General features: G+C 38.1%; 3 protein-coding genes across 3 annotated transcripts in view; 1 reads left to right on the top strand and 2 right to left on the bottom strand.

Annotated features, from left to right (window-relative positions):
• Positions 1 to 7,508, bottom strand: part of LOC117293318 (gamma-aminobutyric acid receptor subunit beta-3-like) — a 14,362-nt gene extending 6,854 nt beyond the window's left edge. The window contains exons 1-3 of the mRNA XM_033775577.1: positions 7,291 to 7,508; positions 4,557 to 4,639; positions 2,997 to 3,134 (exon numbers count right to left, since the gene is read on the bottom strand). Of these exons, the coding sequence (XP_033631468.1) occupies positions 2,997 to 3,134; positions 4,557 to 4,639; positions 7,291 to 7,496 (427 nt within the window). The 5' untranslated portion in view covers positions 7,497 to 7,508. The remainder of the gene's footprint in view (positions 1 to 2,996; positions 3,135 to 4,556; positions 4,640 to 7,290) is intronic.
• Positions 7,509 to 31,622: 24,114 nt separating this feature from the next.
• LOC117294032 (gamma-aminobutyric acid receptor subunit beta-like) lies at positions 31,623 to 44,969 on the bottom strand. The gene is made up of 4 exons (XM_033776545.1): positions 44,714 to 44,969; positions 44,405 to 44,502; positions 39,338 to 39,405; positions 31,623 to 31,679 (listed from the first exon to the last, which is right to left on the bottom strand). Exons 1-4 carry the CDS (start codon positions 44,809 to 44,811, stop codon positions 31,623 to 31,625), a joined length of 321 nt encoding a protein of 106 aa, XP_033632436.1. The 5' UTR covers positions 44,812 to 44,969.
• A 13,238-nt stretch (positions 44,970 to 58,207) lies between these two features.
• On the top strand, positions 58,208 to 136,101 carry LOC117294068 (gamma-aminobutyric acid receptor subunit alpha-2-like). Its single transcript, XM_033776585.1, has 9 exons — positions 58,208 to 58,515; positions 87,037 to 87,176; positions 113,988 to 114,055; positions 118,712 to 118,935; positions 122,339 to 122,421; positions 125,301 to 125,453; positions 126,197 to 126,349; positions 133,968 to 134,191; positions 135,149 to 136,101. Exons 1-9 carry the CDS (start codon positions 58,439 to 58,441, stop codon positions 135,446 to 135,448), a joined length of 1,422 nt encoding a protein of 473 aa, XP_033632476.1. The 5' UTR covers positions 58,208 to 58,438; the 3' UTR covers positions 135,449 to 136,101.
• Positions 136,102 to 144,179: the final 8,078 nt, after the last annotated feature.

The following is a 144,179-nucleotide window of genomic DNA, read 5'->3' as shown; positions in this document are numbered from 1 at the left end:
CCCTAATTCCAGGTTGTCTTCTTTTAGGAGGTAGACAAGTTTTTACAATACACAACGACTGTTTGTGTGTAGTTTTAGGGTAAAAGTGTTTCATAGACAACGACTGTTTTGTGTTCTATGTGGGTGGGGGTTTCATACACAACGATTGTTTTTTAGGCAACGATCCACTTTGACCCACATTTCTGAGAAACACTTTTTGTGAACTCTCGACAAATTGATAGTTTTAGAAGAGATGCACGGGATTTGGAGAAATGTTTCATGAAATCCATTTCCTGTACCAGGTGTCAGTGTGTGGCAGACACAAGTAACTTTCTTTTTGATAAAAATCGATGACCTATTAAGAGAAACTGCCTGAAACCATTCTAAAACCGTCATAATTGTCAACCATTGTGGAACTCAATCCTCCTTTTTTGTGTCAGGGGCAGATGAGTTGTCCATTAGCTCATCAAACTCCAAAAATGAGGTTGACAAATAGACAACCCCGCCCCCATTCCCCAACTCATGTCATAACCTACTTCTTAGAGTTCAGAAGAATCCTACAAGGGGGGTCTGATGGATTGTGGAGGCGGGTGTGTTCTGAAGGAATTAAACCACCTGCGTTATGGAGTAGGGGACGGATTTCCAGCCCGGTTCGCTTGATCCCCGGACCCCCGGCGGTATTTTTCTCCCGGGTTTTTTCGTTGATTGCAAATCAGCACTCAGTGGGTTTCTTTTTTTTTTTTTTTTTTTCCCCTTTACCATGGTATTTTGTAGCATGAAATGACACCAGAGTAGAAATTGTGCTGTAGGTGTTACGGCAGTATTATTGGCGGTCTGCAAAGCTAGACCGGTGGGATACTAAGATTGTAAACAGGTCAGGCAGCGTTGTCAGGCCACGCTAAGCTACCCCCCCCCCCCCCCAGTCCAACTTGAAAGTCACTATAACTAAAAAAGACTAGCTAACCTAATAGAAGATGGACCAGAGGTCGACTTAACAAAGATATTCTTAAGTTGGGACTAAGTTGAATGACTCTAATGAGTTATTAAAAACTTACGATTAGCTCGTAAGGTTAGAACGAGTAACTCGTCCTAAGTAGAGATTTGTGAAATCCACCCGTCATGCAGTTTGGGTATAAATTCTTTAATAGCATCTTCTAAATCGTTGGATCTTCCTTTTGAGAGAGTTACAAAAAGTTTGTGACAATAAATCCTATCTTACGCATACAGAAGATGGTTTACTGAAGGCTGTTGCAGTAAATGTTGTGTTGTTGAAACTGTAATGGTTTTGTCCTCTTAATAGTTGCGTTTGTTAAACGGTAGTGTCGTGAGCAATTAATTATACTACCTTAAAGACACTGGACACTATTGGTAATTTTAAAGTCCAGTCTTCTCACTTGGTTTATCTCAACATATGCACAAATAATAAACCTGTGAACATTTGAGCTCAATTGGTCGTCGAAGTTGCGAGATCATAAAAAAAAAAAAAAACACCCTTGTCACACGAAGTTGTGTGCTTTCAGATGCTTGATTTCGAGACCTCAAATTCTAAATCTGAGGTCTCGAAATCAAATTCGTGGAATAACTACTTCTTTATCGAAAATTATGTCACTTCAGAGGGAGCCATTTCTCACGTTGTTTTATACTATCAACCTCTACCCATTACTCGTTACCAAGTAAGGTTTTGTGCGAATATATATTTTGAGTAATTACCAATAGTGTCCAGTGCGTTTAAGCCTAAATTACAAGGGGTAAGCCATGCCTGCCCTGCACAAGCTTTAGAAGTAAAAAGCTATATTGTAAGAAAAGATAATGGCTTTGTTCTCTTTAATTATTGACTTTGTTATACAGTAGTGTCGTGCGTAACGTTAATTATACATTCTTTATATTTAAAGTGCCATTTCAGATGTTAATGTTTCTCTGTAGATGTAAATGTTTCTCTGTTGCCTTTGTCATACAGTGGTGTCGAGAGCAATTATTTATACCCTTGTTGTTAAAGTGGTATCAGATATAAACGATCACTGTAAATATGCAAATGTCTCTACAGTTAGCATCATCGGCAGTGTTAATTAAACAACCTTTTTTAAAGTGGTATTCAAAGTAGTAAATGTCTCTCTGTGGATGTAAATGTTTCGCGAGCAATGTTCATTGAACATTTTTCGTTTTTTAAAAGTGTCATTTCAGATTTAATCTTAGGATGTAAATGTTTCTCTGTTGCCTTTGACGTACAGTGGTACTGTGAGCATTGCTCACCATACAACCTTAATTGTTTAAGTGGTATTTCCGATGCAAATGAGTAGATGTAGCTGTAAATGTTCCTATGTTACCATTGTTATCATTAATGTCTGAGCAATGTTCATTATACAACCTTAATTTGTAAAGTGGTATCAGATGTCAATTAGTCTCTGTGTATATAAATTATTGTCTGTTGTCTGTGTCACACAGTAGTGTCACGAGCAGTGTTCATTACAAAACCTTAATGTTTAAAGGGGTGTTAGAATTGTAAGTGTTTCTCGGTGGTATTTCTACTCGTAGAAACTTTGTAATCAGTGGGTTTCAGACTGAAACCATTGCTTTGTCTACACCTACCAATCTTATATAATGATGTAAACAAAACTATAGGAAACTATTAACCATGGTTCACCTTAGCCCTATATAGGACTTTTTCCCTTTACACAGATAGTATAATACGAAAGTGTAAGGCCGCCAAGGCTATGTTCATCTCAGAACCAAGACTTCTCAAAAGAGATTTGCACACGGTGGTACCGCAAACATCTCTTGGTTATAATTGTATTCCGTCATGCAAAATTTAAAATACTACTTAGAGGAACTATCAATCAATGGATGGGATTTCTCCCACACTACATAATAATAAAATTGTTATCGGTTTGTCTTTTCTTGGCCCCGGGAGTGTTTTGGGAATTCGGTTTCTTGGTTTTGAGTCCTTAAATTTTACAGACAAAAAGATGAGTGTGTCAAATGAACAGTCTGGTCACCTGGCCGCTGAGCGTTGAACGTACCCGTGGAGAAGGTCTGAATTCTGGACACCAGTTTCCACTCTGTGATGGTAAACTGTGCTATTTCAATGTCGTCCATCCCGAGGACTGACTTGCCGCCATACTGCCACGAATACGAGAGATCCGTCAGTGTGTAGCCATCTGTTGGGGGTGAACAAAAGTTGGCATGAAATTTTTGAACAAAAAAAAGCACTGGAGACTATTGGTTATTACTCGAAATTATTTTTTAAGAATAAATATTTGGTAACGCGCAAAGGAAAGCTGTTGATGTTGGAAAACATTGTTGTTAACGGCTCCCTCTGAAGTAACGTAGTTGGTAAGAAAGAAGTAATTTCTCACTCAAGTAATAAAAGACTTCAAGGCCTGAAGCATTTTATTATGGCGTCTGAAAGCCCACACTTTGTGAAACAAGGTTGTTTATTCTTGCATTGTTCTTCCTATAGAACTGTGATGACCGATTGCGTCCAAATTTTCTCAGAGTTATTACGATGTTATGCAATTATGTTGGGATACACCAAATGAGAACATTGGTCCTGGACAATTACCAAAGGTGTCCAGTGCTTTAAAGGGAACATGTTCATTTATGTTACTGTTTTCTCCAAAGTATAAAGCACATGTGAGGTCTTTGAAGCCTTAGACCAAACTTATCCATGCCGCCTTTACCTCTGTGCACATTACCGATTTAGAGAGCATAAAGTCTGGCGACATTTTGTTTGAAAGTTGAGAAGAAAAAAAATGCTGTATACAAAACAAATGCCATTAAAAAGAGACGGCTTTCGATCCGGCCTAGATGCACTCATTGTCTGTATCTAAGCAGCTGATGTTAGGGATGGTTGATCATTTCTTATTCAGCTGTTTCTTTTGATGAGGGTTCCCTGTGGTATATTTGAAATCATTGATACCAATTTTAACTATAGATAAGGGACCATGATATTTTCTCCTCGCAGCCTCGGTCTGGTTGTATGGGTTTTCATTGCTCGGGAGGGAACAAAGAAAATGGATCCACGGATGTGCTTACAGTCCAAATTATACAGACTATCGAACAAGTGAATTTGAAAAATAGAAACTTCCCTCGTCTCGATTTGTCTTTATTTTGTTTTGGGTTGTTCTTTTTTGAAAAGAAACTTTCCTCTGGTATTACGTGTCAATGTTCATTGTCTCTTACTATTTGAAATTCGTTCTAAATTTACGAATGCAAACTTTAAAGTTTTCATATTCTTTCAAACACTAGCTGTTTGGAATCACCACTTGCTTTATCCAAGAATTTTAACGACTAAAAGTTGAGTGAATGTATCATCAAATGAAACCGAAGAGTTTTATAATAGGAGACTTTCTGGGACGATAGAGGGCAGCAGACTTACCGGGTAAATCCATTGTTCTCAGAATTATGCGCATGTTCAGAACTACGTAAACAATGGAAATTTACCCGGTATGTCTGCTGCCACCTAGCGTTGGAAAGTCTCCTATTGGTGTTGTTCTTTTCAAGCAAAGAAAAACAGAACGCATCCAGAACAAAACAAAAATTGATAATTTATGCGATCACCTCCTTTTTAGTATACTCACAGCTTTCTATCTCCAGAGTGCAGTTTTGTTGGTCCATGGGATAATGCCGTAAGTCCATCATGCAGGACGCTACTGTTGTAATCCTAGGTTAGGGGGGATGGCCAGAACAAACAAACAACCGTATTAAGAAATACTTAAGACTCTTTTAGATATCCTCTACGTCAGTATACAAGTAATATCAATTCAAGAGCGGATTAGTCCGCAGTGGGGCAGGTCATTAAGTGTTCACATTACCCGTTGATGTCTCCTTCATCAGCGGATACCATTTTTCCCAAATCAAAACAACTAGGGGCCCAAGTTACAAAAATAGACATGCGTTAAGTAGAACTGCGTCAGTTTATGCCTCATTAGGTCACCATAAAGTCTTTGTTTTTTTATGCGGTGATTCTTTAACGAGCTGTGTTAAAGAGCTGCCGTATCTTTTTGAAGGATGTTGTTTTGACAAATTGTTCTGGTTGTGTTTCAGCAGGGCTGCATAGTTAACGTTTTGATTGGGTTTCATTTTGCTATTTTGAGTCTCTTATGTGTTTGAGTTCAGTCAATCTTTGTGACTGTTTGGGACAGAATCACAGTCTTTGCGTTTATGCACGTAGACCCCCGCCCCCACCCCATTGCAGTAACAGTCACTGTTTGGCTCCCTCTTGTGCCGATTTTGTGCAAGGCTTGGCATGGAAATAAAGAGCCGTTGGGGTTTTGCAGGCTCCCTTCTGCCTGCGGCTTAAAGTTTCGCATGACTAATGTGTTTTATGTCGACGTTTGGAAAAGGCTTCTCCATAATCAGCCCATATAACAAGTGTAAATTTGTGTAGGGTCCCAATTTGATTTAGCTTAGCAATCAATTATAATCCTAAGCAGATAGTTGCAGAGAACATGTATTGCACCAGTATTTCATTACATGGCACTCGAGCCGTTGTTTCTACTAATCAAACAAATTAATGATGTGCTTAGAGCAATATTTCTGTCCAACATCTATATACAATTTGAAATATAGTCCGTTTAACCTGTCTGGCCATGAATGTTTGAAAGCTAACAATGATTGTTTGGGTGAAGAGAACTTTAAGCACCATTAATGAAGTCATCTTTATAAAAGAGGGTTGAGATGAAGGTCTCTGCTCATGATTACGTGATGTCGACGTTTGGAAAAGGCTTCTCCATAATCAGCCCATATAACAAGTGGAAATTTGTGTAGGGTCCCAATTTGATTTAGCTTAGCAATCAATTATAATCCTAAGCAGATAGTTGCAGAGAACAAGTATTGCACCAGTATTTCATTACATGGCACTCGAGCCGTTGTTTCTACTAATCAAACAAATTATGATGTGCTTAGAGCAATATTTCTGTCCAACATCTATATACAATTTGAAATATAGTCCGTTTAACCTGTCTGTCCATGAATGTTTGAAAGCTAACAATGATTGTTTGGGTGAAGAGAACTTTAAGCACCATTAATGAAGTCATCTTTATAAAAGAGGGTTGACATGAAGGTCTCAGCTCATGATTACGTCAACTTTCCTGTTTGTTTTCTTTTCGGCAGGATGTCAATGAGCTAATTGTTTTCTCGCGGGGTGAACTTTTAGCGTCACTGGTGAAGCCATCTTTTTAAAGGTGCCAGGTGTGGTGGTTAGGGTTATTAGAGTTATAGTCATCACCCCTCCCTCTCTGAATGCTATGACCAACCCCGTTGGATGTTTGTTTGTTTTCTCTACTGTGAAATGCGAAACTGAAAGGGCTCGGTTTATTTCCTGAACTAAATAAAGAAAACTACAACCCACGGTGTGTTGAATTCGTGTCACCTGTTTTTTTTTTCTTCAAGGTTTGTTCCCCTTCCATTTCACCTCACTAGAATTAAAAGGGTTATGTTCACAGACAGCTTCCTTTCTTGGGGTAAGAAAGAGAGATAGACAGCATTGCTATAAAAAGAACATGATCGAGAGTAAAGAAGGAAGATCCGCATCGACGGATGGAAGTCTATTCAAAATGGTTTCCTGTTCTCTATTTTTTTCCAAGTCAAGACCCCCACCCCTCCACAGAGAGCATTCCAACGCATTCCAGAATGTCTCCCCCGATCCAGCGATCATCCTCCCCCCGTCAGTTGGGCCAGCTGCACGGTAAGGAAATGCCTTGTCCGGACCCTGGCAAGCGGAAGACCGTTCACACGTCTTGTGTTCGGTCCACTTGCCAAACAATATAAGGAGACAAACCTTCCGTGGAGAGCGAACTTTTTTTTCTCTCTTCTTTTTCTTACAGTTGTTTCACCCGGTGGTCTTTCTCCGTCGTATACCCTAGTACACCGGGACCCAGTCGATAATTCATGCCAGGTAATCAACAGTGAGAATGGTTCAGCCCCCCTTCGTCTGTCGACTCTTTTGACTGATTGTGGTCTTGTGTACGTGTTAGTTTACTAAATAGAGTATGTGCACTTTTTGTCCAGGCACTGTTTGTATCTGAAACCTGTTTATTTTGTAGCCGGGTCAATATTATGGATCAGTTAGAGTAATTGAAACGTAAATAAACCCCCTTTGAGGCGTCAGACTAAAATAAAATAAAAAATGCCTCCAGGGAAACTTTGGACCAATGGTGGAGGCAAACAAAAGTGCAGTTCGGATCGTCCAGGTGTGTCACTACAAAATAAACCGTACAAACCAGTTTGGACAGGAACCAAACAGACATACAATATAAAAGACAACTCGACATCTAACTTTTAACTTGGGACTGCAAAGGGCAAAGATCTCACCTCATGCCGTAGATAACGCTGCCGTCGCAGCTTAACTGTAGAAGTCTATTTTTAACGGTGACGTCATGTACAAAAGAGCTCTTGTCATTGGCCAGGTAAGTGTCCGGCACCCATATGACGTCAGCGAGTCTGCCGTCCAATGAGAGATTGCCTAGTCGGCTGTCATACTTTAGCCGTTCGTCTTTCCAGTGCTGGCGTAGATACATTGATATGGTGTAATCCTGTAAATGAATAAACCAAAACCAGAAACGTTTGAAAGCAAATCCAAAAGATCAAGCCGTATAGTCTCAGAACTATAAGGTCATCATAAGTGCAAATATTTGGGTCTGACAGAGTTACTTTTGCATATTTGTTGAGCTCCTGGTAAATGGGGTTTATTGGCCAAGAGTAATCTTCAAAGTAATTGTTTGACATTTAATCAACCATGGAGATCTTAAACCAAACAAATCTGTTGTTATTATTTTGTTATCCTAGCAATTTTAATTAAGAAGTTAATTGGATAATTAACTCTCTCTTCGTGTAAACTGCGAGGACGAGTTATTCGTGAAGCGCGTTGTGCACGAAGCAACGTGTAAAAGGTAGCAAGCTGAAACTCAAACTTATCTTTGTCATAATAAACGCTTCGTGCAAACTAAAAAGAACGAATGCAGAGCATTAATTTTTTTATCCAACAATACAGACGGAAGTTTTCGTGTACTTTTAGAGCAGAGGCCTTTGGTAAAGTATATTGAAACTTAATGTGAATTTCTGTTTTCTAAATTTGAATTGTTTTCGTGTGTATGATTCTTTTCCTGATGGTCGGATAAAAACGACATGAATGAATTGATAAGAAAAGTGTTTGATGAGAAAAGTAGGATCCGTAAAATATGAAGATATTACTTGTGAGGGTTGTGATTGTTGTTGTTGTTGTTGTTGTTGTTGTTGTTGTGATTTTGAATCAAATGCGTCTATTATGGGTAACCAGTGGAGTGAGGATAATGGTTGAAACAATCGTCACACGAAGTCGTTTTTCTATGGAGGACACCCGTTATTGCTTTTAGGAAATTCATTATCAAACAGAAACGATGAAAACAAAAATGCACTTGAGCCAATAATTCAAGGTTACCGTCTAAATAACACATGCAACAGCTCGAATATGTCAGTTACTTATTCATATCACCAAATCCTTTTCGGGATGGTTGATAGCTGAACAAACATTGTTTGAGTCAAACTCATCGTGGAAGATTTCCAAACAATGTGTCACGTGTATAAAGTAAATCCCGATACCAGATGAGTTCTGGCGTTTTCATTTTCGCAGAGTAAAACTACTCCAGCTGTATGGATTTTAATTGAGATTTATGAAGCTTTAATAGAACGCATTCCTTACAGGGCGGGGAGTCAGCGTGGGATGGACGCACATGGACAAATTAATGAATGATGATTCTATTGAACATTCCATTGGTGGGTATTTAATTCGTCATAATAACGCCAGATGTATTCCCAAATACACAATTGGGATTTGGAAAATCCGAACCTAGCGAACTCTCATTGTGTGGCCTTAATCTTCTCACGCCACGCCATCAACAATTGTTTCCCGTGAACCAACCTCGATCTTGCTTCCAGATATTATACTCAATCTCAATTCAAACTCGCATCCATTTTCTAACTTCGTTTCAAAACAATACATAACTACAATATTTTGAAATTATGAGTTAAAAAATAAATGCATCCAAATACAAAGAAACAAACAAACTAAATATGAGGCATCTTCTAAGTGACTTGTGGCGAGATGCCTGATGGACAGACAGGAATAACATATTGATTTCAAACTTAAAGTTGGCTTTATTAAGTTGCTATTATTCAGAGAAAAAAAATCCGTTTGAAACACTATCAACAATCAACAATAGCAGTTGATAAATCATCATTACGTGCACACACAAAATCTATGACCCAGCCTTTAAACCCGAAACTTAAAAACACTGGACACCTTTGGTAATCGTCATATACCAGTCTTCCCATTTGGTGTATCTCAACATATACATAACATAACAAACCTGTGAAAATTTGAACTCAATTGGTCGTTGAAGTTGCGAGATAACAATGGAAGAAAACAAATACCCTTGTCACACGAAGTTGTGTGCTTTCAGATGTTTGATTTCGATACCTCAAAATCTAGTTCTGAGGTCTCGAAATCAAATTCGTGGGAAATTACTTCTTTGTCGTAAATTACATTACTTCAGTGAGCCGTTACATACAATGTTTTATACTATCAACCTCTTGATAACGAGTAATGGAGAGCCATTACTCGTTATCAAGTAAGGTTTTATGGTAATAATTAGTTTGAGTCATGACCAGTAGTGTCCAGCGCCTTTAACAACAAGCGCTTTAAACAAAAATAACTCCCAGGTTTAGGCACATTGCGTGGGTTTCTTCACGTGGAACTGAGATATCAGTCTGGGGTCCCTGTCCTCAAAATCTTAACAAGCGGAAATTAACTTTGGCAGATCTTCGCCTATAGTTCAGATTTGCTCTGAGCAGAATCAAGACAGGTCGGTCCAAAATTGAGCAGCAACGGTTGCTTTAGGCCGATTTATTCGCTAAGATCAAGTAATGCGCCTGCGTTTATCTTTGCGCACTATTCAGTTTTGATTCGAGACAAATAAGTCAACTGTAAAATCACTCAGCTACACGGGATGTGGGATGGCACTCCTGGAGCTCCATACTCGGCATGCAAACGTCATCATCATCAGATTGATGGTCATTTGAGTTGCTTATTGGTTTCTTATATCCTTTGGTTATCTCTGAGTGTCGGAGAAGACCTTGGGGAAGATACTAATCGCTAAATGTCGAAATGATTTCATTCCAATTGGAGTCAGTGATCTGTATTATTCTTCTTGGTGTAAGTTGAAGTTCATGGCTGTAACTTTTTGTAGAAGTTAAGAGAGTTGGAAGTGTTTCCGTAAAACATATCAGTCGAAAGTGAACTCAATCATTATTATTCTAAGTGGAAGTTGAAATAAATTGATATTTTGTTTTTGCTGAAGTCGAGAAACTTTAAAGTGTTGCCATGAACCATCAGTGAATAATAATTGCTTTTACATTCTAAGATAGTAGTAGGCTATAGGGTTTGTTCTTGTTAATTATAATGTTTTTCTTGTTTAATGTATATATGTTTTGTTTGTTAGTATCTTTGTAGTATTATAATGATGTCATTTAATTGTGTTAGTGTTGCTGTTTTTGTTTATGGTACAATACAAGTACTTATTTTGAGCAGTTTGTTTGGATCAGGTTTTTCATTTATCAAAAAAATACGTTGAGAAGCAAATACCACATTAGTCTTGAAAGTGTAACCACACGTACATTTACAGTTACATTTTGACGCTTGAGGGCAGTAGACAGCATTATTCAATTTGGCAGCCATTGTGTCAGTCTGTCTATTTCACAATGAGACACTTAAGATTTAGGTTAAGACTTGTTAAATCATCCCATCAAAATGGATTATCGTTCACACTTGTCATCACACGTAACACTTTCATGACACATTAATATTCAATATTAAGGATATACGGTTTATCTTCTACTGTCATCGAATGTGATTACTTATTTTTCAATTTGTTCTGCTTCAAATCAGTATGGTTGACTAAATTCCCGACTGATGAATTAAGTTCCTCATGAAACCGACCTTCCCTTTATGCTCAGTGATGATTACTCCAATTTGATTCAAAAATAATCACTATCTTATAAGCTCGCAGTTTTCCCGCCAAATGTTGGTGTATATTTATCATGTCATTGTTGCAAGGCATTCACACAGGGATAAAGAAGAAATATAATCCTCTACCCCCATTGCCTTAAATCGTCTGCTAATGGGACATTCATGTGTACCAAAATCCATGGAAATTTGATTTGCGGTCTGGTAGCCCCGTGCCTACTTCACGTTGTTTAACACCGTGTAGAAAGGAGCTAGGTTCTACAATTCAATTACGGTGAGATTCGCAGCGCGATATCCGACGTGACTGAAATACGAATTAAACGAGTGCGGGAGTCAGTCAGATTGGTTGACATTATCTAGATAAATCAATCTGCAATCAGCACCGTGAATGGGGCAGGTTGGTTTGGGATAATGCGAAATGAAGATGCTTTAATTTTCGGACCCTTTCATTTTTCTTGAATGAAGTACAAATTCTGCACGGAAGAAGGGATCACGGTTAAAGGCAGTGGACACTATTGGTAATTGTCAAAGACAAGTCTCCTCACTTGGTGTATCTCAACATATGCATAAAATAACAAACCTGTGAACATTTGAGCTCAATCGGTCGTCGGAGTAGCGAGACAACTATGAAAGAAAAAACACCCTTGTCACACGAAGTTTTGTGCGTTTAGATGGTTGATTTCGAGACCTCGAATTCTAAATCTAAGGTCTCAAAATCAAGTTCGTGGAAAATTACTTCTTTCTCGAAAACTACATTACTTCAGAGGGAGCCGTTTTTCTCAATGATTTATACTATCAACCTCTCCCCATTACTCGTTGCCAAGAAATGTTTTATGCTAATAATTGTTTTGAGTAATTACCAATAGTGTCCACTGCCCGTAAAGGTGTTGAGTTTATTGACTAGGTTTGGGTTGATCTATGGTATTGCTCCATTGTACTATACAACCACAAAAATCAACCAAGCAGGGAAGTTGGGGTCACCATCTGCTTGTTTGTGTTTGTGTTTGTTGTGTAAACAAAGTTTGTCCACCTTTACTTTAAATTCGTGTACTTGGAACGATTTGACTTGTTATCGGAAATCATCATCCCATTTCCACAAAGCGCTAATTGGTTAAGACTTAGGGGCCGGGACGGCGTTTTTCCCTGAGGTACCCCGGCTCGCTTGTGGAAGTAGATCAACGACCTGAGCACTGATTGCAATAAAAGTAATTGACCCCCTGCAGGAGTCTCAGTCTTTCCTTATCTCTTGCATCCATCTGGGGAGCATCTTACACCAACCAGAAGAAGAAAAAACAAGGAGGAGAGTTTGCCTCCACTTAATAATTCGATGTGGTTTCTTGATCTGCTATGTAGCACCTAGAGCAAGCTCTTGGTCGAGCGACCCCCCCCCCCCAACACCCCCGGTTCTCTCTGTGCAATCACTTCCAGTTATCGCCCCGTGGTCTGCCTTCTCTTTTTTCATTAAGTGATATTGCCACTTGCTGTACATTACACTTGTCTCTACTGTCATGTAATGTCGCGTCAGTTTGACAAGGATCAACGCTGCCCCGTCGGGCACGGATGCTAGGTTCGGCTCTCTCCCCGGTGTTCGTGGCCCCAACTCTTCCATCTCTCTCTCTCTCTCTCTCTCTCTCTCTCTCTCTCTCTCTCTCTCTCTCTCTCTCTCTCTCTCTCTCTCTCTCTCTCTCTCTCTCTCTCTCTCTCTCTCGGCTGCTTGGAGGGTGGAGCAAAGGAGACCTCCTCCTCCCCCTGAAATGTGACCCACTACAAGTTTGTTATTTCCTCTCGTTGGAGGGGCTCTGGGGGAGGGGGGGGGGTCGAAACGTAAACAACTGTCCACACTCTGATTCTAGCTGGGTGTCCTTTTCACGAGCCGAGGTGTTGAGATTTTGGTGCCTTGTGACTCATCTTTTGTTGACCGAACTACTCGTGAAACATTTCCCGCGCAAAGCGATCTCGTAGGAAAAAAACTAAAAATGAATAGTAAACTTGCGGGTAAAACAATGTGTACATCTCTTTTTAGGGAGTGTTGGCTCTGAAGAGCCGGTGTAGTCTCGACGTTTCGAACAGTATACTCTGCTCGTATTCAGGAGAGTTCGTATCTCTATGCGTCTTCAAGTGGGTTAACTATACATAGTTACATTTTTAAAGGACTTATTAGGGCTGACAAATTCCCCGTTTCTGTCAAAAGATTGATTAATTTCAATGCACAAACTCTGCCCGGACTCCCCATACGCCCATTCCCCGGAAGACGAACATACAGTTACCCAATTATGCGAAATGTTCTCCTTGTGTTTTAACTGCAAAGCTCTAGAGTTTTTCTCTGGCTCGTTCACAGCTCAGATGTTTTCTTTTGTTCTGCAAGTATATCACTAGAATCTTATCAAAACACCATTCCGCGCGAAAGGTGTGCAACTCGTACGCGAAGGTGTTCTGGCCCAGTCTGCTAGAGCCTGTGTATTTGGGTAGCTTCAAAGTGTTGACACCTTGAGCGGAGACTATACCCAGCGTCACGGTGCAATTAGGTATAATGTGTTTGAAAAAAAATATAGATTTCCTATGGTGAATGTTCCACTTTTTTGAATTCCAAGCGGGGCTGATAATTCCCCTGGGAGCCACATTTTACGGTCTCTGACAATTACGTTCGAGGAGTTAAACCTTCGCCTGTGGTAAACTCGTGTGCCTGCGGGGAATAGCCCTATAACGCCAAGTTTCATTTAATTGACCGCTATACCGATGTTCATGTTTATAATTAAAAGCTCCTGTCCATCAAAGTACATTTTCTAGCTGCTGCAAAAGTTTGAAGACATATTTAAGTTTTTTTTTTTTTTTTCTTTCGTTATGAAGAAGCTTTTGTTGTTAGGCAAAAATGATGAACCTGTTTTGTTATAAGAATAACACTTCAAGTTTAAGCCATTATACACTTTCGGAAAAGAATAGAAAAAAAGTTCACAGATTTACAAATTACTTACAGGGTTTACAGAAGGTATTGGTGAAAGACTTCTCTTGAATAATTATTATTCCATGAAATGCTTTAGTTTTTGAAAAAACATTAAAACAATTATCAATTATGGATATCGAGAATTACGGATTTATTTTAAACACGTCTTGACATGGCGAAACGTGCGGAAACAAGGGTGGGTTTTCCCGTTGTTTTCTCTCGACTCCGATGACCGATTGAGCCTAAATTTTCTCAGGTTTGTTATTTTATATATAAGTTGTGATACACGTGATGTGGCTTTAATTCGAGCTCATGTAAAAACATGGAAGATTATATCTTCCTGAACACACTTCAGATAAAGTAAAAAATCTCGAAATCAAGCATCTGAAAGCACACAACTTCGTGTGACAAGGGTGTTATTATTTCATTATTATCTCGCAACTTTGATGACCAATTGAGCTCAAATTTTCACAGGTTTGTTATTTTATGCTTATGTTGAGATACACCAAGTGAGAAGACTGGTCTTTGACAATTACCAACAGTGTCCAGTGTCTTTAAAGAAGAACAAACTAAAAAGGTTTAGGTTTCGTCAGGGATGCTTACCCTTGGCATACCATGACAAGTTTTTTTTTGTGCGGATTTAATAGTGTTTGAACTTTATAATAAAGAGGGTTTCATATTGAAATACGTATGACATTTACATTAACGAACGAACTTGACCTTTTATAAGTAAAAAAAAAACAGATACAAACAAATTACAGGTAAAAACACTTCGCAGATGTACCAAGAGCGGAATGAGGCACTATCTTTTACATGGCACATTTAGAAATTTAAACCTTTTTAGACAGCCTGTGTGCAGTACATATGTTCTCTTCTTTTTACAAAAGGGTATACAATCTTAAAGACTGCCCTCAGATGATCAGTGTATTTTTATATAATTCAATCTTTGTTTTTTTTCTTTCTTTTTTCTCCCACACTCTTATTGATTTGTTTTTCCGTATCCCGCAGCAGGTCATGAGCCCGTCCTGCGATCCTCAGTGAGCACACGGCACCACACTACTGACTTGACTATAGTGAATGTGACACCAATTATCACTGATCTGTCCAGAAATGTTCAAAGAATGTGTTGCAGACAATACATGACTAGACGTTTCCCGCGCTGGGGGCTTTTTCCCGCCATATCGATTGACCGTTTCCTACAGCGCGCCCACTTGAATGGAGCATTCCCGGAAGCGATCCGATGAAGCCCTAGTCCACACAGCACACACATATCTTATTATCAAACACGGAAACAAAACGAGTTTCCAGTAGACTGGGTCTAATAGTTATATATCATATGTTGAGCAGTTCTTCTCCAACAAAAACCTGAATTATACTCACAAAGTTGTCAACTGTAGCTTTGAAACATGATGATATGAGTGTTAGTGTCATTAAATGAACCTCCCGCTATACATTTACTTCAACATTTGGCAGCCATCTTGTTTTTTTAAACCGTCAAGCAAATACAGAACAAAAGACCAGAGTTTCCATTAGACTGAATCTAATAGTTTTATTTCATAATCTGGGAATTTCCCACCACCCAAAATATGCATAATACAAATAAGTATTGTCAATAGTGACTTTAAAACATGCATTTGATTAAAGTGTAGGAATGTCAATACTTGAACCTACCACTACCAAGTGCCTCTACTTCAATATTTGACACCCATTTTGTTTATTAACACTCGTGCAATACAGAAACAAAACGAGTTTCCATCGACTGATCTTTATATCATAAACTGACCTGTTCCCCCCCCCCCAACAAAAAGTGAATAAAGTAATAATGTTGTCAATTGCAGGTTTGAAATATGATTAAATCAGTGAATAGGGATGTCATTAAATGAACCTAGCATTATCAATTACCTTTACCTAAGTATTTTGTTTTGTCACCATCATGCAGATACAGAAACAAAATGACCAAAGATTAATAACTGTTTTATATCATAATCTGAACATTTCTCCACCTCCAAAAAATGAATAATAGAAATAATGTTGTCATATCAGCTTTAAAACGTGATGTTTAAGTGTAGGAATTGCATAATGAATCTTCTATTCTCAATGACATTTACTCATTTAAAGACACTGGACACTATTGGTAATTGTCAAAGACCAGTATTCTCACTTGGTGTATCTCAACAAAAGCATTACATAACAAGCCTGTGAACATTTGAGCTCAATTGGTCATCGAAGTTGCGAAATAATAATGAAATAATCAACACCCTTGCCACACGAAGTTGTGTGCTTTCAGATGCTTGATTTCGAGACCTCAAATTCTAAACTTGAGGTCTCGAAATCAAATTTGTGGAAAAGAAGAATTCACGAAAATTACGTCACTTCAGATGGAGTTGTTTCTCACAATGTTTTATACTATCAACCTCTCCCCATTACTCGTTACCAAGTAAGTTTTTTTGCTGATAATTTTTTTGAGTAATTACCAATAGTGTCCACTGCCTTTAACAGCCATTTTGTTTCACATCCATCAGAGTGATCAATGTGTCAAGTAGACTGAGTCTAATAGCTTTATATCTGAGCAGTTCTTCGCTCCCCAAAAACATGAATAATACAAATTATGTTGTCAACAGTGGCTTTAAAACTTGATGATATGAACGTACAAATGTCACCAAATGAACCTACCATTAACAATGACCTTTACCTCAATATATGGCAGCCATTTTGTTTGTTATAAATATCTTTCTATTTATGCAACCACACCCGCGAATAGTCAAACGATTGACTTTTATATTAACGGTAGTCAAACTAAAAGGTTTTTTTTTTTAAGATAGGTCAAAAACAATTATATTTTTAACCTGAAGAAAAAATCAAGTTATCAAGAAAGAGGACGATTCGTGTGCCATTTAATTAAAAACAATCAGTATTTATTCTCCACATATTACATGCTTGGAGCGCGTGCACTGGTCAGTCATGTTGTTTTAAAGTGAATCTATGTACACCAGTAGAGACTATCTTCCCGCCAATTTCCTGAGTCAGTCCTGACCCAACCTTGTCACGCCGGTGTTTCTCCCCAGGTCTCACCTTGACCTTTTCTTCTATCCATTAATCAACTCTTGCCTATATTTTTCCCATCTTTTTTTTGTCACTTAGTCGTCAGTTTACTCCATTCGATGCTAATTTAATAATTTGTTGACAAGAATAGTTAAATGGCGGTCGGTAAGGAGGGAGATGTGCGCGGCAAACTGTGCCGAGGTTGGTGTCAGTTTTCTTGGGGCATTTTTTTCACGGAGATGAAAAGGTTTTTGCCGCCAATTTTGGGAATGGTGGTAGGTGAATATTTTAACAATGTCGTTCTGAGATGAGAATGGGACGATAGTTGGTTGACCATTCATGAGATAGTTAGTTGTATCCATAATCCACCATTAAACCTTAAACCACAAAAAACTTCGCGTCTAATTTTAAAGAGATAAATTTAGGACACTCGGTTACTACTGCGTTTGTATATACAAATGTTTTTCACGAACAAGTAAACTTAACGGCTAAATTAAGAATGTTGTTAAGGCCTACAGAGTCTGGAGCTATATTGGACAGGGTAATTATACCACAAATAATTATGTTAACTTAAATCCATTTGAATGTCCTTCTATTAAACAATAATCGAACAATACGACGGAATGTCAATGTTTTATTTTTTAATTATTTACAAAGTTTGAGACAAAATGATATATACCCATCAATCTGTTCAATGGTATTCAAAACTTGCTGGCTGTTTTACTATATCATCGCAGCTAATCTCACATCCAAACAAAGATATGCTCAAGTGATACTTTTGTGAGCCGTATTTCATCGATGTAAATCTCTAAAGAGAAAGGCTTCGATAATTGTGTCTACTTTAAACATGCAAGTACATTGAAGCGATTCAGAATTGATGAGGTTTATATCGCCCACCTCGTCATCAATACTATTTCAACGTGCCGTTCACCTCGTGCCCCCAGCCAAGTGTCCCTTAATATGGCACCTGTACAGGGGCATTATTGTGATTGGTCTGCCTAAAATGGTACATGGAATACGTTCGTAGATGACAGGGCATTCAATTTAAATTCTTAAATTACAACGTGTGTGTTTTGCTATGATCAAATTCCGTCTGATTGTGTTTTATTTCAACACAAAGGCTTCGATCCTTTCTAGCGCAGCTGCGGGCCTCCTTCTCGTCTGCCTCCCTGTATACACACCGTGCATAAGGGTTTTAATTACCAGTTTATGAAAAAGGGGGACAGACTATTAAACAAAGCCTTGTAGCGACGATCTGTTTATAATTGGTTCGAACAGGAGGTCAAAGACATTGTAGGAAATTACAATCCAGTCCATGTTAACTAAATTTCAACCACAAAACTCACAAGCATTCCTTAAATTCAATCTCTTTGGTGGAAAATCAAACTCCCTGAGTTTTACTGTATAACTGAAGAAATAAAAAACAATTCGTTAATTTCTTCGCTTCATTTTAACATGTGTTCATGGTTTACTTTTATGTTCAGTATTTTTGTCATTTGAACAGTACCTTGCATCACGTTTATAGCTTGCAGAAAATGACTTCCTTATGCAATTTTAGTATTTACATGTACAAAAACTCTTTGCTGTATTTCAATTGTGGTTTCTTAAACGTTTATTGTAAGTTTGTAATTGTTTTAGTGGGCCATCCATGAATGAATGGATGACAGCTACAAATCATGACGAAAGCCGTTAGTTCGAATCCCACCAAGGGGCATGCGTGTACTTTCCAAACATCTCATAAAACTTACACCCCATAAATATCACTGAGACTAGAGCTTAAAAAATAAGCCAATTATAGTCATAACTTTAAAGCAATCCAGAAATTCCTATCACATCCACAACTCACACAATCCCTAATTACCTATCACATTCATAACTCTATAATAATTCCAGACTCCCATAATTTTCATAACTCTAAAATAAACCACAAAGTCCCCATCTCCTTAAAATAGCCAACTAAAGACAAAAGACACAAGGATGCCTTCAAGTTAGGACATGTTTTCTTAGCGTGCATCCACCATCTTATGTGACGTTCTCAAGGACGTCTGTGTTGCTCTTCCCTTAATGATGTGGATGGGCAAGTAAGTGGAAACAATATCGCACTGTATCCAGTGTCCTTCACCGTTGCAAGACAGCCCCATCATCGAGGTGTCGTTTTGTTACACAAGGCCATTTATCTGCGGGTATTTGTTTTGTCCAAATCTTCTTTTTTTATGTTTAAGTTCGTTATCAAATCAACGTAAGAGATGTCTGTGCAATCGGCCGAGGTATATACTTTCACATCATTTGACAGGGTGCGATGAAATTAGAAGTGTATACGTGATGTTGTTACCTTTAAGACCCTTTTTCCTTTCATCCGAAACATAATTTTTCTGTTTTCTTTTATTTATTTATTTATTTGTATTACATTTTCTAGACCGTGGAGGTTTGTTATTTCTGTAAATATTGGTGTGGGGTAATTTATTCTAGACTTGACACCAGTCCCTCACCCTGCCTTTTGGGTTATTTTGATTTCGCACTTTTCCTTACTCAAACTTCACTGCATTTTTCTATTATAGGCTCTGAAAGTTGGAACGGATGCAAACACTATTTGAAGCAACCCTTGACGAGATGAGCATTGTGCAGGTAAGCGCATTACATTTTTGACGCACCTGTAAAAAATAAACATAGTTTCTTCTTCACGCACATCAGTATAGTAGTGTGCACCTGTTAACAGTGTTTATAACTGTTTTTGTTTATCATTTTAAATTTAATTTCTATTTGCACATTTTTGTGTAGAACTATCAGTCGAAAAACTTGGCCCCAATTCACCCATAGCTGAATCGACGTACGCCAGCGTATTCGCCAAATGTTTCCTGCGTTGGCATACGCTGGCTACAAAGTCAAAGCGTGTCAGGGCCATGTGTGAACATGTACTAACGATAGAATGCTATTTTGACTTCATTACCTCTGTTTGTTTATAATTTAAATGAACGTTTAATTTGTAAAAACTGTTGTAATAATCTGAGTAAACATTATTCCACAACCTCAACAATTTTGAAGCACTAATTCACCAGACCCAACCTGTGTTGTGTCAGCAGCAGAGTGTGGGTTCGATTCCCGGTCATGACATTTGTTCCCTTGAGCACGGCACTCAACCATAATTGGTTCGCAAAAGAATTGGGAAGGTAATGCATTCTGTTCAACCAACCAGGCTCATAGTGGATGACACACATGCCTAAAAAAGGGTAACCCTGTTTCAGCCCCAGGAGTAGGTGGCAACGTGCCCCTGTATGGTGGCAGTTGAATTGGGTCGATGGCCCAAATCAGTTAAGTAGATCCCTCATTTTGAAGTGGAAGTCCGTGGCCGTGTGATGTTAGGCAATTTTTTTCAATAAAATAATGTGAGAAGTGTCCCAACCTATTTTAGTATAAGCGATTACTTCCCTCTGGTTTAAAAAGGTTATGTGAAATAAACAGTATCACCACTCTTCAATTTTGTGTTCATATTCTTCTTCTCTTGTTCCCCCTTACCCCTCCCCCCCCCTCCCCAAGCCCTTGAGGCTGATTGCCGAAAAAAAAGAATTAAAATACAATCAATTATATGGGCCCGCCACTTCTGCCGAGTCAACATGATGTCCATAATACAATGAAATCTTCCTCAAAATGAAGTTCCTGGGACCTGTATCCACTCTGAATCGAGAGAGCTAGTCCTCCTCTTGGGCAATGACCCCATTCATTTGTATGCGACATGCATTCCTTGGAATAGGGAAGGATTTGGTTCTCCCCTGTAATTGTCACCGTGACTTAGCTATTATAACATAGAGGTAATCTTCCCCGTAATTTCACCGTCACGTCCCAAGCCATAGGCAACGGGTCGGTAGTGGCACCAACCTCGCTTCTTTTTACGTATCTTTATAGCAATTTGAACGTCCATGACGTGTTTACAGCAAATGTAATTAATTGTTTTCCATACCTGCCCCGTTAAAAACAAAACAACTGGAAAACGAGATCCCCGTCAGCTCTCCCTCTAAATGGGATTAATAGCTCTATATTCTTACTAAACCATTTTGTACCATCCCTTTGAGAAAGTGGCCCCTATTTCCTTAGGTCAGCCTAATCCACGCTGATAGCTGTATTAGTCGACAAAACATAGATATGTAAGGACAGCTCTCAGTGTAATGAGGGGACCACACATACCAATAAATGCCTCTTGGGGTCGAGGGTTAGAACCACTAACCTTATTAAACACAGAGATAAAGTTTGTTCAACTGTATCGTACAACAGAAACAAAATCTGACGTTAAGAAGTGAAAAGGGAACTGTGCGTGTGAGAGACATAAAACATATATGGATGAAGACCGGTGGAGCATACTGATCAAAACGTCGGGTGTAGCGCACCGAGTTAAGATGGACCGGCAGAGTGCACCTCGTATTGAAGTTAACTTTACCGAGATGAACCAGTTTAGACAGGAACATCTCTTAACGGAAGTGGTAGTTGTACGATAAGCTTGGAACATAAGAAAACAAGACTTGACTAGACTACACATTAGGTTCTGCTATACATTTCGACCGAAAATGGCGTCGAATAACCACGTGACCTAAGACAACGGGTATCTCCGTGCCGCAACTATGTATACTAGTTTCGATTCCTTCATGGCGACACCGAGTTACACAGATAATTTTGCCGACATAAGAGTACTATAAAATCGTCCGGATACGCGTTTTTCATTTTGCTCCAACAATTCTTGGTGTGGGGATGTCAAACGCCATAACATAATCACCGCGAAATCACAACAGCTGCTCATTTTTTAAATTCCCGTGTTGTTTCTACGGCCGATCCGTCCACCTTCCAGTCATGCATGAACTGAATAGACATGACTCCCATCTCGATTTACCGTTCGTTCGTTCGGTCCAAACATGCCGCCGAACTTTCACTCGACAAACCGCGCGCAAAACTCTCCCTTCAGATCAATGGCCGGACAGTCCGTCCCTTTCCGACGTATATGCACGACAAGATTCGAGTGCCTTGAACAAAAATTCCCAGAGCGTCTTGGCCGCCGCGTGCAACATCTTAGGAATAAAATTAAGATGCAACTGGTGCGTGGTTCCCCTCGGCATGGCTCAGTTCGTATTGCCCGGGCACGCCGACAAAGGGGGTCGTGTTATTTGAATCTGCACCCCCCCCCCCACTCTTCTATATATGAACTCTCCTCGCTCTTTTCCAGCGTGAACGGCGCCTCAACAAGCCGGTCTTTTTGAATAACCATAGTTGTCACCTTACTGAACGCATGACGTCAGAATGACGTCAGATGACAAGGGATGATATTTAACGATCTGTTTCACTGAGATCAACAGATTTCCTGGCAATTCGGATTTCAGATGGCTGAGTAACGGTAGACGGGGAATTATGTTCGGCGAGTTGCAGTCATGTCCTTATTCAGGAATTAAATACCTAGCATGGTGCTTTTTAAAAGCGGGAAAGTGTATTGCCCTTTTAGGCGGGACAAGGTCTGTGAGTATAATAAACAGACGAACAAATGCGGCTTATAGCTCTCAAGTTCCGTCAAGGGGTCGTTGTTTTATTTCATTTCATAGGTTTTTATTTGCCGTCACAGATCTTCGACTCTACAACTCGTCTCTATAAACAAAAAGGGGCAGAACTTATTATTAAGATGCAGATTTAATTTTTAATACCTTTCACATTAATGTGGCCTACAAATCTCGATCAAGCATGTTTAATTGATCGTTCTGTCATGTCTGAATGATTAATGATCTTTCATCGATGAATAAACTGATCAGGATCAAATGTAAATACATGAAAAGTTTTTGTCACACGGATCAATGTTCACTTATACTTGGGGCCCGTAACTAATAAATAATCTTTGCATGGTACATTGGGGGGGGGGGGGGATGGATTAGGTGAGGTTTACGGTAGCATGATTTATAACTCTTTTCGGTGTTGGTTCTGAAAAGTGTTGGTAGCTGACAACTGTGCTTCTGATGCGGGTTATGTTGGGATTGATATTGCTGATGCTGCTGTTGTTGCTTCTGCTATTGCTGATTTATTCTTGCGTTTTACAGGGTCTTTGTCGGTCTTTGACATTCCAATATTATTTTTGTATGCGGGGTTCTACCTTATTGCTGACGGTTCCTCACCATACCCTCTCGGGACCCGAGATTCTTCATAATCACCCCTCTCGGGACTCAATTCACCTTCTACTATTTGATCACGGTGATTAATGTGTACAGAATCAATACGGCCACTCTTTCTGGGCACAATTTCAGTCACAAGTTGTACATGTGACATCGTAGTTTGGCTGGTTACCTTGTTCTAGTACAAGTATAATTTTATTGTGCTTAGCTGCGTTTGTGGCACTGGGAACAGAAATGTCTTCTACATGACGTAATCTTAATTAAATATTGATAAATTAAGTATGTATCTCCATCATGCAAGGACTCATACCTAAATTAAGAAAAAATGATAGTTGATAAAGGGAACACATACAAACAATTATGCATTTGATTTCATTACGATGTGTAAATACAGAGCAATAACATTAACTTATAACACACCCTTGGAGCATGCCTGACTAATTTCATTTGAAGGCAGGATCAACATCACTTTCTCCAAGAACAAATATTAAAGCCAGCTTGATTTTTTAAAGTAGGGGAAACAATTACCGTGAGGTTAATTTGTGGAAATGTTTCATGAACACACATTGTGTGGTAACAGTGTAAGGCAGCATGTGTTGTGGTCATTTATTTACGTTTCAATGGGAGGACAAGAAAGAGGGGTTTAGGAAAAATGGTTTGAAAAATGTCAGAGAAAATAGTACAAAAGTAAAAACCACCGATACCTTACTTTGTCAGCAGTTTGAACCAAACATATTTTTTTACTTTCGAAGGTGTACTTTTGGTAATTGAGAGACTAGTATCCTCATTTCGTGTATCCCAAACATAAGCATAAAATAAGTTAATAAACCTGTGAAAATGTTGACTCAGTTGGCCATCAAAGAAAAAACACCCTTGTTGCATAAAAGTGTGTTTTCAGATGCCCGGAAAGGCTTCATGTATGAAGCCTTTCTAAGATTCAAATTTGTTGGTGAAAAAATAACCTCTTTCTCTAAAACTAAAAAAGGGGCGTTTTAAAAAATAAAAAGTACATAACATCAGCAATGTAAGTATCTAAGATCAATAACTTGCGGAACCAAAAGTACACAATGCCTTGCAATTGTTATCTTGCTATGTTTTAGTTTCGAGCAATGGGTGTATCTCTATTTATTTTAGGTAATCACATGTCTATTTATTGTTTTCAACTTGCAAACTGCGTCGCAACACCAACATACCAAAATTCACTTTAAGTTGTGAAAACATTAGCATCAAAAAGATGTTGGCCACGTTGAACTGCATCACTTGAAACTCTGGGCTGTTTTCATTTCAACATTGCCCAGTCCCGTACATTCCAATAGGCTCGCCTTTCTTCTCAATGTGGGCGACTGCTCCCCTTGGTTCCAGGAAGTGTCTTAATTAATTTCCCCACATGTTCATTCATGCTGCCTTTTGCTTTCTTCATCTTTATACTTCTCATCTACCTAAGAAAAAAAACCTGTCTCGGAGGTTATTGTGTGTATGTCTTTCCCGTTGGTTGTCCTCGCTGATGATCTTAATGAGAATCATAAGAACAGATAATTGACATGAGACAAATCAAACTGTAACCAAATGGGTTTCAAATCAAAGTGTAATCAGATTAACCTTGCGTAGCTGGTTGGGTGACAGCCCCCGGTCACAGACAGGGGGATGCCAGACCAACCCCCCAACCCTCTCCCTGACATAGGAGAGCTGCAACACAAGACGTGAAGTCTGTCTCGCACGTGGTGATTTTGAATTCTCTGAAATCGTTGCACCCTTAAACCGTCACACTAGAAAAACCATGATTTCAAATCCTTAGTTATGCATTCTTCTCATTCAATATATATGAATTTGAACTATTCGTTATTAGGTACGACAATGAGTAGTAATGTGATTAAAGATGCTATCTCAGATTTTTGGCCCCAAACATTGAAAAATATATTTTTTTGAGTGAATGGTATTTCAAAGAGTATCACCGCTCTAACGAAAAAAAAAGTTTAACTTTTACTTTTAATTAACGAAAAAAGGTTTAACTTTTACTTTTAATTGTCAGAAACCATGACAAAAAATTAAACCGTTTCTTATAAAACACATAAGAATTGGTCACGTGATATATTGTCGGGATCCCGACAAAAACTAATTTTGAGCACTTGATTTCACTGCTACTAATAATTGGCGGACTTTTTCGAGCAATGGCTCAAATGAAAGCTTGTAACTTTCTCGACCTCCATCAAAATACCTATTGAATTTTAAATCAAAATTTTTGGGTCTAATCGGCCAAAAATCTGACATAGCATCTTTAAATACATGTTCAAAATACACTTTACCTAATTTCGTTTCTATATTAAGGCATTTCGTTACGTGTACAAAAAGTGTACCATTACAGTAAGAGGTCACGTTCAATGGTGTCCACCAAACGGAATTTGACAGTTCTACAAATTGTTATAAATTCATTAACTTTTGGAAACCATTGTTTCGCCGTTTTTGAGATGCGTCCACTTATTGCAATCTCATGATAAATTAACCACTTTATTCATACTCCCATGCGCGTTAATGTGTTAATAATAAGAGAAATACCCCTCATCAGACAAACTTTAATCAGGTAGCCCACATATGTTTGTGTTTTATTTTCTTTTTTCAAAAAATATAGTGTGTTTTTAACTCTAGCTTCGTAGAACGTTCAAAGTTCTTTTAAATTCCAAACGTTTATGACTGTTACACAGGCTTTTAAGAAAACACACTGCCATTGGTTCAAAGCCCTTTCTTCAAGAAACGGAATTAAGGTATCGCTTTGAGGTGTGTGACAAGATTTTACTTTGGTGTCAAGCTTCGATCCGTCGAAATGTATACACGTAATTAAATTGTGGTCGGGGTAATGATAAAGAGTAAGGACTGCAGACTTCAGTAATTTCATGGTATCCGTTCTTCCATTACAGTCTTAAAGACACTGGACACTATTGGTAATTGTCAAAGACCAGTCTTCTCACTTGGTGTATCTCAACAATCCATATGACTTAAATACAAACCTGTGACAATTTGAGCTCAATCGGTCATCGAAGTTGCGAGATAATACTGAAATAAAAAACACCCTTGTCACACGTGTGCTTTCAGATGCTTGATTTCGAGACCTCAAATTCTAAATCTGAAGTATTTTACAATGTTTTATACTACCAACCTCTCCCCATTACTCGTTACCGAGTAAGGTTTTATGCTATAGTAATTACCAATATAGTGTCCACTGTCTTTAATGAATACAACTTATTGCCCTGAGTTTTAGATAAACATAACTTATCTAACAGTTTAAAGAGGTAGGCCTATGTATCTCTTCTTGGAGAAGTGGTTGTTTTATGTAGAATCAGAATTGAGATACAATCGCGAAAAAACTCATTGACATCTTTAAAAAACTCAATCAGGGGTCCATGCTAAAACTTAAAACTTCTTCCGTCAACGTAAATTTGTTTGAACGAAGAAACCGTTCTATCACCTCACTTGAACCGTACAAAATGACCCTGAAAACCCAGTACCTCTGTAGAGAGTGTATGGACGATGTGACCTGTGACATCACACGTTTACAAAAGAGCCACACAGCCTGCACTTCCTGCAGGCACGATTTGTGCTCAGCCTAATCAATCTTATATTTTATAGAGATTGCACTGTCTAATTATTATCAACTGTTGATATGTCCATCTCAAAACTTCTTGGATTTACGTGGAAATTATGACACAAAGTGTCAACTTTCCCATTATGACCTATGCAGAATACTCAAAGAATGTACAAGGTCACACTTATTGTAAACAAAGTTCACATGATCTATAAAGCAACCACGTAGCTTGTGTGTTAACTTAAGAATAATACCATTCAGTCAATTGTAAATAATGTAACATGCTATAAGGTGTACTTTGTAAAGCGCCAAGATTTATACTCTGATAACTAAAATGATGAACATGACTCTGATTTAAATATTTATATTATTTATATTAGCTATTCAAATTATTATAGCTAAGTCCTTATTTCAACAGACCATGGGACGTAAAGCCGTTGGTCCCATTTATTGTGTAACGCATGTAAAAGAACCCAGTGCACTTATCGAAAAGAGAAGGGGTTCGCCCCGGTGTTCCTGGTTGTGGCTGCTTAATGCGCCGTAGCACCTTGTAAACCCTTATAAGGTGCTAAATAATTGGGTCTCAGAAATCATCACTGCAATAACCTATCTTTCTGAAAGTTTGTATATACTCAGCGCCTTGAGTACCTTGTTTGGTAGATACGTGCGCTATATAAGACTTCGATATTATTATTATTATCATTATCCCACAATCAAAACAAGAAGAAACGAAAGGAAATAATTGTTATTGGACTATGCCTCACTCACTATAGAAAGTGATGAGAGACACAACAAATAGCATCACAAGCAATCATATTTGCCGTAAAACAAGGTATTTATTTACTCTACTCTACCCACATGTTTGTGAATGCTTCGTATACCAATTGGTGGTTAAATAAATAAATTGCTAGAGACACCCGTACAATAAAAGTGATTTCCTTCACCGCCAAGTTATACAAAGTCCAGCTGGCATGATGTGCTCGAGTATCACATTCTGATACTCTTTCAAATTAAATCTCCGCAGATCAGATTCATGTTGTCATCCTCATGGATCAAGTTTCTTCAAACAATTCCAAAACCATGAATATCTCACCCTCCCAAAGCACAAAATATGTTTGATTCTGATGCCATTGAAATTGTTGTGTTTAGGAAGCGATGAAATGGCAAACATCGTGTGGGTTAACCTTCGAGAGATAAGCTCCTTTCGTGTAGATCTATGGGTTTTCATTTGTCCATATAGCGCAGACGGAAGGACCCATGGGAGCGTAATATTGAAAGTGACCTGCTTCATTTATACAGTGGGGATTCCGCAACCAAGAAGAAGGAAAAGAAGATGTGTCTAATATCTAGATAGACCTAGAGACGCAATGAATCGGGATTTGATCCGGAGTGAAATTTCCGCTCCGTGGTTGTAAATCCACAGATACGCATAATGCTTGGAAAGCTTCAAGTACGTTTAGACGCAACTGTTATTACTCAGTCTGGGGGGGGGGGGCGTACCATCTTCTTTAAAGTTTTGATGTGTGGTTTTAACTGTGTTCTATTTATATCACGCTCTATTTATATTGTGATTGGCAAATACTAATATATTTTGTACATATTATACTGAAATCAAACCAATGAATTGTTATTACGCACACCTACACAACCTAACGGATTTATGGGGTCATGTTAGCTGTTGTCCCCCCTTCCTAAAGAATTCCTCTTTGGGGTCCAAGTTCATGCCTCTCTACAATAAACATCAATTTGACAACCAGGGATGAATGACACTGAACTCATATCATCTAAAGTAATCGGTTTCGGTGGACCAAAGCGTTTGGACAAATTTAGTTCATATAAATCGCCTAGCAAACAAGTTGTGATACTTCCTCTAGTTTGACGTCTACTTTTAGTTACATTACGTTAACCAAAGGCATAGTGTCATCTAAACTGAATCGGTTCCGTAAAAAAAAATTTACCAAACCTTTTCAATATTACCACAATTTTATATGAATCCCATATCAAACAAATTGTGGGTTATTCCTCGAGTTTGAAGTACCTTGCGTTTACAAAAGGCACAGTGTTTATACCACATGGTAAGCAAATGAATTTAAATTTAGCGCGCAGAGGTTTTTTTTCCGTTGGCGCAACCTTCATGTGAATTTAAAGCACATCGACCCCGCCAACGCAACGTCCCACATTGACGTTTGAGTCTTCCTGTTTGTTATGTGATAAGGGGGATGAAGTTGAAGATTGTCACCAATTGCCACCTAATTAAAGGGGGGAATACCAAGTGTAATAACAAGGATTGCTTGGACTGGGTGTAGTGGACTTCTAAAAAGCCCGGGGCTACAAATTTAATTGTTAGTTTTGGAATACTAATCAGGGGATATGTGTGTCAATGATCACCCGAAGGCAAGAGATGAGGCATTCACTTATACGTAATTTATACTGCATGGACTTGGAAGGTTAACAATCTAAGTTTTCCAGGGTTTCGTGGAGCCTTTTATCACTGGTAGAGATGACGGATTTTAGTTTTGGATGGACCAGACTGATGAAGCTATTATTAATTGGGTTGCCTATTATATCATGTTATTTACTGTTTTAAAAAGCAAATCCAATTGTATGATAAGGGTTGACCCCAAATGTTTGTTTTTGTTCTAAACTCTCCTAGCTTTCAATTCGACTTCTTCACTAATTTTTATTTGTTATTATACTGATTGTTTACCCTCCCCAGGTTTATAGGGTTCGTTCCAGTTTCTGAAAACTATACAATACAGTATACAATTATTCGGTGCCTTGTAAATGTGAAGTGAAGGATACAATCAAAATGGAACCGTTTTCAAGTATAAATATTAATGCTAAGTACGTGAGAAGCATGGAGCCAATATTAGTGGTTGGCATGTTATATAGATAATAATAACTAATACCGGAACTATATTAATACAACACATCACCGTGGGGTCCCTATGCGCTGTTATCATGACTTTAACAATGTATGCAAATTGAACAGATAACTTGTCTTAACCCGTGTTTTAAACAGCCTGTGTAACACTTTCGGTAAGTTGTTCCAAACTGTGTTCCAAACTGAACAACAGCAGATTGTAAAGAGCGGAAACAATATGACATAAAAGCAGTGGACACTATTGGTAATTGTCAAAGACTAGCCTTCACAATTGGTGTATCTCAACATATAAATGCATAAAATAACTAACCTGTGGAAAGTTGAGCTCAATCGGTCATCGAAGTTGTGAGATAATAATGAAAGAAAAAAACACCCTTGTCACAGTCACGAAGTTGTGTGCATTTAGATGGTTGATTTCGAGACCTCAAGTTCTAAATCTGAGGTATCGAAATCAAATTCGTGGGAAATTACTTCTTTATTAACTGTGGCACTTCAGAGTCAAAAGAAACGTGCTCTGCGGTGATGTAGACTAAGACCTCGACGTTTCTATCAGTAGGCTCTGCTCGTCTTCATCATGTCACCGCAGAGAATAATGTTAAATTACTGGTGTCATACTTATATGAAAGCAAATCATGGATACTTAAAGCCCTTGCCATTTTACAGGGTAGATAACAACCTCAGGTTAAACAGTCTGTTTCTGATTTGATGATGATCGATCAAGTCTGAGTGTGTCTCTTTAATAATAAAGTGGCCGGGAGATTACCCGCATGTCCATTTAGCGCGCTCTGTATTCGAAGCATACGCCACTTACATTAAACATGTTGGGGGGGGGGGAGAAAACCCCTATGTTACTAAATATATAATAAACTGCATTGGGATCCCGGGGCATGATTCGTTATAACACAGCCGAAGGACGTACGCACCAATAAACTATCAAAACAGAGAGTTCCCGGTTTCCAAGACTATGAGGATAAATACATCTAAATAAGTGTGCTGTTCATGGGACTTGCACTCTCGAGTGGGATGAAAAACCCTATAGCAATAGAAAATCCACATTGAATTTGTAATCATTACGGGACACTCTGACTAACGCTGAAGCGGGATTTTTCTTACATGGTTTGACGTACATTTCAAGGTTTTTTTACGGGGAAATGGTGTTTTCGCGAATGGTTAGGATTCAAGTTTTGAGCGTGCATAGTCGGAGCACCCCCTGGGGGGATAATGTAACACTTTGCATCGTTGGTATCCTGATGTATAGTTTTAAGCATCGATGGTTGAGAAAGTACTTCACTTGTAACGCGAGTAGCCACAAGTGGCTGCTTTGGTATTTAGTGAGATTCTTGTTCATTGGAAATTACAAGAAGTCTGGCATCGACTTAAGATATTGGCACCAGTGCAGATTACAGAATTAAATATTCTAAGAATAGCTTTCCTCACTTTCAGTGTTCCAACCATGTTAGACTAAATAATACAAATGCATAAACAGACCAACAAACTAAACTGCCTATGCCAATCCTTTAAGTTATTTATTTGATGTTTTTATGTAATATTTTCTAATCGTGAAGATTGAATTATGTTCGTGATGGTTTGTGTTAAATCGGTTTCTAACATTGCTATACAATGAGCATACTGATCGAAACGTCGAGTTAATCCAACGGTTCTTTTCAGAACCACCCCAACTCATTTAGAGATTGTTATTACATGGTGTTACCGCAAACTCTTCTATATCTTATTTCCACCATGCAAAGTTTCAAATCCTACCTATACAATGTCTGTACATTATATTAATATTATTTCTTATGGTGTCATATAATTCTCGAACTGTGAAGGTAAATGTATGCCCATTGTCTTATGGTTGTGATGGTTGGGTGTTTTACAAAAACAAAAATCCAAGACAAAATTGACCACATGAAACAAACAAAAACGCGTTCAACTAATTGGTATCATTGATCCAATTCACAATGGTTGCCGAATAGTCAACTCTAAGTAGGGAACCAACGCAACCTCGTTCCCAGTGGTGTACGATCTCGCCGCGCCATTTTCTTTACTTTTCCAGAATATCTTGCTTAGAGACGTACGCAGAGGATAGCGGGCGATACGGTGCGCTGCACATGGTAGCGAGGCTGGAACCCAAAATCAGAGACACACACACATTATCTAAAATGGTTCCCTTTGGAGACATCGTTTGTTCTTTCCTTTGTCGCTGCACTCACATTTTTCCATAGACTATAGTACAAACACTTCCTTGGTGAGCACTCAGTCTTTACTGAGACCTTTTATTTTTCCCTTGTTTGTATGCTCATCTACGTGAGATACCAAAACGAGTACGGACCTCGAATGTGTGTTACTGCGAAAAGTACCCATGAAAAACACTCCAACTTAAACTGGCGAGATTCGGCATGCATTAACCAATAAATTAAATCAAATATATCACCCAACATAACCACAAAATATCGCTACAACTTGCCAGACACAATTTTGCACGCATTCCGTACACCTACAGCCCAAATAGTTGTGCAGCGGTGTAAATTGTGTTCCGCTCCAAAAATCACGCCTCCCCGACAGACACTCATACTAATAACACATCACCTGTAGGGGGGCATTGTAAATTGGACATATCGATGCATTGACACGCGTTGGTCTTCTAAAATATTTTCACTGTTCGCGGCGAAATGCATTAAGTATTTCCCTTAGAATAATAATTTTGCTTGTTGATCAAAACAAAAATCCAGTGCAAGAATGAATGAAATAGCTCCCTGTAATGTTCAAACAAAAAAGTAATGTTGTGTATTTCTTGAAACAGTCTTTGAACATTATTCCACAACCTGTTACATACGTTTCATGACGAAAAGAAACATTGACTTTCTCATTTATTTGTTAGCTTTGATTTGGTTTTTGTCTACAAATTTACACGTACTTTTTGCAGTGTTGTTTACTGGTAAAAAGGAGGCGTGGGTGCCGGGGTTGGTCAGCCTTACTAACTCGTTGTCTAGACAAGGGTTATGTGTTCCTTGAGACGGTACACGATCTAGGCCAAGTTAGAGCAGTCCGAGTTCTAGGCAGGTTTGTTGGCATCAAAAGCACGAATCTTGAATCCTGGACAAAGACGGACATTAGGGGCACTGAGTTTTCTCAATGCACTGTTCGTCTTGCTTTAAAGGCAGTGGACACTATTGGTAATTACTCAAAATAATTATCATCATAAAACCTTTCTTGATTACGAGTAATGGGGAGAGGTTGATGGTATAAAACATTGTGAGAAACGGCTCCCTCTGAAGTGACGTAGTTTTCGAGAAAGAAGTAATTTTCCACGAATTTGATTTCGAGACCTCAAGTTTAGAATTTGAGGTCTCGAAATCAAGCATCAGAAAGCACACAACTTCGTGTGACAAGGGTGTTTTTTCTTTCATTTTGTCTCGCAACTTCGACGACCGATTGAGCTAAAAATTTCACAGGTTTGTTATTTTTTGCATATGTTGAGATACACAAACTGTGAAGACTAGTATTCGACAATTACCAATAGTGTCCACTGTCTTTAAAGGCACTGGTCGCCCTTGGTAATAATTGTCAAAGACCAGTCATCTCACTTGGTGTATCTCAACATATGAGCAAAATAACAAAACCGTGAAAACTTAAAAGCAACTGGCCGTCGAGGTTGCTAGATAAAAATGGAAGACAAAAAAAACAACCTTATCACACGAAGTTGTGTGGTTTCAGCAGCTTGATTTCGAGACCTCGCGCTTGAGGTCTCGAAATTAATTCAAATATTTTACTGAGAAATTACTTATTTCTCAAAACTACATTACTTCAGAGGGAGCCAATTCTCACAATGTTTTACACTATCAACCTCCCCCATTACTCGTTACCAAGTAAGTTGTTATGCTAACATTTATTTTGAGTAATTTTTATTACCAATAGTGTCCAGTGCCTTTAATGTTCTAGGGCCTATAGCTTTTAATAATGTTCTCTCCGCTTACGTGTTTCCATCACGATCCGTCAGCTATGAAGTCATCCCCGCATGCGCCCTTGATTGATCAAAGGTCAAATTAAAAGTGATGTAGTGTTGTGTAATCCTTTTAACTTTAAGTCTTTCATCTCAAGTCGGCTTAACTCACTGTAACAGTCTTATACGCGTCCACAGAGGGACCATTAAAAAACAACATTTTCAAAACAACAGTTAAGCGAACCATCTGCAAGCACTCTTCCCCAGTATTACTTCAAAAGAACCTTCCCTTAACACGAAATATATAAGAATTTAGCTCAATGCCAATATCAAAACGCAGCACATCTTTTTTTTAGAACTAAGAAATCTCCCAAATTCAGAAAATCTACTCTGTGGTAATAGAATATAAAGCAAGCAAAACATTTTTTTTTTGCAATAATCTGGATTTGCTTGTGTTTTAATGTTTTCTTTTGTGTGATTGTTTTAATGTTTTAGTGCACTCTCCCTTTTTATATAGTATAACTATAGTGTTCATGTTGGCAGGGGTCTGGTTTTACACATCTTTTGTCGACAGTTTTTATACTTTTGTTTTAACCTTGACAGCCCCTGTACAACTTGTAACTGTTGTGTATGTCTAAAATGTTATAATAAAAAAAATAAAAAAATAAAAAAAAAATAATCTACCTGGCAAGATACACATATGGTGTTACCGCAAACCAAGTATACCGCGAATTTGTACTTAGCCACTTTCAAACACACACCTACAAACGTCGCTCTAAGCCGTATGTGACATTTGATAATGCTATCGTGATTGATGTTGTCGTATAGTGCAGACCGAATTTGTAGATCAGTCCAAATACGAATGGGGTTACAATTATGGTTTGTGAGGGATTACACCTTGGGCATATACTGGGATGTGAAGAGTTGGAGGTGGTACCACAGCGTAAATGTTGCTCTTCTAAACATTTGTTTTAAAGTCCCATGTTGTTTAATTGGATATGAATCCAACGATTTGTCCACGAATTGAGCTTATTGTTTAAAGACACTGGACACTATTGGTAATTGTCAAAGACCAGTCTTCTAAATTACTGTGTCTCAACGTAATATGCATAAAATACATACCTGTCAAAGTTTTAGCTCAATCGGTCGTCAAAGTTGCGAGATAATAATGACAGAGAAAACACCCTCGTCACACGAAGTTTTGTGCTTTTAGATGATTGATTTCGAGACCTCCATTTCTAAATCTGAGGTCTCGAAATCAAATTGTCGGAAAATTACTTCTTTCTCGAAAGTTTCTTCAGATGCAGCCCTTTCTCACAATGTTTTATACTATCAGCAGCTCCCCATTACTCGTTACGAAGTTAGGTTTTGTGCTAAAACAAACTTTTTGCGTAGTTACCAACAGTGTCCATAGCCTTTAATGTGATTTGTTGATGTTAAATTTGCATCGGGATTAAAGAATAATTATTTGGGGATTTTACCCATCCACCGACATGTGTTAAGCACTGTATACTCAGTACTTCCGTGCGTCCTGTGAAAATATATCACAGGCATATTACTCGGGTGGGATTCGAACCCACGACTCAAAATGTGATTTGAGTTATATCTTACATCCATTTGGTTCCTTCGAATGTGATCACAACTCGGTTTGTGGAGGATAACACCTTGGGTCGAAGTTGGGTGTGACGAATCGTAAAACATGCCACAATGTTTTTGATGGCTATGAATCTATGTCATGGTCAAAAAGTTGAGCTCATTTTCTCATGGTGACGGAGATATAATCTCCAGCACCTTGGGTTCATATTAGGGATAACACTTTAGACCGCATTGGTTGTGTGCAGAGTTGAAGGAGGTACCACTACGTCAATTTTGCTCTTCTAAAACACTTTTTTTTAAAGCATGTCCCATTATGTTATGGGATGTTGAGTTTATTCATCAATGTGAATGGAGTTATTTTTTATATCCATATTGGTCCCTACGAATGGCATCACGACTTAGGTTCGTATAGGGATTACAGTTATGAGGAGGTGAAGTGCCGCTGCTTCACTTTCTTTCTTCTAAACTTTTTGGGAAACAATTAAATGCACCATGTTGATGGATATGAATGAATAAATTAGTCCCTGTGTTGAGCTCATGCATGCGTGAAGGTATTTCTTATAAATACACGGTCCCTACCGCCTGCCTGGAATCACAGCTTAGAGGTCGTGAGGGTTTACAGCTCACGATATATTTGTGTTCCGTTTACCAAAACTGCCGCTGTTGTAATGCTTTTCGATTGTGATGTTTTTCATTCTAAATCGATTCAAAAATGAAAATCAAAAAAAAATTGAGGATGGAAATTCTTTTACGGCATAATAAAATGCTGGTCGCACAGGGGGTGTAAAAAGGTGAAGGAAAAGCCACCGTCTGAACGTCCTCAATAAAAAAAGGGGCCTCCCGTAATGCATGTACATTCCCATGTAATTTTCTCGCACAATCCTATGACAATTCACAATCACACTTGTTTCCTTGCACCCGTCAGTTCCCTATGGTGTCTGTCTGCGGTAGTAACTGGATCACGTTTATAGGACTTGTGTTTAAAGGTGGGATCGATGAAGTTTTGCCTTTTTGAATAAAATTTGACGTTAACCGCGAAGCATATGATATTGGTTAATTCTCTTTAATTGGAATAAGGTTACCAAACGGAAGGTGGCAGGGAAAATAGTCAGTCCCCTTTTTCAAATAGTTGGAGTCAATATGTATGAGTCGGTACTAAAGACAGGGAACCTTACCAATTATGGTAATGATCAACATCATGAGAGAGTGGAAGTCGTTGGAGTTCTAATTATTAGTGTTAAATATTTTGTTTAAGGCAATATGGCTTGTGCGGAATTTTGTTGCTCAATGTGTGGCATTGTGTGACCCCCCCCCCCCCCCCCCTATGATATGGGAAACTCGGGAATTCTTCAGAGGGGTCTTAAAGGGCGTTACTTCTGTACAAGGTGGAAGGAGCGATTGAAGTAGGCCTACTGGTGCTACTTTTGAGACATCCTCCGCCATATATCAGCAATGGTATACATTCAGTGTCAATACCGCCCCCCCCCCACCTATAGCCCCGCCCCTCGTGAGAAATCTCAATATGAGTTCATGGTGTACTTACAGACCCCTTGCAGTGGCACCATAGTGGATGTCAAACAGTAGAAACGTGCACGCATGTAAGCGCTGAACACGCTTCACAGATATTGAGAGCACTTCTATGGCCTACGTGAGGGGACCGTTTGGGGGCTTGTGACGTCATAAGCAAGAGGTATGTTCCTCTTGTCTGTATTAATTAACTCACTTATAGTCGATATAGGTTGTGGATCGATTTGAATATGCTCCGAATATTGATCATCCTGTCGTTGTGTTTTGAATTGTAAAACGATCCAGTCTTCGCCTATTCTAAAAGTTTAAAAGGTTTTCCGAGTAATGTACCTGTAGGAGTATTGCACTTTTAGCATTTCTGGAAGTAAATAATTAGAGTTATATGAAAAATAAATCATGAACGGTATGCGCCAGCTACAGACGTTAATTCTACCTAACAAAATATGCATTATGTACTTGATCTGCCCATGGCCACCTGAGTTAAACTAGGAGATCAAATTTCCATTCTGAAATCAATGACGATAAATGGCACAACGGTAAATGCCACGTGCACTTCAGCGAATGCCTACACTCACTGTAGGAGGGGAAAACTGTTTAAAACCTCAGTATTGAGGTTTTTAAAAATAGGGCACGCATCTCTTACCCTATCGGTCCAAATGTATATAGGGGGAAAAACAGTGTATCCAAAATTGATGACCACCATCAGTTCTATGCTGCCCTCAACGTTCAGGGCAATCTCGTTTATGATTAAATGAAAGTGGAAAATTCGCTTTGGTAATCTCGTCCAAAGTAAATAATACATGCATACATAATTGCGCTTGCTTTGATGTTAACTATCAGGTTAAGAAATTGCTGCATTGCCGCTAACTGTTTTATATATCAAACGGTTTTAATACACACATAAGGTCATACTCGACCCTTGAGGGCGGTGAACGGGGGGTGGGGGGCTACGGTCGGTACTTCAGTCTGGTTGACAATCCACTTGTAAAGTGCTTACTAGGCAATTCTAACGTGGATTGATCCAGGAGTACCAGACATTTTATTGCCCGTTTGCTGAGGCTTGTTGTGCAGAGATATTATGTCAAATAAAACCAGAATATTGTAATGACGTGTTTAACTTGCTATGGGCAAAACTTATGAATATCGTGCATAAAATATCTCGCATAATAGGATGGCCACCTTGTCATTGCAACACCCCCCCCCCCCCCGGTCCAAACACCCTCCCACCCATTGAGCTCTGAAAGTCGGCATTTTAGGAAAGGGATGGGAATTATCATATATCAAACTCAGCACACCTTCCGAAGTAATGAATATTGTGACAATGCAGTAAATCTTGCAGTCAAACTGTTATAAGGCAAGCAACGTCAGGTCAGTTTAGAAAGGCTACTTTGACAATTCACACCTTGTTTTGTGCAAGTTGTTGTTATTTGTAAATATCCAAACAACTAATCAATGAAATAGCGCCAGATTCCTAACAGCAAGAATACAAAGCTCTAGAAACACCATTTTCATGGTAATAACCCAAAATGTCATACTTTGAAAGTGAGGTTGCTTCTTCAAAGACGTCTGGTTCCCCCAAACGAGGAGTTTTGGAAGTCTTTGTCCGATACTTATTCTTATAAGCTGTTAGGTTGACTCAGTGGTTTCTGTCCCAGCCTTTCACCTCTGTGCACCCCGGTTCAAATCCCGGACCGGAGCCTTGCATGTGGATTGGGGTTTTAAGTCCATACCTAACTACGTGGTTTTTCCATAAAGAGGATTTCCTTCTACGTCTTACACTTAAATTTCTTATCTGTCTTCTCTACAAAAAGTTGGTGTAATGCTTCTATTAGGATAATTTGCCGATCATATAATTTTAGATTCAAATTCAGATTGGAGGAGACCCAATACTTGGAATAACACCCCACCCACCAACCCATTGCATGACGCGCCTGCCACACAAGTTTTGTATACGCAAGGGCAAAGATGCAAACATAACAGATTCGTAGCTAAGAGTTATGATACATCATCTTCAACAGTTTTTTTGGAATACAAGTCCACGTCATACACTAATCTGATTCATTCATGGTCGAGGGGGTATCCTTCTCCATTTACATAATGGCATACTGGGAGGTTTTAAATCGACTTGATGCATGTGACGTCATTAGAGTAGGGCGCCCTCGGCTACATTCCAAACGAGGGTTGCTCATTGGCCTGTCCTTGGCATAATAATGACTGTGCAGTTTCTTTTGTTTCATTATCGTTTTACCTTTAAGATGGCAGCGTCATGACGTCAACATAATTATAAGGAAAACTGATTTGGGTTCTCTTTTGTTTGTTTAGTTTTTTTTCGCAATAATAACATAATAAATGTATATAAAAATCGATAAGTTAACAAAAACACGCTAAACCATCCCAGCTTGGGGAAAACTGCGGGAAATCTCAAGATAAACTTTTTAATCAGACACCTATTAAAAGGAGGCATGGCTTTCAAACAAGCAGACAGTATAAAAAACACAGGTTTGAAGGGGAGACCTTCTCCAACACCAAGATAATAAGTTGTTTGTGACAATGGCGTAAGTAACTGTTTAATAACTGGACAGCACTTTTCACAACTTTCGCTCACAAAGGGAAAAACAGGAAAAAGGGATAAACAACTTTCTCTCATTAAAAAATGGGTCACATTTTCTAAACTCTCCTTTTCAACAAACTAAAAAGTAAACAAATCAAACTTACCATGTTGACCTCCGATATGCTGTTGATGGATATTACTTCTATCTCAATACCAACGTTAATAGAGGGACCTACAAAGCATAAAGCCAAAGATTAGTTTCAACTTAGAATAAGTTCACTTTCTTTTTGTTGGATATTTTTAAAATAGGTTGACTTAAGTGGGTGTATATTTTACCTTTGTCTGCATTATGTTAAGATGAAGAGTATTTCGAAGTGTTATTCGAGATGTACAGTATATGTTTTATTATGTTTCAACTTTCGTTTCCGTAGTTTGTTCTCCTTTGGTCAATATAATCGGTTGTTCGCCGGTTTATAACTTGATTTATAACGAACTTTTTTTAATTTATTTATATTTTTTGTTCAGTACGTGCTGATTTATAAAGGAAAGGTACACATTTGGTAATTACTCAAAACAAATTATTAACTTAAAAACTGACTTGGTAACGAGCATTGGAGAGCTGTTGGTAGTATAAAACAGTGTGGGAAACGGTTCCCTCTGAAGTAGCATAGAATTTGAGAAACAGGTAAATTCTCACTAAAATAATAAAATACTTTTAGCCTACTCCTATCTGAAATTCGTCCAACAAGGGTGTTTTTTTCTCTCATCATTTTCTCGCAACTTCAAAGACCAACTTAGCTCAAATTGTCAAGGCCTTGTTATTTTATGATTATGTTGGGATACACCAAGTGAGAAGACTTGTTTCTGACAATATTACCAAACGTGTATCTTCCCTTTAAAATAACTTGCAAATTATTTTTGTCAAATTGCATTGCACTGCTTAACCATAAAATATTTCTTAACAACTTTCTTTGCAGTAATATTGAGCATGAAGAATACCATTCACGTGTGACACAAAAGACATGCTATTTTGGTTGATAATCTTACTCTACTACTAAGCAAACCCTGCTTATTCTCCCCAACAGTTCTGATCCGTCTAGGGTCCATTTTCATAAAACACGAAAAGAAAGCTAATAATAATAATAATAATAAGACTTGTAATGCGCACATATCCACCCTGCTGGGTGTTCAAGGCGCAGTAAAACCAAAAACAAAACAAAAACAAAACACAACACAAAGAAAAAACAGACACAACAAAATTAGTCATTTAGCTAATCACAAAACAATTCCGCTTACCAGATTTAAGGTTACCAAACAAAGTATCATGTCACAGTCAGCCTCTGTGTTTTGTTACCATGCACAGTTTACTCATGCTTGGTAAAAGAAATGTGCTAAGCATAATTGTCTTCTTAAGCAGTTGTAAAGATTTGGCTCCCAGTATTCAACCCATTTTTGTTTTATTATTTGTAATCTAATTTCATAAAATATTTCTTGCTAATGTATTTCTCCTAATCGGCTTCAAGGTGAAAAACAATTCCATGTGTTTATATGGCCTTAACCTTTTTAGAAATTTTAATTTGAGAGATGAAAGAATGTCAGAAACATCTTTCTGCTAATACCCGAACCCAACAATAAATTTAAAATGTGCGTCATCAAAAAAATTATTTGTCTTTCTTGTAGATGACATCAAAAGAAGTAAACCTGGATAGTTCGAGCTAACATCAGAAGAAACAATAATAAATTCGTTTAATTTTTGTCGTTCTTCTTTAGCAACGAAGAAATCAATGAAAAATAGTAAACAGGTAGAATTATTTCAGAAATGAAATCAATTATTTAGCTCTTTAAAAAGTGTAGTAGGTGGTATATCTGATAGCCCATGTGTTACGGGCGATTTATTAACGAGAGAATGCCAGGCATAATTTTAAAGAAAATCAGAAAATGTTTTAATTCTGAAAATTCATTTCAAATTCCGTGCGAATCCTTTTAATCAATATCAGCATGTATTAAGTCTTCAAACATCGTATTATTATTATTCTTCTTATGTTAACTTTTTATTTGTTTATCAAACAATGAAAGCACTTGGAATTATGACTGGGTAGATTTTAATTGATTATATGTTGAACAGACTGACCAGAGCTGGACTTAGGTGAACTAAGTGCGAAAGTATACTCCAGAGTGAAAATTATCGTATTTTTTTCTCGAATTGGTATGCCGTTTCTTCTGAGCCTATTCACCACGTTGTCGTGACCATGTCATTGAACGCAGTGTCACTGAGTGGACGATCCAACCGACGGTTTCTACTTCGTATAACAAATATTAATTCAATCATTGGTTTTTATCAAAATGCTCGATCAGGCAAGAGTTTAACAATACAGGATAAGAATTCTCATGAACTCCTCAATAAGTGAATCACTATTAATGAAGAGATTTAAAGACAAATTATTGCAGAATTGCTAATTTTCGAAGGCATTTGGGGGGGTCTTAAAGCTCACTGGTTGTAAAGTGCATACAAGTACCAATGGTTACGTTTATGAACAATGAATTAAGAAGATTTTGTCCCAAAATCAATATTGCTTATTTCGGTTGCCGAGATCGAAATAAGAATGTTTGCAAAGGTTAAGAGGTTGAGGCCCTAGAATTCCTGCAAAATATTGAATTTGGTTTATGTTTTTCTTTGGTATTATTCTGAACCACTAGACCTTATCGGAAAGCATCAGGGGGTTTTTGTGTAGAAAGATGAAATGACAAATAAACAAATAAATAAATAAGCGTTAACAAATGTTTGAAATTTAATAAATTAAATTAACAGTAGTTACCCTTTTTCCTGTAAATACGGGGTCCTCTTATTTGAATACATTTGCACAAGTTAGCTGAGATGGTGTGTTCATTAAGAGGTCGGGGTTTGAATTTAACCTAATATTCCCTAATGACCAGTAATATAATTAACCTTTTAAACGCCACTACATTGTCTTACACAAGAAGGCATATGCTGATATTTTCATACATGAAGCACATGGTTCGAGTTGGAATACACGTTATGAAGGTCAAAAACGTGCTTCGCTTCAGAGTGAGGCGGGGCTAACTGATAAATTAAGGGGTGCCATCTGCACTTAACCCTTGGAGCATTTTTCTGTCATGAAAAGCGGTCAAATGAAATGGGAAGACACCCATTTTCTTTTCAATTTAGTCATGTTCACATTCTACATGTCGATAATAAAAGCAATACTTTAATTTTTATAAAAAACTTATCCCATATTATTGTTTTGAGAAAATATAACTAGCTGCTGCAATTAACTTCGTATAACGATGGTATAAATAAAAAATAAAATTGATTTTTTTTTTTTTTCGTACGATTGAAGTTTATTCGAATTTAAAGATAAATGAATAACCGGATGTCTTTTTGAAAAGGTCCATACCAATATCAATTTCAAGGGAACCCTTTAGGTCCAAAATACCATCGAAGGCGGTGAACTAAACCCTATAATACCCCCCTGCTTATTTTGATCGACAGAACTAAGAAAAGTATGATTTGTTGGTGCCTAAAAATCCCTGACCAAACCAAAGGGGGTTTTGCTTGTTATCGCGAGAACGTGGCACTTTCTTACAATGGTTTTCTTAAAGACAGTGGACACCATTAATGATTGTCAAAGACCAGCCTTCTCACTTGGTGTATCTCAACATGTACTGAAATAACAAACCTGTGAAAATTTGAGCTCAATTAGTCATCAAAGTTGCGATATAATAAAGAGAGGAAAAAAAACCTTATCCATAATGCTTGATTTCGAGACCTCAAATTCTAAACTTGAGGTCTCGAAATCAAATTCGTGGAAAATTACTTCTTTCTCGAAAACTACGTCACTTCAGAGGGAGCCGTTTCACACAATGTTTTATACTATCAACCTCTCCCCATTACTCGTTGCCAAGTGAGGTTTTATGCCGATAATTATTTTGAGTAATTACCAATAGCACTGCCTTTAAGATGTATTCAATGAACACTTGATGACGTGAATATTAATAATGTATGTTTTGTTTTGTTTTTTGTACGAAGATTTACACTAGGTATATAATTCATGAAAGTACTTGTTCCAATATTGAAAAGCAATAGGTTTATCAAATTTGAGCACTGGGTGGCTTTGCACTTATATTATATACGAAGCCAACCGTCTATCTCAGTTATTATGATGCACTTTATATTATATGCTGGCAAAAGGATTCGAACCCACGACTCGTGCGTTCCAGAGCAGATGTCTTACTCAATAAACCACTATAAAGGAGAGGCGAGGGCGGTTCGAACACGTAAAACCAAAACTAATACATTTGCTATGACAAATCCCAGATACAATTGTGACTTCAATTAATGAGTTAGAAAAGACTGTACCTTTTGTGAACCCAAATTGGGTTGCCTAAACTAACTTTAACGGTTTCATGCAACAAAACGAACTTAAAGTTATAAAGCTATTTGTTAACTTGATTAATTTTCTTCACTAAGAATAAGATGTAAGTCTCACTCACATGTAAGTCTTTGTTTAAAGGCACTGTATGCTATTGGTATCAAAATATTTGTTAGCATGTAAAACATACTTGGAGCATCGGAGAGCTGTTAATAGACCAAACATAACGAGAAACGGCTCCCTCTGAAGTAACGTTGTTTTTGAGAAAGGGGTAATTTTTCACTCAAAAATTAAAATACTTCAGACTTGAAGCCTTGTAATATGCATCTGAAAGCACACAAAGTAGTTTTTCTTTCATTATTCACTTACAACTTCGATAACCAATTGAGCCAAAATCTGCTCAGGTTTGTTATTTTAGGCACATGTTGCGATACACCAAGCGGGAATACTGGTCTTTGACAATTACCAAACGTGTCTAGTGCCCTTTAATTAGATGCAATTTGTCGTTCATGTGTTAACATTCACGCGAGAGAGACCATGTATTTCCCCCATCCAACGTTCGATAACAATTTTAGGGAAAATCGATCATGGTCTGGGAAAATTATTTAATATCACTTGACCTTGTATACTATATCAGAGGTCCGGTCTTTGATCTAAAAATAGCAAGTAATTAACATAAACATGTCAATCTAAATATGAATAGAGTTCATGGTAAACTAAACGCAAGATGTTATGCAAGAATGGTCGGTTGTTGTTGTTGTTGTTTACATGATTGTGGTAATAACAAGGACTAAGTGAGTGTCCACCTGTTTTGGGGGATAGTTAATTACTGCCACCTACCTCCGAAACGGGGCCTAAGTCGAATGTCATACCCCTCGGTCATGTGTTTGATGGCAGCCGATATATTGTCAGACATTCCACTATAGTACTCCACCGCACTGGAGTTAGAAGAAAAGGGGAAAATAAATAAATATGTAGGTTGACAACCTTTGGAATCACACAACTGTTCTAATCATAGTACATGGTTTAACGTTGGTGTACACGAGAGAACCGCTGTTATGTGTATACACGACATCTGGTGCTATGGGGCCCGGTGCTGTCTACGGTAGAAAGCAAAATGATAACCACATTTAAATGAATTACACTTACCTGCAGTTCCCGACGTCCAGGACGTGAACGAAAAGCAAAAAAATACTCCATAATTCCACGAAAGCTGTCACGAGTAAACCCACGTTCATGATGACCATAACAATTGCAGTTGACGAAGAGATGAGGTATAGATGATGCACTGCCTTATGGTTTCAGCAGTGGAGACGTTCATATCAAAGTCGCGCTAACCTCGCTAAATACACGGCGCGTGCTCCCGTGCCACACGGGGACTCCAAAATTACTCCACACACTCAGGTTGCTGCTGTACAGCAGCGGCGGTATAGGAAGAGACGCATAGACCTCATTGCTGTGCGTATAAAGACGAAACAGAAAGATCAGCACCGCACGCAGATCTAGTGCGCATGCCTGTAGTAGTATGTTAGAGAGAGAGAACTTCTTTTACATTATAGTCCTGGAATTTTTTGACAGCGAGTGGTTTTTCCAACGGAGTCGGCCACGAAGTAGAGCGCACTTGACCATTACCGATTGACGGTTGTATTTCGCGGATGTGTTTCAGTCATTTCGTTTTTTTTTTTTTATAAGACTGCTGTTGTGGTTTCATTAGCAAATATGACTCCCGCCATTAGCGTGTTTTCCGGTCGGATTGATTCGGTAACGTGCCCTCCTTCGCTATGACTTTAAGAGAGTATATTCGTCTCTGTGCTCGTGTGTGCATATGAGTGTGGAGGACAGCCAAGCAACACTGCTCATGTTTTTTTTTAATATGCCTCTTCCATTGGAGGAACACCCGTTCCATGATGTGTTTTTTCCTTGGCATCTTTAAGTCTCATATTCTTCTGAACTGTGTGTTTTCCTTGAGTAGTATTTTGGACGTCTTTGGTTTTTGTAACGTCTTGGGGAGGTCTTAGCATTTAGTGCAAAGTTCCTAGTTACACTGCAAAAAAAATGGATTGTTTAAATTAACGCCTTGGGATTTGTCACAAATAGGTACCAAAAGGGAATCAAATTTAACATCAAATGGGTTCGAATAAAAGTAATATCTGGAAATACCATTGCATTTGTTTTATATTGAAGCCAGATAATGCTAAACTTCTATTCTCTCTTTGGCGTTTATATAACGATTTGGCGTTTATATAAGGTCAGCCACTTTGAAAGTGACTCTCTGTCGTCGCTATTGACTTTCCCTGCCAGGGTTCTTGTCTTTTGTTTCGTCTGTAGTGTTTTGTGTTCCACCCCCACTGGAGGTGTTTCCTACACAATCCTTGCATCTGCCCGCGGCCAGGCCAGGTTGCTAGTGTTTTTACATATTTGTATTCTTATTATTACCATTGTATTGCTTGTTCTTGTTTATCTTTGCTGGCAATTTTTTAATACGTCTTTCATCTTTGCTGGCAAATAAAATGAAATAAAAATGAAACGAAACAACCATGCTGTTAACAGTTTTTTGCAGAGCACACAATGGTAATCAGTAGCTGTACAAAACCAAACCTAATCCACATTAATTAGTACTACGGCAAGCAGCAAAACGCTGTCAGTTTTTATATGTTTCGCTCGTAAGCACTTAAAAGCTAATGATTCCCTTGGGGCGAAGGACAATGACGTCACATATGTGTGATGTAACGAATGGGCCACAAACACACATGCAACAATGCTCTTTGTTCGGTAATTAAAAAATTACTTAAACTAACTTTAAAATGGGCTGACGCAAAAGCACTTATGTTGCCTGTGAAACAAAAGGAACAATGCTGTCCCAACAACGTTTTCTTTGTTTGAGTATTTATGCCCAAGCTGAGTTAGATTCTTCACAAAAGGAATTGATTGGTCGTGACAACAAGACCACAACATGACATTCATGAGTGTGCGTGAACAATGTTTAAATTCTAAAGTACACCTTGCGAGTTGTATACATGTTTTTAGAAAAGCTGTTTCAGATTAAATCAAACGAATTGTGAATAACTATGTTTATGGAATACGAGGCATTGCATGGTGAAGTATCAATATATTTATTTGGTTTGCGGTAACACCATGTGTGTCTACTTGCCAGTTTGTTCGTAGAGAATTGTCCTGCTATATTATATTCCACTACCGCGGAGTAGATTTTTGGGGATTGTTCGGGAGACTTTTCGGTTCTATAAAGAACGGTCCTGCTTTTTAACAACTACATCGGCGGAAAATAGAAAATCGCTGGGACTACTACCTGAACTAAATATCGTTTTAACTTCACAACTGCGGAGTGAGTTCTAAATTTGGTCTCAACGTATCGACTAGTTTGCTGTAGTCATCTTCATGTTATGCCAAATTTTATACTTCAATAATTGTTCATCCGGGGCACAAAAAGAAAATAAATATTGAAATTTAGTAAGTGCTAACCTTTCAGATAAAACTGTGAATTGATTCGACCTGAACAAAAAGATTGGATTCGCGACGACGCGACGGAGCGCGAAAAATGCAGAAAAGTTTATCTCTCTCCTGAAACGAACCGACTCCTGAGGGGTGGAGCAGGTCGTTTCTTCAAGGCCCCTTCTCTACAAAGCAAACATTTATAGGTGTGAGACTAAATCATGCCTTTAATTGCATGATATGCACAAATGATATATCACAACATAGGTACGGAAATCTCATCCCACGCCACGGTGTCACCTCTAGATTTATACCTGGGGCCAATTTCATAGAGCTGCTTAAGCAAATTTGTTTGCTTAAGCACGAAAATAGCTCGCTTGTTTTACACATGTTACTGGCCAAAATGTCATGCCATATACATTGCTTATGATTGGTATTTAGCTGTTGCTTACTTAGCATAACAATTAAGTGGAGTCTTGGCCGGCAATCTGATTTTACTAAGCAATGATTTTTTTTGCTTAAGCAAAATTTTGTGCTTAAGCAGCTCTATGAAATTGGGTCCTGGTCACAGCAAATAAACGGGAATTATTTTCGATAACGGATGATCGATAACCAATCAGAGATGGGTGTACCGAGTAACGGTGACGAACTGGTTGTGTTACGACTAAAATTGTCTCGAATTAAAGGCACTGGACACTTTTGGTACACACTCAAAATAACTGTAGCATACAAACGGACCTGGTAACAAGCAAGGAGAGCTGTTGATAGTATTAACGTTGTGAGAAACGGATCCCTCTGAAGTAATGTACTTTGTAATAAAGAGGCGAAATCTCACTCCAGTAATAGAGACGTGGTTGCGCTACATAAATTTGCGTACAAAGTCTACGGGAAACTGTTTTAAAAGTGCTTAGACAAGGAAAAGAAAAACGGAATGGTACCACAAGGACATATTAATGAGGTTTCAAAAATCTTTAGTGTTCAATCTTTCAAATAATAACAAAGACAAAAAAAAGCTTGATAAATTGATAAAAAGCTCCAGAACGGGACAGTTAACATCAAAACTTGGATATAAGTAAGAAGGATTGCAGCAACATTTTATACAGTGCAGTACAACATATAAATTGACAACAGTTGACACCTCAGAACACAACCCCGTTTTCAATGGTGTGAACCAAGAAGACCATCAGAGTAGACCGGCTGAAACGTCGAGTGCCTGTTATATCAGTTCTTGACCTCACTTCTAAAATAATCGCGCTCTGAACGAATATTTTTTTTCAATTTATCTTACCATACTTATCTACAAAAAATTAAATATTAACCCTACATAAAAGGTAACTAACTAATAGTTTTACAAAATACCAATGGTAAAGTCTGATAGGTCTTGCTATACATTTTGGAACGGATGACCCCACGTTAATCACCTCCATGCCATCTCACAACATCCATCAAATGATAAACCGGTGAGCTCTCATTGTTTTTAAAGCTGGGCGAATCTGTGTGTACCTTTCTTAATTACAAGCGAGAGAGATAGAGTGAGACACGCCATCAGAAATCATCCCCTCACAGAGAGAGTGGCCCGGGACCATGCATTAATATAAGAAGCATAATAATATATAGAAAGGGGACTACACATCACAATATTTACCGTGACTGATGGCTTGAGCTTCTAGCAAATCAGATTATGGGTTATCTCGTACAATCGAGCACCGGGCTTGCACTCCAGAGACCCGCGCATGTTGAAATTAGGCCTATTCCCGCGCGGCCACCATGCTATATATTCCCGCTTAAAATGTTTCCCGCTTTTTCTTTTTTTCTTTTTTTTTTCTTTTTCTTGTTTCTATAACCAGCATAGGATGCCAAACCAGGTTACTGCGAACCCAAACGGGGAAATCCCTCTCGACCTTCCGACCTCATCCGTTCGGTTCGGCTTTGCAAGAAAATCCTCAAACGATGTCGTTTGCTATCATTCAATTATGTACCTTTTAGACTTTAAGCCCTCCCTTGCATGCAAAATGTCCAAGCAAGGTTTAAGACCGTTCATTAATGTTCTACGTTGGTTGGAATCAGCGCTAGACATGTAAATGCTAGCTATACATGGCCGTGCTTTAAACGTTCCAACCCCAGCTCTTGTGTTTAATCATATCCCATTATTTAATAATTTATTGCAATTAATTTCCAAAGTCCAAATCACTCACTGTTTTCATAAAGCCAAAGTAAACATATCTCCCATCTCGTGCCTTTGTCATCCTAAAATAAAATGTCTTCTGTTTGTCTCTTTTTTCCTATGACGTGTCAGCACTCATTAACCAATACTGAATTGCGTTTAAGCCTTCACTCCACACTTTAGTATACGATCACAGCATCATAATGTGATGTAGAGTAAATGCAATTCTCTGATAAAAACTCCGGGTTGGGAAATAATCCCAGGGTTAAAAGAAGCAGGTTCGTTTGTCTGATAACGTCTATAATGCAACCGCTGAATGACAACCCATAACATAGAATATCTCTTGACTCCCACATGCACCCATCTCAACGCAATCGACTCGCCGAGCTGCCAACCAAGGACATGTAGGCTCAAATGCAATACTCTCTACGAACCTCTCCTTACCGTGTATTGGATGTATGGTATCAGACTACTGACATTTCCTATAATGTACCCGTGTAACGATCTCTACCCCGGCAAACTGGGGCATCGACCACTAAAATAATGAAGTTTATTAAATTAAGGAGGCGCTGCGGGCAATGGTGTTTACATCACAGTAAAGGAATCAGTAACTCTTTGTGAAATAAACAGTGGTAGATACAAAATGTGTCCCGCGACCCCCCCCCCCCCCCCCCCCTTAAAAACCAGGACGGGGTAAATCCCACCCTCGCAGTGGTGTTTTTATACCGCGTTTGTGGTTTAATCCTTTAATAGCAAAAACGCTTCTCGTGGCACTATAGAGAGAGCACCGAGTTTTGGATCACGAAGAAGGCCGATTGCCGGCGTCGATAGCGGTGGTGGGGGGGGGGGGTTGAAGGGGAGGGGATAGAAGGAACAAACCGCGGTCGTTGTCCGTGAGTCTTTGCCGTGAAGTGACACACCCCAGGGCCGTTCTCCCCCGGTCCAAGGCTTTTAAGTTTCCTGTCGGCCTCCTGTGTGAGTTACCAACCGTTGTTGGGGTTTGGTTGCCATGGTAACGGATGAGTAAACATCCCTGGACCAGAGGGCTACACAGCCAGGGAATTAGCAGCCATTAGTGTATGTGTGTTCTAGAAAACAAGCGGCACATTTAGTAGGTCGGGGGATTGTATTAAACAAGTGACCTTTCTCTAAGCATCGATTTTGAACATTAAACACCCGAACCCTTTTTTCAGGGTAGAATATAAAATAATAAAAGGTGCCCCCTGAGCACAAAGTTTCCAGACATGCACACGACAATGGAGCGTTTCTCTTAAATTCGAAATATCTATTCAAAAAAGAAGTTTTTCAAAACATCATCCGTGCGCTTGCATTTATTCATGACCATGCTTCAGTTGGATATTGAATTAAACGCATCAAACCTAGAGGCAAACTCTAAAAACGCTTGTTGTATTTTTTGTCTGCAAACCAGGAAGGTCCAAAAAGATAAAAACTTCATGCATCGAATGCCAAGTGACAGTTAACAACCAAGCAGCTACGTTTCGAAAAAATATATGTAATTTTGTCAAATTGGTGTCTTGCTAGGAAACAGTGAAGTTGAATAATTAGACGAAGCACCTGGATTTTGCGAAGCTAATGTACCCCCGGGATGGGAGATATTTTTTTTCTCCATATACAAGCATCGCCCCTCTCTCCATACAATGTTCACCTGCTGTTCGAACAATCTCCCTGCAGTCTTGAAGATATTAAAATCTCAGCTCGCGATGTTTGGAAAATTGATCCGCGAACTGCACAAAACGACCGCAGTGGTAGTTTGTAAAGAGCACCACAAACCTTACAACACTTGCTCCTCAGCCGATCTTAGGGCCTACACACTGTTTGGTTTAGGTTATAGATACCTGAATCATATCCAAAAACAACGATACTGTTTGTATTGTATTTTTTTGTGGTAGGACTCCCCTTCCACCATGGCACCCAAATCTAAATGCCAAAGGCACTCTAATGTGTTTTTTGTTTCATCATTTCTCAACAAACCGGTTTATTTTGTTACACGACGCTTTTTTTATCAAATTATGTCTCCTTATTTTGGAAAAGGGGAGAAAGAAATTGTGGAATGGGGATCGATAAAGGAGCGAGCTGTCAGATCATAATATAGTATTGATTTCTTTGAAAGTGAAACAGGGGAAAGGACCGTTGGGCGGCGATGGCACAGCTTGTCCGTTTATTGGACATTCCTATTCCTTGCGGACCATAACATGGATGAGATGACCTTTGAAGGTCTTTACGGGGCATTGAGGTTCATCGGGGAAGAAGACGTAATGTGGAAGTTTACCTGCACGATACGAGCAAATTCGTGAATGTGAACGTCAGAAAATAAAAAAAATTTGTTACTTGAAGTTACCATTTTTCACGTCAGATCAGACGTGCAGACACGTCATACGTGAACATGAAATAATCCCAAAGTGGTGACTTTCATTTTCGCGTATCTTTCGTAACGTGTAGCTAAACCTCCCTGTTAAAACATCTCCTCTTTCATCTTTGTTTTGTTGGGTGTTTTTTTTAAGACAAAGCAACTTGATAGTGTTTTTAGTTGTGCGCTCTAGGCTATAAAAACGTTTATTATAAAGTAAACATGGTTCGAAAAATGAAGCGTAGTATAATATAGTCACAGAAATATTTCAAACATTGTGTGAGTCATTTTACTTCGTAGACTAAAAGTAACACAGTCCAAAATTGTGTGAAGTGGGAAAAAATGGTTCTGAAAAACAGCACCCGGTAAAACCGGATATACTCGTGATGCAATACAGCTGTCAATGGTCCAGCCAGACGGTCATTTATTTTTCAGGACAAATTGATAATATTGGCCCAAATCTGCGTTTTAGCAGACTTTTGTTTATACTTTGGCAAATTTTAGCAACTTGAATTGTCTTCATTTTGTCTCCTTTGGTTCTTGGTTCTATGCTTAAAAAAAGTGCATAACATGAGTTTATTTAACCTTTTTTTGAAACACGATTTATATTGTCCATAGTTTGACCATGAACTTTCTTCCTTCATGGTTTGACACTCAAAGACATCCAACATCCCATTTCGTGATAATGATAAAGGTATGGATATAGATTGGTTTTTGTCAACATGATGGTGATTTATAGTCCGTCCAATTTATCAATAACAATGCAGTAAACGTGACATGTGAAAGTTTCAGTCGATTGCTTCTCGAGAAAACAGGGAAATCTGTAAAGAACGTGCAATCCATCCACGTTTAGTGAGATGACAGCATGTACCAATCGCATATATGGCTACCGCATCCACAAACGGTTACCACGGAAACTTGATATCCCCGAAACTCTCCTTGAGATGCATTTTGATTATTCGAATTGTCGACATTCTTGTATTGACTTCTAATCAATTGTGGAATTTCCGAGAAAATGTTTTCAATGGATGCTTACTACCGTTAACATAACCATCTTTATAATATTACATCTCTTTCAGCTAGACAACAAAAATAATGAAGTTTATTAAATTAAGGAGGCGCTGCGGGCAATGGTGTTTACATCACAGTAAAGGAATCAGTAGCTCTTTGTGAATTAAACAGTGGTAGGTAAGAAGTGACCCCTCCACGCCTTCGATCGGGACGGTATAAAACCCAACCTCGCATTGGTGTTTTTATGACTTGTGTGTGGCTTAATCTTTAATCAGTGGTCGACACTATTCAAAACTGGGCGATAAAATAATGAAATCGAAAAAAAAATAAAAAAATCATCATTTTTGTTTTCAATTAGGCCTAAGCCTTCGCAGGATGTAACAATAAATGTAGCCCTATAAGCTTAGTACTTGTGTATAATATGAAACTGTTTATGAGAAGTAAACCATTGTTGTTCTAATCAATAATCTGAGACATGATCCTAATTCTCATAAATGAGTCGATTTATGAAAGGCTTCGCGAAATGACACCCTTTTTTCCGGGGTCATTACCAAAGTATGAACCCACCTTTAATTTATACTACATTCCAGTAAATATATTCACCCTGTTCCTTCCATCGATTCATTATGTCACAATTTTTTTTTTATTTATGTCCATTGACGTCTAAAACCCTAACAAAAATTGTCAAAATAAAGACATCCCACGTTCTACTGAGGTTTGTTTTGCTAGCGAGCGATTTCTGATAGCAACATGCACAACCCAGTTTTAATGCCATGTGTGATTTTTTCTCATCTGTGTATGAAAAAAAGAATTATCCTCGGCACCGGAATGACCGGAGATGCAGCGTCCAAGGGCAGGCTGTGTTTGTATACCCTTAATTCCATCGTTTGAAGCATCTTTAAGAGTGGGTATATATCCAGTAATGGCGTTGTAGTCATGTCCTTCCTAATGAGATATCAACAGCAAAATATTAAATGTCACCACTATCGTATATAGTTTAAAGTCAATTCAAATTCACATTTGTGAATATTTCATAAAATTATTCAAAACAATTATTGGGGAATGCGTTCTTATCAGGTCCTTCTATATTTTATCTAATATCACCACTATATTACAAATGGTGTCAAGCCTTATAAAAACTTTTGTTTATTTCTCTAATGTCATGAAAAACATACGTACCCTAAACAAAATATTAATTAGAGAAATGATCAAACTCAATTACAAGGTAGAACTCACTAACAAGCTCAATAAAGTAAATAAATTTTAAACAAATCCTTTACTCAAAAATATTGTACTCTACCAAAAGCCGGGACTCGGGGTGTGATGACTGAAGGACAGAACGTAAATAGAAACAAGGACAAAAATGCTGAAATGATAATAATTATAATTTAAATAGATTAAAGACAGATTTTTCGCTGACTAGCCATTTGAGAATAAGCCATGTCAGATTCTGAGAAAAGAGAGCTCTTAGCGCTTTGAAATCTACCCACATAAACAAGATATAGCCGGTTTTATGACAAACTATGACAGTCTCAAAACATGTTCAAACGTGTTCAAAAGAAACTTGTTCTTTAGGATGGAAAACTCAGGTATCAAATCCAACAGTCACATAACCAAAACACTTCAGTCTACTGAAAAAATAGCACAAACAATTTTGTAAAAGTCTGAACGTAATTATAAAACATGAACGAGCTTAAACGTCTTACATCTCAGAAGTTTAGAAATTATTTTTCTAATAGTGCTATTATGATCTGCATTTATTATCTCATTTTCTGCATTGAGTTATTATTATTAGACAGTGGACACTATTGGTAATTTTTCAAAATAATTATTAGCATAAAACTTAACTTGGTAACGAGTAATGGTTAGTTGTTGATAATATAATACATTGGAGAAACGGCTCCTTCAGAAGTGATGTAGTTTTCGAGAAAGAAGTAATTTTCCACGAATTTGATTTCGAGACCTCAGGTTTAGAATTTGTGGTCTCGGGTGAAAAGGGTTATTTTTCTTTCATAATTATCTCGCTACTACGATGACCGATTGAGTTAAAATTTTAACAGGTTTGTTATTTTATGCATTTGTTGTGATACACCAAGTGAGAAGACTGGTCTTCGACAGTTACCAATAGTGTCCACTGTCTTTAATGAAGAAGTCTCTTTTAGAATGGCTGGAGACTGTAATATGACAATATATGTGGTTCTGTTTCAACTTTTTGAGTATTAACAATAACCAGTTAATGCATTGTATAGTGCTTTTGCAAATAATTGATAATTACTCCCATGAAATTAAATATTTATATAGTTTTAATTATAGACGGATCAGCAATGAAATAATCTTTTAAGGATAGAGACTTTATTACAAAATAAAACCAGCTGTGGTTCTGTCGCAACTTTTTGAATATTATTAATATTAAGTAATTAAATGTTATAGTGCTATCGTAAATTGTTTGTAATTACTCTTATGAATTGCAATTATTATCTCTTTTTTTTCTTGTTGCATTACGTTTTATTATGGAAGGTGCAGCAATATAATAGTCTCTTTAGAAGGGATAAGAGACTAATATCAAACCAGCTGTGGTTCTGTCTAATCTTTTCGAATATTTATAAATAATAATTAATCATTCTTATCCAAAATTGTTAATAATAATTACCCTTATGAATGCAGTTATTACCTCGAGTTTAATCTATTATTGATGACACAATTATTAAATAATCTTGTTTTGGGGGGAAGAGACAGACTTTTCGAATAACTACTTTAATCTAGCCGTCGTTGCATAATATACACTATAATGGTTTTTGTTTTTTTTCTTTTTTTTAATTCAAGGATGCCAGCGAAAGCCTGGGCACGTAAACACACAATCACCAAGACCATGCTTAGCAAAGAAAACTATTGCTTAACCACAATAATATATAACCAGCCAAACTACCGTACATTTACCATTGGTGTGCCTTGTACCCTACTCGGTTCTTGCGAATTAGCAAAGGATTATTCTGCTAAACAGCTTTATGAAATTTTGCCCTTGTATCCACGCCAGTTTGGAACCACCGTATTTATAAGATGGTCTTATTTATTTATTTATTTATTTATTTATTTGTTATTTTTAATTACTATATTTTTTTATGCAAGTCGCCAGACCCATGCACAAGGTCTGAAGATCAAGCAAGGTTTGGGTTACAATCAACTATTTTTCCAGGGGCCGTTGCCACCTACTCCTGGAGCTGAAACAGGGTTACCCCCTCTAAGGTCTATACGGATGTAGGCTTGGGTATCATCCATCAGAAGCCTGGCTGGTAGAGCAGAAAGCACTACTCCCCAATTTTATGTAGCAAGTGTCACGACCTGGACTCGAACCCACACTCTGCTGATCAAACACCAGAGATTGAATCCATTGCTCTTAACCGCTCGACCATGACAAGCCACAAAATAACCAGTGATGTGGACAAAATAACAGTTGATTTTCTTCGCCAAGCTGACTTGAAAAGTCTGAGTTCAGATTTTTAAAAAAGTCTGAAATTTCTCATCCCTGACTACCTACCCAACTTGATGTGTACGTAACATCCATCCCCGTGTAACTCAACACGACTCAACATTGCAACTAACGTCTCGGGTACATATGCAATTTATTATAATGATTCTTGAGGCTTATATATAGAGAGTAATGCATGATGATGTCAGCGTACGAATTGAAACAAGTCCGGCTGACGGGCGAAACGTTTGACTTTTACCGTGTCCTGTTTCAGAGCGCGTGTCGGTACTCGAAAATAGGTTACGGTCAAAGATCCAGTGCGAAGGTTGTTTGTTTCAGAAGAATTTCCTTGCAAATCGGGAGAACAATATTCTTGAAATAATCCCAAACAGTGAAATGTAAATCTGGCGTGATACATGATACCTAAAACTTACCTGAAACATTTAACATGTGGCATTTTGCGTTTTGATTGGAACTTAAATAAGGTGCAAGCAAAAGTGTGAGAATACATTTAAAAGCCTTCGAGAAAGTCTCAGCTAGGCTCGAAACATCAGGCCATTGTTAATTGTTTGTCATTTATACCATACGTTCCTGTTGGTTAGCAGATGGTAACCACACACTTCTACTAACAAATGAAAGAAATGGATCACTTAGAAAAACGAGCATATTTTGTTTTGTGTTTTTAAAATTGAAAATAGATATTCAATTATCGTGCTCGCTTCTTTAAAACACTAAGTAGCTATGAATTTATTTACTATATTGTTTTTATTACAATATACCGGATAAAAAGATCAGGAAAATATTTTTACATCGATGTCCTGCGTCGGCCAATCAATACAGCAAACAATAAAAGGTCAAAATAAATACACTAAACAAACACAAAGAATCAATACAATAACAACAAATAAATGATAAATAAAATCCATATAACGGATCGCTAAAATTCACTTCAATAATTTCTGGCATTTTATGATTTCCAGTTACTTGTTTAGTAACATGCACGCTGGCGCCCTATTGAAAGACTAAGCGAACTTAGTATTGTCCGATATAGACTATTAGGTGTTATTTGTTACTACGCAGGCATTTTCCGTCAATAAATATCAATAATTAAAAAACCATATAACGCAATAACACGGTAATATCACCGGAAATGTCGTTGGCCTTTTACATACAAGAAAACACGGATCAGAATATATTTTTCATTTTAGAAGATATAAAATACACAACATCATTTTCATAATCATCTATAAACAAAATACAAAAACACCGGACATGTCGTTGGCTTTTTAATGAAAGAAAACACACACCACTATGCATTTTCACTGTAGAATATATAAAAATACACTACACCATGTTCATAATCATCTAGAACCAAGCTATACAAAATACATTTCCCTGCCCGCAAGGCACTCTTAGGAAACATGTCCCGCAACTTACGTATATCCTCAAACACTTAAATGCTTTTGATAAATTTATCCATTTTACATCAGACGAAACGAACACACGTTCACACACTGACACGCGACTTAAAACCCAAGGCTCTCCACTCCTAACCAACCAAATTGGCTACGTCATAATTGTTAAAAAGCAGGCAATATAATTACTTTGTGTGCATTTTATTCCACACGACCTATGGGTAGGATGCAGTCGTTTTTACAAGGCGCCCGGGTGTCCTTAACCAAGTCCCTATCTACATACAATAATCATTTCCCAAATGCATTTTTTTGCTTTACAGTCTTCTCTTATTCAATTAAAACTCTCCTCCATCGTCCCTCACCTAATACAAACCCCTAATACTCGTGGAGTTATAAAGTGTTATATTTTTTCTCACTTTCTTTCTTTCCTACCTGTAAACAATTTCGATTTGAGTGAGATACACGACATGAGTTTATTTGATTCTCACGGTGTAGTGCTTCATCACATTTATCACGGTCGGTAGAATTCTTTCACTTCGAGTTGACATGAAATTGTGTCAGAAGTAGTCTCCCAAAAAAGCGATGTTTTTTCTTCATTTTAACTCCCACCAACCAAAAACCAAACCACGTTGACCCTTCACACTACAGAGTAGCCTCCCCTGACATCCCATCCCCCAGCATGCCTTGCATGTTACTCCCGCTCATTTCGAGGTCACCTTCCGTGACCCTTACATGAAGCGCGCCACCATACAGCTGTTTTGAATCGAGTGTTGTTTTCCACTGAGTCTGAACGGCAGACTAGCATCACACGGGGAGGCCCGGCACGTTTTCTCCAGCGCGCCAGAAACCGTCTCTTGTTGTGTCTCCACTTTAAGCGCCAAAAATAACGAGAGGGAAATTGTTGTTCGCACACTGCACCGACTCTCAGAAGATAGCAGAATTGTGTTGTTTCTTGGTAGAATAATCCTTACCCGAGCCGTTTGTTTCGTCTCCAGGTTTGATGCAGTTCGCAAACAGACAAGCGATGGAACGACAGTGGCTACCATGTCTCTTGTACGGCAGTTTTATTTTACTATGGTAAGTTCAAGCATCGATTCCATTTACGGTTATAGCTTAAATTTATCTTTTATTGAACGGTCGTTGGGCTGTTAAATAAGCTTGTATATTGTAATAAACCTACATAATTATTATTTTGTGGAAATTTTGCTCGATCAATATACTGCGAATCCAATTACCCGCAAAGTCCTGTAATGAAGGATTTATATTCGAAAGATGAGCGCTGTTTTAATTTATCACCCTCTGAACACTTTTACTCTTATTTTCAGTCTTGTAGATTTGTATTTCTGATGATAACATTATGAATTTCATACCTTAGATTTCATTGAAATATGTAATACTAGTTCCCTCAACAAAAATGTTAATAATGTTGTCGTAAAGCAGCGTTAAGCATGCAAGTCTTGGTTAAGCCCCGAGAGACCGAGTTGAGAGTATGTTCCTTCGGGGATCACACACGCGTTTGTACGGTACACCACTCCACTCGCGCAAGCCATAGATCCATATTGACTATATCCAAGAAAAAAAAAACCTTGCTAGATTAGCGTTTGAGTAAAATAGGGAGAGAGTGAAGGGGGTGGAAATGTCGGCCTATGAAGGGACCGTGTTATACCCCGCGGGAGACGGGGGGACTCTACGACCCGGAGACCGGGTAAGTCTTAGAGCTTCATCATCCGGAAACCCGGTTTCTCCCGGAGTCACACCTGCGTGTTTCACATCAGCAACCCGCTGGTGGTTTTTTTTTTTTTTTTTTTTTTTTTTTGGGGGGGGGGGTGGATGTTGAGGGTCTGTGCTGCCGGCGTCTTCGTTCTACTTCCTGCCCGTATTCCTATCCACCAGGCCGACGTTAATTAAAGAGAAGCACATATATCGGATCAGCCTTAGTGCATTCCGGGGCATTACTGGCAGGCAAGATACCATACTGGTTTCAAGTGAAATGGTAGATGTGTCAGTATTACCAACAACTAAAATGCATAGCTTTATAAAACGTTTAGCTTGCCCTTTTTCTGCATAACAAAACATTGATAAAATCATGCATTAATTTGAACCCGGCGATCTACCTTTGTGTAACCTTGTGTAATCCGGGGCATTTTCTGGCAGTCGAATTACCGCACTAGTTGTATGTGAAATTTCAAATAGCAAAAAAAAACACAGTTTTAAAAATCTTTGAGTTGGCTCTTTTTCTTCATAACAACAGTTGATAAACCATGCATTCAAACCAGCTGGTCTACCTTTGTTAACAACACGTGTGACCTTGTACATTCCTGGGCATTACTGGCAGGCAATATACCACACTGGTCTTTTGGGAAAATGTAGATGTGTTATAATGTCCACATAAATAAAAATCACGGTTGGGTGTTTTTTTGAAATGGCCTTTTTTTCTACGAATCAAAAGTTGATAAAGGTCAGGCGGTGCAATCGCCATGAAATGTAATTTTATGTTTCTGCTATTGAGCTGTATACAAATTGTACTTGCATGAAGACCATGCTCAGTTATTGTCAACATGTTATATCAAAGGTCATCTGTTCTAATGGACTTTCTTGTTTTATTGAAGCTAGGGTTTGAAATCACCGTTATAACTTAATAATGTGGTACCTCTAAGTGACCTACATTGTAATATAACTTAATTGATTTATTTCTTGTTTTAGTCCAGAGGGAACAAACCCCATACGGTGAAGGATGATATGCATATTCATTAGGATGTATAGATATCCATGAGAAATCTATTGAGATTTTGAGGTGGATAGTGTACAAGTCGACCTTGTGTAATCTACAAACGCGTGATGTTAAGGTCTAAAACATCCATATTTTAATATAATTTGTTTGATTGACTTCTTGTTTCATTCCAGAAGGAACAAACCTCATAATTAAGGTAAAGGCTGATATGCATATTCATGAGTATGCATACATAATGATAAGTCTAAGGATGTTGGATTGGGTAAAGTAAAGATGACCTTGCGACAACTACACACGCTTTCAAGCTTGAATACGCCTTCAACCGTGAACCTCCTATTGTCCCTCTTTTGTTTATACTTCTTTGCAATAACTCAAATTGGAACTGTACACGTTTTCCAATTGAGGACATTTCCCGATCCGTGTACTCGTATTGTTCTCTTTTGTTATAGGGACCCGGTTTGAATGTGTGTACCTACTCGTAATGTCAAGTTCTAAAACATCATCATTGTAATAAAGTTTGATTGATTGATTTCTTATTTTATTCCAAAAAGAACATACTCCATATGGGGAAGGGTATTATAAATATTCACAATAGTTTATAAATATCCATCGACAAATCTATTAGGATTTTTAAAGGGGGGATAATAAAAATGTAACCTTGTGTAATCTACACACGCGAGATGTAGTGGTATAAAACATCCAGACTGTAATGTAATTTGATTGATTGATTACTTGTTATATTCCAGAGAACTTACCCCAAATGCTACATGAATATTCATAATAATATTCATAATAATAAATACATATCCATGAGAAATCTATTAGGTTTTTGAGGCGCTTAATAAAGTTGACCTTGTGTAATCCACACACGCAAGATGTCAAGGTCTAAAACATCTACAAGAAATGTCCACTCGAGTGTGGATCGATACTGAGGCTACGCATTAGCATAGCCGCCAGCTGGCTGTTTGCTGGAGCCGCATGCGCAGTTGGGTTATTTAAAAATTCCGACAGTTGGGGAAGTTCTTTGTGTGGTGCTTGTAACTTTGGGATGGTGGTATCATGTCTGAATCCATACGTCGATTGAGTTGATCTTTAACACTCGCAATTATTCTCGCTAGAAACAGAACTTTGCTATTCTAAGAATAGCTGCTAGCTTTTGTATTATCGTGTATTTTATACACAGTTGTGAAATGTATACAGTTAACTGGTATTGCACCGCCTATGTTACTTAGGTATTAAACGGATCGGGCTGGCTTAGTTGTTTCTTTACCTGGCTTTTACCTCTCTCTCCGGTTCAAAATCCCACCTCAGACCTTGAGGAAAATGGTTTGGGTTTTCGGTGTTCCTGAATGTTTGGGTTTTCCCAATTTGGATTTGTCCTCCTAAAATCTAGAAAATTATCGTTTGTTAGTTCATCCCGTTTGCGTGAATTGTGCTGTTGAATTTGTAGTAAAAACATGTTGTTATTACTATCAGTTGAAAACAAATTGAGATTTCTTCATAGCTCTAACGTGATTTTGTTTTGTGTATTTGTTACTGTAGCTACTTTAGACGTTTCTTTGAGATAGGTGTCTTCTTTGATAGGTGTCACATCCTATGATATTAGTATGGGTTTATACGACAAATACATTAGTCAGGTGACCTGCCTTCGTTTGACCTATGACCCGCGTAAAATCAGGAGAAAGTTCTGTATTTTGTTGCTGGTCCTGGTCAAAGTTGACCGGGTCCGGGAGCCTGACTTATTTCGGGTCAGCCTGACTAGGAATCAATGTTAAAATTACCCAGACATTTGCCACACACTTGCCTGATAATAATAGCTGTTTTTACATGTTTCACTACTGTGAATGAAATGTCAATAAAAACACAGTATTTGTTTAGTGTAAATTCTAACATCCCCTCATCTCAATGGTGACTCAATCATATTATTCCATCAACTCCAAATAAATGAAGATAGTTCTTGCTTCTTCGATTACCACAAACTTGATCAATCACATCACGCCTCCCCACCCCAAGAGAGATACAGATAGATATATGAGGGGGGTAAATTAAATACTAACAAAATGTCAAGGTTTGTAAATGTTGCGCTCCAAACCTGTCGCTACAATCAGCAATTCGGTTTGCCAGCGACGTCTCCAGTGCGAAACACTTAATTCCTATACAGCAATTCGGTTTGCCAGCGACGTCTCCAGTGCGAAACACTTAATTCCTATACAGTGTGTGTGTGACTGAGTTAGACTTGCTTATAACGGTTGATCAATTGCATTGCAATCATGCGTATATGTATCAAGCTGTTAGCATTTCACACTTTAGTACGATTCAACAAACTCAGTTAAAGATGGAGACCATTTTTTTATATTTTATTTTTACTTTTTTGTTTACAGTTTTTTACCCTGAAATTTTAGTGCATGCAAGATTCACAAGTGGGATGTGGGTTATGATATGAGTTGCACAATATTCAGTTCTTTATCAATATATTATTTGCACTCATGCGAAAAGAAGCACTTTTCTGGCAAAACAAATGGTAGGTCTACTCCTAATTAATATAAAGGTAAAGTCTTCTTTTGAAGAATGCTTGGCAAATCCTACAACCCACCTCCACGTCTTAAAAGACTTGAGTACCTTTTCAAAATGTCCATAGATTTACATTAAACTTAGCGGGTTTAAAGATAATGATAGTGCAAAGCTTCCCTTCAAATATTACTTACTGAGGTTCTTGAGAAATGAGTAAAACAATTTCATGAAAATACGTTTGTAAATGCTTAAAATAATTTTCATCTCATGAGACGAAAAATATTTGCATAACATTATTTTACTAATTTCCACAAAACTGCATCACCTCAGCACGTAATATTTTCAGGGAAGCTTTCTACTATCATTATTTTCAAACTGTGTAAGTTTAGTGTAAATCTGTGGACACTGTGTTTTTTGTCCTACAAAGGTTACATAGACCTTAAGGGGATGGTATGAATAAAGGGATGGTATGATCAAAATTGCAGGAAAAGTATTGGAACAAATCTTTGGATGTACAAATAGCTCTTTCTCTAAAACTACATTAGTTCAAAGGGTGTCATTTCTAACAATAATCTGAAACAAATATTTAGTTGGTTTGAATGATGACATGACTTCCAATGTACATTCTGTTCTAGCACTTCAGGGTACCATTGGTTAGATACTGGACACTATTGGTAGTTGTCAAAGACTAGTCTAAACTTGAGGTCTCGAAATCAAATTCTTGGAAAATTACTTCTTTCTCGAAATCTACGTCACTTTAGAGGGAGCTGTTTCTCCAATGTTTTAAACCATTAACCTCTCCCATTACTCGTAATCAAGTAAGGTTATATGCTAACAATTATTTTGAGTAATTACCAATAGTGTCCACTGCCTTTAATGTATGCATTTCGAAAATCCAATACAAAGTATGTCCTTAAAGTCAATGAACACGTTTGGCGATTGTCAAAGACCAGTACTCTCACACTTGATGTATCCCACCACATGCATAACATTACAAACTTGTGAAAATGGTGGCTCAAGTGGTCGTTAAAGTTGCAAGAGAACAATAAAAGGAAAAAAACACCCTTGTTACACTAATTTGTGTGCTTTAAGATGCATCATAAAAGAGCTTCAGGCCTGAAGTATTGTATTATTTGAGTGAGAAATTAAATCCTTCTCTAAAATTACTTTACTTCAGAAGAAGCCGTTTCTCAAAATGTTTAACACTATCAACATCAGCTCTTCTTTGCTCGTTTGTGTGCTAACTATTATTTGGAGTAAGTACCAATAGTGTCCAGTGCCTTTTAAGGGAAGGTACACGTTTGGTAATTACTCAAAACTAAAATTTACTTAAAAACTTACTTGGTAACGAGCATTGGAGAGCAGTTGTTAGTATACAACATTGTGGAAAACGACTCCCTCTGAAGTAACGTATTTTTTGAGAAAGCGGTATTTTCTCCTTAAAACAATAAAAGACTTCTAGCTAGAAGTCTTTTATTCCTATCTGAAAGCACACAAATTCGTTCTCGCAACTTCGATGACCGATTGATCCCAAATTTTAACAGGCTTGTTTTTTATGCTTATGTTGGAATACACCAAGTGAGAAGACTGGTCTTTGACAATTACCAAACGTGTTCCTGCCCTTTAATGTCCACGTTCTGAATATTATCACCATTTTATTGTCATAAATAAAAACCAGTTCTAAGTACTCTTATTCAAATGGGTCAATCTGCCGTACTTGGTGCGGTGATGTGCAGTGATCTACAAAAACTAACTGGTTTTTTAAATAGTGATCGTTCACATCAACGTGCGCATGTACATTTTACTGAATTACACAAACCTTTCAACCACTTGCCTGGATTTGAAAGAGACAGTAATGAAATGGCTCGCAATTATTTGTGAGTTCTGCTCAATGAAACTTCATTTCCATTAACCTTTTCAAGAAGTCTCTTCAGACGGGGGCCAAAACCTCGCAAATTTAAATATATGTCGAGGGATGTATGCTATTCCATGAACACCCTTCAAAAGGTCCTCGCTGGTGGAATGCCATTGACGAAGAAATCAAAAGCCAACCGTCAGTTAACCGTTTGAAAGCCTCCTTCAAAAGAGACATTCTCTCTCAGATGTAACATAGATGTCTTTCAATTGACTGCTTTGCCTGGTATTTGCTCATGTTATGTATAGGCCTACATATTTTTTGATAAACAAGCGTTGTTGTTGTATTTGGTTGTTTTGTTCTCATTTTTACGTCATCTGTTTGTCCGTTTGTCTTGTCTCTGTTTGTCTGTTTGTCTCGTCTCTGTCTGTCTGTCCGTTTAACTTTTTAATGTCTGTGGGTTTATCTTGTTTCTGTTTGTCCGTTTGTCTCGTCTCTGTTTGCCCGTTTAACTTGTCTCTGTTTGTCTGTTTGTCTCGTCTCTGTTTATCTGTTTATCTTGTCTGTGTTTGTCTGTTTGTCTCGTCTCTGTTTGTCCGTTTATCTTGTTTCTGTCTGTCAGTTCATCTTGTCTCTCTGTCTGTCCACAGGCTGATTACTACAAGCTATCGGCTTAGCAAATCGGCCTCCATACTGTTCCTTATCCCTGACTGTATAAACCATACTCTGTTCGCCATTACATTGTATGTGCACTCTGAAATGCTTAGCTTTTGACAGTATGGAAATTAAATAATGTAATTTCAGTTGAATGGAAATTGACGATTTTATAGTCAGCACCACTTGGATGTCTTGTAAGACGTAGAACTTTCTCCGAATCGACATTGTGTCCGTGTGCGAAGAGGATCATTCTTCACAATCACTCAAATAATTGTTAGCAAAATCAATTACTTGGTTACGAGCGTAAGAGAGCTGTTGATAGTGTAAAACATTGTGAGAAACGGCTCACTCTAAATTAACGTAGTTTATTAATTATTTATTTATTTATTTTAAATCTTTAGACATACCCAATGATTATAAGTTCTTGACAATTTTTTACTTCTTCATCTGCAAGCACACAAAGTAATGCAACAAGGGTGTTTTTTCTTTCACCATTCTCTTGCAACTTTGATGAGCAACTGAGTCCAAGTTTTCACCGATTTCTTTGCATATTTGGTATACACCAAGTGAGAATACTTGTCTTTGACCATTTCCAAAAGGTGTCCAGTGCCTTCAAACATAATTATGTCGAGGGGGATGGATGGTATTGAAGATGTTATAGTCAAACACACATAGATGCCTTGTAAGACTTTAAAGCATCCTCAGAATGTATCTCACTTGGCAAGACGTTCATTCATCCTTAAACTATTTCTGTGACGTCACTCTATTGTTGAAAGTGTGGAATATTTTTACGAATCTACACGTAACTATAGATTCGTACGAATCTTTACTTAACTGTAGATTCGTAACATAATCTACAGTCGAGTGTATATATATATTACAATAGTTCAACTTAAAAATTACTGTATCTCCAAATTGAAAGATAGCATGAAGTGCAACAAAGCATTGGCTAGCTGAAAATGTTATCTTTCTAATTTACAAAAAACATTAACCAGCTTAGAAAAATCACTTTAGTAACACAATTTATTGTTTTCTGAGCAAACTGGCGCTGTACTCGATAATGTTGCAAGCACTTCAGAATGCCTCTATATTTTGTAAAACAATTATAAAAATAAATGTGACCAACCGTCGTTTGTTAACGTATTCGAAACTAGAGAGACTAATTTGACTAACTAGTGTTGTTAATATCAAGAAACCCAATTCATTGAAACTGTTATTATACCAATAGGTGAAATAATTTAAGTCAGCGATTAGATTCTGAAGTGTAGCATCGTGAATACAACTTACTCGTCTTCGGCTCGTACATTCTATTTAAGAATCTACACTTTCTCGTCCATTCTGCTTAACATACAGACGCATAATGGCTAGCGTACAGAAGAAAAAACAATGGTGCGGTGTGCGGATTATTCTGCCTGCGTTGACAAAATGTGGTCGCGTAAAAGTTTCTTCCAAATCTACATCATGTGCGTCGGCCTATGCCAAGACGTTCATTCCTCCATAATTTACCAGACGTATAATGGCGTGACTCCACGCTTGTTTAGAAAAAAAACATCGTGAGGTGAATTGTGAATCGACCATTAGAAAAGGTTAGGCAGAGGTGACGCCTTAATTTATAGTGGATATTGGTTGGCATGCAAGGTCCTATTGGCTGGACAGTCAACGGGTTTGAATCATAAGCAGTGGAGGCGGAGTAGACTCATAATTTGTTCTTCTTAATTTGTTTTTCCTCTCCCTGCATTGTTAAAGGCAGTGGACACTATTGGTAATTACTCACAATAATTATTAGCATAAAACCTTACTTGGTAACGAGTAATGGGGAGAGGTTGATAGTATAAAACATTGTGAGAAACGGCTCCCTCTGAAGTGACGTAGTTTGCGAGAAAGACGTAATTTTCCACGAATTTGATTTTGAGACCTCGGATTTAGAGTTTGAGGTCTCGAAATCAAGCATCTGAAAGCACACAACTTCGTGTGACAAGGGTGTTTTTTTTTCTTTCTAATGAAAGAAAATTATCTCGCAACTTCAATAACCGATTGAGCTCAAATTTTCACTGTTTTTTTTTTTATTTTATGCATATATTGAGATACTCCAAGTGAGAAGACTGCTCTTTGACAATTGCCAATAGTGTCCAGGGTCTTTAAAGGGAATTTGGTATACGTTTGGCAGTCACTCGTAAAATGATGGCAATAAGTTACTTGGTTAGAATTACACCAGTCTTCAAAAGTAGCGATTTGAGAATCATTTCGCATTAAAGTATAATGTGCCGTAAGTAGAATATATAACTTGCTTTCACCAACAACTGAATCTGAGAAGAGGTACTGGCAGTAACTTTTCTCAGTTGGTGTATTCTAATTACGGATTAGTCTTTCCGCGTGGCAAAACGCTTCTGACTTTAGGCGATATCTCGTTAACGCACCTTTTAGAACGACCATTTTAACATGTCGAGTTTTCTTGTAGGATTACAACAATCTAACGGTGCTAAGTGAATTCACAGTGAGTTATGTATTCACGTCAGGGCTAAAAAACTTGCTCCACAAAAGTTATCAAAACCATTATATGACAACTCGGAGTCTTTGTATAAAGCACAATACACTGCTGGCAACGCTTGGGCGTCAAATTGTATCTTTCTGCACTAAAACACTTCCACTACTTGGGTGTTAAATTCAATCTTTCTGGTTTGTACACTCTACAAGCTGGGGTGTATATTAAATCTTTTCGGTCTAGATAATGCAAAAACTTGATTGTGTCCAGTATAAACACTACAAAACTGGGGTGTTAAATTGAATCATTTTGGTTTACTGCAAAACCGAGGACTGCATATAAACTCTCAATTATTTCTTCTTCATTTGTTTTCTTTCTTTTTGCATGGTTGAAAGACGTCTTTTAGATTTCGATTCTGTGAGTATTTGAGAAGGAAAAATCTGTGTGTTCCTTATAAAGGAAATCATATCATTATTATTAAGAAACATTTGTGCTAAATCATTGCACCATAAGCGCAGCACACTAAAAAGTCTCTGGTCTTAAATTGGATCTTTCAGGTGTCTATATCTGACAATACCATTCGTTCGTGATATTGTTAACTCTAAATTACTAGGTTTATTGCAAAAATAATTCAACGTGTTACATGCAAAAGGGAAACCCCGAACATGCTGACGGGCCCACTAAACTGGGACCCGTAATCACAAATCAGGAGCAACAAAAAGAAACAAAGCCAACAGAATAGGCTTCAACAAATGAAGACAAACTGTTTGTACAGTAATACAAGCCGTAAAATCACAACCAAAATAACAAATAAAAAAGAATGCACACGTTCCCTTTAAACTTACTTCTCTCTGACCGCTTTATTGATTGAGTTGAACCTAATATCAAATTGAATCCACTGACATCATTGACTCATCTCTGAACGTAGGGGGGGGGGTGCTACCCCAATTAAATTATGGTCTATATCTCAACATAACATGAAGTATGCATGACTTCAAATGTATATAGAACGTCATAGGCTTTCAAATTAATAGTCCGCTTTTTCCCAATACTTTGGGTTTTAAAATTCGCAAAATTAAAACTTCGTGACAGACTGTGCTAGGGTCGAAACGTCAGGTTTTTATACGATAGGTCATTTTGGTTGGTAAGCAGTTTGTAACAGTTAATTGTTTTTTATCTGTTAAAATGTCATTACATCTGGTTTTTACGTTTGAATAAAAAATAAGCAGGAAAATTGGTGCACAAAATGTCAAAATTAAAAATGTATGGAATTGTGGATGGTATCCAGCCTCTGCTTAGCCCATTTTTGTGATTACGGGCTTTGTGGAATCGGGCCCTGATGTGAACTATTTGATAAGTAAGTTCCTAGCATAACAGTGATCATTTCGTCCTCTTGTTTGTCTCTCGGAGATAACGTATAATAGTTTTAAATATCTTTCAATTCAAGTGTTCATTGCAAGTATTCAATTCGATTGACTTACAGCTTAAGAATACTAAGTAGTTAGGTTTTCAGTCAAGATGATTTTGGTGGGGGGGGGGGCAGCTGGAGATGTAGTTGTAATGGGTTACTCTTGTCTATGTATTTCTTGAATTGTCCTACATTGTTCGAGAGGTTTTAAGATTTATTTAGGGTTAGAGGTAGGGTAAGGCATTTTACGGAGCTCTGAAAGTGCCATCCAGAGTTTTGTTCTGATGCCGAAATATTTTTCTAAAATGATATTTGGGAGATGATATTTCACTTCGAAATGTCCTCATCCCGAGATATATCATATCACCATGTCGGATGGCACTTTCAGAGCTCTATTTTGTTATAGGGTTAGGATCAGAGTTTTTCATTCATTTTGGGTGGTTGTCTAAAGTAATTTATTTATTTATTCAAGTGTGATATTTTTACTTTCCTGCATGTTTTGCAGCTTAAACAAATTGTCTTCTTGACAACAGTTAAACTGTATTGAATTGTCTTAGAAAAGTATGGTCAGCGCCTTTTATACCTGTGGGTAACAAAACAATAAACGGTTTAAAGGCAGTGGACACTCTTGGTAATTAGTCAAAATAATCATTATCGTAAAACCTTTCTTGATTAAAGGGAGAGTTTGATGGTATAAAACATTGTGAGAAACGGCTCCCTCTGAAGTGATTTAGTTCTCGAGAAAGAAGTAATTTTCCACGAAGATGATTTTGAGACCTTAGATTTAGAACTTGAGGTCTCGAAATCAAGCATCTGAAAGCACACAACTTCGCATGACTAGGGTGTTTTTTCTTTCATTATTATCTTGCAACTTCGACGACCGATTGAGCTCAAACTTTCACAGTTATTGTATGTTGTTGAGATGCACCAAATGAGAAGACTGGTCTTTGACAATTATCAATAGTATCCACTGCCTTTAAAGACGTCATTTGGTAGCAATCTGTTTTTTTTTTTTTTTTTTTCTGTTTTTTTTCCTCTTTTTCTTCTTCTGTTCCCCTTTTGAGGGTGGGGATGTCTTTGTCTGTCTTTCAATCTTCTTGTTTCTACTTCTTTTTGTGAATTTAGAGATTGATATCGAATTTAAAACATACAAAAATGAGAGCCACAACGAGGAGGAAGAGTTGCACATATTTCTTTTTAAATCTGTGAAGATTTTGTCTCATGAGACCAGAAGGTGTTCAGCATTGTCTAAGGACGGTGTAAATAAATCATAGAAACTGTTCATAAAAAAAAACTTGTCGAATGACATGTTTATAAAGTTTGTTTCGTTGACGTTAATGTAGAGTCAGCTGTGACAAGTTAACGTGAGAAAGAGTTACACGTGTCTGCACGCATGCTACACATGTAACCAATGTGTCGCAAAGTGTAACGTGAATTCGGAAGGGTAATTGAAAGTGTGGTTGCCAGTTCCTTTGCCGTCGCTAAGACGAGTAATAAAGATCTGTGCATGGTTGTCAGTTTTCTATTCATATATCACACATGGTCACAAAACACACTCCATATCACGTGTAACCAATATGTCGGAAACTATTATATAAATTCATAAAGGTTAATTGAAAGTGTCTGGTTCCCAGTTCCTTTTACGTATACAAATACAACTAATAAAGAACTGTGCATGATTAGATCAGTTGCCGATTCACATTATGTTCACAAAAAACACTCCATATCTCAAAGTATTATTAGGCCTATATATGAATTCCGAAATGGGTTAAAAGTGTCAGCATGGTTTCCAGTTCCTTTTACGTATACTGATACGGTTAAAGCTTGGCATGGTTGCCAGTTGTCTATTCATACCGCCCATATTATTCACATTACACTCTCCCTCCTTGTACCCCATGTGTTTCAAAGAAGTACGTGAATTTATAAAACACACTCCATACTGACATGGTACCAATGTGTCTCAAACTATTACATTAATTCAGAAAGGTTAATTGGAAGTGTCTGGTTGCCAGTTCCTTTTACGTATACTAAGACGGGACTGATGCAAATATGTAGGCCTACATGGTTGCCAGTTGTCTATTCACATCGCCCTTGTTCACAAAACACACTCCATATCACATGTTACCAATATATTGCAAAGTATGACATAAGTTTAAAAAGGTTAATCTAAAGTTTCTGGTTGCCAGTTCCTTTTACGTGTACTAAGACGAGTAATAAACACATGTATGGTTGCATGTCTATTCGCATCACCCATACAGCAAACACACTCCATATCATATGTTTCCAATATGTGTTGCAAAATAGGACTTACGTTTAGAAAGCTTAAAGGCAGTGGACACTATTGGTAATTGTCAAAGACTAGTCGTCACAGTTGGTGTATTTCAACATAATTTATGCAATCGGTCGTCGAAGTTGCGAGATATTAATGAAAGAAAAAAACATCCTTGTCACACGAAGTTGCTTTCTGATGCTTGATTTCGAGACCTCAAATTCTAAACTTGAGGTCTCGAAATCAAATTCGTGGAAAATTACTTCTTTCTCGAAAACTACGTCACTTCAGAGGGGGCTGTTTCTCATACTGTGTTTTACACTATCAACCTCTCCCCGTTACTCGTAATCAAGAAAGGTTTTATGATGATAATTATTTTGAGTAGTTACCAATCGCGTCCACTGCCTGTAAATGAAAGTGTCTGGTTGTCAGTTCCTTTTTCGTACACTAAGACATGCTAGTTGTCTAGTCACATCACCTATGTTCCTCAAAACACACTCCATACTGACATGGTACCAATGTGTCTCAAACTATTACATTAATTCAGAAAGGTTAATCGAAAGTGTCTGGTTGCCAGTTCCTTTTACGTAGATTATTTAGACGACTAATAACGATATGTACATGGTTGCTAGTTGTCTATTCACATCGCCCTTGTTCCATAACACACTACATGTTTTATATTAGGAATGTGTCTCGAAGCATAACAAGAATTCAGAAAGGTTAATTTAAAGTTTCTGGTTGTCAGTTTCTGTATACGTATATACTTATACGACTAGGAAGTTGTGTTACGGTTACAAGTTGCCGATTCACATCTCCAACGTTCACAATGAACACAATTAGTCAGAGTAATTTATCCAACCAAGGAGAAAAGGTCTCAAGGACAATTCTTTTCTTTTTTCTACGGCGAAATTATAAACAATGCCACACTGGAGAATTGAAGCTTGTGTGTCCATAAATTACTTTATCAACACAATTTGTAATTGAGATTTTCGGCAAACTTGGAAATCTAAAATTGAAAGCGATCTCATTTTCTGCCTACCCATTTTTGTCGAATGGGGTGGGGGTGTCACCAACATTGGCGTTATACGACTGTAATATGGTTAACCATTGTCCAACTTGTAGCACAATTTTAAGGGTTTTTTTTTCAAATGAAGATAACTTTGTGTCTGCTGCAAAGGCAATTAAATTAGTTTATCGGGACGTTTAACTAATTTGCCTCCTGTTTAATTTCAATTTTTTAATTTATGTAAAATTGTTGTAATTCAGCCTTTGTGCTGCGAGGACAGTTTTTTAATAAACCATTTTATCTATCTATCTATCTATCTATCTATCTTATAGTATCGTTTTTTTGTTTACTACAAAAAAAGTAAACATGCAATCTGACCAAAGAACAGTCAGAAGTCATTCTTAAACATGTGTGTTGCATGGTCACATTCCTATGGGAAAAACAAACGGCCGGCTTTGGGTGTTCCTGTCTGCAGCAGCATGATTGATAGCACAGCTTGCAGTCAATCATTTACATATTATTTCAAACATTGTTTTTTACGTGCGTTTCTTAATAAAATACCATAACATTCTTAATCGAATAATTAACATCAGCAGCAAAACAAACGTTACAAACCTTGACATATATTTACCATCAGATGCTTTGTTTAAATGTTCTTCTTCTTCTCCTCTCTCCCCGAAAACAATTCCCACTTTAAAGGCAGTGGACACTATTGGTAATTGTCAAAGACTAGCCGTCACAGTTGGTGTATCTCAATATATGCATAAAATAACAAACCTGTGAAAATTTGAGCTCAATCGGTCATCAAAGTTGCGAGATAATAATGAAAGAAGAAAACACCCTAGTCACACGAAGTTGTGTTCGTTTAGATGGTTGATTTCGAGACCTCAAGTTCTAAATCTGAGGTCTCGAAATCAAGTTCGTTGAAAATGACTTCTTTCTCGAAAACTATGGCACTTCAGAGGGAGCCGTTTCTCACAATGTTTTATACCAACAACCTCTCCCCATTACTCGTCACAAAGGAAGGTTTTATACTAATAATTATTTTGAGTAACTATAGTGTCCACTGCCTTTAAATATAAATGGTAACATGATGTTTTTAAATAACATAGGAAGCTATTTTCCGTTAGTCGATGAAGTTACGAAATGTCAATGCGACACACAGCAAAACAGTTATAAACATTGTCACTGACTAAGTTATAAATACAGTTAGTATTATCAGGACCCAGCATTATCACAAATTTCCAATAGTCGGTTATAAACAACAATTGCAAGTTACTACAATCCATGTTATCCACAACAGTATTCTATGATATTTTAAAATAGTCAGGAAAATAGCAATAAAAGGAAAAACTAGTTGAAACAAACTGTGGAAAAGGTGCCTTCATAATTCAAACACAATTATTTGAAATCATATTTTGTTTAATATCACCATCCGTCAACATTTGATTTCTTGTACTTATTTTATTCTGTTTATTTTTGAAACATCACATCTGTCAGAACTCATTCCAGAAAGAAAACAATAATAATTCCGATCTCTGAGTCAGTTGTTGTTGACTGGAATCTTCCAAAGAAACAAAAACATCCCCTTGGGGTTGTGTGGGTTCGCACAGTTCAAATACCAATGAATTTAAAACAACTAAATTCAATTTAATTTGATGAGTAACATCTCGTCATCCCAGCATTCATAGTGACTTGTCATCAATCAATTTTAATCAAAACTTGTCAGTTATCCTCGGCTTGTCAGTTCGAAGTCAACTTTATCCTTGGTTCTACGTCGAGAGTTCTCCAAAAGCAAATATACACTGTGTCCTGTGGCCCATGGACAGCTACTGTTTTTCTTAGGTGCTACCCAATAAATTTCATGTTTTCTTTATCAATATGCGTACCCTTGTGCGAAAGGACTTTCTGGCTAGACAAATTGTACACCTAATTAATAATAAAGGTGAACTCTTGTTAAAATAACTCCTTGCATAATCCTAAAATTAATCTCTAATTATTTGAAGCGGGGTATACTTTGGGTAATAAATTGTCAAAGGCCAGTATCCTTTGTGTATCATAACACGTTCATACCAAAACAAACTTGCGAAAATTTGTAATCAATTTGGTCAACGTAGTTGCAAGAAAATAATGAAAGAAAACACACCCACGCTGTAAAGAAATGGGTGCTTTAACATGCATGTGAAAGTCTACATACCTGAAGCCTTTCTCAGATTCAAATTTGTGGTGGGAAATTATACCTCGTTCTCTATAACTACATTACTATTTTTTTTTTTTTTTTTTTTTTTTTTTTATCAACAGCTCTCCAGAGCTTTTTATTGAGTGAGTGTGTAGGGTCATTAACTTGAGAAATAATTACCAAACGTAAGTCCAGCCTTTACAGAATACTTTGCACAATTATAAGCTGCAGTTAACTTCACGACTAAGTATTTTAAAAGTAGTTTAATTTGTTTTACTATTTTATTATTCTGCATAAAATAGTTGTTGTAGCCCGGTACGTTTCGACCATAGCAGAGTCTTTTTCAATGGCTAAAATGATAACACAACAAACATGAACAGGTATGTGTTAGTGGAAATACATGAAGGGGGAAGGGGGGGTGGTTTGACCACAAGAAGATGGAAACAGAAAGGACAATATCAAGTGAGAAAAGTAATGAATTCGTGAATGAGGCAGGCTTAACAAAGGGAGGATAACTATGGCACAAAGGAGAAGGCCAGTCGGACATTAGTCATTCTCCTTCTTGGAGGTTCAGACCGTCGGGTTGAATGGTCTGAAGTCGCCTTATCCATAGTTTCTCCCTGCTCAAACGAACAGTCTCTCTTTCGTTTAGTATTTCCCTAACACTAAAAAAACACAGATACGTATCAATCACTTTGCTATAACTTAAATTGAATCGGGAGCTGTATTGTTGAAAATCGATCTGACATTTATGGTGATACGTGAACGACGTCTCGGTTTGAGACCTACCCCTCCCCCTTCATGATCCAAACCAGCTAGATTGAATTTCTTCCAATTTAACAAACAAATAAATGAATAAATGCTGAAAAGAACTAACTGTTCCAAAGGGACCTGTGCTGTGAATGCGAGCCAAATGTAAATGACCTCACGTTTGAACCACAGCACGGTGTGTCCTGACCAAAATATAAAGTGAACATGTATACGTTGTGTCCAGTTGTATGGATATGTATTAATTTTGACCTAAATACATAATCATAACCGATAGCCCCATATAGATATAGAAAATGCATACATATTTTTCAACACGGTTGTTATTAACACTCTGGGTACTAAACTACGTTGGGTTTCTACATTGTGTTTACTCACTATATTAACCCAAATTTTCAGAACCTCGTGGTAGATATTCAAATCGGAAATTGCTTGTCGGTGCTTTGTTATTGTAAGCTGCGAGTGACGTACTGTGGCAGACTCATGTTTCGCCATGGTTGAAGGTATAGCTCTTTCTATAAAGAGTAGTTGTCATTATAAATCTACTGATACAGTAAGATACTGTAGGCCTAATTTCAATTTTAATTTTGTGCAATTTATGTCATGAAAAGTTCTTGATAGGGTACTGTTTGCTTATGGCTGACACTGTTATTGTGTTTATCAATTTGATTATGTTAGTGCATGTAAATGTCTTTGTTGTGCTCTTAGATGACATATTATTATTGCATGCTTTGGATTTGTAACTCAACACTTTAAAATCTCCCTGGGTCAGAATTGATTCGGATTGCGAGTCCAAGGGAGCCTGAACCGTTTCTGGGTCAAGCTGACCCGGTAGTTGGTTTTTACAATATTCACGTTTTACTCGGTGTCTGCATAGAATAATATTATTTGGGTCATTATAACAGGTCATATTGACCTGAAGCTGGGTCAGGCCTATCTAAACGGGACCAGTATTCCTGGTCAAAACTAACCTGATTTTGAGTTTAAAACCGTATTTTGAACTGTACGGTTTTCAAGCTTTTTCTTTTTTTCAGCGCCTTTGAATGGTTGGTTAGAGTTAGGTTGCGCTTGAGTCAATAAATGGTATCGTTACTAGATATCAAAAGCAGGGTTATTTCCCTTGTATTGGTCATGTGATTTGAGTCAATACAATTCAAATAGACCGAGCTGTTCTTGCAACCTGCTTAACAACCAAAATGGTTAATGCACAATTATTCACGTAACGAACCTACAGCAGAGACTTTCTCATTACTCTGATGGGAAACGTGGTGTCATTAAGGAAAATAAAATTGGCCGATTCAACCCATTCAACCGATTTGCTGCGTGTTACTAATACCTCAATACTGTGCCTTTGTCGATGGGCTTGGTGCCATGGGACCTATTACCAATAACGCATGACCATAATCAAAGTTCACCCTTTGATTTCCTGTACAACATATCTACTGCAAGAACTGAAATGTTAACATTGACACTATCGGGTTATAACATATGGTTGATACCGATCAGAGCATTGAAATGTAAACCATTGGGTGCTAAAATGACACCAATATCCGCCAAAATGAATCACATTGGTATAATTTGACAACCTGTGACTTTAATTTATTCTTTTGTTTATATGTAGCAACACCCAATGGTGTACTTTTTTTTTGCATTTATTACAGTATAGCCTATCAGATATGGGAAACAGCAGAGAAAATATAATTGGGTAATAACTACCCTTAATCATGTGGAAATAGAATTGGCTTTTCCCCCCAACGTCTTACCAATCAAAAAGAAGAAAAGCAAAACCAAATAATGACCTGACGTTTCGACCCCGGTAGAGTTTGTCTTGCATGCTACAAGAGAAAGACTCTGCTAGGGTCGAAACTATGTCATTAACTACACTAGATAATAAGTGTAATTATTTGAAAACGTTGTGCCCCGCAGAGTTTTAACGACTAGACGTTTCCCATTTCGGTCGCTCTTGCTACATTTTATGGTAACCAATAGTGACCTTTAGTTTGTTAGCATTAGTGTCATCCATCACATTGTAAAACACATCCGCATTCGGAACAACCCATGACATCCTAAGAGGTTGGTACTCACAAGCTTCCTCTACCCCTCCTTATACCCCATCCATTCTAGAGTGATCTCTTTGAACAGAGGGGAAGAGGTACAGCTGCGTAAGACCAGTAGCCCGAGCTGAAAGTCATGACCCATTTATCGTGTACCCGACTGTGGTGGGATTATTACTCGATCACGGCACAGTTGACGCACGTCACACTTTCGCCTGCCATTTGTTATATACTCTCCAATCAGTCTTTAGTTTGTCATGGTCTTACCCTCTCTCGTCTTGGTTTATGTCTGATCGCCGTCTTGAACACGTTTGTTGATTTAGAGCGATGTTTAATTAAGGGGGAGCTCTCTGTTTCATAACACGTGTGGAGAATGCTTAGACAAACCATCGGTCTTTTGGGTATACGGTTGATGTGTAGTTACTAGAACGTTATGAGGTCAAGATTTATAGACCGTTAAGGTTGGGCTTTGTTTGGCTGGTTAATGTTTTTAGAATTTGTGTTAGAACAAAGACAACATTAACTTGAGTGGGACCTAAAGGCAGTATTGGTAGTTACCCGAATTAATTATTATCAAAAACCTTAACTGGTAATGAGTAATGGAGAGAGGTTGATAGTATAAAACAATGTGAGAAACGGGTCCCTCGAAGTGACGTAGTTTTCAAGAAAGAAGTCATTTTCAACGAATTTGATTTCGAGGCCTCATAATAAGATTTTGATGTCTCGAAATCAAGCATCTGAAATCACACAACTTCGTGTGACAAGGGTGTTTTTTCTTTCATATTATCTCGCGACTTCGATGACTAATTGAGTCCAAATTTGTACAGGTTTGTTATTTTATGCATATGTTGAGATACGCCAAGTGAGAATACTGATCTTTGACGATTACTATTAATAATGTCCAGTGACTGTTATTCCAATAACCTCAAGATGACGTACCGGTGCTCTCTTTTTGTTCATCTGGTTTTCTTAATTTTTCTCAGTCTTCTGTGGAAAAACATGAGCTGAATAGAAAATAACTTCCATTTCGAGTTTTAGTGAGTTTACAGTTACAGTTTGCAGTTATACACAAAATAAAATTATCTAGCTTAAAGTAGAAATGTAAATATTTCTTTAAAAAGAAAAGTAAAAAAGGACGGTGACCCTTGTTCATCTTCACTGTGTCACGGTATCAGACTTATAAGCAGTACTGTTATTTTAAGGGTGGTCCATTTTCCTTCTTCTTCTTCTTCTTCTTATAACAATTAATTTTTTTGTTATTATTATCCAGAACACAAGATTAATTTCGATACGTAGTCTAGAAACAAAATTACAGCCAAAATCTTCCTGCCCACGTCGAAGTTCGGTCCACAAAACAACGAACACAAAAACAGTTTCAGTAGGTAGCCGCCATCTTGGATTTTCATCTGCATTGCAGACCTGGGATTACGTCACCGGTAATTTTGCAAACCACGTTGTCTCGTTCTGAATATCACCTTTTATTGCTGTTTTCGTAGGCCAGGTCACAATGTACTGGTTACATTATACAGCGAAGACTGACCCGAAAGCCTTCTCAACATGAACATGAGGTCACCGATCTTGTGTTGGAGCATTCTGACCCAGATTTTGTGCCCAAGATCTGGGCAACTTTGACCCCGTACAAGAGCCCACAGCCCTCTGGGCCGCGGTTCCATTGATGGTGTTTTGATGCCGTAAAAATGTTAGGGGTTGGCACTGAAAAATAAAAAATAAATCAATTATAGTTCAGTGTAATTTATGCGAAAATTTGTTTGCAACAGGGCCAAATATCATAGAACTGCTCATAAGCACACACACACAATGTTGCTAAGCACAACACATTCATGTTTACCAGAATAAGGTTACAGCTAAACTACCATGTCACACGTAACATGTGGTTGATATTCTGCTCATTTCTACTAAGCAGCGAGTTTTTCATCAATTTCTTTTGCCTAAGCACCTCTATGAAACTGGGCACTGATCACACAGAGTGCCAGAAACGGATGTATAATTCCTATACAAGCAGTAACTTGCCACTACGCTTTAAAAAAAACATTGGTGAAGACTTTACCGCTGTTTATCATATGCAGGTGTCATTTAGATACAGTCTTCTTCATAGTAAAAAAAAAAACAGCAGTGGTGACTTTTCAAAAACCATGACTTTCCTTCGACCAAATTTAAGTTGACCTCTCAATTTGAGGTGTAAGCAACCATCTCGATGGAAACCTATAATGATATTTACCTGGCTAGAACGAGCTGGAGCCCCGCCGGCCAGTCTCTCGAGGCGGAAGTAAATTGAGCCTATACTCTCCATGTTCGTCTTCTTTGGCTGAGATCTTCTCTCTCTAGATTTTGGCTGCATTTTATCAGAGTATGATACTCTCTGTATTTACCTGTAAACGCAGCCTTCGGCGGTGGTTGTGGCTGAGGCTGCCTATAAGCCAATTGAAGCCAGTAAGTGCTACGGCTCAGTTGGAGCTAGTTACGTCGGGGCTACATTGGGGTAAACGTTTGAGGCTACATTAAGGTCGGGGCTACCTTAAGGAGTCACACAGTGGCACAATGTGGAAACATTCGGAGGAATTGTACTCAGATTTTGGAAGGGTTTCGAATATAAAAAACGACAATTTACACCATTTTAACTTGAGGTTAGAGACTCGTATTTTTCCCTACTCACAATCAGGGCTCCATCTATTTGCTAAAAGGTTACATCACACAAAGGAAATGTTATCTTTAATATTGCTGACTGATATATACAAGCAAAATGCACAATTCATAGTGTTATTTTTGTGAATAATTACGCAAAATATTCCCTCACCTATGCTTTAACATAAGAATATTATCAATAACCTTTTGGAAAATGCTTTCAGTGTCAGGTGGACGTCACCATAATAAGACATATGGATACACAAGCAGGCAAATGACCCGTAATTAAAATTGACAACAGCAATTAAGTGACCTGAACACAACCTCTACAAGGGAGCCGAGACAATAAGCCGTTTGGAGACAATGGCGTATTTATAAATACTCTGTTTGGTGGAAGTCTTTTTGCTTGTACAACACCCGGACAAACAATGCGATATTATGGTGTTCACCGTCTCAATTAAGCTCGTTATAGGGAATGCATACATTTGGTAGTCACTCAAATGTCTGTATTTGTTGAATAATTACTGTCATGCACCTGATATGGCTCCGTTTAAGGGAATCTATACGTTTATAAATCACCCTTAAAATTAATGGCAAAAAAAAACACTTTTGTTTAGGAGCCTATACAGCAACTTTAAAGCATTTTGAGAAACATTTCACTTCGAACTAATGGCTATGTAAAAAGATGTAGGTTTTCGTGCCCACAAAATTGAACCTATAAGAAGGGTTACTGTCAGAACCAATTATTTCAGATTGTGTATTCCTATATAGGTATTATTTTCCTGCGTATATCGCTCCGGATTTTTTTTTTTTGCGATACCTCAAAAACGTAACAACCTTTTTATTTGAAATGACATTAAATCACATGCTAGTTTTATTTGTATACATCTACAAATATATATATATAATTAAAACAATCGAACGTACACTTTGCCTTCAAAATATAAAGCTAAAAACTTGAAGGAACACGTTGCCTTGGATCGGACGAGTTGGTCTATAAAAAGCGTTCTTTAACCCTTTGTTATGAAATGCATTGGTTAGAAAGATGTTTGAAAAGTAGAATAATAATAATAAGAAGACATTTGTAAAGCGCCTAATGCAAAAGCCTCTAAGCGCATTAAAGAAACAATAAAATAAACAATTAGAGAAAGATACAAGATACAAATAGGCAAATTACAAAAAAAAAAGCTTTAAACAAATGAGTTTTCAACAAGGACTTAAAACATTGTAAAGTATTAGCTTGGCGAATATGCCCAGGAAGACTATTCCAAAGAAACGGTGCTGCGTAAGAAAAAGATCTGTGGCCATAAAAAATGGAAGAAGCTCTAGTAGAAGAAAGCAATGATCCACACAAGTATCATTTAAAATGCACCGTTTTCATTTTACGTCGCAAACTAACACGGTCGGCCATTTAATGGGAGTCAACAATTTGACTCCCATAAATGCCCGACCGTGTTAGTCGACGAGGTAAAGAAAATAACTCGCAATTTCGAGGCATATTTGTGTAGATCATTGTATTCTACTTTGACAACATCTTTCTACCCATATGCATTTTGTAAAAAACGGTTACAGAACGCTTTTCAAAGACCAACTCGACAGAATCAAGGCAACGTGTTCCTTAAATGATTTAAAGTTGGTTGCACTGATGGTGTTTAGCTAACACTGTTAGTTTGTATTTTACATCGGGTGAATTTAAATGATGTGTAATGGTCGACAGACAATCTTCTGATGACAGATTTCTAAGTGTATATGATGGTAGTCTGGCACCTATAAGCTCTGTAGCATTAAAATCTCGGTTTATGTTAGCTTGTCCTCTTCTTTTTTTTCTTTTTCTTTTTTCCCCTTAAGTTTTTACTTTTAATTATGTCTAATAAGTAAAAAGGTGATAAAGTTATTTCCAAAACGATTCCTTTAATTCGTCTTATTTCTGTCTTCTTTTTCTATTTTCTCCGTTTCCTTTTAAGTTGAGAAGGTGATAAAGTTGTTTCCAAAAGTATTCCTGGTTTTATTTTGTAGCTGTGGTTGACTTCTATAATGTTCCGCGGTCCAACCAAGGCGCATCATATCTTGTTGCGATTTGTTCTTTAATATCTTGGTGAATTTTGATAGTGGGGTTTGGGTTGTTGGTTGTTTTGTTTTTTATAATTAATTGTTTGAAATACTCTTAAGATCCTCTTGGCTCTTGTCTTAGTCCGATAATTGTTGAACTCTCCGTCTGAATTTCTCGTATTTTTTCCTCTTTTCCTTGAACTCTCTTTGCCACTGACATGGTTGTGATCTTCCTCTATATAGGCCTACGATTCTGCAAAATACACTCTCATCAAAATACCAAAGCTGGAAAACATCTTGCAATTACTTCCGCCCTAACAGACAACTTGCTTCCCGAGTTAGCTCCGTGATGTCTGCACGAGTTTCAGCCAAATTATGCTCCCATCGGAGTTCTCTTCAACTCTGACGTTGTTGAAGATCCATCTCAATATTTCATCACAATTCATTAATCTGATGTAATACATCCCCCTCCCCCCCCCCCCCGTTATTATCCGCACTGTGTCACGTATCGTGACCGAGCGGTTTAGAGCACCTGGCTTAAGCCCTTGTGTATCTGATCAACAGAGTGTGGGTTCAAGTCCCGGTTGTATGTCACGTGTGTCCTTAAGCAAGACACTTAAGCAGTATTGCTTCGTCCTTCAGATGGGTCGTAGAGCCGTTGATCCCGTGTGTTGTGGAATGTGTTAGTTACCCTTGTGTTTCTCGCAGTAGCTGCTAAATGAGCCGCAGCACATACAAGGTGCTGCATACAATTGGTCCCATAGCTCAACAGATTTAAACTAGGATTGATGTTATTGTTCAAGCACTTGGAGTAGGCCAGACTTTATCGGTACATGCGTGTGCTATATAAATATATCATTATTATATCCTTTTTTGATAAGCAACTTGTTATCAAAAAGTCAGTTGACTAAATTAACACTTACAGTGCTCATGATTTAAGCGCCCCGTCGGTTTGAAAGTAAACAGACAACATGGATGTTTGCCAAAAAGCTGTATCAACACTTAATGTGACCCAACATTTATATTTAAAAAAAGATGTAAAAAATTGAGCTCAATCGCTCCCCGAAGTCACGATAAAAATTGCGGAAAAAACGTTTTTACTGTTTTTTGGGATCAGGTTTTGTCAAATGTAACTATTTTAAGAGAAGCTTTTACTGTGACATGGTTTGTCTTTAGTCCTTTAGTCCTCGATAGTTTTTCGGACTGACAAATTCCTCTAGAAAGATGATATCACCACTGTTATTGGCATTTATAACTAATAAAGATTTCAGTCGAGACTTGTCTATATTTTCCCTCTTTTTTTGACGTCATTGCAAATTTTGCAGTTTGTCTGTGAGGGTTTTTTAAATTCCCCATGACTATAGTGGACACCGATGTCGCCTTTCGTCTATTGATTACGTCTATTAATTACGTGTATTGATTACGACTATGGTGATTACGTCAATACATCTTACGTCTTTCGATCATGCCAAATTTTGTTCTCGATTGAAAAAAAAAAGAACCGTAGGCAGTTGGTCTCACTTGAGGTCAAAATCACAGGCTGAACTTAATTGTACAAAAGATTTTTTTTTTAAAGAATAAATTGAGGAGATATGAGATGATTATTGATCTGTATAATACCGTAAAGCGGGAATTGACAGCGTGATAGGGCATAGGTCAAGCTAGCTGACGCCATGAAGCTTCCACGATTACGAGTCGCGTGTGGATGTGAAAGGATTATCCGCCACGCATCCGTCAATAAAGTACCAGGCTTTTCTGTGCTTCGAAATAAGTAAAGGCCAAAAGCAGACATTTTTATATCAGGAAAGGTTGCTTAGGACATTCCTTAGGAAATATTCATCCATGATTATTAGCAAATGTGATATTTGTACAAACTTTTAGCACATGTATTTCAAATATCTTTTTAAGAAACGTTCATTCGATTCAATAGTTTCAGTCACACATTTTACATTTTGTTATAAATGTTTGATACTTGATGTTTGTGTGATTTGCGCCTTATATGCTAATTATATGTGAACACTATTGGTAACTACTCAAAATAATTATTAGCATAAAACCTTACTTGGTAGCGAATAATGGGGAGCTGTTGATAGTATAAAACATGGTGAGAAACGGCTCCCTCTAAAGTGCCATAGTTTTCGAGAAAGAAGTAATTTTCCACGAATTTGATTTTGAGACCTCAGATTTAGAACTTGAGGTCTCGAAATCAACCATCTAAACGCACACAACTTCGTATGACAAGGGTGTTTATATATTATAACTGATATATATGTCGCCCCCTATTCCCTTGTGGTGAACACAAGTTCCTTTATATTATTTGTGTGTATTGTTAATACTATAATGGAAATTGTTTTGTTTACCTAATTGTTTTAATGATATTTTTGTACTACGCACAAAAATACCCAAAATACATCTACTTTTGTAGGTATATTAATACATCATTTGCAATTTGGTTTTATACATATCCTTCCACTAATTTCAGTAACACATCCCCAACGAAACTATATTATTTGATGGTGACCAATTCAGATACTCTTAAATCTTTAAAATCTAAACAGCCTAGCTTCTCGAACGTGCCGATGCTAAAATCTACATTGAGCAATTACTTATATAATATCAATGTCTCTTCTAAGCCTGAAAATGTCCCTTGTTCTAACTGTCTATGGCGGGCATTGTTCAAACAAAAAGCCCAGCAGCCTCGCAATAGTTACCACTCATACTAAAACAATACACGATATATTTACTGTCCCGTGCACAATTCAATTCAACGAAACGTTTATTTCCATACTCACAATAGGAACAGACATAATAAAACCAGCTCTTATATAGACTTAATCATTTGAACACATTTAAGCAGTACCAATACAAGCCAAGAATTAACAAATAAAGCACACAATTGTAAAAACAATACACAGTTTATCTATTGTCCCTTTTTGTAATTCAATTCAATTCAATTCAATTCAATTCAATCCATCAAGTCAAGTCATTGAAACATTTATTTCCGTACTCACAATAAGAACAGACAGATTCATTTTGGGAAAATTTTAAGTAGTACAAATACAAGCCAAGAATTGACCAATAATGCCCACCATAATAACAACAAGTTAAAATCGAGTCAATTCTATTCAAGTCAATGAAACATTTATTTCCGTACTCACAATAAGAAACGACAGAATGATTTGGACACAAGTTGTAGTATTACAAATATAAGCGAATAGTTAACATGACCAATGGGAACGCTACTGAACAAAGTAACAATATATTAAGTGATGGGGAGCCTTTTCTAATACTAAACTGAGCCTTGTGGAGAACATCCCTAGACATAAACAATAAACAAAGTCAACAAACAAAACAAAAACGATCTAGGGAGAGTGCAAACATGTAAAACCGACTCTCCAACTGCTCTCAAAATCAATTAAAACGAATTCAATTCAATTTAGGAACCATTTATTTTCGCATATAAAGGAAAGACGGAATCATTAGGACACATTTATAGTACAATACCAGCAAGTACCAAGTAACAAACTTCAATAAGTGAGTATCAAAGGACGCTTTCTAATAAGCTGAAACTTGTTTAAAACAGCCTATAGACATAATATATTTAATAAGCAAAAACAACATAACACAACAAAACAGAAGGGACAGGAGAGAAAGCAGAAAGTACCCGTCATGAGCTAAGCATGCAATACCCAGGAAATAATGACTGTGTTCTATTTCTACCTCCATGGTTAGATAAATGCAATGGTTTGACCATAAAGAGATGATCTCTCTATGGTTTAACACACAACATCATCCCGTTATGCTGACCAAATCTTAAGGTAAACGTACTTCTGTGTGATTATTCTACGAGCGAGAGCCCCACCCCCACCCCCCTCCCCACAACCCCCCCCCCCCCACCCCAAACCCCCCCCCCCTCCACACCCAACCCCCCTCCCCACCCCCCCACCCCCTCCCCCACCCCCCCCCCCCCCAAAAAAAAAACCACCTTAAATAGAATATCAGCGCAAATCAAGCACTGGAATAAATCCCTCAGCATGTCAATCTTGATGCTCCAACACAGAAAGCCTCATACACTAAGTCAATATGATTCGTCGGACTTGCACATCTGTGGATCCCCAGCCGGGTTAACGATAACAAGACTTGTTCTTGTGCATTGTGTGTGTGTGTGTGTGTTTGGAGGGGGGGGAAGGGGGGGTCACCTGACTTAAAAAAAAAGATGTATTGTTTTAGATGGGAAGGATTGACGTCACACAATCCATGAAAACATCTGGGGCACTTTTTGAAATCGTTTAAAGCTTTCGAAGAGCACGAGGGGGGAAGGAAGAGAATGTTATACCTAAATTATACGAATAAGTATTATTAAACCATATGTAAGCCCTCCTAGCCCCCCCCCCCCCCCCCCCCCCCCCACCCGTCTCCCGCAGTTTAATGTTGGATTTCATCGCTGGACGATGCCGGTAATTCGAGGTTGTTGATGTTGAATATCATTTAAATTGTTTTGTTTATTTTGTTTTGGGGTTTTTTTTTTTGCATTGGACAATTTTGGCAACTACGCAAAACAATTGTAAGCATGTATACTTACTTTGCAACGAGCGATGGAGAGCTGTTGAAACAAATTGTGAGAAGCGGCTCCTCTTATGTAACGTAGTTTTTGAGAAAGATGTAAATTTCTCACTCAAATATTAAAAGATTTCTGGCCTGGAGCTATTCAGTATAGGCATCAGTGAAAGCACACAAGTTTTTGCAACAAGGGTTTTTTTTCGTTAATGTTTCTCTTACAACTTCGATGACCAATCGAGTCCAAATTTTCACAGGTTTGTTTTTGTATGCATATGTTAGGAAAGAAAACGATGGAACAAAGGCACATAACAATGTAAAGGCAGAGTACAGGATGAGCTTGACCTTTAGGTGAGGGCGCCCTTCTCAAATGACGTCACGTGTGTTATGTACTTACCCTTTTCAAACAACCCAAACTTCTCTTTACAGTATGTTGGGGACGTGTCTCGGAGATGGAGTTGAGTACAACGTCAACAGAGAACACGAGGAGCAAGCCAGAAAGAATATCACCCGAATTCTAGACCAACTGACCAACAACTATGATAAGAACCTGCGACCTGGGATCAAAGGTTGGTGAAATGTCACAGGTCAAATTCTATCGCAGCCATCTTACTTTTTATGCCATTCAAACCAATAACCAAAAGCGAGGCAGCAAGTAGACTTGATTCAAGTCCCGTTCTCGTGCGAGAGGTCCCTATGCATACCCGCAGTCAATATAGCTTTTAGTGGTCCCGAGGAATAGGTTTAGGGGAATGCAGAGCAGTTTTCTAGCGATGGCACGGGATTGGGACTTGAGTCAAGTCTAGGCAGCAAGGGAAGAATAAACCATTTTGAAATACTCTGGACAGAATTGGGTTCGGGTAAACTTTCTCTCACATTTGGTACCTTGTGTAGACCATGGACAAAACAAAAAAAAGAAAATACAAGGACTTCATGGGGAAATTCTCAAGACCGGGGTTCTCCACAAGGATTTTTGTGTGCAAAGTCAAGGGGGGAAACAGGGACGTTAGAAACGGCAAACGTATCCATGGGATGCAAACATGGGAATGTGGGTGGATAACATCCAAAGTTTTGTTAAAGGAACATTACGGAATGTTTTTTGCTAACAAAACAGTTGCTCCATGGCAGTGTAAGCACTTTATGTAATCCACAATACATAAACTGATAAACCTGTAGAAGTTTGAGATCGATCGGCCATCTGGGTCACTAGAGAATAGTGAACAACCGATTACAAGTTTTGCATTGCATCGATGCCAAAATAAAAATGAATAAGACGCTCACTGAGCGATAAACTCAAAACGCGAAGTAAGATTACTTATTTCTCATCAAACATGACATTTCAGACAGCGATATTTAAAGGGGTGTTTTCTACTATCATCATCATTAGACCATGTAAGTTTTATGTAAATCTGTGATCTTCACGATTTTTGTTTCTTACCAATTCTGGAACGTTCCTTTAAAGTTATAAAATCAAGGGGGATCAAGAATGGTTTAAAGGTATGTGTGGCTGAACAATATGGACGTACACAACCCAAGGTTCTCGTTTTAAGCAAATAATTTGAATTCAATGGTGTTGTTTCTAAGGTCTTCAGAAAGGGGCTGGATGTCCCTGTGCCATCGGCGATTTTGAAGTTAATTTTAATCCAACAAACGAAATAAAACGCTAATAACATTAATGTGAAAGAGCAAGTCCCGAGGTTAAGTCTTTGTCGTTGCATCGTTCGCTCAAAAATAACGGCAGTCTCACGTCGGTCGTAGCGCGGACTCGTTTTAGCCAAATTCAATTAATAGTAGGCCTATGAATTGCATTTTCTGGTAATGTGTATTCAAGGTTTTGCAAACATATTATATGCAACCCATAAATTGTCTCTGGGTTTCAGTTAACGGTAATAAGGTTGGCAAGAGGGGAAAATAGCTGAAAATAGGAAAGGTAATTATCGTCCATAATGTTAATTACAATTACAGTGATTTATCTTAAATAGTTTGTGTAATGTCATCATGTAACTATAGGAACGAATTATTAAGCAAACCTGAAGTAAACTTGATAAATTATTATGTTTACTATGGTTATTGTCAAAACAAAGTATATTATTATTAAAAATTTAACAGCTGCTGGGTCTTTTAATATTGAAAACACAACACGGCAATTTTTTCAATACATTTTTTTTCCCTTTTTCTTGTTGTCATTTATTTCCATTTAAAATTACATTTTGGCCTACACAGCTGTTATGTTTTACATAAAAATAGAGCGGGTGACGCGAGGGAGTTCCAGTTCGGGGACAGGTGATTTTCTGTTTTGGGAAATGTGCTCATTCGGGGTATAGCTTACTCCTGATTAGGGTGTTTATGGTTCACAATAATGGGGGAAGAGGATCAAATAAAGATATGACAACTTGGATAGTTAAAGGATCTCAATGTACCCTTCTGATTATGTAGGTGTTGACGTCATCATTTAAGTCCTGATTGAGGCACATTGATCGAGAGACATTTTTATTGTGTATATTAAGTATATCCCATCTGGCCTACACCATGCCCATTATGGGCCTAGATTTAAGTCAGTGAGCACAATATTTTGCGATTACTCAAAATAATTATAAGCATAAAACCTTACTTGGTAAAGAGTAATGGGGAGAGGTTGATAGTATTAAACATTGTGTGAAACGGCTCCCTCTGAAGTAACGTAGTTTTCGAGCAAGAAGTAGTTTTCATCGAATTTGATTGCGAGACCGCAGATTTAGAATTTGAGGTCTCGAAATCAAGCATCTGAAAGCACACAACTTCGTACGACAGGGGTGTTTTTTGTCTTTCATTATTATCTCGCAACTTTGGCGACCGATTGAGCTCAAATTTTGGCATGTTTGTTATTTTATGCATATGTTGAGATACACCAAGTGAGAAGACTGGTCTTTGACAATTACCAATAGTGTCCAGTGTCTTTAAGTAGAAATTATTGATGATATAGCCTTCCATTAAAACTATATTTATACCGTGATTGAATGGGCTCTACTGGTTTGGGGGACATTCAGGGAAGAAGTATACATCCCAAACGGGGGCAGGTTATAACAACAAAATTACTGCCCTTTTAAAGGGAAGGTACACGTTTGGTAAAATTACTCAAAAGAAATATTTACTTAAAAACTGACTTGGTGACGAGTATTGGAGAGTTGTTGATAGGATAAAACAGTGTGGGGAAACAACTCTCTCGGAAGTAACGTAGTTTTTGAGAAAGAGGTAATTTCTCACTAAAATAATAAAAAACTTCTAGCTAGAAGTCTTTTATTCCTATCTGAAAGCCAACAAGGGTGTTTTTTATTCCATCATTGGCTCGCAACTTCGATGACCAATTGAGCCCAAATTTTCACAGGCTTGTTATTTTATGCTTATGATGGGATACACCAAATGAGAACACTGGTCTTTGACAATTACCAAACGTGTACAGTGCCTTTAAGACAGACGGATCTTGGGTTTCCAATTTAAAAACATCGAAGCACTGAGGCTTTGAAAGATTTAAATCATCGTATAAATTGTATGCCATATTCCAAACGCAAGTCTCCTGAACACACACGCGTGTCCTCATATCTACTCTCATGTATCATTTGCTCGCTCCCCACACCAATATCCACGCTCCAAGTGTCGCAAATCTCTGTAAAGTGAAGCAGTTGTCAGGTTTAATCATCGAGAGCCGACACTGCGTTCTTTCCCAGTCTATGACTCCATTATCCACACCAGAAAAACAATCAAAACCAAGGGGGGTGTCCGCCGTGCATTAGCTGTCGTGAAAAAGACGTAGCTATAACTAAACAAAGCGGGACGCGGCGTTTATTGCAATCCGATAGTTACGTTGTGGGGTTAATCTCTTTGAAAACGTTGTATCACTATCAGTGAGGATTTGTAATTAAATGCCCTATACAAAACGGATGTGCATAAAGGTTGTCCTTGGAATCGCCATTATGTTTAGACTGCCAAATGAACAATAGTATTGGTAAGACATAGTGCATATACATCAATCTATTTAAGACTGACCTATATTAAGTCCGTCTCTGTAATTTGACCCAGACAGTTTATTGATTTTTTTTAAAGATAATTAACAACACAAAATAGGTTTTTAAATTTGATACAGACATCAGTTTCATATCAAGCTCTCAGTTTTTATAAGATGTTGACGATTACAAAATGGCTGCAAATTGAAATACGATCAGCACATTGTAGCGGACATGAAGTTTTATGAAGGTTACATTAATTTGCGTTTGTGAAAACATATATCTGAAGGGAGGTTTGCGGTAAAAAAAAATATTATATATATATTTTTCAGATATCGTTAATTTTCTTTGTATACGTTAGAAACCATAGGTTCGGGTAAGTTTGTCTGTATATACCCAAACCAACCAGTCACTCCTATAGTGTCAACCGTATCTCAAAAATATACCAAACAGTGCACTCCTTATAAAGTCTATCGCAAAACGGCTAATCGGCACAAGGCTAACAAATAAAATCGACTTTTATTGGAGACCATTTTCATCATTTCCCCTACCTCAGTATGTAATAATTCCGAAACATATTCCAGGGGAAGTAGATGAACTTTATACATGGCCCATAAGTTGAGATATAGACCCAAATAAAATTAACATTGCGTTCAATTGAAAATCAAAATGGCGAATGAAGACGCCACCAAAACAAAAATATTTAGCGAATAAAATCCATTGTGGAACGAAAAACCAGCGAGAATGCATATTGAACTGTAGTATATGTAATTATGCATGGCTGCTAAAGTGACACAGATTGATGAGGTATGATAATAATCTGTTCTACGACGCTGCCAAGTGTTGTGTCATCATTACAGATGGATTTATAAAACCTATGTCAAGTCCCTTGCGTTCCTTGAAGATATGTTTATCCAATACTTAAAAAATCTTATACGAAACGGCTGTTGATATTTGCATAGTGGTCCTTGGGGGCACTATTCTTAATATTGAAGCTTCGGGTTCACAATTACCAATCTATGAATTAAGAGGTAACAGAAAATTACGTAGCAGAGTGGCATTATGTCCCTTTAGATTGGTTGATAGTTACCCTGGGGGTTCCGCAAGGGTCTATATTGGGTCCCCAAAGCACCCCAAGCATATAGTCTTAATTATATTGATGCGTATTTGAGATGAAATTAATTGAGACCGGTGTGGCGATGTCACAATTTATCCAAACAAGTAGGTGGACAAAGCTAGTGTTCTAAGCACTCCTTCATCAAGCAGTAATGAGGCTAAAGGGGGAGAAGCAGCAATCGATTTATTTTGGACTTGCTTGTGTTTTTCCTCCAATCCTTGTCGTTGGGTCAGGCTTGGATGTGATCCACGTAGATACGAGAGCCTCGGGCGATACTCGGGCCTGTGTTTTTGCATCGGGGAGTGCTCGGAATACTAGCCCCCGCGAGATGAGATTTTTTTTGTCCGTCATTGGGTCCACTTGAACGTCAGAGCGATACCGAGGGTTCAGGTCATCTTATACGGTTGACCGTACACCAGTAACGGCCACCCCATCTCAACTCACCTGCTCTTTACTTTCTTCTCTCTCGTTCTCTTCCCCGCTGGTCGTTGTGAAAATTGGCATGGTGATCCAAACCCGAAATTTAAGTTGAGTTGATTTTTGTTTAGCCCTAGGCTATGGATATAATAGCCATCTTGTGGATTTGGAGAGGACGACAACAGACTGTGTTTTATGTTAAGATGCGTGGTTGGAGACTTGCTGTATTACCTCCTTTGAAGTTCCAAGATAATAAAATAGTTGTCGTGAATCTTGTTTTTAAGTAGCAAACGGCCGTCTGGTGTTTAAACACCATGGTTGGTTCATTCTAAATATCATACTCTTGCAATCTGAGGAATACCGTAAGACCAGGCAACAAGCCCCTTCAGACTGGACTTGAGAAAAGAGAGAAAAAAGGAGAAGGAAAAGAAATGAGGACGTGTACTCTCCCTCCTTCCCAAGCATCCCTCGAGCCCGCCTTCCATCGTCAAGGATGCATACCCGCATCCAGGGGCCACCGCCTTGAGGCGTTTGGCAACCCAGGGTATGTTGGTCACAGTGCACTGAGTTTCAAAAATCTGTTGACGCACGTCGTTTATAGCTTTGGGGTGTTCTCAATTAATAAGGGATCAAAGTATGATATCAATAATATGCATGTAAGGTTTGGATAGTTTGCTCTCTGATGGAATGATGACTGACAATTTCAAAGTGTACATCAATCATTGATGACCAAAAGACGCTGGGCACTTCTGGTAATTGGCAAAGACCAGTCTTCGCACTTGGTGTATCTCAACATTATGCATAAAATAACAAACCTGTGAAAAAACAACCTTGTCACACGAAGTTGTGTGCTTTCAGATGATTGGTTTTGGTACCTCAAAATCTTATTCTGAGGTCTCGAAATCAAATTCAAATATTTTAGTGGAAAATTACCTCTTTCTTGAAAGCTACGTTATTTCAACGGGAGTCGTTTCTCACAATGTTTTATACAATCAACTGCTCCATTGCTTGTTACGAATTAAGTTTTTATGCTAACAATTGTTTTACCTGTACGTGCTAACCCATGGTGTCTATCCAGTTCCTTTAATAAAGTACAGAAGTGTTATTTATAAATGCAATATGTGCCATCAGATTGAGTCAATTCACTCATATCCGAAACATTCATTCCATTGTGTGTACATTTCAAACACCTATATACGTCATCAACATGGTGCACAATGGTCCAAAAAATGTTTATTTATGTCGTCAAAATTGCGACTCTCGGGATGCTTTTAAAGCCAGTGCACACTTTTGGTAAATACTCAAAATAATTATTAGCATAAAACCTTTCTTGGTAACGAGTAATGGGGAGAGGTTGATGGTATAAAACATTGTGAGAAACGGCTCACTCTGAACTAATGTAGTTTTCGAGAAATTTTCCACAAATTAGATTTCGATACATCAGGTTTAGAATTCGAGGTCTCGAAATCAAGTATATAAAAGCACACAACTTCATGTGACAAGGGTGTTTTTTCTTTCATTGTTATATCGCAAATTCGGCGTCCACATGAGCTCGAATTACCAAAGGTGTTCAGTCTCTTTAAACGGGGAATGTTGTTCTTTCTAAGCGACTTAAAAAGGGAATCCTAAAAAAAAAAGTCATTACATTTTTTTGAGGATGGGAATTCTATACTACAGAAGAAAAAAATTGCCGTCTATCCACTCTTGGATGAGGACTTGTCTCTTCCATTGCTCTGTGCCTCTTGCGTTTTACCATCATCATGGTCAACCGAAAAAAAAACTTCGGGTGTGTTCTTTTATTGCAGATGAATTTGTACTGTGTTTCTTACATGGTGTCACGTATTTACTATTGCTGGTTGCTTGAGCAGTCTCCTAATTAGTGTCCGTGTTTCTTCTAGTTTTGTTAAATTTAAGAGTAAACTTTAAAGCTTATCTCATTCCCAAATAATAGATTTAAATTTTGTTCTAGCTCGTTTTAATTTATCTTTTTCGTTTGTTAAACGCTTTGATCATGTTTGTCAAAAGCGCACTATGAATGCCTGTTTTTATAATTGTTATTGATGAATTTGATTCAGGGATTTCAACCTCTGTCGATCAACTTAAAGATAAAGGCCCTGGTCCCAATTTCATAAAGCCTGTAAGCAAAAAAATTTGCTCAGCATGAAATTTCTTCCTTGATAAAAAAACAGGATTACCAACAAAATTTCCACGTGATTTTCAGGATAAGCAAACAACAGCTGAATACCAGTATCAAGCAATATGCAACAAATGGAAACTTGGTTGGTAATCCTGTTTTTATCAAGGAAGAAGTTTCATGCTAAGCAAATGTTTGGGCTTACAGGCTTTATGAAATTGGGCCCAGGTATGATGTCTCATCCTATTTTCTGCTTGTTGATACCAAATGACTGTCCGTCAGTCTTGTTTCACCGTTGTATCACCATCGTGTTCTCAGTGGTGCCACTTACTCCGTGTGTTCCAGTGATTGACTACTGAGCTCCAATGGTTATCTGTCCTCCGGCATATTGTGACCTGCTCAACTCTATTTTCTTGTTTGCACCGATTCTAAGATGACAGGAGTTTCAGTCTGTCTGCGTATTCATGTTCTTATATTTCGCGGTCCTTGTACCTGATGGTTCGTTCCATTTAGATGTGGCTTTCGTACAATTTCTGATGTGTATGCTATTTTAATGTTAGTGTTTGACTTTTGCTATTCTTGGTCATAATCGACATAAACATGTATAGACTCTCATGTGCCCTTTCACTTTATTCCCTTTAGTTGTATACCGTTGTGTCTAAACTCATTAGAAGGTACCTGACTATTTTCCTTCCCAGTCTCGGTTTCAGTCATATGGGAGTTATAAAGAGACAATCGTCTGGCTGACTGTTTGTATTAAGTATCTGTGGAATAGTGTACTTATGTTCATTTGGTTTGTGTTTTGGGGATGGTTACATCAGACGTATCCAATTTACCCAATGACTACCGGTTTCAGATGCAGTTGTGTCCGCCATGCAATACTGTCCGCCATCAATACTGTCCGCTCCAGACACTTTTGCATAAGCAATCGTGTCCGGGGCTATGCAAAAACCGTCCGGCGGACTTGTACATGACTGTGTGCGCGCGTAAGCGAGCGTGCATGCACTTATTCTACGTACATGTATATGCAGCATGAATATTCACGTATTATGATTGCAGCGAATACCCAACGACCGAACATTTCCCATGTCATTTACGACACGCATTTAGCTTGTAAAAAAAATTACCAATGTGTTCCGTCGACCAAGGGCGTTTAATTTACTGCAAGGACGGTTTTGCACGGGGGCAGACACAACTGCATATGCAAATGAGTCCGGGCGGACACAACTGCATTTTGCAGCAGCGTCCGGGCGGACACGATTGCACATGCAAAGCCGTCCGGCGGACATTATTGCATATGCTCCTGCTGAAGTGACGTAGTTTTCGAGTTAGAAAACAAATTCCACGATTTTGATTTCGAGACCTCAGATTTAGAATTTGAGGTCTCTAAATCAAGCATCTGAAAGCAAACAACTGCGTGTGACAAGTGTATTTTTTCTTTTTCATTATTATCTGGCAACTTCGACAACCGTTTGAGCTCAAGTTTTCACAGGTTTGTTATTTTATGCATATGTTGAGATACACTAAGTGAGAAGACTGGTCTTTGACAATTACCAATAGTGTCCAGTGTCTTTAAAGGTTCCTTAAAGTAAAGGGCATGTCACAGGAGGTAATTTACAGGCACCTGTTCAAGGCAATCTCAGAAGAAAAGCCATTCACATTTGAATAATCACACTCTTTTGGGGGATCGTAAGACATTGTTTGAAAAATTATTATTGTGCTACCAAAGTTGTCCTGTATTAATGCAATGCAGTTGCTGGCCTCTACAATACGTGCAAAAGGTGCCTCTCGTGACACGGCACTTAAAGTGGATCTTTTTAATTGTGTGTGGAAATTTACATCTAGACCCCCATAACCATGTACTTGCTGTATGACCAGGGACCAATTTCACAAAAGAGAAAAGATTGATCTTAAAGGAAAATTACAGAATTGGGGTTGCGGACAAAACAGTTGCTGACAGTGTAAGCACTTTATGTAATCCACCAGATATAAAAACTGACAAACCTGTAGAAGTTTGAGATCAATGGGACATCTGGGTCCAGAGAAAATAGTGGAAAACCGATTCACATTTTTGCATAACATCGATGCAAAAAGAAAAACTAATAAAACGCTCACTGAGCGATAATACTATAGGATTATTATTTTCTCAACAAAATTACATTAAGACAATTATATTTCATGGGATGTTGTTTACTATCATCATCATTAGACCGTGTAAGTTTTATGTTAATCTGTGATCTTCCCGATTTTTGTTTCTTACCAATTCTGTAACGTTCCTTTAAAGCCATTATACACTTTCGGAACAGAAAAAAAAAGTTCACAGATTTACAAATAATTACAGGGTTTACAGAAGGTAATGGTGAAAGACTTCTCTTGAAATATTATTCCATGAAATGGTTTACTTTTTGAGAAAACATTAAAACAGTTATCAATTCTCGTTGTCGAGAATTTCGGATTTATTTTGAACACATGTCATTACACGGCGAAACGTGCGGAAACAAGGGTGGGTTTTCCCTTTATTTTCTCCCGACTCCAATGACCGATTGATCCTAAGTTTTCACAGGTTTGTTATTTTATATATAAGTTGTGATACACGAAGTGTGGGCCTTTGGACAATACTGTTTACCGAAAGTGTCTAATAGCTTTAAAGATATATTTTTATTTTTATTTCTTTTGTTTTAAATATTAATTTGACATACACAATGATTACAAGTTGGTCAAGGTTAGAACAAAAGTGTAAAAACTGTCATCAAAAAATGAGTAAAACCAAACCCCTGCCAACGAAAAAAAAAAATTATTATTTAATATAATTTAGGAGATTGCACTAAAAAAAATCAAAAATCACACATTGGAAAACTTTAAAAAATAAAAATAAAAATATCCAGATTAGTGCAAAAATAGCACCCACAACAAAACACCATAACAACAGCATTCTTAACTGCCATCAAACTGTGATGTCACAATACAGAACAATCATCTGGTAAAGGATTAAACTTAGTACTTGGTGAAATGGAGCATTGTTGGCCTATACAAGTCTATGCAGTGATTTATAACTTGCAATTATTTAGGCAATGATATACGATGTGATGCATTCTCCTATACTTGCCAAGAATGCTGGAACATTTCAACTATGCCGCTGAAAGATTGATGTTCAAAAATAATCAAAGCACTAGTTTTATTTGTCGTAAATACTACAAGTGGGTCAGATTGCAAGATGGTTCACGCTGCTGTAGATTGACAGATGTGCAACAGTGCAATGTGAATAACTCATGGTAACAACAGTTTGAGATATAATCTGAAACTTTGAGAACAAAATCTGAAACTTTAATAAAATTTGGTGATTTGTTTTGTCTCACCCTTATCTGCCCAACTGCGGGATGTCCCGTAGAACACACAAGTCTTCACAACCAATGTGGAGGTTACTTTCATTAAAGACACTGGACACTATTGGAAATTGTCAAAGACCAGTCTTCTCACTTGGTGTATCTCAACATATGCATAAAATAACAAACCTGTGAAAATTTGAGCTCAATCGGTCATCGTAGTAGCGAGATAATTATTAAAGAAAAACACACCCTTGTCACACGAAGTTGTGTGCGTTTAGGTGGTTGATTTCGAGACCTCAAGTTCTAAATCTGAGGTCTCGAAATCAAACTCGTGGAAAATTACTTCTTTCTCGAAAACTATGGCACTTCAGAGGGAGCCGTTTCTCACAATGTTTTATGCCATCAACCTCTCCCCATTACTCGTCACCAAGAAAGGTTTTATGGCAATAATTATGTTGAGTAATTACCAATAGTGTCCACTGCCTTTCAACCAAATAATTAGTTTGGGGAAACCCATTACCTATAACAATAAAAATACAATATATGTATCAGATTAAGCAGGGACCTCTATGCCCAACAACTCAGATTAAATATCAAATATATTTATTGCCAAGATAAAAAACATGAAATTGGTCTGCCCTGTGTAAATGAGATTACATCACATACAAGAAAGGCATAGCAACAATAGACAACAAGAATACAATTACCATTTACAGACATATATAAATAGACTAGATTTTTTAGGAGAGTTTTCAGTTCTTAAAAGTACTGTCCTGCTTTTTAACTACCTGGGTGGAAGGTAAAAAAAAAAGGCTGTAAATTCAAGTTTTGTGCTTAAAGGATTCGGGTACTTTTTCAAAAAGTCCACAGATTTGCATTAAACTTACAGGGTTTGAAGATCGTGATAGTGGAAAGCTTCCCTTCAAATATTAACTACGGTTGTGTAGTTTTTGAGCAATGAGTAAAACAAGTCACAAAATAATTTTGGTCTCATGAGACCAAAACTATTTTAGCATGCAAAATCCCCTTAGCCAGTTATGATATTATACCAAAACCATAGCATAACTGGTTTTATACGTTTTTACATGCTAAATCTGACACGAAAATTAATACTTTTACTCATTTCTCAAAAACTACCGCACCTCAGTAAGTAAAAATTCAAGGGACGCTTTCTTCTATCATAATCTTCAAACTGTGTAAGTTTAATGTAAATCTGTGGACATTGTGTTTTTTGTTAGGACAAAGTACATATACCCTTTAACGCATATTTAATTGGGCGCCAGATAGAGCCATTGTATCACTTTAATGGAATACACCGTTAGATGTAGGGCAAGCTAGTCCATTAGATCAGATTGTTCAAATAATAACATCAGGTAGGAGCTGTGTATTAGCCTTGACTTTTCGGAGATATATAATAGATGTTAATTGTGCATCTTTTGTTTGATGTTGTTGACTGTAAGCCAGGGTATCACCTAATGTCCATAAAGCAGTCAGATTTGCTCACTGGTTTCTGTCGCTGCCTACCATGGTTCGATTCCCCTACCGGAGCCTTGCATCTGGATTTGGTATTTCACTCCCTACCTGACTGCGTGGATTTTCCACAACTTGTTTGTTTGTTTTGTTCAGGCACTGGACACCTTTGGTAAATGTCAAAGCAGTGTTCTCACTTTGTGTATCCCAACACTATGCATAAAGTCTGTGCAAGTTTGGACTTAATTGGTCATCGAAGTTGCATGAGAGTAAGGAAAGAAACAAACAATCATGTTGCACTAATTAATGTGGGTGCTTTTAGGTGCCAAAAAAGCTTCAGGACTGAAGTATTTTAGTGTTTGTGAGTGAGAAATTACGTTCAGAAGGAGCCGTTTCTCGCAATGTTTTAAACTATAAACTGTATATGGATGTTTAATCAACATGTTGGCTATAAGGGAACACTTTAAATATCGGTTGTATTATATACCCGCGACTGCAACGTTACTATAACATGCAGTAATTGGTAATGAATATTCCTAAATTGATGTTTGATGCATCCACGTTGAATCGTGCCCCCTCCGGGTCGGATTAAAGGCCGGCCCTCTATAGCCAAGTCATTCCACAAGGAGAAACAGTCTGAGGTGGGCGGGGTGGTTTAATAATAAAAAGGCCTCATATCTTGGTTCTTGCGTTGTCAAATCTTCTCAGTGAAAATGAAGACGACTAGGACAATCTCTGAAATACATTAATAAGACTGTCTATACCCATCCTCTCCCATCAATGCACAATCACACTGAGACGACAATGTGCCCTTCAATCGGGCGGTTTTATTGCGGCTTATATCTTGACCCAGATTTAGACTTTCTCCTCTCCGATCGTCCCCGTAAGATGTTCATCGCCATTGATTAGTTATATCCAGGGGGCTCGCGGTGAATTGGCGAGTACGTACCGTCACAACTGGAACACTTTCTATGATAGACTCTTAATGAAACCTTAGATGATGGGTCACGGGTTGTAATTTGAGTTCCTTCAAAAGGAAAGGATGGGTTTTTGAAAAAGGGTCGGGTACAATGAAGAAGGGGCCATCCATGATGGGGAAAGGGGGGGTACATGTACTATTTACTGTTTTCATTTGGGGTGTAGAGAATGGCGAACATCACTTCAATTTCCGTCCATGCTTCCTGTCAGCATGTGATAACCAACTCGCTCGTAAATAAAATGCATTCAGAGTTTAGAATTCATCCCTCCTGTGAGAGATTTTTTTCCAAAGGGCTTGGATGGGGTCCTCGTTTGTGTACTTGTAAAACATGGATTTGGGATTTAACTCACGTGTCTGTGTGTACAAATCAGTTGCCTCATTGATGTTGTAGAAAGCTCCTTATGAGGTTTTGTGTATAGATCTCGTTTGAAAGAAATCGTTTCAAACAAACAGAGAAGTAGAAATAGTATACACCCGGGTTGGGCTATGTTATCCAACACAAGAACCTGTTGCCCCTAAGTGGCTGGGTCTGAAATTGAATCTTAAACTGAAATTGAAGCAAATTCTCGAGGCTAAGGGCTTTTAAGTCTGTCAGGGAGATGGTCATGTGTAAATGGGGAAACGGTCTCTTAGACTGTCGGGTTACCCCCTTTACTGGGACACATCCAGGGTTAGGTAGCATTTAAAGGTTACGTTGTTTATATAGAGTGGAAAATAAAACATTGAATCTTGGATAACGGATCTTCTTAAAGTGCTTTTCTTCCGTCCATGGCCATGGACACTACTCTGTGATGACACTTTAAAGGCACTGGACACGTTTAGTAATTGCCAAAGACCAGTATGCATACTTGATGTGAAAACAAAGGCATAAAATAACAAACACCATAACACTTTGACTGGTTCCCTGCCCTCTTGCGTAGCAGAAAACTGTTCACCAACACGTTCTGCTTTAGCTATAAATTAGGACTTTGTTTTAATTGTACTCAGATGCTTGTATAGTATGGTTAAACTGCACCAGAATAATAACCACTCAAATCAATAACATTTGAAGAAAAGCAGAATGGTTTGAATTTTATTCATCCAATTTACATGAATACTTTTCAATCTGAGATCCTTTTTCTTCTTCAGTTTCATTAACCGAAACAATTTCCCCTGAAAAATGAAAATAAAAAAATATAAAAATCTTAAAAATTCCACAAATCACTGCGACCTTTTATCTGCGAATCCTATGCGTAACAAAACCTAAACCATCTTTTTACCTGTATAGTCAATACCTGAGACGAGGCTCGACTAAATTGTTCACAGCTCGGTTTCAAGTTGCATTTTTAAGTAGAAGAGGGTGGTGTAACAAAAAACCAACACCTTTATAAATAATAATTCCCTTAAGATTCGAGAACTGGTCTACTGTTACAAAACAAGAGGGTAAAGAAACAAATCCAAAGCCAAATTATAAATATTTCCTTTAAGATTCAAAACGGGCCTCCTATTACAACAAATCGTTGACAATAGCGCGGGTTGTTTTCCCTCTCCATTTTCATAACGACAGTCAAAGAATATGACTGTTTGATAAATTGGAGCAATAGCTTTGCGGCATCAGTGTCCAATTTGATAAATTCGTCTAGGTTACCTGGTTACCCGTCCATTCTGTCCCTCGCTCCCTCTATCTCCAAGACGTAACTAGCGTCTCGTATTGCCGTGCACGCCCCAGATGTGCTCTCAGAATCAGCCTCTTTGGATTCGGGTACTTTTTCAAAATGTCCACAGATTTACATTAAACCAGGTTTGAAGATAATGAAAGTGGAAAGCTTCCCTTCAAATATTAACAACTGAGGTTGTGTAGTTTTTTAGAAATGAGTAAAACAAGTCTCACAATAATTTTCGGCTCAGGAAGATGAAAAATATTTTAGCATGTAAAATCCCATTATATTATGATATTATGATATTATACAAAAACCATAGCATAACTGGTAAATACGTTTTTACATGCTAATACTGAGACGAAAATTATTTGTTTACCCATTTCTCAAAAACTACAGCACCTCAGTAAGTAATATTTGAAGGGAAGCTTTCTACAATCATTATCTTCAAACTGTGTAAGTTTGATGTATATCTGTGGACATTGTGTTTTGTGTTGTAAAATGTACAAAGACCCTTTAAAGGCACTGGGCACTATTGGTAATTTCTCAAATAATTGTTAGCATAAAAACTTACTTGGTAACAAGCAATGAAGAGCCTCTGAAGTAACGAATTTGATTTTGAGACCTCAGAATTAGATTTTGAGGTCTCGAAATCAAACATCTGAAAGCACACAACTTCGTGTGACAATGGTGTTTTTTCTTTCATTATTATCTCGCAACTTCGACGACAATTGAGCTCGTTTGTTATTTTATGCAATTATGTTGAGATACATCAAGTGAGAAGACTGATCTTTGACAATTACTAATAGTGTCCAGTGTCTTTAAGTGATAACGTATCTCGCCAAGTCATCTTTACTGAAAGTATAATATCAACTTGTCCGGATAATTATCTCGTCAAAAAGGACAAGTCGAATTTTTAAATAACAAATTATTAAAGTCGACCTAGAGTGAAATCTTATCTCGCCAAATTGACTTTTAGACGTAAAATGTCAATTTGTCCTGGGATGATGAATATCATCTCAACAAGACATGGTCAAGTTGACTTTCTAAACCAATGAAGTCGACTTATACTGTGATCTAATCTCGACACAAGTCGACTTTACTGACAGTAAACGGTAAACTTGTCCTGTTACTTATCTCGCAAAGACCAGGGGGAGACCAGGGGAAGATTTTTCCTGCCAAGTCGACTTTTCGGAATTTCAAATGTCGACTTGTCATGTTAACTATCTCGCCAAACTGTTTTCAACAATAATCAAACCGTTATTGTTGTACTAATGCCAAAAGCCACCTGACTGTACTCGACAAACAATAATGGTTTTGGAAAATACTAACAAATTTTGGAAGACCTTGATATCATTTAAACCTCCAAAAATAACTAAAATTTTGCTTACGCCGAGTAAATCATAAAAATCCTTCTATTATTTAAAGACAAATAACAAAACAAAACGGAACCACGTGTAAGTAAAGTAGCACTTAACTTTTGATTTTGCGGCTTATAAAAGGGCAATCATTTATTCATACATTCTAGCGAATCTCCAGATAAGACATTCTTGCTCGATCTTACAATTTCCAAGATAATTCTCACCTATTCTTACCAAATCACAAAAGTCGACATGCAAGCTGACGCATCAGCCTACCCTTCCAGTATGCATCTTATCTAACATGTTCAGAGAGCTATGTTTAATTGAATTGTATCTTGCGTATATCACAGCCCAGGCGCCAACCATTAAGAATAATTCATCTTAAGGGTTCGAGGTTGTTTTGTCTTGGGACGTTACGACTCGCTGTGTCTGAATGTTAGTTATTAGTGTCGTGTGTATCTACAATTATGATCTCAACAGTGAAGTGGATTTGTATTTTGGGACTCCGTGACCCTAAAGTATCGGTCGTTGCGGAGCAGGGAGACGTCGGTCAAGTTGTGGTTGATTGCGTCGAGTGTCCCCCGTGGAGTTACTTGGGTTGGGACGAAACACTTGATTTCAACAACGGTGGAAAGAATAGCTTTGTTTCAATTTATTTTAACTTTGCATCGGGGATAAAGAATATTCTTTAATTACCCATACACCGGTGTGTGCTAAGCACTGTATAGTCAGTACCTTCCCAAGTCATGTGAAAACATCCACATCTATATTACTCGTGTGGGATTCGAACACATGACCTTCCTTTCTTGAGCAGATGATTGTAATTTTATATTTTGGGGGTATTTTTATGGCGCACGTTTTCACCAATAAAGTGCTCAAGGTGTTTGAACAAAGAAAAACATTATTTAAGACACACTTAAAGCCATTGGAAACTTTCGTTAAACATTATTGTCCAAGTCCCACACTTCGTGTATCACAACTTATATATTAAATAACAAAACTGTGAAAATTTAGGCTCAATCGGTCATCGGAGTCGGGAGAAAATAATGGGAAAACCCACTCTTGTTTCCGCACATTTCGCCGTGTCATGACATGTGTTTAAAATAAATCCGTAATTCTCGCTATCGAGAACTGATATTGTTTTAATGTTTTATCAAAAAGTAAAGCATTTCATGGAATACTATTTCAAGAGAAGTCTTTCACCATTACCTTCTGTAAACCCTGTAAATTATTTGTAAATCTGTGAACTTTTTTTTTCTGTACCGAAAGTGTCCAATGGCTTTAAAGATTTTATGAATTACGAGACCCTACCAAATTACCGGACACCAGTCGCAGTATTTTGCCTGGTAGGCATAATTTTAATTTGTTTAGCTACTTTTTGCGCTGAAGCAGTTCTTTGAAAGTGTGCACTGTACTTAACCCAGCAGGGTGGATACGTGCGCATTATAAGTCTTATTGTTACTATTGGGTCATTTACCCCTGGCAAATCAACAGCCACGATTTCCACCTTTCTTGTTAAAATGCAAAGGTTCCTCGTAAGAATGACGTTCCTTCGCGAATCATTTATTCAATTTAATGTCTTACTCATGGTTGTATAAACAGTTGTTAAGTGTGAAAAGGCGGGAAATATTAGCGTAATTGACGTCAGAGCCTGCTAATTTACATATGATTTGCATTCACCGTGACAATTATAAACGCATTGGAGCAACAATGATGTGAGACTGAATTTGACAACAGGGTCGATGCCTTCTAATAAAAAAATATTATTAAATAAAACAGAAACAACTGAACATGCCATCAAGTCATATCGTATTTTGAATTATGATTCCTGACTCTATGATCATTGTAATTGTCAAAATTTTGCATTGCCCGATTTAATCAATCTGGACCCAATTTTATAGAGTTTTTTAAGTTTGAGATCGATCGGCCATCTATAGATCACGAGAGAATATTGAAAACCCGATTACAAATTTTGCATTGCATCGATGCCCAAACCAAAATAAATAAAACGCTCACTCAGCGATAAACTCCAAACGCGAAATAAGATTATTTATTTCTCATCAAATATGACACTTCAGACAAATATTTCAATGGATGCGCATCATCATTAGACCGTGTAAGTTTTAATGTAAACATGATCATCACGTTTGTTGTTTCTTACCAATTCTGCAACGTTCCTTTAACCAATATTAATATGACATTTCAGACAAATATTTCAATGGATGCGCATCATCATTAGACCGTGTAAGTTTTAATGTAAACATGATCATCACGTTTGTTGTTTCTTACCAATTCTGCAACGTTCCTTTAACCAATATTAATATGACATTTCAGACAAATATTTCAATGGATGCGCATCATCATTAGACCGTGTAAGTTTTAATGTAAACATGATCATCACGTTTGGTGTTTCTTACCAATTCTGCAACGTTCCTTTAACCAATATTAATATGACATTTCAGACAAATATTTCAATGGATGCGCATCATCATTAGACCGTGTAAGTTTTAATGTAAACATGATCATCACGTTTGTTGTTTCTTACCAATTCTGCAACGTTCCTTTAACCAAATTGTGTTTGCTGAAAACACTTGTGTTAAGCAAGATACCCGTATCATGTCGAACATGTACATGCCGAAGCAAGAACCAAGATCATGGCATCATTAACAGTCAAAAATGCGTTTGAATTTAGAACAACCTTCACACACAAAATCAGACATGCAAATCGTGTCCCTGGTCTTCTGCATCGGGGCCGAAAGTGCATTGTAAATTTGAATACAGGGGCACCAGTCCTTGACCAAACCCTTGAGGCGCAAACTTCTTGATGTAACGAAATATGTTGCTAAACACTTTGGGAGGTTTCAAATGGGAAGGTGAATGCATGTCGAACCCACTTGACAAAATGGGTACGCCACGCACTATTTGGGCTCTACTTTTTTCTAAGGTTTCTCAACCGTACCTTAAAGGTAGGGTTGTGCTCAACGTAATGTTGATTTGTAGGTCAGATTTTCATTACAATAAAACTCACTAGTAACAGTTTCAGATGAAAAAGAATGTCTGCTTGCTGAAAAACAGCAAAACACGATACTTTAAATTCTCTTTGACGTTGGACCCATCCACAATTAGTGAGGTGAATGACAGTAGTTACCAATCTCATGTCACCACAGCATTCGCGAACGGACACAAACCAAAAGAAATCTTAGAAATTACTTTTACTTATTTTCTCTTGGCTGCTCAAACTATACTAACTTCAAGGCACTGGACACATGTTGTAATTGTCAAAGACAGTATTCTTACTTTGTTGGTGTTATATCCCAACATGTGCATAAAGTAACGAATCTGTGAAAGTTTGGGCTCAGCCTGTCATCAAAGTTGCATGAATAAAAAATAATGGAAAGGCACCGTCTGTTGAAAAATCTGTCAATCTATGTGTTACTAGATGCCTGAGCAGGCTATAATGCATGCATGAATTGTTTCTAAGATTCAGACATTCTGGTAGGTTACAACGTATAAAGATGGTTGGGTGATGACGTCAATGCAAAGTCAAGCGTGTGGGGTAGATAGACTCATTGCATATGACGTCAAAGGCTTAAAACAGCGCCCTCACGTATAGGTCAAAGGATTTTTTTCTAGAACCTTTGGAAAAAAAGAGTCGTTCTGAAAATCGCTTGTGATTCTTCCTGTATATTTTTTCAATATTCAAATCTGCGATAGCACTATTCTTATGAAATACTCTTATTGCGTCAATGTACATGTACATACTTCTAACATCTTGCGTAAATTTGCACAATCAAATCGCTGTACCTGCCGTATTTTGCTTATCGGAGTCCTCAATACAATATTAATTTCCTTAACTTTGATATTTGTTCAGATGTTAATACTTCTCTAGAGGATTGGAACCGGTATGAACTTTAAAATAAAAGTGCTCTAATGTTGAAAGTAATAAATTCACCTTGAAATTATTTACTAATCCTTGCACTATGCATTCAAAGCTCTGCTCAATCATTTAACAGCAAAATACTCCTTTGGGGGCTAAACACTACTGATATACGTCAGTAAAAATCGTAAATGAATTGTGCACGCTTGGCAATAACCTATTTAGAATTATCAAAGGACTGTGCTTAAGTCAAAGATACAAATACTAAAACCCTATAGAAACATAGTAGGAAGTGCTCCCCCTTAAAAACAATTCAAATTAACCGCATGAGCCACGCCCCCTCCTTTTAGCCAAAACCTCACACACTGACAGAATTTATCAACAACACAGTATTTAAGCACCTCCCAACGCTTTTCTCGAAACGCAAAAAAAAATGAGCATGTATTTCGAAGATATTTTTACAAGATAAATTTACAATATCGCTCGAGAAATAGACCATTTGAAAACGAATATGTCATGTTATACTTACGCCTGATCTTTAAGACTTCGTCAAAAAAAAATTAAAGATTGCGCACTTTTACTTTTTGATGATGTAGCCGTTTAATAAAGGCAGTAGACACTATTGGTAGTTGCGCACAAGCAGTGAAAGGTATCTGAAATTTGCTTCCCGTTTGGTTGTCATGTTTTCCGGATCTGGTCAGGGACATTGTTGTGATAAGTTTGTCTTTTAATATAATTCTGGGTCATTTGCCCTTTTATATTTTGGGTTTTGTTTCGAAATGTGCATTTTGATGTGTTCTGCTTTGTATCGTATTAAAGACCCTAGACACTATTGGTAATTGTCAAAAGACCAGTCTACTCACTTGGTGTATCTGAACATATGCATAAAAAAAAAACTTTGAGCTCAATTGGTCATCGAAGTTGCGAGATAATAATGAAAGAAAAAACACCCTTGTCACACGAAGTTGTGTGCGTTTAGATGGTTGATTTCGAGACCTCAAATTCTAAATCTGAGGTCTCGAAATCAAATTCGTGGAAAATTATTTCTTTCTCGAAAACTACATCACTTGTTTTATACCATCAACCTCTCCACATTACTCGTCACCAAGTGAGGTTTTATGCTAATAATTATTTTGAGTAATTACCAATAGTGTCCACTGCCTTTAACTACCTTTTGTACATTAGAGACCATTATTAATTTTCATAGGAGATACGTAATCGAAAACGGTTTACTTTTCTTCGGGTTCTGTATGTTACATCCTTGCGCGTTTATTTTGATTGCAACAATCAAAATAAGAACTTGGTACCTACACAAACTTAGGTGTTAGAAGTGACACCATGGGCGTTGTCAAATACATGCACCGAAGTGGGTATCGAAATTAACACAATATGGTGTTAAAGTAGCACTAATTTAACATTTGTGAGTAATTTTGATTCTCTAATTTTGGTTCAGCTAACTGCACTACAGAACAAAATATTGAATATTCATTGGGTCTGAAAACTGTTTAGCAATAAGAAAACTAAAGGAAATACAAAAATACAAATGGTTTATTCACAATAACAGAATACTTGTGACACTTAGAATCAACTAACAAATATAATAAGTGTTATTTTAACACAATTTTGTGTTATTTTTTATACTCTCTTCGGTGTATAAATATGTGACAATGGTAACATCCACAGAAATATTTCCTTCTTTATCCTAATCTGCAAAGACACCAGTTAATTTTCCACATTAATAAAATGGAAAGTTCGAATCATACAGTTGAACAATCCACGCGACATTCACGCTCCAACGAAAGACTAACGTGGATTGAGCAAGAAACAAACTCAAAATCGAAGATTTATCGATCGACAATTTTTGTCCTGCGCTGACCTTCAACTTTAATTTATTCAGCCTTTCTGGAGAAAAAAAAAACTTTATTACAAAACAATAAAAACGTCAAACGACCGCTGAGAAATCAATGCACATCAAACAGGAGTATCAACTATGATCATACTCACATGTGGTTTACTCGAGAGTTATAAGAATTAATAAATAAATTGTTTTGTAACTGACCTTCGAATAGGGACCTATATTTATTCAGCCTTCATTCGTTTCTACATATCACTATATAGCTGGATTACAACCATGGTACAGTATAGAACGTCAGGCAAAACAATATTGAAGCAGAGTTTATTTTATACAAAGATATCGGTCACAAAATATAGCTTAGAGTGGAATATATTGCTGTACAAAATTTACCAGCTATAATCTTCTTCAAAGATAGCTAGCAAAATACTTGAAAGTTACGGCCAAATTATGGTGGCTACGATTGGTTACTTGGTAATTCTGCTTAGCAATTGAAAAGTGTCCTAACAATAGTTGGTGTGTACTATTAATGTAATACAGTCTAGCTTGTAGTTTCTGCTGAGTGAGAATGTTGTAAACAAATAACTAAACATAATTATGTTGTGAAAATTGTATTATGTTGATAAAATAAAATAACGTTATTTAATCTTTCCATTAGAGAAATAATCACATCGGCGCACAGTTTTATGATGTTGTTTTTGGCCAATATCAATGTTCTGTTAAGGAAGATTGCTAAGCAAGAGTGAGCCGCTTAGCATACATTTATGCTTTGGGTACATGTGGTTTTAATACGGGTAAAAAAGAGTCACAGGCAACAATGTGCGTTACCTGCCGGTCTCCTTGCAATTTGTATTTTAGCACAACCTTCTGGTAGCTGATAAAACCGTGGGCTGGGTCCAAATTCATGGAGCTGCTTAAAGACATGGACACTATTGGTAATTGTCAAAGACCAGTCTTCTCACTTGCTGTATCTCAACATATGCATATAATAACAAACCTGTGAAATTTTGAGCTCAATTGGTCGTCGAAGTTGCGAGATAATAATGAAAGAAAAAACACCCTTGTCGCATAAAGTTCTGTGCTTTCAGATGTTTGATTTCGATACCTCAAATTCTAAACTTGAGGTCTCGAAATGAAATTCGTGGAAAATTACTCCTTTCTCGAAAACTACGTCACTTCAGAGAGATCCGTTTCTCACAATGTTTTATACTATCAACCTCTCCCCATTACTTGTTACCAAGTGAGATTTCATGCTGATAATTATTTTGAGTAATTACCAATAGTGTCCACTAAAAGGCACATAACTTGCTAATCACAGATAAGCGCTGCTTAAAGTCACCTGGAAATAGATTTTTTTATTCTTTCAAACATAAGAGTATATGCTTACGAACAATAAATTTTTTTAGTAATTGTTTGTCACGATTAATGTGTTTAAAAAATATATAAAGTTGTTTGGGGGCTGACGCCGCCTACCCCTTTTGTGACGTGCAAAGTACATGTACGTCCAAGTCGTGAGTTGGTACATTTAAAAAAAAATAATTCTGCATTCAGCAGCAATACACCTGTTTACTCTACGCATTACAGGCAAAGTCTGCCTCGATTGACGTCACGAACAGCGCCCTCTCGGGTCGGGGTCTACTCTTAAATTTGTAAATAACATAAGAACTGATTTTTTTAAACCTTAGTTAACTGTTTATTCACATTCCACTCATCAAAACACATATATTAGTGACAAAAGCTTTATTTTGAAAAAATACCACTTCCAGGTGACTTAAATAGAAAACATTACATTGCAGTTTCCATTGTTGTGCCTGGTGGTGTTAATTGTTGCTCAGCAAAGAATTTTTTAAGCAGAGTATTTTGTGCATCACAGCTTTATGAAATTTGGCACTAGTTGTAAGACATCAACTAGGCAAAAATAGACAGTGATACCTTCCCGACACCGAAGATGACGTCTGGTATGACAGGGGAGATCACTAACTCCCAACGGGGGGTTCAGAGTCACCCGACCCCGGCGTCCTATAGATGGAAGTTCCCCAGGTCCCACTTTAGTCGCACTCCTGGGCAACGTTCTAGAAGAAGAGAAAGAAAACCCACGACTTTGTTAGCAGTGACGCTGCGAGAGGGTACGATCTGTAAAATTATCCGTCGATTCTAGTTCAAGTAGCTCATGTACATGTTACAACGTCATTCACGCTGAGGTGACACCTCTTTTGGGGATGTGTGTGATGAACGTGGATACATCCTTGTCTCCAATCCAGTTTTTGAAACCTCGTTTATTCCACTCTTTAAATTGCAAAATATTACAATACATGGATACATCTCTCTCATAGTAAAGATGTACACTCATGATTGTTGCTAATTATACACGACAGCCAAGCAGAACATTGAGTATGGGACCGTGTTAGAAGCCTTCCTTGCGTAGCATTTGTTTGGCTGATACCACTTTTTCACTAAAGCATTATTTGTTAATTTTATACCATAGGTTGAGCATGCAGTTTTCAACATCCAATTAACATTTTTAATTTTAACCTAAATAAGCAAATAATGTCGCATTGTATAGTTCTCATTGCTAAGATCAATTAGTTGAGTTGCATGCACACCCCCTCCCCCCCCCCCATTGTTCCAAACCTCAGTTTTCCTCCTCAAATATCCAATGATTTAAAAACGCAGACAGTGTATTTGTTTTTGCACGCACTCAAATTATCTTCCAAAAATAGCAAATAGCACAACAAGAGCGCTGAAAATAAAGTTTTGTTTAAGTGAAATCTATAAACGGGAACTACATTTTCAAGTGGCCAGAAGTGCTTCCTAGAACAAAAATAGTGCGCCCCCTTGTGCCCCCTAAAAGTGTACCATATTTTCAGCGCTGACTGTGCGTGGAGCAGCTTAGACTGGGCCCCAGTCTTTCATCCGCAAGGATAAAGACAGGTCCCTGCTGACAAATCCAGTGATTCCATTGGATACAATGATATTGGATAAACGTGCATCCACTATGCCCATACAGTACACTGCTGTCACGTCCGCAATAGAATTTGATATGTATCTTTATGTGAAATGAATGAGGTCAAAGGTTAAACTACACGCCGGTTTTTGAGGCCGTTCTCTGGCGTTATTCACTAGCCTCGAAGTGTGACGTCAGGTATTCAGGCTAGGAGCAGCAGCATCTTCGCATTCGATGTATTTGTGGTTTTGTGCAAAGCATTGTTTGTACAGTTGACATCCAACTATTTTAGATCAAGTTCACCTGACCTAGTATAGCCTTTGTCCCCTCGTGACCACATTCGTTACCCATCACAGGCTTGCTTGTTGCTTCTGTGAAACACAATACCACCCAGATATTACACTTTCTGTGCACTTAGGATCAAGTAGTGATGGGCAATCCTAAGTAGGGAAGGGGAAGTGGTGAAGACATAGAAACAGACGGATGAAGAAACGAAGGGGAGTACATCAACAACGATTATTCGAAACAGTTAAAGGCACTGTACACGTTTGGTAGCTGTCATAGACCAGTGTTCTCACTTGGTGTATCCCATCATAAACATAAAATAACAAGCCTGTGAAAGTTTGGGGTCAATTGGTCATCGGAGTTGCTAGAAAATGATGAAAGAAAAAACACCCTTGTTGGACGAATTTGTGTGCTTTCAGATAGGAATAAAAGACTTATATAAAAGACTTCTATATCTATGCTACGTCAGAATGCCGTTTATCACAATGTTTTATACGATCAACTGCTCTCCAATGCTCATTACCAAGTCAGTTTTTAAGTTAATATTTGTTTTGAGTAGTTCCCAAACGTGTAACTTCCCTTTAAAGCCATTATACACTTTCGGTTCCGAAAAAAATTAAAGTTCACAGATTTACAAACAATTTACAGGGTTTACAGAAGGTAATGGTGAAAGACTTCCCTTGAAAGATTATTCCATGAAATGCTTTACTTTTTGAGAAAACATTAAAACAATTATCAATTCTCGATAGCGAGAATACGGATTTATTTTAAACACATGTCATGACACGGCGAAACGTGCGGAAACCAAGGGTGGGTTTTCCCGTTATTTTCTCCCGACTCCGATGACCGATTGAGCCTGAATTTTCAGAGGTTTGTTATTATATATAATTTGTAAAACACGAAGTGTGGGACTTTGGACAATACTGTTTACCGAAAGTGTCCAATGGCTATAAACAAACTGAAAGAAAAGTCGAAAGAGACTATAATTATAAAGAGAATAGATCATTTGATTTTTAGATCAAATTACATCGTAATACTTCAGGAATTCAATTTGTCGAAATACATGTTTTACTTTTTATGTTGAATGGTTTTAAGAATGTTTACTCCGATTGTCCATACAAGCTCTGCGCCATATAGATTATGTAAACATGATTAAGAAGCTATGGTTGGTATTTAATATTATTGTCTGTCCTGATTGTGTTTTCACTACACTAGTGGACACCTTTGGTAATTGTCAAAAACCAGTCTTCTCACTTGGTGTACCTCAACATATGCACAAAATAACAAACCTGTGAAAACTTTAGCTCAATTGGTTGTCGAAGTTGCGAGATAATAATGAAAGAAAAAACACGATTGTCACACACGTTGTGTGCTTTCAGATGCTTGATTCGAGACCTCAAAATAGAATTATGAGGTCTTGAAATGAAATTCAAATACTTTTGTGGAAAATTATTTTTTTCCTCGAAAAATCCGTTACTTCAGAGGGGGACGTTTCTCACAATGTTTTATACTATCAACAGCTCTCCATTAATCGTTAACGGAGCACTTTGCCTTGGATCGGCCGAGTTGGTCTTTGAAAAGCGTTTGTAACCGTTTGTTATAAAATGCATATGGTTAGAAAGATGTTGTAAAGGTAGAATATAATGATCCACACAAACATGCCTCGTAACAGCACGGTTTTCCTTATGGGAGTCAAATTTTTGACTCCCATAAATGGCCGACCGTGTTAGTTCGCACAGTAAAAGGAAAATCACGAAATTTCGAGGCATATTTGTGTGGATCATTGTATTCTCCTTTTAAAACATCTTTCCAACCATATGCATTTTATAACAAAAGGTTACAAACGCTTTTTATAGACCAACTCGTCCGATCCGACTCGTCCGATCCAAGTCAACGTGTTCCTTTAACAAGTAAAGTTTTATGCTAATAATTATTTTGAGTAATTACCGATGGTGTACACTGCCTTAAAACATTCCCTTTATCTCTTCTCTTCTCACACAGGTCCACCAGTCACGATCCAGTGTGATATATTTGCCTTGAGCATCGGACCAGTCGTAGAAATAAATCTGGTAAGACCCCCCCCCCCTCTCCTCCACCTTCCGAAGCTCCCTCCTACTGTTAATTGAGTGCGGTCTAGAGGTTTTTACCACATGTTAACTACAGTCATACTTTTTCCAATCCAATTGTAGAAGAAGAGAGAAGGTTTTTTTTTTTTCTTTTCTTTTTTCAACTCTACATACATCTTATTTATCTATAGTTGCGTTGATCCAATTTTCGTGCAGTGCACCGCATGTAATCGAATCCCATGTCGTTAAACCCTAAATCACGCGCGGCACCGTGTTGTTTCATGTCGGGGGCGAGTATAGGAAGAGTCACACAAAAAATAGTTCGTTAAAGGTATTCTCAATAGCCTGTTATGCACCCAAATATACCTCTTGCACCCTTATCCTTATGGGTGTCAGAATGGGTATAAAGCCCCTCCAACAGTCCAGCACTCATCTTGCCCCGAAAAGCTCAGTGTTGTTTCATGCCATGGTCGAGTAACAAGAGCCAAACAAAATATTTCCATTAAGCCCCCCCCCCAGACCACTTCCCCTCTCCCTTGCCGCCTATTTTTTTCCTGTTCATCGAAATTGCCACTGTCGCAGTGCTTTCTAATAATTTAGAATTTGGTTTTTATTCTGAATCGATTCAAAAAGGGAATCCTTAAAAAAAAGTAAGGACATTTTTTGAGGATGCCAATTCAAGAAATTGCTTACCGACATATACACGCCCAACCGTCTGGTACCTAATGTGCGTTACACAATAGACGGACTGGGTACGCTAATGAAGCATGACTATAATAGAATTATCTCTTGCAATCCATTGCCATTTACTGGTGTTAGCGGAGAGGGTTAAGATGTTCCGAGTCCTTGTGTGCAATTAGCCGGGGGTGAACTCTTCGTTTTAATGGCATACTGTCTAGCGATTAAGATTTGGACTTAACCAGTGAACCTTCTCTCTGTTATGAAAAATGAAGCTCCTGTATTGCAACATTGAAGTCATTCTATTTTGGTATTCATTATTATTGTCAAGAATAAGGAAATATTATGGAATTTGAACCTTCATAGTAATGCCATACTGTCTAGAGATTTGTACTTGACCAGTTAACCCTCTCTCTACAGTCTGAAAAAAAAATAAGCTGCTTGGAATGAACATTGCTGGCAAAATGAAGTCATTCTATTTTGGTATTCATTATTATTGTCAAGAATAAGGAAATATTATGGAATTTGAACCTTCATTTTAATGCCATACTGTCTAGAGATTTAAGATATGTACTTGACCAGCTAACCCTCTCTCTACAGTCTGAAAAAAAAATAAGCTGCTTGGAATGAACATTGCAGGCAAAATGAAGTCATGCTACGGTAGTACTCAACATTATTATCAAAATTAAAAAGTAAAGGCACTGTCGTCGATTTCACAAAACTCTTTCTAACTTAAGACTAATCTTATGACTTAGGACGAGTCCCAACCCTGCACTGTAGCATGCAGACCTTAAGATTAATCCTAAGTTAGGACGAGTTACTCGTCCTAACTCGAGATAAGACGAGTCCTAACTCTTTGTGAAATCGACCCCTGGACACCTTTGGTAATTGGCAAAGACCAGTAATCTCACCTGGTGTATCCCAACATTTGCATTAAATAAACCTTGTTGAACTGTGTGCTTTCAGATGCACACAAAGGCCTTCAGCCTTCAGCTGATTATAAGGAACCTATAAAAGATAATCTAAACCACATATGTGATTATACCTGTATGATCATCCAAACGCAACATCATCCAAAGTTTGGGGACGATGTGAGCCTCCGATCACGTCCCCAGGTTGTCAACGTGACCTTGTCCTGATATCCTCTGACGTCATATTTACAGTGTCACATTTCAAGGTTACATTAATGTTGACCTTCTCGCAACGCAGAGCTGAGAATCAACACAACCTCCACACTAAATGGCGTTATCAGACCAATTTCATGAACTAGATTTCAACATTAAATTTTTTTTATTCAAGGTGGTTTTCCCGCCTAAAATGTGGTTGGTACTCTGAGATCATGACTTTTGACGTCAGAGCTGTAGATGTATGCACTGCAGATGAACCCCACAAAATGAGGTCCTCATACCAACTATTGCTATAATATAAATATAAAGAAAACAATTCAAAAATATGAAATATGTCTCTCTTCTTGAAACCAATCTTCTTGTTTCTGTCCTTGTCTTGAATCATCTGGCGTAATACTCCAGCTTAACATTCAGAGGTTAGTTTTAAGGTTGGCCTTCTCGTGTTGTATCTTCCCTCGTTTTCTTTGCACTTTTGGTGGAAGTAATATCGGTTCACTTTTTGAGCTATGCTCATCCAAAGTGAATGATTACATTCCAGACGCCATCTTGGGGGTGCTTGTTGGAACGACATAGTTATTTCCCAGGCCTGAACCCGAAATACCCATCGGACCAATTTCCGCATGATCCCTAATTGTTGTCTCGATAATGACCAATTTTGTTCGTTCTCTTTGGAGATCGGTGAGTAGAAATTATTCCGACATGACCAAGTGGTTAACATGAAAGCATTTTGCCTAATAGCAATCTTCGTCGTCGTGTCGTGACAACCGTCTTGTCCTTTCTATGCTACGGACAACCCCCCCCCCCCCTCCCCTCCTCCCCCCCCCCATGCTTCAACTGAAAGCATAAGCCAAGTTGCCCCCTTTTCTCATTCTTTAATTCTTAAAACCCTTCAGTGGAAACCGCTGTCAGCACATTCTAACTTATTTTTAAAACGTCCATTGTTTTAAGTACACACTCCTGAGCAGCTCATATGCAATGATATCCTAAGCTGGACCACACCATAATGTCTTAAAGGGGTGATTACCAACAGGGATTGGTGGTTGCGATGTATGCCTGCAACCCATAAAGAATGCAATTGCTTAAACAGTGCCATCTTGATTTGCTATCTTTAAACTTACGTCACAAAAACAAGGCCACCAGAGTAAGTGAGTCTGGGCCATTTATTTTGTACCGAGAAACCCTATTCAGTATCACATTCTGCATACGCGAAACAAGACATGGTAACTGCATCCGACATCAAAATGCCAATATCGGTGGTTAATGTACTGTGGTTGATTGAGAACGCAAACTGACCGTCGTAAAAGGGTATTTTAGGAAAAGAAATGGAAATTTAAAACCTTGCGCAAACATCTGCCCAGTGGTTTCCAACAAGCAACGGTGGAATCCGGGTTGTTTCCCCTTTCGGATCCTGCCCTAACTGCCAGTGCAGTTGATAAAAACAGAATCAATAGTGTTTGCTAATGCATCGTGCTTTTTGGGCGCTTTTATGGGCAGTTCTTTTTTACTGTCCCTTTCTTTTTGAGAGAGAGAGAGTTTTTTTTCGTAGTTACCCAAATTCTCCGGCTTCATTTTAAACTGCTGCGTGTCACAGACAATCAATTTAGGACCGGGTCGGGACAGAGGCTAAACTAGACAGCTGTATGCCCAGACGATGTTATAATTACTTTTAAAGGCGCTTAGATCGTTGATATGTTGATGTTTGTTTGAATTTGGTGTATTTTCTCTCCGTCTTTTTCTTTGTTTTAAATGTTTAAGTTGCTAGTGCCTCTTCATAAATAGCTGTCACCTGTTTGGGGTTTTGTCAAAATAAAATAAATCAATAGATGCAAACACATTATAAAATGGTTAACCAAAGTTGATGACCAATTTGAGTTTAAATTTAACTCAACATGACGTTGATGTGAACTTTATTAAAGTTATTGTGTTTTTTGGGGGTTTATTAGTATTTTTATTATTATTATTATTATTATTATTATTATTATTATTATTATTATTATTATTATTATTATTATTATTATTATTATTATTATTATTATTATTATTATTATTATTATTATTATTATTATTATTATTATTATTATTATTATTATTATTATTATTATTATTATTATTATTATTATTATTATTATTATTATTATTATTATTATTATTATTATTATTATTATTATTATTATTATTATTATTATTATTATTATTATTATTATTATTATTATTATTATTATTATTATTATTATTATTATTATTATTATTATTATTATTACGAGGTACATGATCTGCATGTTCACTTGTGTGTCTGCAAATAATGATACCCTCAAGTAATCTAATGTGTAAGAGATGTTACACTAGAATTACATGGGTCGTGGGTTCGAATCCCACCCGACATGCCTGCAATTTTTTTCACACAGAACTCGGGAACATACTGAGTGTAGACTGCTAACAAACATCGGTGTATGGGTAAAAGCCAAATTTAATAATCTACAGTGGCCAAAGTCGTAAAGTTCACAGCCTTCATTCATTCATTCCTCAAACTCAACACAATTTCGCAAATGGATGGAGGTAAAACAGAAAAAAAACAATCAATTGCCAAATGTTTGGCGATAGACTTTTCAGCCTAAAATGTTCGAGGCTACGCATCACTTGTGGCCAATTCCAATGAAGATTAATTTGCACAATTACGGAACGGATGTAGTCTTCTCCTGACAGTACGTCTTGAAATCCATACTTGCCAATAATTCTGACTGCTACTTTTTCTCTTTACTCACTCTTTTAGTGTAGCAAAACGTTTTCATTAATTTGCAATGCTTTTTCAGCCCGTTTTTGTTAATTAAGTCCGATTGACCGCTCTTGTTGCCAGGAATTTCACATCGATGTCTTCTTCAGGCAACGCTGGAACGACCCCCGTCTGAAATTCAACAGCAGTTCGGTTGAGGTGCTCCCGCTAAATACCATCATGTTGGAGTCGATCTGGTACCCCGATACGTACTTCTTCAATGGTAGGAAATGCAAGAGGCACACGGTTACCACGCCAAACCGCCTGTTCCGCATCTCACCTGGCGGGAATGTTCTCTACACCCAAAGGTGAGTGGCTTTAAACCAATTTGGTGTCGATGTCGAGTTGGGGGTCAACAATAACTAGTTTATTAGTAGTACCATAGGAACGAAGTTGCTTCTGAGTGGCGGTCTAAATTTTCAAATCTTGTTAAGAGAAGGTGTTATACCTTGGTGTTTCTGGCAGTTGCTGCCGAATGCACCAAAACACCTCGTAAGTCGCAACAAGGTGCAACATAAAATGTTGTCAACCAGTTTCAAAATTTTAAAAACCTGTCTTCAAATGTCTCTGCCTGTTCAAGCACTTTGAGTACCGTATCGGTAGACGTGCGCTGTTGAAGGTCTATGGTATTAGTAGATAAAGAATGATGATAGTCCTTAACTCAATTAATTTACGTCGGCAATTTAGCCACTTCTTTTGAAGAGGCATTTTTTGATTCAATTATACAACCATTCTTCGTATAGAAACTCGTATTGTGATCATCATTCACTAAACAAAATAAACATAGCCAACGGAATAATACCCACGCATCGTAGCAAAGCAATACCATGCTGCCACCATCTTGGTCGTGTTCCCTGTATGCAATAATGATAATGAATGCTAATGTGTATTGTACAAAAAGGAACCAGACTATTTCTACTTCCAACCTCGGCTTGATTGCATTGATTTGAAAGGGAGAAAATCAAGGTTTGTCTCACCGTCATGGCAAAGGTTTATAATCCCACATCGGTGGATTTCACGAAGAGTCAAGACCAGTCCTTACTCTTTCTGAAATCAACCCCTGGATACCTAAGTTTGGGTGGCCTTGGTGCCGTTTGAAAATGACCAGGGCCCACTTTCATAAAACTGTTAAGCAGAAAACTCTAGTCGCAATGTGGTAATCTGGCTGGTAACTTTATTTTGCTTAGCAGGTTTTGGTGTGCTTCGAGTCTGATTTTGGGCTGACAGGCGTTATGAAATTAGGCCCTGTACTCTGACACACCATTTCGGGTCAGTCTGCCGGGAATTTGAGGTCAATGAACCCAAGCACGAGCAGAAAAAAGCAGCGGTGCTTCTGAGAATTTCCAGAGTCAGTTTGACGTAGAAAGCTTCAGGGTCAAGCTGAATCAGAAAGGGGTCAAGCCCAGAGGGCGTTGTTTCTGGGTCAATTTCTTGTAAATTGTAGAGTTTAAGGGGCTGTTATGATCACTACATGAACACATCTATAAAAAGCCCCAGTTGAGGCAAAATGTCTGGCAAACCTCGCAAAATACTAACATTTTCAGTAGCATTGTTTGGTAGCTATACACACCACCGGCGGCACCCAAAAAAGGCAGCGCAAATCCGTTCCAAATCCCCTTCGTATCCACCTTCTAGATTGACATGTATTGAAAAGGCATATGACACTTTGTAACAGTATTCGATCAAGTCCGCGTATCTCTCAATTTAAATCAGTTTGAGGCGAAATAATCACTCTGCCATAATGCTGTCTTCGCTTATTCTTGGCAATACAAGTTTATTTCTGTCTCTCACTTTGTTTGTGACCTCCCTCGGGCCATCGGATGGGAGAGGGGGTACGGCAACTCGAAGCCATTAACAAAGACTTTTTTCCTCAGCTCAATCCAAACGTAACCAACTGACTACATGAATTACTGACGCTGTATTCAGTTTGATATCGAATAGCGCAGATGGGAAACATGTAAAGTAGTCAGCCCCTAGTAGCTATTCACTTTCCCGCTGACATGGACCGTTGGCGATGGGGAAAAGGAACCTCACGATGGCCGTAGAGTCATCAGACACTGCGAGCGGGACTTTTTTTTATTAATCCAACCGAAGATTTGCCAACAGTGCGGAAGTGTATAGGAACCAGGTGGGCTGAGCCCCCCTTCCACTTGGTACAAATGGTCAGTAATTGCATCGTCTTGTACCAACCCTGGGGGGGGGTTCAAAACCTACTCCATCCCCCTGGGGGAAGAGTCTCTATCCGCACTACCTCTCCAATTCAAGCTCGATAGACTGCGAGCCCCCGTCACAGTCTCTCAACCGTCTCTTAATTTGAGGAGATCGAGGAAAAAATCAAAAAATGTTTTCTTCTTCGTCAGCTATCCACAAACCTGTAAAGAGAAATGCACAATGATGTAGATTTATCATGGGACTGGCGTGAGACTGTATTGAAGTGCGCAGACGATGTTCGTGTTTTAGTTTCGCGCCTTTTTTTTTAACACACTGCGTCGATTGGCAACTCTCCAAAACGTGAAACACCCGGAATTTATCTTTTATCGTCATCACTAAATGGATGAAATCCTGCGAAAATGATGTCATATCTTTGAGTGTTTATTACTATCTATCGGAATCCTTTGATGTATTTCCATAATCACTAACCAAAACGTCTTCCCACAATACGATGGCACTTTCTGTTCCTATCCCTTGGGTCATTCTCAATGCTTAGAAAGTAAAAGAAGAAAAAAATCTCCCTCAACGGAAATGAACAAACCAAGCGTGGTTTATTTTAACTAATAACTTCATCGCACTATACAGCCTTTAGAATCTCCTCACTTGGTAGATATTTTGAAGGGCATTGCGGGTAGACTTCAGTGTTATGAATGTTCCTAATAAGATTGGTTGTAAAAGTATGAAGGTTTACGATAGTTATCTAGTTCTGCTACTCCTTATATTCCTTTTATTATCCCTTTGATGGTTATAAGAAGCCCAAATATCCGTTGACACCCGTGTGTTCTTGATACCCCTCTTATAAAAATATTCTTCGTTAATCTTTGTGCAACTGAGGGCGCCCTCCACAATGTAGATGTTTGGCGGGAATCCATTCTTGTTTTTACAATTTAAGCAGAGATTTAATGCTCAATATCTTTCTGATATGCACAAATAAGCAGGTCACCAGCAACAAATTAAACACGTGATATGTTACTTTGGCTGGTAACCTTATTCTCTGGTAAGCACAATTTTGTTGTGCTTAATCAGCTCTATGAAATTGTGCCCTGGTTCTCTATAGATTCATGCTGTCTGGTTACTCCTCGCACGTTATGGTTTCATAGGCAACAATTTTGCTAAGTTAGTACAATCTGATGTCATGCAATATTTCTTTGTTTGTTTGCTATTTTGCTTGTTTTTTAATTGTTTGTTACTTTCTTTAAGACCAATAATTGAGAACTAGTGAAGTTAATAACGATCAACCAAAGCTAAAGTAATAATCCCGTCCAATTTTCTACCTTCCGCCCAGGTAGTAGCAAAAAAGCAGGACAGTTCTCGAGAAGTCTCCCGAATTGCAAAAATTATACTCCACGGTAGTAAAATATGAAGCAAGACAGTTCTCTGAAAAACAAAATCTACTTGGCAAGACAGATACACACATTGTGTTAACGCACACCAAATACATATTGATAACTAACCATGCAATGCCTTAAATCCCATGTTTGGTTTTTCTTTTTTCTTTAGGTTGACCATCAAAGCTGAATGTATGATGAACTTGGAAAAGTACCCGATGGACGTCCAAGTTTGTTCCCTCCATTTCGGCAGCAGTAAGTTTGGTCTTTCATACTATGGCCCTTTTCGAAACCACGTCTTCGGCTCCAGATTCGGCTCAGGCTAGCTAGGCCCCGCGTTTGTTTTGACAGTTATTGCACGTGCTTTGCGTACGTGCTCAGGGCTTCAGACAAGAGAAAGAAACCTAGAGTCGAATCCAAAGCCGAAGCCGTGGTTTCGAAAAGATCCAATATTTCAACCCATACGTTCTGAGCACGGGCAGTTGAGGTCGCTCTATGCAAAAGTGAGAAAATACATTTATCTGTTGCAAACTACTTTACCATTCAAAGACACGGTACCATCCAATATCTTTGCTACAAATGCAAAATATAGCTAATGGTCTGACGTTTTTTTTTTTACCTTAGCGGATTCTTCCTCGAAAGCTTAAACGAGTCATAGATTGAGCCTTCGAGAAAGACTCTGCTGGGGTCAAAACGTCATGCCATTAACTGGTTTGCAACTTACAACACAAATAGCAATTTGTTTGATCCAGAAAACGCATGTGTGCACTTTAAGGGTGCCAGTGTAGACTGCACGTTGGGCTGGAAAATGGCCCCCAGCAACCACATGACCCAAAGAAAACTAGTCGCATTGCAACTCTCTCAATACATGCACTGGATTGATGAACTTCAATCAGGCATGGCCATGTACTATAAAGCCCAGAAATAATAATACATTTAAATTGCAAAGAATTTTGTTTCAGAGGTGTTACGTACAATTTTAAAACACAATCCCGCCCATGTTGGGCCCCGCCCACGATTTACATTGGGTGCGTTCGTTTAGCTTCCCTGAGTCGACCCCGGTGTGTGGCAGGTTTGTTTTTTCCAGGACGAACGGGGTAATTATCTGCACACGTTCGTCTTTGAAAAAGAAAACATTGAGTGTGGTAAATTTGGGGCAGGTATGTTTATTGTCTGCTCAACAGTATGGCAGGAATAAAGCTGCACATTCTTTTCTATGCTGACGACGTTTCCATGTTGAAATACGCATGACGTAATGTACCTTCAACGATTTACAAACTTGTAACTGTGTCGTGTCCCCCGATCAGTGATATAAAGTGCACATGGTTGGTTTAAGCTCGTGAGTGCCTGACGCAGTTCGCAATATGGCAACATGGACTCCACATCCGTAAATTGAGTTAAAAGTGTTTCTAGCTATTTACTCTGTTGTAATGCGAAAAAAAATTCAATAAAACCACATTTAACCGATAGATCATGTGTAACCGCCGAGTCCCTTCAGCGATTTGAGAAATCTGTGGGCATTTCGAACTTAACACCCATGAAACGTTGCCACTACAGAATTATTTGTCAAAAGGTATATCCAACGAAAAGGGCAAGTAGCTAAACAACGGCTCTATATGATCCGTAATCAAAGTGATGGCACTCAATAAAGTGGCTCCGGATATCGAAGTGGGCGTATAGTGGATAATCTCTTAATCCGATTAAGCCGATGCCCTTTTTGGGCGCGTTTTTTTTTTTACCTCTCTCGTCGGTGACTTTTTCACGAAGACCGACTCCAAAGCGCGGGAAATATTTTCCCACGTTAAATTCGAGGCTGATGCGACAGGAGGCAATTTACGGTGGGACGATATGAGACGGGCTAACATGTTGTTGTCACGCACCGGGTCCGGGTCTTGTTTTTGAAGCACTTAGTACAGATTAGCAACTGGGTCGGAACCAAACTGTAATATTCCTCCTCAGGGCGGATGGGTTTTGGAGATGTTTGTTTTTTGTGTGCTCGGCCAGTGTTTTGGCTTGTTCCCACCTGGTTAGAGTTTTTATGCTGAGGATGTTTGATATCTACATTTAGAAAAGGGTTACTTTTAATTAAATGTAGCCGCAGGGCGCTGCTTTTCATTTTGTTTGTTTTAAATTACGAGTTTATTAGGTTAAATAGTGGTTTGAGCTGCTTCGTATTTTGTTGTTCATTTGCCTTTTGTTTTTCCTGACATTTTGAATCTCAGAAAATAATACTTGCTTGGTCGAAGATAGTGGATATGTTTTCTTGGCCGATTTCGATGTGAAACCTGTATTTAGATTGGACGAGCTTCTAAAGGTTGGAAAAAGTTAAAAGCTATCATTTTGTTCGAAGAGATCCGTTAAATAATAAACTGTAAAGCTGGGTAGTTGATTTAGTTGATACAAAGTTTACTTTTGTTGGGACACGCATCTATCAGCCAGCTATGCCCTTAACACACAGTTTGGCATGAACTGTAACACCATGCTGTGATTAAAAGAAACGAATTCTTCTTGTAGTCCCTTACCTAGGGTGGCTTTTAGCCTTGTTTTGACGAACGTACATAACAATTTGTTTTCCGAAAACAGAGTCAATTGAATCTATCATAACGGTTCCAAAAACCAGTTTAGCTGTATACACGTTCCTTTTTAATTATTTCTGGTTGCTTTTAAAGCCATTGGACACTTTCTGAACAGAACAACAATTAAAAGTTCACAGATTTACAAATAACCTACAGGGTTTACAGAAGGTATTTAAATGGTGAAAGACTTCTCTTGAAATATTATTCCATGAAATGCTTTACTTTTTGAGAAAACATTAAAACAATTGTCAATTTTCGAGAATTACGGATTGATTTTAAACACATGTCATGACACGGCGAAACGTGCGGAAACAAGGGTGGGTTTTCCTGTTATTTTTTCCTGACTCCGATGACCGATTGAGCCTAAATTTTCACAAGTTTGTTATTGTATATAAGTTGTGCTACACGACATGTGGGCCTTTGGACAATACTGTTTACCGATGTTGTGGTATTGCTTTTAAAATTGTTTAATATTATGTTGTGTTTAGCGCCATCGGCTGCTGTATTTCAATTTTTTTTTACAAACAAACCAACCATAATTCTTCCCTATATAAACAGACAGCTACTCCGAGAAGGATGTTGTGTATCGATGGAAGAACGAGCCGTCCAATGCCTCAGCCTCCATCGTAGTATCTGAGGATCTGAGATTCTCACAATTCTCACTCCAGACTTGGAAAGCTTACAGAGACGTCAAGATTTCAGACCGTATAGGTATGCAATCTAAATTCCTATATGATCAGGACAAAATTTCATAAGCACAAAAATAAGCTAAGCATATCAGAATAACGCTTGTCAGAATAAGGTTACCAACCAACTACTATGTCACATGTTCAATTTATGACTGGTATCCTGCTCATTTTTATTTAGCAGAAAATTGTTAAGTAATATCTTCTAGTGCTTAAGCAGCTCTATCAAATTGGTCTTTTGGAAACTACGGTTATGACTCATTCCTGCTTCGGCTTAGGTTCAGATGAATTATTGAATCCCTTGCGGAAACCATACAACTTTGCTGTTTCACGAAAAGGACGAAATCCTATAGGCCGGCGCCAAGTCCAGTTTTTCGAAAAGACAGAAAGTTAAGTAACCATGTGGCTAAATTATCACACTGTATCGCAGCCACTCTAGCTGTGTACAGACTTTGTTCTGTACACATAAGGAAAATCCTATTCTTCAGCACCGTAGATAAAAAGCTGTGAACGTTTGTAAGTCATCATAGTGTGTAGCCTATGTCCACAAAGTGTTTCAATTCACTAATTTGCGTGAACCTCTTTTCTTTTCAGGTCCACATTTCGTAAGACTTTGGTTGACATGGCAGGCTTTTAAAAAAAACTCATCCACTTCCCACGCATGTCCTATAAAAGTTGAACTCTTCTCCCACCCTTCTCCCACCCTCCCTTTGTTTATCACTTGGATGTAGCTAATCAAAGTTGTCATAACTTATTCATTACCAAAAGGTGACCGCACTGTCCTAACGGCCGAGTTCTATTTGGCCCGTAATGCCGGGTTCTTCGTGATCTCCACGTACATCCCCTGCGTGCTTCTCGTGGTACTCTCATGGGTCTCTTTCTGGCTCAACCGGGAGGCTACGCCCGCTCGAGTCGCCCTCTGTAAGTATAATATCCCCCATCTAGACAAGCTAATCGCACAGTCACTCTTCGTACTTAATCTATATTAGTCCCCTAAGGTGTTATAGACATCACAAATGCTCATTAATGTTCCCTTTTTGTGGTTTATATTCAATGCGATGACGAAGAGAACATTCGTCTTCGTATTTTCCACGCTGTGGGCCAAGGATGTTAAGACGCAAATCGCTGTCTGGAGATCATTTTGGTTTCATGCAGAACGGTTTAAATTAAGAGTTTAGATTAATAAAAAGTTTAATGATCTGTAAGTAAACACTGACCTTCCAAACTAGCTTTCTTTGAATATAGTGTAGAGACACGAGAAGGAGGCCGGTATCAATCTCTCTCTAGTTGAATCTATTTTCGTAGTTTCTGTTTGTTTGTTTGTTTGTTTGTTTGTTTGTTTGTTTGTTTTTCTTTTTTTTCTTCTTTTTTTTCTTCTTTTTGAAGTTAATTTCCACTTATCTTTGTTATGTGTTTGTCTTGTTGTGTCCCGTTGTGTATCTTCTTCGTCTTCTTCTCCTTTGTCTTTCTTTTATTCTTTCTCCCCCCCCCCCCCACCACCACCAACTTTTTTGTGTTTTGGGGTTTTTTTTCACTTCCATTTCCTTTTGTCCTCTTTATGCTCTGTTTCTTTTTGGTCATCTTGTTTTCTTTCCCTTATAGTTTTGTTTCTCGTTCTCTCTTTTGTCACTGTGGGTTGTTATTTTGTGCGATGGTTTTCACTAATTTTTATTTCCTTAATGGCCTACTTGGGGGTAAATTGTCTCGCTGATTTGGGGCTAGCAGGAACACTTCTCTCCAATAATATCATCATCGAAGAAACTCCTACCCAATATTCTCCCTTTCTCAATTTCATCTCTTAATCATTTATCTCCATCGGTTACATCCACTGGCAGTCGAATCTTATCACAGGAGCCGCATCCTAAAAACAAATAAGTCCTAAAACAAAGCCGGAATTTTTTTTTGTACTTTCCCCTAACCCCAAAGGGCTTTACTATGCCAACACAAATAAACAAACACTGGACGCCGGCCACCAATTTTCCACTACGCTTGACTCGCCACCGATCTTGATAATTGAGAATTAATTTCATATCTCACGGGTCTTCCCGCCACTAGAGTCAATTACCCATACGTGCGTGAACTTATTATTCGTATAGGGATATAACGTATAAGAATACTATACATGTTCTGCGTCTCACGGAAGAAATTGGTCTCGCGGTAGATTTAAATGGTTAATTACAGACAAAGATCACTTTGCGATGTCAATAATGAGTTGTGCAGTTAATGGATAAAACACAATTTGAAGGCCGAGTCACTTAAAGGTATAACAACAACAATAGCGAGAAAATTAGTAATTAGTGGTCAGGTAATAATTGATGAGATGTTGGTAAGAGTTATTTTGGTCGTTGTTTATTTTGAGCTAGATCTGGTAAGATGAACTAGATGGACCTAGTTCAAGGAGAATAAGGAAAATACGCATTATATGAATGACGTCATATCAATTAATTAATTAAACAACTGTAATCACAACCTTGACTTTGCCTGAGGTCTTTTGGTGAGCAAACGTAAGACACAGCCTTGACCATCCCGCTACAATCCACAATGAGATCAACTTTATATAGGTCTACATTTGCCTTTTCTTATAAAATATTGACGATAATCTTGCATAATAAAACGAAGCAACAGGGTTCAAAAAGGAAAGGTTTTATGAAGTTATAAATAGTTGACAGTGATTGGCAGCATATTGCGCCACAGCACATTGTAAACCATTACATGGTGCTATGTAAAAAGAGTATATCTCATAATTCAAATCGTAGTAGTCCCAGATACCTTGCAGGATAGTGATGAATGTTGAAGCGCCTAGGGGGTCACCAAGTGACGTATATGAGCGCTTTATAAGAAGCCACTACTACTATCAGTGGGTGCGTTCGATTAGCTTCCCCGGGTCGACCCCGGTGTGTGGCATTTTCTTTTTCCAGGACGAACGTGTGCAGATAGTTACCCACGTTCGTCCTGGGAAAAAAACCGCCACACACCGGGGTCGACCCAGGGAAGCTAAACGAACGCACCCAGTGTGTATTCCGAAGACAAAAAACGCAGAGCCAACACAATGCTTATTAGTGTTCCGTTTTGTTCCATTTGTTTCCGGCTGGTGCACACGTTGGTTTTTATGCACAAAATAGAGCCAAGGACGCCCTCTGACGGTGAATCCATCTGAATCCATTTGAAACAGTCAAAACCGACAAATCCAATTGTGAAAAAAAATAAACCACAATGCAACAGTCTCCATGGTAGCACACATAACTCTATCAATATTGTTGACTAACATTGCGTGCAGACGTTTTACTTCAGCCTAATTAATCGAGGGCAAAACGTTCTTCCGCTGCGCGGGTCGTGTTACTTTCACGCCAAAAATTGCAACGTCAAGTTGAAATTTAGAATTAGGCACGTATTGATGGCGTTTAAACCGGCGAGATAACTACCTTCAATTGAAATCACCTGTGTTTGGTGTCAATCACATCATTGTATGAAGATCATTAACTATGCTGTGGCGTGCTAAGCACCTGGTGTTTGTTGTGAAATGATTAGTGGTGTACGGGTGTTATCTTGATAACATAATATCATTTTGTTAGCCATCGAGGTGTAAGTCCTTGATTAGGTCCTTATTTTAATGTGGCTTAATTATCTAACTCGATAACTAAGGTTGTTTCACAGCGTTGTATACCGCATTGTTGCTTTATATCGCTGTGTAATAGGAGACTTTGAGGCGCTAGGTGGCAGCAGTATTATCGAGAAAATGGATTTTACCTGGTATGTCTGCTGCCATCAAGCGTCTTGAAAGTCTCCCAATGCGTAACTACTGACTACTGCTGACTATTGCTGACTATGTTGCTTCTATTGCTATTATTATTAAGTAAAATGATTACATTATTACACATTATTACATGAGGATCAGAGACTATAATGTTGTGGCGTGTTGAGCACTTTGCGTTTGTTTTGACATGATTAGTGATACACGGGTTTATCTTGATTACATAATAACAGTTTATATTATACAACAACATTTGATTCATACTGGCTCAGGGTAATGATACATGTCGATGATTTCGTTAGTCATCGAGGTGTGACGATTCGATTCGGTTCTGATTTTAAAGTGGCTCATAATCTGCCAGTTCTTCGAGAACTTTTTTTTTTTTACTGTGGTGACCCCGTACTGCTGACGCCGTTTTTTTGCATCATCCGCCTTCCATTGCGTTGTATCGTCTCTTCTGTTACTTTGTTGTGTTGCATCTTCGAATTTTACTCAGTCGCTGCGATGTATATAATATTGCCGTACTGTTGCGTTACATTGCCGTAGATATAAGCCTATTATTTTGGTCATATATATAAATGATTACACACCGTAGACTGTACAGTGACGTCACGGGTTAGCACCAAGCTAAATCTTCACTCTGATTTCCATAACACGCCCAATCATAACTCTATACTTTCTGCGTCACTATAAATTTAAAGGCAGTGGACACTACATGTATTGGTATTTACTCAAAATAACTATTATCAAAAATCTTTTCTTGATTACAAGTAGTGGGGAGTGTTTGACAGCAAAAAACATCGTAAGAAACAGCTCCCTCTGAAGTGACGTAGTTTTCGAGAAAGAAGTAATTTTCCACGAATTTGAAATCAAGCGAAGACGAAATTTTGAAAACGAATGCTTCGAAATCAAGCATCTGAAAGCACACAACTTCGTGTGACCATGATGAGACAAGGGTGTTTTTTCTTGCATTAATATCTCACAACTTCGACGATGGATTGAGCTTAAATTTTCTCAGGTTTGTTATTTTATGCAAATTTTGAGATACACCAATGGTGTGAAGACTAGTCTTTGACAATTACCAATAGTGTCCAGTGTCTTTAATAAGGGAGCAGTACAACTTACTCGAACTGCGTGAATATGGGACACCTTTGGTACTATTTGTCAAAAACCAGTCTTCTCACTCGGTGTATCTCAACATATGCACAAAATAGCAAACCTGTGAAAATTTGAGCTCCGTTGGTCGTCGAAGTTGTGAGATAATAATGGAAGAGAAAACACCCTTGTCACACGAAGTTGTGTGCTTTCAGATGCTTGATTTCGAGACCTCAGATGCTTGGTTTCGAGACCTCAAAATCTAATGCTGAGGTCTCGTGGAAAGTTACTTCTTTCTTGAAAACTACGTCACTTCAGAGGGAGCCATTAATTCTCACAATGTATTAAACTATCAACCTCTCCCCATTACTCGTTACCAAGTAAGGTTTTATGTTAAACATTATTTTGAGTAATTACCAATAGTGTTCACTGCCTTTAAATTGAATATAAAGGGAGCAATATAACATACTCGAACTCTGAGAATATTAAACAGAGACTGGAATTCCCAACTTTATTCAGACGGTTGACCCTTCCATGCCACACCAAACTATTGTCTGGATATTTAGGTCGAGCTTATAGACCGAGTCGCGTTTTTAAGGTGTCTATTGCAAGCCTCATCCTTCAAAATTAAATAACAGTGTCTCTGATCTCAAAAAGTGAACATCTATACTTCGTGACCGTGTTTCAAGCTTGTGGATTATGAAGTTGTGGTGTAAACAAGATTGCACATAAATCTCTATATCTCTGCACTTTGCAGCCATTAAGATTTGGACACAAGATACCCATTTCGTAGAACTTGGCTAATTTTAATCTTTTGAACATGAAAAAAGAAATGTTACTTTGTTTGCTTTAAAGCGAACATAAGTGCAGGGGTACCACCAGTCGTGACCGTGTGAAAGGCATTGCGCAGATGGACCTTTTATGCTAAGCAGGGTATTGCTGTCAAACTTTTTTGTGACGTCATAGTAGCTAATGCACAAAAGTGGTGCTTAAAGGCAGTGGACACTATTGGAAAATTACTCAAAATAATTATTAGCATAAAACCTTAATTTGTAACGAGTATATAGTGAGAAGTTGGTGGTATATAAAACATTGTGAGAAACGGCTCCCTCTGAAGTGACATAGTTTTCGAGAAAGAAGTAATTGTCCACGAATTTTATTTCGAGACCTCAGATTTAGAATTTGAGGTTTCGAAATCAAGCATCTGAAAGCACACAACTTCGTGTGACAATGGTGTTTTTTCTTTCATTATTATCTTGCAACTTCGACGACCAATGAGTGAGCTCAAATTTTCACAGGTTTGTTATTTTATGCATGTATGTTGAGAAACACAAAGTGAGAAGACTGGTTTTTTAATAATTACCTAATGTTTGCAGGAAACCGGTCACACATAGCGGGACATATTTGCCGATAATCTAAAGTACTCGGCCAACCCTACTCTCAGCTGTTCTTGGCACTTGGTCCAAAAGTAGGCCATCTTGACTACATCAAAGTTGACCCACGTCTACTTCTCAGAAAACTTCTCCTGTGGCAAACATACTCTAAATATTTGTCCCAAATGTTTAAAAACCGATCAATAAAAGGTATTGACCGTTAGCGATCATAATTTCACCTTTAACAAAGCGAGTCTTGTTTACACTGTCTTAGAATTCGGTGAGGGAGTTTATAGAAATGCAATTGACGAAGTGGTAAAATATATATTAATAACATTCATCAAAATTAATGAAATTTACAAAAATGACATGACGATCATAACGTAACTCTTCAAGAAAAATTCTGATCTGACTTTGGATTTGGAAATGCAACTGATAAAGTGGTAAATTGCTTTCTTGGTTGTGTTTTCCCGCCTTCTTTTGCGTCTTTCAAATAGAGCCGGAAAAATAATAATCTCCGAAGGAACATGATTAATGTCACATACGACAGTGAGACTCCTCGGAGATAAAACTGATAAGGCGATTTAAATAAAACAAAAACTTGTATAATCGCATAATATAAGATTTCAGAACTGGCCATGCCAAATGGCATTATGCCCACTGTCCTGATCGCATTATATTTTCTTAAAAACCTATCGCAGCTTGCCGGTTGGAAATGGATTGAAACACACTCAATATACATTGTTTTTATCAGAACTGTGATTAGCAAAATCCCTGTAATCCAACCAAATTAATATGTCTATGTGAGTGGGTTTATTTTTTTTTAAGTTCCTTATTTCTCATCTGTAACTGACATTTTTTTTACGGAAACAAAACGCACAGTGTCTTCCGGGTAGGGTCAGCCCTGGGGCGCCCTCATGGGGGAAGTCTCACCAGAGAAACACCTTTTGTAGCCGAAGCTTTCCTTTCCATGACCCCATGGCTTTATCCATCTTAGAGGTTACACAAACAAAATCAAATCTGAGAATCTTTATGTTAGGGCAAATTTGTAGCCCGAAGAGGACATCCAAATGAAAAGAAAGAATCGTCAGGACAGGTACCAGACTGTATGTGTGTGTTTCTGCACGCAGCCAGTTTTGCCATGTATAGACCCTTTTCGAAACCACGGCCTCGGCTTTGGATTCGTCTTCAGAATCCGTCCTCTCGTCTGAAGCCCTGAGCACGTGTAATTGTCAAAACAACCGCGGGGCCAAGCTAACCTGAGCCGAATCTGGAGCCGAAGCCGTGGTTTCGAAAAGGGCCATAGACACGTGACTATTATCTCGTGAGACATCCAACGCACAAGTGAGAGTTTGACTGTCACATTGAGAAAGCTTCAGCCATCGGCGATGGCGCTGTTATGCCTTACTTTGTTAATTTACGAAATGGGTTCTTAGTATTATCGTTGGAACAGTGTCCATTCGGGCATGGCATTAGTCTTAAGGCCTCTATACACGCAGATTAGTCGTGTACGTCGGTTGTTTTTCCTAAACTGTATCCATCACTTAAAACAACCTTGTGTCATATTTTTGTTCTTTTTACATTACGACAGTAGTAGCCAAGTATTCCCTCTCAAGTAAATTTGACATTTCATCGAAAAATGGGCCATCTTCTTAGAAATGAGATAATGTCAATTTATTTACACCTGTCTTGACAAATAATTGTAGTAAACGGAAAGATAAAGTGTTTTGCCATTTGGAAAGAGTAGCGTATGAATTTCGCGCCGGGTTGAACGATGCTATTATTATCTGCCCCAAAAGTGTTTGCCTAACACAGGCAGGGGTGGGTGTGAGTGTGTCCCCCCCCCCCCCTTGATCCTTGATGCCTCCACCCCCACCGCTGCTTGGTTCCACCACACATGAGATCTAATCGTATATGCACACATGGATAGTTCGATACATTTAGATAACTGATTTATCCCTCTCTGTAACAACTCTCTCAATATATACACAGGTAGGTATGCGGGTACTTTGCCATCATTTACGTCGCTCGGTCTGAGACATTTATGTCGTCTACGTCACTCTGAGCACATTTAAAACATTACATTCTCTTACTCTGCTGCCACCTAGCGTTGTCAAAACAAATCACAGGACTTCAAATGTAGGGCCTGTACAATTGAGTCCCTTTAGACATTGCTGCATAATGACTGCCCAACAGTACACTGTATTGATTAAAGGCAGGTCAAAGGATTCTTCTATTGCAATATCGCCAGAAAATTTAATTTTGTTGTTCCTAACCCAAAAGATAACACAAAATGACTATTCCGTTTTCAACCTCGTAGGCATAATGACTCTTCTGACCATCACCACCCTGGGATGGAGTTCGAGGGCCGTCCTCCCTAAGGTCAGCTACGCTAAGGCCATTGACTGGTTCATTGTGATGTGTTTTGGCTTCGTCTTTGCGGCCATGGTGGAATACGCTGCAGTGAACTACTTCACGAAGAGACGAGCTGGTATGCTGCCTGGAATGGCTGATGATGATGACGATGACGTGGCACAGGCAGAGGTAACTCTAGACTTGATTTCAAGTCTGTGATCGTGGTTTTTGTCTACATGAACCTGGTTTTTGGATGATTGAAATAGCGCCCTCTTGTGGATTAACCTCCACCGCCATGATTGCAAGTTTGAGTTTGTGCCAATCGAATTGCAATCATTACTTCGTCATCATGAAAAGTTTAACAATTAACATTCCAATTACCATTCAAACTTGGACATTATTGTAAAATAAAACTTAGTCGTCATGGGGGGCTATACATGTTGGTTTACGGGGGCCGAGGGGTTGATTTGCCCCCAAATTTTACACAGATAAAAATCATAAACATTTGATATGCCGGATCAATCTCGCTGTTGTTGTTTTTTTTTTTGCTTTCTCTGGCCATCTTGTTCTACTGGCTGTGCCCGAATTTGCCCTTTGTTTTGCCCGAGTTTGAGTGGGCAGTTGCCCCCTGGAGTGGCTTTATCTCCTTCATAGACGTCATTCTTCATGACACTTTTCCTCTTTAAATTACGTCTGGAACAACTCAAAACAAGTTGGGGCAGTAAAAAATCTGTGGTTTTGGCCAAGGCCTAATTTATGGCTAACTATATTTGGTATTTTTGTTCCCAACATCTTAAGGGCTTGTCCTCCATTATTGTGTATCCTCTTTCGTGAATATAAATTTCTCTTCAGGATAAAATTATCCGGAAAATTATGGAAGTCAGACATTTAATGCTATACTTGATTCAAATAAGGGTATTATATTTTGGGAGATTGACTAAAACTACCCCAATTGGGTATTGTGCTTGACAAGGACCCCATAGCTACTTACAGGCCATGCTCAGGGTGAATCCGAAACTGAAAATTAAAAAACATCTGACATGATACTGAACTGACACTTCAAAAAACAAAACTGCCTGACATTGTTTAATTGTATATCAGATAACCTCTCTCTCTGTCTTTTTGGTTGATTTTGCCGCCCTCCAGGCTGAAACTGTTGAAGCAACCCTCCGTAAGAAGCGTCGGTTTACCCTCTTGAGCAGCTTGACACGTTATAACATCAAGGTGAAGAATGCAGACGAGGCGACCAAGCAAACTTGCCTCATGGACCTACTTAGCTGCTTGTGTGGTAACGCGGAGTACCGGGACGCACGGTTACGGCAGAGCAGGACCTCCGGTAAGCCGTTCAACAGCGTCAGCCGGATCGACGTGGTTTCGCGCGTTATTTTCCCGCTCTCGTTCTTGATTGCAAACGGGTTGTTCTGGTTCGCCTATAAGATCGCTTGAAGACGAATTTACCATGATTGGTAAATTAATTTGGAGGGAATGATAAGGTTAAAATATTGGTTCTAAAGTTCAACTCCAAAAAGTTGGGCAGATTGGGGGAATTTTTGGTGAAACATGCTGAATGAATTGGCACTACAGTCAGAGTGTGTCATTGGAAAGGAAATTTAGCTGAAAGGATACTTTAGATGTTTTCGTTACAAAAATATAGGTATAATAACAAATATGTTTTGAATTTACAAAAATGGCTTCCTTTGCTTGTTTGTGCTACTAATTTTCTGAGGACTAATCTGCGAATTACCCTGATTGTGTGCCAAAGTCCATGCTTGTATCGTCAAAAAAAAACTCAATCGCGTCACAACCCGCCGTGCACATACCAAAATAGTTTAGAGAAATATTTCCGTATAGTCTACAATCATAGTTTTAGTAAAAATCAATAGCATTTATAGGAGAACTGATAAATCACTGTTGCATATTTAGATTCTCGCAATCGATTTAGGTTAATTAATGAACTACATCCTTTTCATCATAACCGTTTTGTGTGTGTTTCAAACAACAGAACATTAGATTCTCGCAATCTGGCCACAGATCTTTTTCTTACGCCGCACCGTTTCCTTGGAATAGTCTTCCTGTGCATACTCGCCAAGCTAATTCTTTACAATGTTTTAAGTCCCTGTTGAAAACTTATTTGTTTAAAGCTGCTTTTTGTAATGTTGCTTATTTGTATCTTGGATCTTTCTCTCATTGTTTATTTAATTGTTTCTCCTTATGCGCTTAGAGGCTTTTTGCATTAGGCGCTTTACAAATGTCTTATTATTATTATTTAACATGAGCACGGACTCTGGTGCTAGTTTGCACAGACTGGCCGATGGTGTGTTCTGAATAATGAATTATGAAATAACTAATTTAAAGGCACTGGACAACTGTTGTAGTTATCAAAGAACAATATTCTCACTTGGTGTATCTCAACATATGCATAATTAATAACAAACCTGTGAAAATTTAGGCTCAATTGATCATCGCGGTTGTAAGAGAATAAGCAAAGAAAAAATACCTTTGTTGCACAATATGTGCTAACTTTAAATTATTTTCTTGCAACTTTTATAACCATTGGAGCCCCAACTTTTACAGATTTTTTTATCACAATTTGTGTATGCATACACGTTGGGATACACCCAGGTGAGACTTTGGCAATTACCAAACGTGTCCAGTGCCTTTAATATCCCTTAAATTGAATTTGGAAAAAAACTCTCAATCTCGAATAATATGAAGGACATTAAACTTGAGATAATGGGGGATCTTGAAGCACGCCATACATTTTAATTACAGTTCCGAACGGGCTCCGAACATTTTAAGCACAGACGATAGACCGTTATATGATGGTACTTAATCCCTCCACATCTTTTTTTTTCCGGTCTGTATGTACGTTGTTTTGAAAAGGAATGCATGGATATTGACGACAGGGGAGCTGTAAATAAAGGAGATTATAAATAATTTATGTTAAATATAGATTTTTCCCATATATTTTCCCATATATTTATTATTAACGTAGAGCTTTGTGTCCAATATAGCTGTGTGGTGTTAATATTTTTAAGGCCACGTTTATGCATTTGTGTCACGAATGGTATAACAAAGGTTATTCAAATTTTGACGACGAGTCCGTAGGCCTGCGTATCGGGAAGCAGTCGTCGGTAACTAACAGAGGAATAGTCGTCGGTATACATAAAAGCTTAATATGCCTGAATGTATGAAAATAAATTAGCTAGGCCTATACAGTATTACAATTAATCATCAAAAAATATTTTCCGTGGCTGAGTTGTAGAACAAAGAGCCATTGCACTGTTTTGTCTACGTACCCAGCATCCCAATAACTCCCTGCCGCTGGTAGATGTTTCCCTCCATCAGAATGTATTTGCTGACAAAAACAAACTTCATTTTTTCTGTATGAGCTATGTTTCACCCCAAAACATTTGAATCTTTAAAAAAAATCTCAGATTTATGAGGGTTTGTGTCAATTCGCGAATGCAGCGGTCATGTGATCAGCTCGCTAAACATGGATGGATTCGACATTCAAATCAAAAGACCCTTGCCGTATTTTTGCTGGTTTTTCAGCAAGTATACACTGTATTCAACTGAAACTTTCACCTGCGAGTTCGAATGTATTCTAGTAAGAAGTTGCCTATAACATAGGCACCATGTTGACAAAAAAAAACAATCTATTGTGACCCTACCTTTAAGTGTATCCTGAAGAATTCAACGCCAATTAAACTCGAGTTGGGAGAGCTAACGATGCTTGAAATGCGTTTTCGGATCAGGTTTTACCGAGCCTTCTAATATTATTGCAACCGTTTTTGCCATGTCGCGTTATTCATTATATCCCAAGGTACACTATTGTGTATTAGTGTGTAATAAATCCGAGTGCTCAATTCGCACTTATCGTATACGTTGGTATTTTCATCTACCTTGGTGAGCAAACTCATGTCTTTATAAAAAACAGAGTATTTAACTGTTTCACAAACAAATACTGTCCGGTGATTGTTCGATTATAAAGTCAAGTAGTGTTAGGTGGGTTCACTGTTTGCTTTATTTAAACCCTGGAGAGGGGAGGATTGGGATGAGTTTCACGAAACAACATGCTGAAGTTACATGCCGAGTTTTCAGGAGGTTTCCGTTGTAGTTTATCGACCGAGATATTGAGCCAATTGTTGGGGGGGGCTCTTTCATTGAGGTGAGAGGGTTTTTTGTGGAAAGGATATGGAATGCAATAATGTATCGACGGCCCGATTGGAGTGGCTCGTATCCGTGATGCAAATGGGACCAATAACCGGCTGGTGACCGAGGTGTGACACCAGGGGTGCATTTTCGCGGCTAGCTGTAACCAACAACTATTTCGGTCAATGGCCAGTGATCAACCAATGGCAAGTTCAACCGAAACAGGGTTCGCTGAGCCCCACCGGGTCTCATCAAAGTCTTGAGTGGCAACGCTAGTTATAAGTTGTAACAGGGGGCGCAATAGTGACTGTTTCGGAGGGACTGGGCAAGTCGACGAATCTCAATCAAACTTTATTCAGATATCCCTTCTTTCGAATTCAAGCTGCGATATCGACGACTACGTTAAATTAAATGAACGTCGTCGAGTAAGACTACATCCAAGACCGCTGTGAAGGGCTGATGCATGATGGGAACATTGAAGGCCTACAGCTGATCGGTTCAATGTGCACACAAAACACTATTGTCCCTTTTCTAAAGAGCTTCCTTGAGGGGTCCATTTTTGTTGTCGGGACTTCACCAGAGCTCTTCCATAAGCCAACATAGACAGACACACACTGGTGGTAATGAATACTGGGCTCAATGGATCGTGTATGAAACGATCTTGTGAAACAAAAAATGCAAGAAAGAATTTGCAATCGAGACGTACAAAGCAAATAATGAATTATTTGTCATGCAAGAGCTGTAAACAATATATTATTATTGATATAGTCGAATCTTTGATATAGTCGAATCTTTCGCTAACATGGAAAGAGGTGACCGGGGATATTTAGGTATGGAATAGTTCAGTGCGCGCGTGCATACGTCAACCCATCCCCATCCCACCACCTTCGATTGAGGCACTGGGACCATTGAGCTATACAGCTCCACGCTGGGACCGAGCGAAACTCCAGGTTGCATGTTCACAGCCTACCTTTTCATCGCAGTAATGTTTAAAATGTCTAGCCATTCCTAAAACTATTGGAACTTTGTTGAGGAAAACCGCTCACAAACGTTAAAGCTCATTTTGGTACTGGTTTATCTTCAGCATATGGCTGTCATAAAGACCTTCCCTTGCGTGGTTGCGCAAACTCTGTATCGAAACTAAGGGTGCGTTCGTCCGGTGTGTAGTTTTTTTTCAGGACGAACGTGTGCAGATAATTACCCACATTCGTCCTGGAAAAAAAACCGCCACACACCGGGGTCGACCCAGGGAAGCTAAACGAACGCACCCTAAGTGACTTCCCCCTAATTACGATTCACGCGAACAGACGGTAAATTTGGCGGGAAATGCTGCGCGGCACTTTTCTGTTGCCCTCCAAAGAAGCGCTGCATCATTAAAGGCACTGGACACTCTATTGTAATTACTCAAAATATTTTTTAGCATAGAAACATTGGTCCGATAACGAGCAATGGAGAGCCGTTTATACTATAAAACATTGTGAGAAACCGTTCCCTCTGAAGTAATGTAGTTTTCGAGAAAGAAGCAACTTACTTGGTAACAAGCAATGAAGAGCCTCTGAAGTAACGAATTTGATTTCGAGACCTAAGAATTAGATTTTGATGTCTCGAAATCAAGCATCTGAAAGCACACAACTTCGTGTGACAAGGGTGGTTGTTCTTCCATTATTATTTTGCAATTTCGACGACCAATTGAGTTCAAATTTTCACAGGTCGTAATATTTGATTCATATGTTGGGATACACAAAGTGCGAAGACTAGTCTTCGACAAAATTACCAAAGGTGTCCAGTGCCTTTAACGGGTGCATCTTCATTAACTATGCACATGGATAGATAAATATTCCGCAGCACACTGGAGGTTGTTTGTACAGATTAATAGCCCCGGCTTTGTATTGTGCCAGGATAAACAACAAGATGCCTTGGAATGCTCACGGCCTCGACGCACGAGTGCGAAGATAAACAGGGATGCTCCGAAGTTGCGTTTCTACTCGACAAATCCGACCCGCGCGCTCTAGCGTGGTGTGTTTGTTTGTGTTGCACACGCGAGAAGTATGTTGCTTTGTTAACCGCAATTTAGATACTTCTATTCGTCACTGCGGGAATGTGGATTTCATTTACTTGACAGCAGTGGAAATACAAAGAGAAAAGTGTTTTTGTTTTTTTGTTTTTGTTTTCATTATCGGTCATTAAGGTTTCCTGGTCGCTTTTACTATCATTATCTGCAGGTCAAGGTATGACTAGGGTTGGGGAAGGGTTGGGTTTTGGGGTTGTGAAAGGGAAATGTTTAGTGCCATAGACGCCGCATGCAAACCAGATCATTTTAAATGTAACAAGATGCACGTGGGTTCTTTGGCCGATAAATGGCATGTATGATAAACTTGTTTATTAAAAGTGTTAAGCAAGTGTAAACACCATTACCATTGTTAAAGAAAATCGCTCCAAGTAGTCGTTTACCAGCCGTACCTCACTGGTAGTCTATAATCAAGTCATAACATAATCTCACCAGTATATGGGCGTCTTTGCATGTGCCAATTTTCATTGAGCTGCTGTATAAAATACTGTTTTAGGCCTACGGTTTTCTGCTCAGCAAGAATAAGCAGGATACATGTAACATATATTTCGGCTGGTTTTGTTCTAGTTAGCATTTGCTGTTTACCCATAATTTATTGTTAGTTCTCTATTAAGTGGGTTCTGGGGCGCCTTGGTGTTGACAGCCTCAGTGAACAGCGAGGATGCTGTATAGCGCCCTCTCGCGACTCATACTGTCTACGCATGTGATGCTATTTTACAAAGAAACATTTTTGTTTTCTCAAAACTATTATGAAGTTATGTGTGATCAAAATCGCCCGTGCATTGTTGTTTATTATACCAATAATACGATAATACAGTTTTAATTTTATAATGTATATTTTCAGCCGGTAGGCCGTTGTATGGGGATAACCTTAGGCACCGGTCGCAGCTGTGGCAAACAAAAATACGTCTGTGCTAATTTAAATTTAAATGTTTTACTTAAATTACCTAAAAGATAGTAAATACCAAGAGCTGGAATTGCATGGAGAAAACGGAAGCCCATGGCCCAGTGGCGTAAACCAGAGGGGCGATTAACGGTTGGGTTTAAAGCATCTTGCTCAGAACTTTCCCCCTTCACCACCCTATCGAAATACGCATAACATAACAACAATTTTGTATGGTTTCGATTCTTTTGAATGGTTCTCAATACACTTATTTACCCCCCCCCCCCCTCCTTTTGGAGGTGCCCCTTTATGGCCTCTTGGTGTCCTGTGTTGTTAGCCTTCATGTCCCTTCAACAAAAATTCGGCTGAACTCTCATAATGAGGAAGTGCCATTTTCCGGACCTTGCCGGTGTCCCAGGGAATTCTGTCCGTCGGAGATTCGGTCCCCGATACGCGAAATTAACGTGGGCTTGAGAAGGATGATTCAAAAGAGGGCACTATAAAAAAAAAAGATTGTACGTAGTTTGCCATTACGGGGGGACAGAATCTCCAGCCACACCCCTCTCAAAGATGAAATTCGATGCCCGTCCTTATTTTTACAGGGTTAGTTAATAATTTGTATGTACACATGTTTTTTAAATGCAGTGGACAGTGTTGGTAATTACTCAAAATAATTGTTAGCATAAAACCTTACTTGGTAACGAGTAGTGGGGAGCTGTTGATAGTGTAAAACATTGTGAGAAACGGCTCCCTCTGAAGCAATGTAGTCTACAAGAAAGAAGTAAATTTCCACGAATTTGATTTCGAGACCTCAGAACTAGATTTTGAGGTCTCAAAATCAAGGATCTGAAAGCACACAACTTCGTGTTACTATCTCGCAACTTCGACGACCATGAGCTCGAATTTCCACAGGTTTGTTAGTTTATGCCAAAATATGTTGAGATACACCAAGTGAGAAGAATGGTCTTTGACAATTACCAATAGTTTCCAGTGTCTTTAAGAACTATTTTTGTTAGCCTTGTCCTGGAGTGTCCTGTATAAACACCCTTGTTGCATCACCGTTGCAGTAGTGTGCTTCCACCTAACCCTATTATAGCCCAAAGGTTTTACTTAATTACTGTAATCATTATAGCTGTAAATATAATAAACACAGTTTTTATAAATCAAATTCGTAGGAATGTAGCTGTGTTGATTTTGTTTGTTCTGCGTGTGCACAATGTTCAAGGAAAGGGTGACCATATCGAGGAAAGTTGTATAATAAATTGAAGCGTTTCCTGAGGGCAAACCTGTGTGTAGTAAGGATTTAATAATGTTTGTAACCAATAGAGGGCGCCGTGCATATTTTACAGTCCGTCTGCACTGGGGGGGGGGGGTGGGGGGCTGCATCACACTAAATAAACTCCCATAAACAAGCAATGCTAAATATATGCCAAATTACTTGATGGTTTCTTGGGGAGGGTCTTATTTGACGTCGGATGTTACCATGGTAACCAATGATTGAATATGCTCTGTGTCAGATGTTTAGTTCCGTTTTGTTTAAAGACAGTGGACACTATTGGTAAATGTCAAAGACCAGTTTTCTCACTTGGTGTATCTCAACATATGCATAAAATAACAAACCTGTGAAAATTTGAGCTTGATTGGTGGTCGGAGTTGCGAGATAACTATGAGAGAAAAAAACACCCTTGTCACACAAAGTTGTGTGCTTTTAGATGCTTGATTTCGAGACCTCAAATTCTAAACTTGAGGTCTCGAAATCAAATTCATGGAAAATTACTTCTTTCTCGAAAACTACGTCACTTTAGAGGGAGCCGTTTCTCACAATGTTTTATACTATCAACCTCTCCCCATTACTCGTTACCAAATGAGGTTTTATGCTGATAATTATTTTGAGTAATTACCAATAATAGTGTCCACTGCCTTTAACATTGCATGCACTTAATTGGTATCACAGCATGCAAAAGAAAGATCGCATCATCCTATAGACCATTTCGCAAATACTGGGGCGCGCGCGTAAAGCTTGGAATTAGGTGCATTGTGGTCTAGCTGGTATCCAAATTTGATCCATATCTATCCCACAATGCACCTCATTCAACAGTCTGCGCTTGCGCATTGGTATTTGCGATAAGGTCTATGTGCATGATGTGATAGCGCCCTCTTTTGAATCATCCTCCTCGAGTCAACTCGTATTAACTTCCCAATAATATTATCAAGACAGATTTTCCGGAGAGTCGAGACTGATTTTCCTACGACACCGATACTCGTCGAGTTGCCCCCCCCCCCCCCACCCCGGTCCGCCTAAAATTCTCAAGGGTGTTTCACATCGCCTGATCCTTGCTATTCTAAAAAGGGCGTTCCCTTCTGCTACCATTTACATGTTGTGCCTAATAGATGTATTTCCAGTACCTGAATGGGCAATGTGCTCCAACGGCGGAACAGGGAATCACCTTCACTTGTCAAAGCTTACGAAGTTCTTTTACAAGAACTTATGGGTGTTTATTTTCTCCTGAAGGGAAGGTACACGTTTGGTAATTACTCGAACTATCATAAAAACTTACTGAATTTCTCACTCAAATAATAAAAGACTTCTAGCTAGGAGATAGTAATAAAATTCCTATCATTTTCTCAGTTTGTTTTCTTTGCTCTTCTGATTATAATAAAGTTAGCTCGTCGTGAATCAAAATTTGTATTTCTGACTTTCAGAAGAGTTTAAATGAACACGTTGCCTTGGATCGGACGAGTTGGTTTGTAAGCGTTTGTAACCGTTTGTTATACAAAATAAAAAATGCATACAATTATTAGAAAGATATTTAAAAGTAGAATGATCAACAGAAGTATCACTTGAAATTGCGTGGTTTCCCTTTTACCACGTCGACTTTCAACACGGTCGGCCATTTATGGAAGTCAAACTTTTGCATCCATCATGGCCGACCGTGTTAGTTCGCAAACGAAAAGGAAAACCACGCAATATTTTGAGGCAAATTTGTGTGATTCATTGTTTTCTACTTTTAGTAAAACATCTTTTTAACCATTTATAACAAACGGTTACAAACGCTTTGCAAAGACCAACT

The sequence above is a fragment of the Asterias rubens genome, chromosome 8 (assembly GCF_902459465.1).
Source record: "Asterias rubens chromosome 8, eAstRub1.3, whole genome shotgun sequence".
Classification (NCBI taxonomy): Eukaryota; Metazoa; Echinodermata; class Asteroidea; order Forcipulatida; family Asteriidae; genus Asterias; species Asterias rubens.
This window is presented reverse-complemented; position numbering and strand designations above follow the sequence as displayed.

What these genes read in the sequence shown, in the direction of transcription:
- LOC117294032 (XM_033776545.1), bottom strand. Translation starts at nt 44,811, where the DNA reads ATGGTCATCATGAACGTGGGTTTACTCGTGACAGCTTTCGTGGAATTA. An exon ending in CTGGACGTCGGGAACTGCAG is followed by an intron (nt 44,503 to 44,713) that starts GTAAGTGTAATT and finishes TTCTAACTCCAG; the next exon opens with TGCGGTGGAGTACTATAGTG. An exon ending in ACTTAGGCCCCGTTTCGGAG is followed by an intron (nt 39,406 to 44,404) that starts GTAGGTGGCAGT and finishes TATGCTTTGTAG; the next exon opens with GTCCCTCTATTAACGTTGGT.
- LOC117294068 (XM_033776585.1), top strand. Translation starts at nt 58,439, where the DNA reads ATGCAGTTCGCAAACAGACAAGCGATGGAACGACAGTGGCTACCATGT. An exon ending in CAAGATTTCAGACCGTATAG is followed by an intron (nt 125,454 to 126,196) that starts GTATGCAATCTA and finishes CATTACCAAAAG; the next exon opens with GTGACCGCACTGTCCTAACG. An exon ending in ATGACGTGGCACAGGCAGAG is followed by an intron (nt 134,192 to 135,148) that starts GTAACTCTAGAC and finishes GCCGCCCTCCAG; the next exon opens with GCTGAAACTGTTGAAGCAAC.